At 53.8% G+C, this 141,003-nt stretch overlaps 3 protein-coding genes across 5 annotated transcripts in view; 2 read left to right on the top strand and 1 right to left on the bottom strand.

The window, feature by feature from the left end:
* The first annotated feature begins 60,517 nt into the window (after window positions 1–60,517).
* FAM131C (family with sequence similarity 131 member C) lies at window positions 60,518–86,365 on the top strand. Its single transcript, XM_075906343.1, is given in 10 exon segments — window positions 60,518–61,114; window positions 77,468–77,595; window positions 78,850–78,885; window positions 79,755–79,848; window positions 82,107–82,143; window positions 82,145–82,275; window positions 82,758–82,868; window positions 83,350–83,539; window positions 83,541–83,629; window positions 83,632–86,365. Coding segments are annotated over 10 exon segments (888 nt in total). The 5' UTR covers window positions 60,518–61,092; the 3' UTR covers window positions 83,682–86,365.
* On the bottom strand, window positions 86,362–118,735 carry CLCNKA (chloride voltage-gated channel Ka). 2 transcript variants are annotated; one of them, XM_075906340.1, is made up of 20 exons: window positions 118,628–118,735; window positions 114,237–114,388; window positions 113,225–113,353; window positions 110,271–110,399; window positions 108,623–108,762; window positions 107,327–107,404; window positions 107,115–107,193; window positions 102,765–102,890; window positions 97,967–98,051; window positions 97,484–97,585; window positions 96,143–96,227; window positions 94,784–94,957; window positions 94,003–94,072; window positions 93,535–93,645; window positions 93,135–93,348; window positions 92,679–92,812; window positions 92,174–92,274; window positions 91,492–91,575; window positions 89,771–89,857; window positions 86,362–87,168 (listed from the first exon to the last, which is right to left on the bottom strand). In XM_075906340.1, exons 2-20 carry the CDS (start codon window positions 114,361–114,363, stop codon window positions 87,121–87,123), a joined length of 2,103 nt encoding a protein of 700 aa, XP_075762455.1. In that variant the 5' UTR covers window positions 114,364–114,388; window positions 118,628–118,735; the 3' UTR covers window positions 86,362–87,120. The 2 variants fall into 2 exon arrangements, with proteins under 2 accessions (XP_075762455.1, XP_075762457.1); XM_075906342.1 differs by lacking the exons at window positions 113,225–113,353; window positions 114,237–114,388; window positions 118,628–118,735 and adding an exon at window positions 112,161–112,297.
* Window positions 118,736–140,761: 22,026 nt separating this feature from the next.
* Window positions 140,762–141,003, top strand: part of HSPB7 (heat shock protein family B (small) member 7) — a 10,899-nt gene continuing 10,657 nt past the window's right edge. The window contains exon 1 of one of the 2 annotated variants that reach the window (XM_006110466.4): window positions 140,762–141,003. This exon is cut by the window's right edge and continues 50 nt beyond it. In XM_006110466.4, coding sequence (XP_006110528.1) covers window positions 140,939–141,003 — 65 coding nt within the window. In that variant the 5' untranslated portion in view covers window positions 140,762–140,938. The other variant, XM_006110465.4, reaches the window with a different exon arrangement.

Here is a 141,003-nt window from a genome sequence, read left to right as displayed (position 1 = left end):
CTGGGTCAGAGGAACTCAGGCTCCGCATCCCCATCTTGCTGCGTGCTGAGGCAAGTGGCATTAGCTGCCCTGCTGATTTTATGCTGGGAGGGGCTGGTCTCACCCGCTTGCTTCACACTGGGGAGGTCTGACGCCAGAGATGCTCAGGCACCTTGCTGGCCTGGTCTGCCACTGACCCAGGGCCAAAAGCCCCGTGTCGCCCGCTGCACATTCCTGGCATTACTCAGACTCTAGGGCTACGTCTACACTGGCATGATCTTGTGCGAAAACTCTTCCAGAAGAGAGCGTCTACACTGGCATGTGCCTTTGCGCAGGAGCATCCGTGCCAGTGTAGATGCTCTCTTGTGCAAGAAAGCTCCGATGGCCATTTTAACCATAGGGCTTTCTTGCGCAAGAAATTCATGTTGCCTGTCTACACTGGCCTCTTGCGCAAGAACAGTTGTGCAAAAGGGCTTATTCCTGAGCGAGAGCATCAGAGTTCTTGCGCAAGATCATGCCAGTGTAGACGCTCTCTTCTGGAAGAGTTTTTGCACTGATTTCACACATTAGAATGTCAGTGTTCTTACGCAAGAACTCGCAGCCAGTGTAGACAGGCAGCAAGTTTTGGTGCAAAAGCGGCTGCTTTTGCGCAATTTCGCACCGATGTAGACACAGCCTAGGAGCTGCTCCGTGGCAGTGGGAAGCAAGCACTGGGCCAAATCCCTCCCTGGTGCCAATGGATTTTCCCCTGGAAGAAATTGGCCCAGTTGCTTTCATTATCAAGGGCCGCTGTTGAGAGCAGCCCCGACCTTGCTCCTCTGGAGGCCGGGGACTGAAACAACCTCAGGCCCGGAGGGAATGAAGCTGGGTGGTCTGTAGTGTGTCAGAATTGGGATGTGTCCCTTTAAATACTTGGGAGCCCTGGAGGAAGCTGCTCTCTGTTCCACTGCAGACCACCAGCCAGACCCTGGGCAGCCTATACAGGTCTCAAGCCGATTGTAGCCAGTCCGTTACCATGGGGATGCGGAGCCCGGCTAATTTGCTGCACAGCCTGCCCCCTCCCCCGCCCCAGAACTTAGCCCAGCGCCCCCCCCCCCCTCACAGGCCGGTGGGCTGCTGGCTCAGAGCAAGGGGCACTGGGTGGAACATCCTGCCTACTCGGGGCACTGGAAAGGGACTGGCCCTGCCAGGAGGTGGCCTGGTTCCAGGGTGTCAGGATGAGTGATGGGTTCAGCCACAGGTCGGGGAGGTCTGCAAGGTTGGGGGCAAGTCTTCCTTCCATGGGACACAGGTGCAAGCAGCTCTAACAAGCTCCCTGATGCGAGGCAGGTTGTTTGCCTGGGCTGGAGTGCAGCTGCCCCAGAGCATCCCTCCTCTGGGGCTAGAAAGAGCCTCCTAATCCCTGCCTACATGTATTCCTGCCCGTCTTAGCCCAGTGGCCTTTGCTTCAAAGCGCTTCTTGTGCTCTGGGATGGGGTGAAGCCATTGTGCTTGGGCTACGGGAGGGAAATGAACTAGCCAGGTGTTTCGCAGCTGGTGGGTCACACCCCCAAGGCACGTTTCAGGCTGTGACTGGGGCTTCTGTGCCCAGCAATGGTCACAATAAATACCCATGAATAAATAAATAACAATCTGAGGGTAACTTGGGAGCATCCTGAGCCAAGGCCAAAGCTCAGGTGCAAGGAGGTGGCTCAGCATTTCTGCCCCTGTGTAAGAGACGTAGGGTGACCCAGGGGTGCCATAAGAGCATAAGAACGGCCAGGCTGGGTCAAACCAAAGGTCCATCTAGCCCAGTGTCCTGTCTGCCGACAGCAGCCAAAGCCAGGTGCCCCCAAAGGAAGTGAACAGAACAGGGAATGATCATGTGATCCCTCTCCTGTCATCCATTTCCAGCCTCTGACACAGGCTCTGTCCACACTACAAAGTTAATTCGAACTAACGGACGTTAGTTGGAATTAACTTTGCTAGGCGCTACACACGCGATCGCTAGTTCAAACTTAATTGGAACTAGCAGAGCGCTTAATTCGAACTAGGGAAACCTCATTCTACGAGGACTAACGCCTAGTTCGAATTAAGTAGTTCGAATTAAGGGCTGTGTAGCCACTTAATTGGAACTAGTGGGAGGCTAGCCCTCCCCAGCTTTCCCTGGTGGCCACTCTGGGCACCACCAGGAAAACTCCTCTCCTCTCCCCCAGCCCCAGGCCCTTAAAGGGGTAGACTGTGGCCAGACAGCACTTGACACAGCCAGCCCTGCCAGCAGTCTGTGCCCGAACCAGTGGCCCCAGGATGAGCCAGGGAGCCAGTGCCAGCGAGCCGTCCCCCGCCCAGCCCCCAGTACCTAGGGGTCATCCAGGGGCCCTAGACGGTGCGCGCCCTCCTGGACTAGTGCGGAGGTCATGGACCTCATTGAGGTTTGGGGACAGGCCCCCAGCGTCCATGATCTCTGTACTAGGAGGAGGAACGTGGCCGTCTACAGGCGCATAGCGGCCGCCATGGCCCGAAAGGGACACAGGGGCACCCAGGAGCAGGTGCGCCTGAAAGTAAAGCAGCTGCGGCAGGCGTACGCCAGGGCCACCAGGGGCGGCGCCGCAGCAGGGGCTGCCACCTGCCCCTACTTCCCCGCCCTCGACTGACTCTTGGGGGGCAGGGCGGTCCGTGCCAGCCCAGGGGACAGCGAGCCGGGACCAGAGGGCCCTGACCCGGGCACACCGGAGGGGCCACCGCCAGCAGTTCCAGCACCAGAGTCGGCAGGGTCGTCCAGGGAGACCGTACCGGGGAAGTAGTTCGAATTAAGTAGTTCGGGGGGGGGGGAGGCGGGAGGGAGACCAGAGACCGCGCGCGTGGGCCATGCCTCCCACGGATCACACAGACACCTGTGCACGTGCCATGCCACCCTTGGGCAGGTGGCTCCAGCTGCGTGACACCCAGGGGCCATGGCCCAATAGCACATGAATGTGTGAAGAGACCTGACATGCTCCCGACCCCGGGGCGGGACCCAGCAGGATGCTTTCCCTTCACATGTCCCCTGTACACGGAGGCAGGGGACATCTCCCCCTCCCCCCGCCACCCCGGCCACACTATACATGGCACAGGGACATGGGTGCGGTCTTGGGGCAGCTCCCTGTCCCGGGGAGAGCCAGACATCCTGACCATGGCCTCTGTACAAGCACAGCGGCTCTGACGGTGCAGGGCACGGTTGCCCTCACGTTGCGGGGGGGGAGGAAGGGGGTTGGGCATCATCCGCTGCGTCCCCAGGGAGAACGGACCACTTCTCTTCTTTCTCTACAGCTGCACCAGCTGCTCGTGCAGGGCGCACCACCCCGGCCGGGACATGCTCCCGCACCCGCGGCCTGCTCCGGACCGCCAGCACGGAGCAGGAGTGCTGGGACCAGCACCTGGGGTCCTTGCGAGCCCTGCACCGCACACTGGAGGCCTGGATGCGGGCAGACCTGCAGCTCCGCCAGGAGCAGCTGGCTGAGGTCCGAGGGCTGAACTCAAACCTGCAGGCCCTGCTGCAGAGCATGGTGCCCCGTGCTGGTCCTGCGCCTGCTGCCCCCCCAACTGCTGTCCCTCCTCCCACTCCTGCCCCCCTCCCACCTCTTCCTCCTCAACCCCCACACCCTCTTCCTCAATGTCCACACCCCCCACTTCAACCTCCGCACCCTCCACCCCATCCCCCCAGGGACACCGAGGCCCCCTCCCTCACTGTGCTGGGAGGCGGTTGGCCCGGAAAGACCCCCACCCCAATCCCTGGGTTTCCCCTCCCCCTCCTTTTCCTTGCCTCCCCCTTCCAGCTCCCTCCTCCCAGTTTTCCCCCTCCCCTCTCCCACACTCTCTCCTGCCCTTTCCCGCCTCCTCTCCCCCGTCTTCCCACAGTTTTATTCAATAAAGAGAGTTTCTATTTTTGAACACACGTGTCCTTTATTTTGTACATCAGGAAGGGGGGCTAGGGAGGGGTAAGTGGAAGGAGGTGAGGCAGGAATGGGGCACGAGCCCCCGATGGGGAGGACTGGGGTGGCTCTGCAGGCTCCTCGGGGTAGAAGCTCTCCTGAAGCCCCTCAACTGACCTCCCCTCTGGATGGCAGCCTGCGGCAAGTGCAGCCGGGCTGATGGCCGAGTGCTGTGATGTGCCGAGTGTGGGCTCTCAGGGCACTCTAAGCCAGCCCTGCTTTGCAGGCGGGGAACCCCTGAGAACTGTCTGTCCGGGGTGGGAGTCGGGTCCCTTTGAGCACAGCCCTCAGCTAGCCTGAGACAGCAGCTTCACGCTCTAAGTCCGAACCTGATGCCCTGCCGGCACTGCTTCCGGCCAGCCTTAACCTCGGTTCAGGGTCCACTCAGTGTGGACTTGCTAGTTCGAATCAGCAAAACACTAATTTGAACTAGTTTTTAAGTCTAGATGCACTAGTTCAAATTAGCTTAGTTCGAATTAACTAATTCGAATTAAGTTAGTTCGAATTAGTGCTGTAGTGTAGACAGACCCAGAGGCCAGGCACAACATTTCTACCCATCATTGATGGACCTAACCTCCATGATCCTATCTAGCTCTTTTTTGAATCCTGTCAAAGTCCTGGTCTTCACAACATCCTCTGGCAAGGAGTTCCACAGGTTGACTATGCACTGCATGAAGAAAAAGTTCCTTTTGTTTTATTTGTTTTAAACCTGCTGCTTATTAATTTCATTTGGTGACCCCTGGTTTTTATATTATTCATTTTCTCCACAACTGTCGTGATTTTATAAACCTCTAGCCTATCCCCACTTAGTCTCCTCTTTTCTAAGCTGAAAAGTCCAAGTCTTTTTCATCTCTCTTCATATGGTACCTGTACCAAACCCCTCATCATTTGTGTTGCCCTTTTCTGAACCTTTTCCAATGCCAATATATGCTCAGAGCAGCTCCCAGTCCAGATGGTCCCACGGTGCAGCCTCTAGATCAGCCACAAAACCAAGCGCTTCCCTCCCCCAGGCACAGCTCTCTCCCTAGCGGCTTAAGCAGGTGTCTGGGCAAGTGCAGCAGGTGCCTTCTCAGCTGCCAGGGAAGCAGGTGACATGGGCTCTGCTAAAGCCACCAGGGGCTTGTTTGGCTCGTTGCCCAGTGAAATAAACCAACGTCCAGCTTGGTCCCTGGAGGCACCTGTCTGAGCTGCCAGGAACGGAGCAGCCCACAGCCAAGCCTAGGAAGCAGCAATGTATGGGGGGGGCTGTCAGCCCAACTCCCTTTGCTGCTAGGAGGAGGGGCCCTGCACTAACCACCACTCTGCCAGCTGCAGAGACAATTTCTTTGGGTGGCCTGTGCCCTGTGCCCCTGAATCATCCCCAGGAACCGGGCTCCCTGGCCCGTCCTTTGATACCAGTAAATTTCATTCTGGAGGTGGCTGGGTAGCCCTAGGGACTGGCAGGAGGGTGCAGCATGGGCAGGGGTAGCACTGGCTTGCAGCAAAGGTGGCTTTTCCTAGAGCCTTTTTGTGCAACGGCTCTCCAAAGCATGTCATGTCCCATAAGCCTCCTGGGTCAAATGCAGCCACCTCTGGGGTGGAGAGCAGTGAGTAGCCAGCACACAGCACCCCGCAAAGCATCAACTGGGATTGGCCAGCGCCCTACAACAGAAACCCTCCTTACCCAAGTGCCATGGGGGCCGTAGGGCCATGTCGGCATTTATGGGCTCCAGGCCAGTGCCATAGGCAGTGACACTAGAGGCTGGGGAAAGTGTGGTAGTTGAGCCCATGCAGAGCCATCATGTCCCAGGGGCTCGCCCAGCTTTTCTTCCCATGCACCCCACAACGGGTACTGCAGGGCACTCAGCCGAGTGGGATGAACAGGGCCAATCCCTTCACCCCTGTAGAAAGGCAGAGCCGAGTGGGAGGTGCTCAGTGTCTTGGCTGCAGGGTGGCCAAACTGCCCCCGTGCTGAGCCATGCAGCTTGGACTCCCCCCCGCTGCAGAGCTGGAAGAGAAGAGGACTTGCCGACTGTGGCGCAGAGAGCTGGAGAAACACAAAACCTCTTGCTCCGCCGCTCCGCAGCCTCCCAGTGCCCTTGGCCTGGCAGGGCCGCCCGCAGGAATGTGCCTGGCACAATGTCAGTTCTGGGCAGAGATTTAGGAGGGCCACAGACTGTGGAGGTGGGAGCTGCACAGAGGGCGGGGGGAATACTGCCAGCCAGCCCACCTGGTGGCAGGTTCTCCGTGTTCCTCTGCCGGTAGCGTGCACTGCAGCAGCAGGACATCCCCTGGGTCACGCAAGGACATTCCCAGTGTGACACGGAGCCGATGCTCTGCCCTTCCCCCTTCCTGCAGGGGCCTCTCAATCTCCTGCAGCCCAGCCCTAAGGATTCATCCAGCGGGCACCACGGGCAGTGCCAGTGCCTGCTTCCATCTGTGCTAGAGCCCAGACCTGCATGCCGCTGCACCAGGACCAGCCCTGTGGCTCAGTGCAGCCACCCGACTTGCGTCCAACTCTGCACTTGTGCTGCCCGGAGCCATTCTGGGTGCGATGCCTACTGGGCGGCTATTGCTCACGGCCTCCCAAAGCAGCGCCCGGTGACATTTCAGAAGTCACTGGTACCTGGGGGGATGAGAGAAGCCAACCCAGCCAGTCTGCAGCCAAGCGGGCAGAGTCCATTGGGACACAACGAGCACCCGAGACTAACCAGTACATCTGCTCAGTCTGCTAGTCCCTAAGGTGCCCCAGGATGGCTCCTTGTTTTTAAAGTTCCAGCCTAACCCGGCTCGCTCCTGAGACATTCTCACTCGAAGCCTGTTTGGCTTCCTGACTGCTGCATGCCCTGGGCTTGGCCGACCCCTGGGCTAGGAGGGCCGGCTGGAAACAGGAGGATGGATTGTCTCTAGGGCAGATGATGCTGTAGTTGCCATGGAGGGCAGAGAGGGGCAGGAGCAGGGCTGGGGCTGGCTGAGAGAGGGAAGCCAGGCTGTGGTCTCCCCAGGCTGGAGGGTATTTTGTGGGCTCGGTGATTAGGAGTCTCCTTTGAGAGTGGAGGCAGCCCTGCCTCCCAGACCCCTGCGCCCTTTTGTTAATTACAGCGGCACGCTTCCTGCCTTTGGAGCTAGGCATCTAAATTAGAAGGCAGGCAAATGGGTGGCCTCCTGTGGCTCTTGGGCATGTGGCCCAGTCGCGGCCCAGCTCCACGTCACAGATGGCTCCTCATTTTCCAGGCTGGATTACAGGGTTGGGTGCCAGGCTTACAGGCGGGCGGAGCAACTGCCTGACTCTCCTGCAAGGCCTGGCCTGAGCAAAGCAACCCAGAGCCCAGAGAAGGAAGCAGCCACTTATCCCAAAGACTGTCACCGCGGGGGTGGGGGCCTGCACATTCTCTGGAGTGTGTCCCCAGTGTCCTGCCCAGGCACAGAGCGGCCCAGAAGTGTAACTCCCTGGGCTTGCACAGGGTCACAGCCAGAAGGGATGCCCGGTCTTCATGCTTCCCCCAGTTAACATGCTGGGAGTCATCCCAGAGCAGGGCCCTGCCAGCTGCTCTGTCCCCACTGGGGACCTTCTGCAAGGACAGGCTAGGCACCATGCCCCTCACTGGCACTGCTCTTGGGCACCGGGCAAATAGCTGCTGGGCTCTGAGTATTTCACAGCAGCCTCAGCCAGTGCTCTCTGCTCCCCTGCTGACCTGCCAGGGCCCACAGTCCACCAGCTCAGAGGAACCACACTCCAGCCTTGCGCCCAGCCAGTCCCACAACCTGTGCAGTGCATTCTGGAGCTTGGGCCAGACACCTGCCGTGACACCAGGCTGTGGGCAGAGGTCAGAGCAGGAACACCAGTTGCCCTGGGGTTCAAATATCTGCAGCCACTTGTTCTGGGGATAGGCAGGGGGACAGACAGATAGAGAGAGTATATGGGGATGGATAAATATATAGAAGAGGTGTATGGGGATAGAGAGAGAGAGATAGAGAGAGTATATGGAGGTAGACAGATAGACGGACAGATAGAGGCTACGTCTATATTCCCCAGAGCCAGTCACTCCCCTCTCTAACCCAATCCCTGACCCATCCCCTTCCCCAGAGCCAGGCACCCCCCATTCTAACCCAATCCCCCTACTCTTCCCTCCCCCAGAGCCAGGCACCCCCCACTCCGCTCTAACCCAATTCCCCTCCCCCCCAACCTTATGCCCGGGTCCTGGAGCCAGAGCCGCTGCTACCACTGTTGCTACTGCCACGTGCATCCTTCTACAGGCACTGGGCACGTGAGGTGAGTGGCCGGCTTTAAGCATGTGCTGGCCGGGACACTGAGACACCATGCACACTCCCTCCCCCTCCCCAACCCCTTCTCCAGAGCCAGGCATCTCCCTCCCCCTCTAACCTTCAACACACATATGGCTCACAGTGATTTGGCCATAAGAGTGGCTGACCTGAGCAGTTCCAGGATAGACAGACAGACAGGCTATGTCTAGACTGCAAGCCTCTTTCTAAAGAGCCTCTTTCGAAAGAGAGCGTCTAGACTGCACGGAGAAATTTCGAAAAAGCGGCTTGCTTTTTCGAAAGAAAGCATCCAGTGAGTCTGGATGCTCTCTTTCGAAGAAGCCCTATTTAGTTCGAAAGAGGAACTTTCGAAAGAAGGCGTTCTTCCTTGTAAATTGAGGTTTACCGCCATCGAAAGAAAAGCCGCGTTCTTTCAAATTAATTTCAAAAGAACGCGGCTTGAGTCTGGACGCAGGGGAAGTTTTTTCGGGAAAAGGCTACTTTTCCCGAAAAAACCCCTGAGTCTGGACACAGCCACAGAGTGTATGGTGATAGAGAGATAGAGTTAGATAGAAGGAGGGAGTGTGCAGAGATGGATAAATAGACAGAGAGTGAGTATATGGGAATGGATAAATATATAGAAGGGGTTTATGGGGATGGATAGATGGATAGTGTGGCAGCCTGAGAGCAGGGGGCTGCAGAAGCCTACTGGAAGGCAGATACACAGGGGCTGTGTCTACACTGGCTGCGAGTTCTTGCGCAAGAACATTGGTGTTCTAATGTAACAAATCAGGGCTTCTTGCACAAGAAGTATGATGCTGCCACTGAGGAATAGGCCCTCTTGTGCAACTGTTCTTGTGCAAGAGGCCAGTGTAGACAGGTAACATCAATTTCTTGTGCAAGAAAGCCCGGTGGCTAAAATGGCCATAGGAGCTTTCTTGCGCAAGAGAGCGTCTACACTGGCATGGATGCTTTTGCGCAAAAGCATCTCTTGCTTGTGCACATGCCAGTGTAGACGCTCTCTTGTGCAAATATTTTAACGCAAAAACTCTTGCGTTAAAAGTATTTGCCCAAAATCTTGCCAATGTAGACGTAGCCAGGGATCTGGGTATGTGGCTTTATGTTCCCGGTATAGGCTGCCAGTTCAACACCTGAAGCCCATCTGTCATCAGCCTGAAGGGAAGGCTAATCAGAACACCTGCGGCCAGTTAAGGCTGATGGGAGCACCATAAATAACCCTCCCTCAGGCAAGGCAGGAGGAAGGAGTGGAGGGGTAGACCAGAGCCCCGCCCTGCCCCACCCAAAGCATTGGGAGGAGGTTCTCAGGAAGGGTTGGGGAAGTGGCTCAGGGAGGGGCTGCTGTTCAGTGGGGCAAGGGCCAACCCTTGTGACCTAAATGGGCTACCTTTCCCCCTCCCCCCAGCCAAAACCTGGAGCATGTGGGTGGGATGGGGTTCCCCCCAATCCTCCTCCTGACTGGCGGGCTGCCAGCAAGAAACAGGGGAGGCCCTGTGGACTAATGGAGCGACTGACCTCCCATGCCTTGGACTTGCCTGTGATGAAAAGTGCTCTGATAGCGGGGTACCCTGCCTCACAACCATGAGCCTCTGAGGCACACGAAGAAAACCCTGCCAGGAAGTGTAGGACCCAGGGGCTTAGCCCCAACCGGCCACAAGTGGGATCCTTTATCATAGTGTGGTGGGGTTTTTCTTTTCCGGGAGGGGGGGAGAAGAGAGCCCCACCAATCAGTGTGGATGCGCTATTTCTAATTAGCAAAACACTCATTCGAATTCGGTTTTGGGTCTAGATGCGTTATTTTGAATTAGTTTATTTTGAATTAACTAATTTGAAATAAGTTAGTTCAAATTAGCACTTAGCGTAGACATACCCCTCAATATCCTGAGGCTGTTCCGCTACGAAACATGGCCTCCTGGACCATCGCAAAAGAGCTGGTGGCGATTTTTACCAGGGTGAGGCTCCCAAAGGAGGTCCTTACTGACCAAGGGACTCCTTTCATGTCCAAACTAATGAAGGACTTGTGCATGTCCAAGTCTTGTGCACCTCACTTTACCACCCCCAGACCGATGGGCTGGTGGAAAGAGTTCACTGGACCTGGAAAGCCGTGATCAGGAAGGTGGTGAGCGTGGATGGGAAAGACAGGGCAGCAGCAGGTCCCAGCCTCATGTTTGCAATTCAAGAGGTACCCCAGGCATCTACTGGATTCTCCCCATTTGAATTACTGTACGGGCAGAATCTCTGTGGCATCTTGGATATTGACAAAGAGGAGTAGGAAGAAGAGGGGAAGAACATAGTGTTCTATGTGCTGCAATGAGGGAACGCATGTCTGGAGTCACCCCAGTTGTGAGGGAGCACATGGAGAAGGCACAAGAAGCCCAACGCACATGCTATAATCACCAGGCCAAAGTTTGGCAATTCCAGCCAGGGGACTCGGTCATGGTGCGAGTGCCCACGACTGAAAGTAAATTATTAGCCCAGTGGCAAGGTCCTTATGAGGTGATCCAAGTGGTAGGAGAAGTAAATTATGAAGTCCGACAACCAGGGCACTGGAAACAAGAACAAATTTATCACATAAGCCTGCTGAAGCCCTGGCAAGAGTGCAAGGCTTGTGCGGTTGCCCAGAGGGACCCAGTCCTTCCGACAGAACCCCTGGGACCAGTGAAGATCGGCCCTGAGTTGTCATCCAAGCAAAAGAAGGAAGTTCTGGAAATATTCTCAGAAACAAAGATGTGTTTTCTGCAAAACCAGGCCTAACATCAGAAGCCGTCCACCATATCACCACTAGCCCAGGAACCGAGTGATGCTGAGACCTGATCGGGTCCTTGCTGCAAAAACAGAAGAGATCAGAGCAGAAGTGGAAAAGATGCTGGCGATGGGGGATATAGAGGAATCCCACAGCCAGTGGTCCAGCCCAATAGTTCTAGTTCCAAAATCTGATGGCACCACCCATTTCTGCAACGACTTCAGAGAACTGAATGAGATCTCCCACTTCGATGCCTATCCTATTCCCTGCATCGATGAATTAGTGGAGCGGCTAGGCGATGCCCGATACCTGACTACATTAGACCTGACTAGGGGATACTGACAAATTCCCCTTGTGGAAGACACTACATTAAAAACAGCATTCTCCACCCTGGGAGGTTTGTTCCAGTACACAGTACTCCTGTTTGGACTCCACAAGGCCCCAGCAACATTCCTGGATGAGCTGCTGCAGCCCCATGCCAGATACAGAGCTGCCTATATATATGACGTGGTCATCCATACCCAGACTGGGAGACATACCTACAGAAGGTAGAGGCAGTGCTGGAGGCCTTCAGGCATGCAGGCCTCATGGCAAATCCAGCAAAGTGTGCTGTGGGATTTACCAAAGCCAGGTACCTCGGGTACATGGTGGGAAAAGATCTGGTGAAGCCCCAGTTGAATAAGCTAGAAGCCATCAAACAGTGGCCCTGGCCAAAATGCAAAAAGCAGGTACGGGCGTTCCTAGGGGCTGTGGGGCATTACTGCATTTTGCTACTTGAGCCAGCCTAGTAAAAGCTCAAAGCCCTGATGGAATCAGTTGGTCTGATGCAGCGGAAAAGGCGTTCACCGACCTGCAGTCGGCCCTCTGCAACAACCCAGTACTGATGGCCCCAGACTTTACAAAAGAGTTCATCCTGCAAACGGATGCGTCCAGGTTGGGGCTGGGGGCTGTCTTCTCCCAGATGGTAGGGGAAGAAGAACACTCAATACTGTACCTCAGCAGAAAATTGCTACCTAGAGAACAGAAGTACGCTGTGGGAATGCCTCGCCGCGAAACGGGCCATGGGGGCGCTACGATATTACCTACTAGGACACAAGTTTGTCTTAGTAACGGACTATGCCCAGCTCCAGTGGATGCACTGGAATAAGGAAAAGAAAGCCAGGGAGACTCGCTGGTTTATATCCCTCCAGCCAGCTCCGAGTGCAACACAGGGCAGGAAGCTGGCACAGAAATGCTGATGGTCTATCCCACATGCACTGCCCAGCCCCCAGGTGTTGAGCAGGGGGGCAGGATGTGTGGCAGCCTTAGAGCAGGGAGCTGCAGAAGGGTAATGAAAGGCAGATAAGTGGGGAGCTGTGTGGGGCTAGATAGAGAGAGAGAGCGTATGGGGGTAGATAGAGAGACTGTATGGGGATGGATAAATATATAGAGGCGGTATATGGGGATAGAGAGAGAGAGAGAGAAAGTGTGTATGTGGGTGGCTAGATAGATGGAGGGGGTTTATAGCTAGATAAGGTGCATGCGGATGATAGGTAGAGGGGGGTGTTTGGATAGACAGAGGGAATGTACAAGGATGGATGGGGGATGGATGGCTAGATAGACAGGAGTGTATGGGGATGAATAGCTAGATAAAGGGAATGGATGGGGATAGAAAGGAGTGCATGGGGGACAAAGCTCTGTAAGATGGTGGGGTGCAACATGGGACATTTAAAGATTGTGATCTATAGATATTCAGGGTTGGCCTCCTCCATTTTTCCTAGAAGTCTGTGGTGAACCAGCTGGATTCTCACCCAGGAAATGTGCTGCAGGTAACTGGTCTCTACACATGGGAGTGATCTTTGGTCCGAAGCCTCGGCTGGTATAATCGACTCTCGCTGCCTGTCAGCCCCGGTTCCATGCAGCTTACACCAGCACCCAGCTGGGCCTTTGCCTTTCACCTGCTTTTGTTAACCCCTGCATGGCTGGAACATCTTGGGATTCAGAGAGACAAGGCGGGAGCAAGGAGCTTGTCTTGGCAGTGAGAGCGGCGCTTTGGATGCAGGCAGAGCTGGGCAGTCACACAACTCTGCCAGGCTCAGCCCTGCTCTGCTGCCAACGACCCTGCTGGTGACCCCCAGCCCACGGGCCCTGCCCCTTCCAGTCTCAGGCTGCTGGACACAGCTCAGTTTGTTCTGTCCCTTGTCTGTGTAGAGCGCAGCCCCCAGGAGGCAGGGCTGGCTCGCACCCCGTGTGCGACACCCAGCTCCCTGGGGCCCAGTTCTGGGCTGGCGCCTAAGTCCTGCCCTGCAGGGAGCCCTGCCTGGGCACAGCCTCTACTCCAGCTCTGTGCTCCTCTCCCCGCCCCCTCCCTTTGCCTCACAGGTCTGGCTCCCCCACTGAGGGAGGGAAGGTTTCAGTGGCTCATTGAGGGGGGGGCTCTGCTCTGCATTGACAGCACGGCTGGGGGGGCTATGTCCACTGGGGCGGGGCTCCGAGAGGCAGCCTGGCCCTGCCCTGGCCGGCTGCTGGCAAGGAGCCCAGCTGGGGAAGTGCCTGACGAACCCCAGCAGAAGCCAGATGAAGAAAAGTAAAGGAATGTGGGGGGAGCTGTGCAAACCCCCAGGCAGGTGGTTAACCCTTCGAGCGCTGGCCTCTGTGTTGGGCAGGGACCTCAGCCTGCAGGGGCTCAGCCCGGGAGCCCCCCGGGATTCCCCAGCCAGGGCTCAGAGGCCAGGCAAGTGGTGCTCTCAGCTATCTCTGGGCAGGCCCTGCGACCTGTTGCTGAGGGGCTAAGGAAGGCTGCTGCTGGGGGACCTCAGAGGAGCTGAGGCTGTTCTGTGCCCAGCCCAGGCCAAGGGAAGGGCCAGGCCCTGCAGCAATTTCCAATCCAGGCCAGTGGCCACCGGGAGCTCATGGTGCCGCCGTTTCCCGTAGGTGCCAGAGACAAAAGCAGGGCTGGAGGGGCGGATGAGACGGTGCACGGAGCACATGGCAATGAGCAATCGCTTTCCTCGGGCTGCGGGGCACCCTCCTGCCGGGCTGCTCCCTGTGACCGGTGGCAAAGGCTGGGGATCTCCCCACTGAGGTGCCATTGAGCATCAGCCCTCTGGACATGCACCTGACTGACAAGCTCAGGAGCAGCCTTGCAGCCACAGACAGAGGCCTGTCCAGCAGGCTGCCGAAGAGCCGCGCAGAGGAGACTCGCCCGGCATGGCCGTGCTGCCTAATGAGCTCAGGAAGGCCAGCTCTGCCTCACGCTCTTGTCTCTTGCATGGAAGCTTGTGAGGGGCGGTGACAGTAGCACAGATGTATCAGCAGTCGAGAGGCAGCACTGAGAGCAGAGCCCCACCGTGCCACCGCCTGCACTCCCACGGCAGCTCTGGCCCCGGGCCGCTCGCCGTCTGCATTACTAGGGCAGAGACAGCCTCAGTTAGACACCAGCCACTCCAGCGTGGAGCTGCACTTGCAGCTGTCCTGAGCCCAGAGCAGAGGGGTGAGCCACGGTGAGCAGCTTGTGCCAATAGAGAAGAGCATCCTGGGCCGGCCTCTGCTCCGAGATGCTGTCGCAGCTGGAGGAGCATGAACATTATCTGAAGGGGCCAAAGTGACCCAGAGCCTGCCTGGCCCCTGCGGGGGTTAGCAGAACGGCTGGGAAAGCAGCTGTCGGAGGCCTGGGGCAAGCCGTGCACTCTGTAAACGCCTGGCAGGGAAGAGGCTCCCGGGCAGAGCGGGACCATTGCACGCCCAGGGGGCGGGCAGGCAGCCATCTCCCTGGGTCATGGCTCCAGCAGGAGCAGCACAGAGACAGGAACACTCCTGCCACAAACACCTTCTCCTGGAAGCAGGAGGCCTGGGCTCCCACACCCTCCAGAGACAAACTAGTTCCCCTCCCTCCCCTCCTTCCACCATGTGGTCACCAGGATGGCTCAGCCCAAGACTGAGGGCAGTGTGGTGTAGTAGTGAGTGCACTGCACTGGGAATCAGGCTTCTAGTTCCACCTCTGCATCACCTTTCTGTGCCTCAGTTTCCCCAGCTGTCAAATGGGGATAATGCTCCTGCCCTCCTGGGTATAGTGCTTTGAGACCATCTGAGGAGGATGGTTCCTGTTTGTGGTGACGTCTGGCAGCCCAGGCTGGGTGCACTGCTCCAGCAGCTGCAGAACCAAAGCTTCCCACCTGTCCATACCTCCTATCTGCTCACGGCAGCCAAGCCCTGGACACAACAGCAGTGGCCACATTATTTCAATCCAGGGCTCCCAAAGCACAAGCCATAACCCTGATGGTACAGATGGGGAAGTTGAGGCACAGAGGGGGCCACGCCTTGCCTGAGGTTGCATGGCAAGTCAGCCAAGTCTGGGCTCTCCCCAGTGTCCTATCAATGAGCCCGCACAGCCTGGGGAAAGGCCTGACCAAGGTCCAAGGAGGAGGTCCCAGTCCAGGCCTGGCAGCAGAGCTGAGTCAGATCCTGTGGCTTATCTGGCCTGTGTTTGCAGAGCGGGGCGGTGGGGCCTGAGCGCGCTCAGCCTTCCGTTCCTGGGCTCTCTGGTAGCAAAGGGCAGGGGTGGGAACTCCAGGAAGTGCCTCCGGTCCCAGGGAGCCCCAGCCATGATAAGGAACAGGAAGGAAACTCCTGAGATTAGTCCAGGGCAGGGACCAGTGGTGCCCAGGGGGAGCTCAAGGGGCCGCCAGGCAGCTGTGACAGAAGGGGCCAATGGTTAAAGCACCTTGCCTCAGGCTGGGCCAGTCCCCACACCTGGCCCGTCCCTCAATAATTCGTCAGTGAGAAAATCCCTGCCAGGCGCCTGCCCTCTGGTGCAGCTGCAGTGGAGGGGGAAGTGCAGGGAGCAGGCCAGGCCCCAGGCTGCCCAGAGAACCTGAGAAGGAGACAAAAGAGCATTCAGCATGGTTGCAAGACCCTCCTGCCAGGGAGCACTGGCCGCAGCCTGGCTCCTTTGCCTCCCAGCTCCCCTCCCCTGTGGTCACTGTCACAATCCCCACTGCAATGATGGGGAAATCGAGCACAGACTTGCCCCCGGGGAGCTGCTGGCGCAGCACCCTCCTCCCCACAGCCTCTGGGTGCCTCTTGCTAGAGAAAGTCTTTCTCCTCCTGCCCCCAAGAGGCAGGGCAGGGTGCTCAGGCAGAAAGAGGCAAAGACCCAAAGGGATTCAGGTACCTAGCTCATTGCAGGATCCCTTTGAACAGCTGGGCCAAAGTGACTAGCCCAGTGTCATGGTGGAGCCAAGATTAGAACTCAGATCTTCTAGGCTGGTCCTCTACCTACTGGTGTTGCCTCCCTCCATTGGCGGCCCCTTGGGCCAGCCTGCCCCATGCCACCAGCAGGCCTTACAGGTCACCATGCATTTCTGGTGCTGCAAGCGCCGAGAGGTCTGTGGTCTCCACCCAGTCCTCATGGGGACATACGGAGAGATGCTGGTCCTCCCTCCAGCCGGGAGAGGGCTCCATGTTCTCACCTGGCCCTGTGGCCGTGGCTGTGGGATGACAAGATGAAAGGGGATGAGTCAGCACCTGGTCTGCAAGCCTGTAATTGATATTTGGAGCCTTAAACAAGCCCCTGCGAAGAGGACTTGCCAGAACAAGTGGCGCCTCCCCCCTGCACTTCTCCTGGTTGCATGCGTGTGTAGTACTCTGTGTGTGTGCGCATGCACATGTGTGTGTAGTACTCTGTGTGTGTGCGCATGCACATGCGTGTGTAGTACTTTGTGTGTGTGCGCATGCACATGTGTGTGTAGTACTCAGTGTGTGTGCGCATGCACATGTGTGTGTAGTACTTTGTGTGTGTGCGCATGCACATGTGTGTGTAGTACTTTGTGTGTGTGCGCATGCACATGTGTGTGTAGTACTCGGTGTGTGTGCGCATGCACATGTGTGTGTAGTACTCTGTGTGTGTGCGCATGCACATGTGTGTGTAGTACTCTGTGTGTGCGCGCATGCACGTGTGTGTAGTACTCGGTGTGTGTGCGCATGCACATGTGTGTGTAGTACTCTGTGTGTGCACGCATGCACATGTGTGTGTAGTACTCTGTGTGTGCGCGCATGCACATGTGTGTGTAGTACTCTGTGTGTGCGCGCATGCACATGTGTGTGTAGTACTCTCTGTGTGTGCGCATGCACATGTGTGTGTAGTACTCTGTGTGTGTGCGCATGCACATGTGTGTGTAGTACTCTGTGTGTGCGCATGCACATGTGTGTGTAGTACTCTGTGTGTGTGCGCATGCACATGTGTGTGTGTGTACGTGCTTGTGTAATACATGGTCTCCTTGCCTGTGTATTCTTAATCCCGTCATACTCCTGTGTGTGTCTGCCAGGATACACAGGGCAGGCTGCACCGGGAACATACAGAGGGGTAGGGATGGGGGCACGTCACTCTCCTCTGATGATCTGGTGCTGACGTGGGCAGCTGGTATGTTTGGCAGTGGGAAAGTTTTGCCTTCCCAAACCACCAGGCATGGCCCGCCCACCCTCCGCCTGCTGTAGACGTACTGAGGCTGGAGCGTTGCTGCCCCCGAGCAGCCGCCCCTCATGTGCTCTGGAGGGGGGGGCTCATGTGCTTGCCTCCTCCTCGCCCTGTGGGGAGAGGAATGCACATGCTCGGCATGCTGCCCTGCCTACCCCTCTCCGCCTTGTGGGAGGTGAGGCCTCAGCAGACAGGGCGGAGCAGTACATGGGGCTGGGGCCTGCCTTTACCGATCACCCCTGCTGACCACTCCTGGAGACTGGATCCTGGCTCTGATCCATCCTGGAGATGTTCATGGTAGGGGCCCGGCTGTCTTACAAGGCAATAGCAGGCAGCAAATACCAGCTACTGAAGGGCTATTGCCCCTGTGCAGAAAGGCAGAACCAGATCCCTGGCGGGAAACTAAATCCAGACACATTCACATGTGGGGGGGCGGTTTAGCCACCCAGGGGAGCAGGGTTGCCAGGTGTCCGGTATTCACCTGGACACTTTGGTATTTTCACCTCCTGTCAGGTAAAAAAATTCAGAGAATACCAGACACCTAAAATGTCCTAAAATGTCGGTAATTTTCAGATTTTTTCTCCAGCCAGGAGGCAAAAATGCCAGGCACCTGGCACCCCTACAAACACCCAGTGCCCAGCCTCTCTCCCCTCCCCCCATGCCTCCCAACACCCCCAGCCCCCGACCCCAGCCCCCAGGCTTACCTGGTTTTGTAAGCCTCCCGGCACAAAATGGCTGCTGGCGAAGGGGAAGCAATGGTCTCAGTGCTCAGCCGCTCCCCTGCTCCTATCCCTGCACTCTTGGAGTCCGGGTTTTTTTTTTTTTTTTTGTTCAACAACTTTGGTCTCCCCCCCCCCCCAACCCCCCTTCCTTTTTTTTTCCTTCAACAGAATTTTTTCTGGGTTTTTTGGGGGGAGTGTTCAGTATTTTTGTTTCAACCATCCGGCAACCCTGCAGGGGAGTGGGGTAGTCTTCTCAGGGCCAGCCTGACCATACAGGTGAGCAAGCCCTAGGGGACCTAGAGCACCAGCCTTTAAGGGGTGACAAATTAGATGAAATTGAATTGTTTTCTCTCTTAAAAAAAATCCAAATCTGTTCTCCCGTGTAAAGGAAAGTATCGAACGCCACACTTGTCAAGCAGCGTGGCACGGCCAGGTCAGAAGCTGTGTTCTATTGTGTAGTTCACATTGCGGGGCACAGAAATGCAGTGATGATACTGCGGCACAGCAGAGCTTCAAGAGAACAGCGCCTTGGTTTGCTGCCTGGTAAGGTGTCTGGCAGTGCAGTGTTTTGGCCAGTCTGGCAGTATCCCAGTTTTGGCCAGTCACACAGCTGAGTCAGGATTGCTCGTCACTTAGTGAAGGCGGGTCAGCAACCCGTAACAGCTGTTCTGCCATGTGACGAGCCATGATCGCTGTGCCCATGAAGAATGTACAGTGTATTGCACTTGAAAAATTTGGTAAGAGGCTTTGGCAAGATTGTAAAAAGAAAATCCCAGGTACTTGTATTGTGTGTTTATTATAGACTGTTACTGTAATAGTAAACCTCAGATTTTCAAACATCTAAATGTTTACACAAATGAATGGGCCAGTGCAAAAGGGTTACATCTCAAAACCAGCCTTTTTTCATTCATAGTTGCCCCAAAATCAGCTCCTTTGGAAAGGTGACAGTTGCAACTTGAAATGCAGCTGTTTAGAGTGCCAGCTAGAAACACTGTGTACAACTCAATGCAGTTACATCTTTAGTGTCAGCTCCTGGGCAGTGTACCCTGTACAGTGTAATTGTGTTAGCGTTAATGAAAAGTAGAAAAGAATCAAATGTTTCTTTTTATTTTAACAGAGTTCATTTCCAATACCAAGTATATTCAGAATAGTGCTAGAGATGTAGCCGTGTTAGTCTGGTGTAGCTGAAACAAAATACAGGACTATGTAGCACTTTAAAGACTAACAAGATGGTTTATTAGATGATGAGCTTTTCTTCCATTATTTGATCTGAGGAAGTGGGTCTGGCCCACGAAAGCTCATCATCTAATAAACCATCTTGTTAGTCTTTAAAGTGCTACATAGTCCTGTATTTTGTTTCAAGTATATTCAGTAACATTTCATTCTAGACGTCCCATTTTTCTCTATATTGGGGGGCAAAGTTGTAGTTCACCTGGTGCACCAAAAACCCATGGGCCAGCCCTGGTTCTTCATGTCTTCAGCCTAGACCAGATAACCAAGTAGCCAAACACAAGGGCTTGGTCTCAGCGCAGGTATGTAAGGCTGTATCTACACTAGGAAGCTTTGGAGACAAAAGTGAAAACCGGTCAAGCTGGTTTTTCTGTTTCCCCTTGTGGACATTTCATGGCCACATTGCTTGCTCCCTTGTCGACAGAGAGAGCAAAGCATTGTGGGTAAGCATCCCACCATGCAGTGTGGTGGGAAGGCAGAGCTGATCTCTGCGCTTCTTGGGTTCTCCCCCAGCATTCTCACAGCTGGGAGCATCATCATGAGTAGCTCTGTGAGCTCTTTGTGCTGAGGAATATCAAAGCAGAGCAGCCAACCCTCCCCCTGCAGCATTTTAGTCTGCCTGCCACTGTGTTCCTAGCAGAGCAAATGGGAGCACTCCAATGATTTGCTCTTTTAGTTTGTTCCCCAAACAGAACAGCTCACTCAGCTGTCAGACACTTCCCAGAGCTTTGAAAGGGAGGGGGGGAAGGGTGTGCCTGCAGGGCAGCAGAGATCACAAAACACAGAGCACAGTCATCAGAATAGGCATTGTGGGATACTGGTGGAAGCCAGTTCTCTTGACAAAACAGAGTCCACACTGTCTCTTTGTAGACAAAAAAGGGAGGGGGGAAGACAAAAGCCTCTCCCCGGTGTGGAAGTTTTTTGTTGCCAAAACTGGGTGTTGCATTGCAGTGTATACGCTCTCACTGTTTTAGCAACAAAAGGCAGTTTTTGACGACAAAGTGTGCCAGGGTAGACAAGGCTTTGTGGAACTCTCTGGCTCATGCAATACTGGAAGTGAGACTGGTTCTGTTTAGCCCTAACCTCTATGAATCTATGGACCATGGGATGGAATAACACACTGTAAAAATTCCTTTGGAAACAATGCAAGTGAGGCCTTTCACAAGGCAACATCAGAGAACAGAGAAGCCCCTGCAATCTGCACAGCAAGGCATTTAAAAACAGCCACATTGGGGGTTGGGTTTTTGGTTGTTTTTTTCGGGCTAATGTCTTAATTCTTAATTTCTTAATTGTTTTTCCTGGCAGCTCCTCCGATCCAGAGATGAAATCTCCTGGGGGGAGGGGAGGCACATTTTATCAGCAAGCTCAAGGCGAAACAGTTTCTGAAAGCCCTGGAACAGGAAGCATGGGATAGTGGTTAAAGCAAGGGCTTAGTGTTAGGGTTCCTGGGTTCTACGGGCTTGTCTACATGGAGAGCTGTGCTGGTTTAAGGGGGGGAGTTAAACTGACTTGTTAAACCAGCGTAAAACCTGTTGTTTGCACTAAGAGAGGCCCACTTCAGTTCAGATTAAGTTGACCTGGAAAAGATATAAAATAAAGCAATAGAAGAATAATCCCTTGTGGAAGAAAACAAGCCTTCACTCTGCGTTGTGTTTAAGCAACAAGTAGCCAGAGGCAGTTTTATTACAAGCTGCAGCAAGGGAAAAACTGGTTCGGACGGGGGGGAGAGCCCCCCCTGAGGCAAATCTTCAAATACAAGCAATTATGAAGCAGTTTCTATACTGTCCATGAGATATAATAACAATAACAATTCGTCTCCTTCCCATTACAAACACCAATGGCTAACAGTTATTTAGTTCCACCCAGATGCTCCTTATCTCAAGGTCTCTGCGAGAGTCAGCGTTCTATCCTTATCTCCATATGGCTGCGAGAGGCAAAGGCAGCGTCTAATTACAGATCTCCTGTTGTCAGGCCACAGACTTAGCCTGACTCTTGCTCTCTTGCTAACAAGACCAAGATGGCTGCTCACAAATTCCCTTATTCCCTTTTCCTGCCTCCACACCCTAGAGCACCAAGTAATTCAAGTCCATTTTATAGATGAGGAAACTGAGGCCCAGAGAGGCAGTCATCCACAGCAAAGCAGGGCTTCTGGATTTCTATGCTGTATTTTGCTGAACCTCACTGCCTCTCCACTTAAACTAAACCAATAGCAGCCACACATGCACAGGGGTTTGCACCAGTGTAACCGCACTCCTCCTGCACACATAGCAGATGCCTGGATTCAGTCTTCCCACACTGGCCAGACCTTGCTGTGCTGCAGAGTCAGTGGGTGACTAAGGATGGGCTGCTAAGGTGAGCAGGTTCAAAAGTGGCTCCTGATGCTGGGGACCTGATCTGAGACACATGGCCAGTGCCCAGCAGCTTGCCCATGAGACATTGACAGCCAGGTTTGGAAAGAGCTCAGCCCCGGCAATGCACCCGCTGCCTCGCTGCGCTTCTGACCAGCTACCCCAGGGGTGGGCAAAAGGGCCTCCGCAGGCTGGATCCAGCCTGGCAAGTGGGTTGATCTGGCCCACGGGGGCCCTGCTGCTCCCTTGCCCCCAAGCCAATGAGGGTCTGGGGGTGGGGGAAGTGCACAAAGTTTCCTCTGCCCAGCCACACTTGGAAGTGCCACACTCGCCCAGCAGGGTGGGAAGAGGCTTTGCACATTCCCCACCCTGAAGCCCCGATTGGCCTGGGGGCGGGAGGAGCGCACGACGTTTCCTCTGCCCTACCCCCACCCTGCAAGGAGCTGCGCGCTCTTTTTGCAGGGCAGAAGGAGGTTTCGCACGCGACATCACACCCAGGCCAATCGGGGCCTGGGGCAGGGGGAGTGCATGAAGTTGTGTCCACCCTGCCCCTGCCCTGCGAGAAGCGTGCAGCACTTTTAAGTGCCATGCACTCCTGGCAGGGCGGGAGGAGGCTTCTCATGCTCCCCCGCCCCCAGGCCCATACAGCCGCTTGCGCCGCTTGCTCTCTCGCGGCGGCCTGGCTGAGCGACACAGAACTCAGCTGAGTGCCACGGCAGGAGGCGAAGGGTGTGACAAAGGCTCCAGGTCCCACCCCCTGGCCGTGTACGTCACTGCCCCACCCCCCTTCGCCTCCCGCCATGGCGCTCAACTGAGTTCTGCGCTGCTCAGCTGGGCCACCAGGCAGGAGCAAGCGGTGCAAACAGTTGTTTGGGCTCCGCGAGTGAGAGGCAGGATGGGGAGGAGAAGAGAAAGAGAGAGTGAGAGGCTGGAGGGGGAGAAGAGAAAGAGAGCGTGAGAGGCAGGAGGCGGAGGAGAGCTGAGAGAGAGAGGGGGGAGACAGTAGGAGGAGGAGAAGGAGAGAGAAAGAGAGAGATGTGGAGGAGAGACCCCAAAATCCCATCTTACGATGGGCTATTGGCTAGTTTTTTTAATAAGGAACATTTAATATTGATATGTGAAACGTGTAATGAAGTAATGTAAATACGCACCGGTCAACGGATTGAAACTGATTTGCGCATGCGCTACTACCTGTCGGCTGTGGCCGTGGAGCATGTGCCATGTCACTCACTCTGGTTTTTTATAGAAAAATAACAATTTTATAAGTGTAGATTCACTGAAAACCCCAAATTATAAAATGACTAGCAGAGCGAGAGACGCAGGTATAAAATATTTGTTGGGAAGCCAGAAATTAAAGAAAAAAAGAAAACTTGAAGAATGTAATCTCAGTCTAAAAGGTACTATGGAAAAATTGAAACTAATAAAGAATTACTTAAGATCTACTATAAGCCAGGAGCGTTTTGTAGGTCTTTCGATTATATCGATTGAAAACGACCCGTGTAAAGAAATGGACTTTAATGACATAATTGAAGAATGTGCTGCCAAAAGAGCTAGACAGCTAGAATAGACTTAAATACAAACAAAACATGTTAATTATGAATGCAGAATTTTGTTTAAGAATGACTTACAATAGAATTAAAATAAAAATTATCCAACTAAATTAAGTTTCTATCAAATTTACCCAATTCACATTTAACATGAAAATAGCCTTTTATTTGCGCATTTGGCACCTTTTTTCTATTTTTTCTTCAAAGGGGAGCCCCGTGAAATTGTGCTGCCCTGGGCCCTGCAAAACTCTCATCCGCCCCGACGGGAAGTCTCCTCCCACTGCCAGAGGCATGGATGCTTAGTGGGAAGGGGGGGGGCAAAGGGAATCCCCCATCCCCAGACCAATCATGGACTGTGGATGAGGAAGCCCAGAAGCATCCTGGCCCCACCCTTTCCATTTGAGGCCCTGCCCCTTCCGGTGCGGCCTGGGACCACTTTTTGAAGTAGCCCCCAGCAAAAAATTATTGCCCACCCCTGAGCTAGCCTGATTCAGAGTACTGAGCCCCTGGAGCTGTCAGCCATTTCAGGAGGGAGCAGGTCAGGAAATCAGCTCCCAGATGCAAGGGCACCCAGAATTAGTGGCCACTTTGGCAACCATTGGCTTGACTGCTCTGTGCCTCAGTTTCCTCATCTGAAAAGTGGAGACCATGATACTGCTCTAGCTGCTGGGGGTGGAGAGGGGGGAGAAGACCTCCAGGTGCTGGGAGAAGGTGGAGAATCTTTGAGGTTGAGGGGGTGTATATTTTCATTAAAACTCTCCCCCACTTCTCCCCCAACCTTTGTACCTTTCTCATTGTTCTGCTCTTCTCCTTGCTTTGCACTGGATTGCCACAGCCACCCCCTCTGCTCCCTGTTCCTTTCCTAAATGCTGCATAAATCCCCCACTCCCACTCCAAGCCGGGGTCAGGGCTCTATCTCGGTAGCTGTTTCCATGGCTCTCGTCAATGCTGAGTCGATGAAACTTCCCTCTCAAGGTAACAGACGATCCTAATCCATGTCAGGAACCTTCCCTCACCCAGCACAGCAACGAGTACTAAGCACCCGCCATAAATCTGCCTCAATCAGACTGTGCTATCTACAGTTTGTTTAGGAGCTTTGGAAATAATCCCCTGAAGATTATCAGGTTTCATTAGATGCTGACACAGGGTTTATACAACTGGGTTTCAGACTGGCCCATAATCAACTGTAAAAATGTTACTCCCGACTCTGTTTGTTTTTCTGTTTTCTGTCTCTTTCTCTCTGCCTGTAATTTCCAACCCTTCCGATTTATTTCTCTCTCTTAATGGTTCTTTGTCTTTCCCTCCTTTTACCCTGGCTCTTAGATCTAGTTTTAATTAGAACCAGGAGGTAGCAGCTCTGGACTGAAGGGAGCCGTTTGCTTTTCATGATCAGTCTGTGGCCTTTCCCCAGTCTCTCGCATAGCAGGCTCTCAACACACCTTAATTCATGAATGAAAACCATGCAAAAGGTTAGGGATACATGAAAACCATTTCACTCTTTCACTGTGGTGCAGCCTCCTCTCAGGCGGAACACAGCAGCTGTTTGAACAGCTACCCATCAGTGTAGAGGAGGAAGTGGAAAAGAATGGGATGTCCAACAGGCACTGCAGGAGGGAATAATTAGCCAGCTCAGGGCCAATGGGTTGCTCCCTGGGTCTTATGAAAAGCTCAAGGGGATGAGCACAAACTTGGCTTTGTATGATGTCTGAAAAAGATGGCTCATGTCTCTGCTAAGGTGATGAAAGAGGAGCAACTCCCTTTCTGGCATCACTTGGGTGTTCCCTGGAGCTCTCCCATGGGAAGGTTAATCTGGCTTCACCCTGTATAGCAGGGGTGTACTGGGGCAAGTGGTCCAGCACAAGGCAGTGGGGGCTGGAGACGCTCCCTGGCTTTCAGTTGCTCATTAGTGGTTTGCTCCCTGGAACTGGGAACCACAGGCAGGTTGAGAACAAAAGGAAAACATTTGCCTGAAGCCTGCCTGGGAAGGTTTTACTAGTTACGCGGGCGTTGCTCCCACCACCAGCCTCACGCATGGGCGGCGAGTTCTATGGGCTCGTGGTGCCCAGGCTCCAGCAATATTCAGAGCCGGGGGCCCTGCTCCACCAATATTTGGAGCTGGGTCTCTCCCCCAGCTCTGCCTGGAGCGGGCCCCAGCCCCGGACTCCACCTGCCGGTCCCCCCCCGTGCGTCCTCCCACCCCGGCCCCAGAGTGTCCCCCCCCCCCCCGATCCCAGCGCTGTCCCCGTCCCATCCGTGCCATGAGCAGCTTTCAGTCCGGCTCCCCCTTGCTGGCGCGTGCTGCCGGCTGCTGCTGCCATGCGTGGTGTTTACAGGTGAGCAGGGAGACGCCTGGGCGTGACGTCATGGCCCGGGACTTTAAAACAGCTCAGCATGGCGTTGCACCGCGCGGCCTAGCTCTGGGTACGGAGTCTGGGGACAAAGTGGAAGGCAGAAGGTAAGGTGGGGAGGGGAGGGGAAAACTAGGGGGAAGGGGTGGGAGAGGAAGGGGTTTGTGTGGAGGGGGAGGGGGAAGAAAGGGAAAGGCACCAAGGGACAGCTTGGAGGAGAGATAAATGCCAGGGGGGCAAGTGCAGACAATGAGGAAAAGGGCAGGAGGGGAGGTGTCAGTGGGGGGAGGGACAGGATGATGCTGGGAGAGGAGAGGATAAGGGCATTTGGAGCTAGAGGGGGAAGCGGGAGGTGCTGGGAGAAGGCTTGAAAGAAGGGGTGGGCATGAGAAAGGTAGGGATAGAGCAAGTCGTGTGTGAGGGCACAGAGGGGCATGAGGGGAATGGGGCAGACGGTGGTGAGGGGGTGGGCATCAGGGAAAAAGAGGGCAAAAGGGGCGGCACCAGGAGGGTGCAGGGGTAAGGGAAGGTGCAGGTGCCAGGGGATTCTGGGGGTGAAGCAGAAGGGCAGACACCTGCAGGGGAGGGACCAGCACCAGAGGAGAGAGGCAGGGCAGGTGTGTAGAGGGAGGTGTTGGAAGAGGGGATGAGGAGGGGTAGCTCACATGATCAGAGTGGGGCTACTGGAGGAGTGGGCACAGGGGGGAGAGAAGGGCTGGCGGAGGGGGGCAGGTCTCAGGAAGGCTGAGGGCAGCGAGTCAGGACAGCAGAGGGTGAGGGGTTGGGGGGCAGCAGGCACCAGGGGAGCTGATGGAGCAAGGGGAGGAGACATGGCAGCAGAGAGAAAAGGTAAAGGTTTACCCCCATTCCCCTCCTGCGCCTCTGTGGCCTCACACGTCTTGCTCCATCCCCACCTTTCTCATGCCCACCCCTTCTTTCAAGCCAGCACCTTCCCCTCTAGCCCCCAATGCCTTTCCCCTCTCCTGTCCCCACATCACCCTGTCCCCCTCCCACTTACACCTCCCCTCCTGCCCTTTTCCTCATTGTGTATACTTGGCCCTCTGGCATGTGTCTCACCTCCACCCTGCCTCTTGGTGCCTTCCCCTTTCTTCTCCCTCCCACTCCGCACAAGCCCCTTCCTCTCCCACCCCATCCAAGCCCCCGCCACCGCTTCCGCTCCCCTACCTTCTGCCTTCTGTGGGGCCAGTCTGCAAACCGCGTGTGCCGCGGTGTCGACATGGCACTTTTCAGTTTTAAAATCCCGGGCATGAAGTCACGTCACGCCCGGGCATCTCCCCGCCCACCTGCGAACAGCACACATGCAGGAGCAGCCGGCAGTGTGTGCAGGTACGGGCAGTGGGGAGCCGAGCAAAGCCGAGGGAGCCAACTTCCAGGTGCAGGGGCGTGGGGCCCCCTTATGCGCGGGGCCCAATTCGGCTGAGGAGAGAGGTTGGCAGGCAGGAGCACAAGCCATGTTTCACTGGGGATGTGCAAATGGAAGTTTGCTGAAGAGGCAGCACTTAATAGCTTCCCCTGCTTCATTTAGGTTGCCATGGAAGACACCTGTCTTCTCCAAATCACACAGGGACCGTGAGCGGATGCTGACTGCATTAGGGATGTGAATGGTTAACTGGATAATTGGTAGGCATGACGCTTACTGGGTAATGCTCACTGGTTACAGTTAACTGGAAGCCTGGCTGGGCTGAAGTGGCCCCCCCATCCACCACTGTTTAAGTGGTTATCCAGTTAACATACCGTTTAACCAGTTAACTGATTAAATGGGATTTTACACCCCTAGACTGACTGTGGCCAGAGACCTGGGCCTTGTGCTGCAGTGACCCCCGGCTGGCGTGGGAAGGTGTCGGACCGAGGAGCGTGGAACAAGGCAGCCTCCCCAGAAACCATGTGAGAAGGATCAAAGTGTTCCTCTGTGAGGGTCTGTCTACACTACAAAGTTAATTCGAACTAACAGCTGTTAGTTCAAATTAACTTTAATAGCGGCTGCACATGCAAACCGCTAGTTCGAATTTAATTCGAAATAGCGGAGCACTTAATTCGAACTAGGTAAACCTCATTCTACGAGGACTAACGCTAGTTCGAATTAAGCAGTTCGAATTAAGGGCTGTGTAGCCACTTAATTCTTACTAGTGGGAGGCTAGCCCTCCCCAGCTTGCCCTGGTGGCCACTCTGGGCCAAACCAGGGAAACTTTTCTGCCCCCCTCCCGGCCCCGGAGCCCTTAAAGGGGCACAATCTGGCTACAGTGCCCGTGTCAGTTGCAAGCCTGCCAGCACCCAGCCAGCAGACCCTGCACCTGGCACGGCATGAGCCAGCCACCCGCTACCACCCAGCGCTCCGCCTCTTCCCGGGACCAGGCTGGCGGCTCCCAGGAGCCTGCCCGGGTCCGCAAGAGGCGGGCGCCCGTCTGGTCTAGTGCGGAGATCGTGGACCTCATCGAGGTTTGGGGGGGAGGCCTCCAACGTCCACGATCTCCGCACTAGCCACAGGAACGCAGCCATCTAGGGCAGCCTGGCCACCAAAGGCCACATACGAACCCAGGAGCAGGTTTGCATGAAAATCAAGTTGGTCCAGTGACACCCCCGACCCTGAGCCCTGAGCTTAGAACATAAGAACATGAGAATGGCTGTACTGGGTCAGACCAAAGGTCCATCTAGCCCAGTAGCCTGTCTGCCAACAGCGGCCAACACCAGCTACCCCGGAAGGGATGGACCGAAGACAATGACCAAGCGATTTGTCTCGTGCCATCCAGCTCCAGCCTTCCACAAACAGAGGCCAGGGACACCGTTCCTACCCCCTGGCCAATGGCACTCCATGGACCCAACCTCCATGAATTTCTCTAACTTCTCTTTAAACTCTGTTATAGTTCTAGCCTTCATTGCCTCCTGTGGCAAGGAGTTCCACAGGTTGACTATGTGCTGTGTGAAGAAGAACTTTCACTTATTAGTTTTAAACCTGCTGTCCATTCATTTCATTTTATGGCCTCTAGTCCTTCTATTATGGGAACTAATGAAGAACTTTTATTTATTCACCCTCTCCACACCACTCATGATTTTATAGACCTCTATCATATCCCCCCTCTATCATATCATATCTTTAGCCTCTCTTCATATGGGACCTGTTCCAAACCCCTAATCATTTTAGTTGCCCTTTTCTGAACCTTTTCAAGGCCAAAATATCTTTTTTGAAGTGAGGAGACCACATCTCTACACAGTACTGCAGATATGGCATACCATAGTTTTATACTTCCCCTCCTCCTTCTACCCCTGGCTTCCCCCTTCCAGCTCCCTCCTCCCAGGTTTCCCCCTCCCCTCTTCCAGCCTCTCTCTTCCCCTCTCCCACCTCCTTTTCCCAGTCTCCCCAGAGGTTAATTCCCCCCCCCCCCCCGTTGTTAAATAAAGAGAGTTTCTATTTTTTAACATACGTGTCCTTTATTTTTTACATCAGGAAGGGGGGCTAGGGAGGGGTAAGTGGAAGGAGGTGAAGGAGGAATGGGGCACGAGCCCTCGATGGGGAGGACTGAGGTGGCTCTGCGGGCTCCTCGGGGTGGAAACTCTCCTGCAGGGCCTCCTGGATACTGACAGCCCCTCGATTGACCCCCCGGGATGGCAGCCTGCAGCAAGTGCAGCCGGGCTGATGGCCAAGTGCTGTGATGTGCCGAGTGTGGGCACTCAGGGCACTCCAAGCCAGGACTGCTTTGCTGTCCCTCATCGAGTTAGACAAGCAAGCGGGGAACCCTGAGAACTGTCTGTCCGGAGTGGGGGTCAGGTCCCTTTAAGCACATCCCTCAGTTATCCTGAGGCAGCAGCTCCACGCTCTAAGTCCTAACCTGATGCCCTGCCGGCACTGGTTCCGGCCAGCCTTAACTTCGGTTCAGGGTCCACTCAATGTGGACATGCTAGTTTGAATTAGCAAAATGCTAATTTGAATTAGTTTTTAGGTTTAGATGCACTAATTTGAATTAGCTTAGTTCGAATTAACTAATTCGAATTAAGTTAGTTCGAATTAGTGCTGTAGTGTAGACATACCCTAAGGTTGTGTGTAGACTGGCAAGTTTTTCCGCAAAATCAGATGATTTTGCGGAAAAACATGCCAGCTGTCTACACTGGCCGCTTGAATTTCCGGAAAAGCACTGACGAGCTCATGTAAGATCATCAGTGATTTTCCGGAAATACTATGCTGCTCCCGTTTGGGCAAAAGTCTTTTTCCGAAAGACTTTTGCCCAAAAGGGCCAGTGTAAACAGCACAGTAGCGTTTTCCACAAAAAAAGCCCCAATCGTGAAAATGGCGATTGGGGCTTTTTTGCGGAAAACCGCGTCTAGATTGGCCACGGACGCTTTTCCACAAAAAGTGCTTTTGCGGAAAAGCATCCTGCCAATTTAGACACGCTTTTCCGAAAATACTTTTAATGGAAAAATTTTCCGTTAAAAGCATTTTCGGAAATTCATGCCAGTGTAGACGTAGCCTAAGAGCTTAATGGCAATGGGCAGGGAGGATTCCCACTCTGTCTCCTCTGTCTCCACGTTAATAAGCTGTTCCAGAGACACTCCCTCTTCCCCCCCGTGTATGCAGAGTGGCTACCACAGATCACACCCCTTTGCCTTAACCCACTTGTAGCAAGATAAAACAAGTCAACTGTCACAGTACTGAATTGGAGGGAAGCAGCCAGATCGCTGCTGCACCCCTAGGTGGGGGTGTTGGCCCCAGAAATTGGTATAAAAGGGAGCCATGTGGGGTATTGAATGGGAGCTTATCGTTTGTTAATCTTATGTACGCTATTTATGTGAGTGTATAATGTCTATGTGTGTGTAGGTAGGAACCTGTAATCTGTGTGGAAGCTGAATATTTCTCTGAATGTGGTTAAGCATTGCTATGGACAGGCTGAATAGCGGAGCCCTGTGGGACAATGGCTCTCAATGGGCTATGGACACACCAAAGAATGGGGTTTGTCACCTGAGGGCAGCCAGCAGGGAACATAGAGATTGGCCTCTGACCAGGTGACTTGCTGCATACAAGAAGAGGCCAGGGAGGAGGTATAAAGAGGCCATGCGGTCGATGCCGTTTTGTTCTCAGCTCAGCACTTCATCCCAGAGGCAGCATTGCAGGGATCGAAGAGCCCGGAAGACCTGTGAACCCATCCTGATGCTAGGATGTGCAACAAGAACTTTTAAACCAGCAGCTGTAACATCTCTGCTAGAGCCTGCATCGAGAACTGGGAGATTTGGTGCATGTAACGTACTGTACTTTAATAACCTTACTCTCAGGCTTTTCTTTCTTGTAATAATAAACCTTTAGATATAGATTCTAAAGGATTGGCTCAGCGTGATTTGTGGGTAAGGTCCACAAATTGTGGGTAAATTGACCAGGGATCTGTGGCTGGTTTCTTGGAACCGGACAGAACTTGTTCGGGGTAGGTGGGATTGGGTGCTAGGACCCCCCACCTGTGTATGAGGCCTGGGGCCATCTGGGGCACAGATATTGCTGGGGTGTCAGAGGGGTTTTGCTCGTGAGGCTTCAGGCAGGCAGCTGAAGCGCTCGGTGGGACTAGTTTGTGGCCTATTTGGAGAGGTCACCAGTCTGGGGGCTGTAAGAAGCCCCAGATTTGAGCAATTCGCCCTGAGCGGACGCCCTCAGCTGTGCCCAGACACGGCCCGGTCCGTCACATCAACTCCCCAGCAGTGCCCGCCCCGGGATCACTGCTTGACCGCGAGACGTCCTGGGAGAAGGGGATTGTCTCCAAGGTTATAAGAGATCCTGGCTCGCGATGCCCTTGGTTGCCCCACTCCGCTGCTGACCAGTCTCCTCCTCCTCTGCACCACTCCCCGAGGCTGCCCGAGTGCCTGGGGCGGAAGCCATGGGCTGACTAGGGAAGCTGGTCGGGTCCCCCCGCAAGGATCACAGGCAGCTGCTCATAGAAGCAGCATGTTTGCAGCGATGCTCCAGACCTTTGCCTTTTGATACGACTGCCTCAGCTCCTTCATTTTCACACGGCACTGCTGGGCGTCCCTAGCGGATCCTTTCTCCTCCATGCCCCTTGCGATCGTGGCATAGAAACCAGCGTTTCCTTTGCTGGTTCATAGTTCTGCGAGAACAGATTCCTCTCCCCACACACCAGTGAAATCCGGGATCTCCTGCACACTCCATGCTGGCCTCGCCTGCGACCCTGGGCGCACTCCATCAAGCGTGCTCCTTAGCACAGCTGCCTGCTCTGAGATCTGCTCAAGAGACTGGCCCCACAGAAAATGAAAATCAAATTTGCCTGGGATTTTTCCTGTTTACATGGAAAGCAGTAGAGTTGAAAGTCCTAGCCAGACTCAGGGCACCGCCCAGAGGCCCAGAACATCGACTTTCACTGCACTGCGTCCGTACTACTGGAAAGTCAACCATGCAAAGTCGAATTTAGCGTTACTCCTCGTGAAAGCAGGAGTACTAAAATCGACTTTAATTATCCTTCTAGTCAACAGAATGGGCTTGGTGGTGTGGAATCATTGTTTAGAAAATTGACCTAATGCTGCTATGTTTGACCTACCGTATTTTCCAGCGTATAGGGCGACTGGGCATATAAGACGACCCCCTAATTTTTTAATTAAAAGATAGGGTTTCATCTTATACCCCAGCGCCCCTTCGCCTCCTTTGCTCCCGGTGTCCCTGGTCTGCTGGAGACGGTCCCCAGCAGACCAGAGGCACCGGGAGCAAAGCCGCAGCAGCTTTGCAAAGCCTCGGGGGAAGCCGGCGGCGGGGCATCCCAGGCGCGCCTGGGATGTATACCCGGCGTACAAGACGACCCCCAATTTTTGGGGGATGTTTTTTAACATCAAAAGTCGTCTTGTACGCCAGAATATACGGTATGTGTAGACCAGGCCTGAGCAGGGAAGAGGGGAAGGTGGAAGAAGTAGAGATAACCCCAAGCTGAAATCCTGGCTTTGTTGTTGTTTGTATTGCAGTAGCCAGCACATAGGAGCTCTAGTTATGGCCCACACCCCGTTGCACCAGGCACTGTGCAAACCCAGCTTCTCCTCTCTGGTTGGAATTGATGCTCACTCATGATCAGGATGGTCTCCCAATAGCAGGCTGTGTTTGGCTGGTTCTCCTGAAAGAAATGAGCTGCCAACCATAAATCGGGGGGTGCAGAAGCTGGATGGGGAGCTGACACATCAGGACATGAGGCAAGAATGGTCTGAGGAGTGAGATGTGTCCAGTGCTGAGCCAAGTTACCAACCGGCTGCAGCTCCCACCCAGAGGCTGAATTCTGCCAGGAGAGTTGCATGGAACGTCTGTGAGAGCACGACCTGCTCCTGGGATGCCAGCCGGATCACATCAGCGCCAGTCCTTATTCACCCAGTGCAGGCACATGTGAGTGGCCGGAGCTTCCTTACTGGGGATGCTAGATAATGCTTATTTTAGTAATCAGGTAGCCACAAAACATTTGATCAGTTACACAATTACAGCTGCCACACCGCACTGCTGCCATCCCACCCTACTGCCACCGTGTGCTGCTGCCACCCTGTTCTGCTGCCACCCCACCCTGCTGCCACCCCACGCTGCTGCCACCCCACCCTACTGCCACCGCACGCTGCTGCCATCCCACCCTACTGCCACCCCACCCTACTGCCACCCCACGCTGCTGCCACCCCACGCTCCTGCCATCCCACCCTACTGCCACCCCGTGCTGCTGCCACCCCACGCTGCTGCCACCCCACGCTGCTGCCAACCTGCCAGCCTGTGCTGTATCAGCAGCAGCAGTGCAGGGTGGTAGCAGCTTCTGTGTGAGGGAGGCCTGAGCTTTCTGTGGACAGAGGCTGCTTTGGCATCCCGTGGAGCAGCCTCTGTCAGCAATGAGCTCAGGCCCTCCTGCCAGCCTGCCCCCCACGCTGCTGCATCTGATACAGTTCTGCGGGAACAGGCATGCGTGAAGAGCTGACTTGAAAGCTGGTTCCGCATGGGCACTAGCTCCTGCCCCCTCTCGTAGAGAGGCAGCAGGGTGGGTGGAGTGCCTGCTGCCATTTGGATTAACTGCTAAGCTCAGTGACTTAAGTGACTGCACTCTAACATTGCTAGCTGGCAGCACAAATGGGCATGGGGGTCAAGTTACAGTGGGGGAGGTCTAGGTTGGATATTAGGAAAAACTATTCACTAGGAGGGAAAGGAGTCTAAGAAACCTTATTAAAGGCACAGGGAGAAACCATCCTGGGCTATGTCTAGACTGCAAGCCTCTTTCGAAAGAGAGCGTCTAGACTGCATGCGGAATTTCGAAAAAGCAAGCCGCTTTTTCGAAAGAAAGCACCCAGTGAGTCTGGATGCTCTCTTTCTAAAAAGCCTGTTTGCTTTCAAGAACGCCTTCTTTCGAAAGAGCACTTTCGAAAGAAGGTGTTCTTCCTCGTGGAATTAGGTTTACCACCGTCAAAAGAAAAGCCGCATTCTTTCGATTTAATTTCGAAAGAACGCGGCTGCAGTCTAGACGCAGGTGAAGTTTTTTCGAAAAAAGGCTACTTTTTTCGAAAAAAACCCTGAGTCTGGACACAGCCCTGATGTGCAGCAAGAAAAGCAAGTATGGAAGGCGACCAGATTGGCTTACCGGGGACATCCTTGGTGAGCTTAAACACAAAAAGGAAGCTCACAAGAAGTGGAAACTTGGACAGATGACTACGGAGGAGTGTAAATACATTGCTTGCGAATGCAGGGGAATTATCAGAAAGGTGAAAGCGCAATTGGAATTGCAGCTAGCAAAGGTTGTGAAGGGTAACAAGAAAGGTTTCTACAGGCATGTTAGCAATAAGAGGGTGATCAGAGAGGGTTTGAGGCCCTTACTGGATGAGGGAGGTAACCTAGTGACAGATGATGTGGGAAAGAGCTGTGGTACTCAATGCTTTCTTTCCCTTTGTCTTCATGGACAAGGTCAGCTCCCAGATAAATGCACTAGGCAACACAGTATGGAAAGGAGGTGGACAGCCTTTGGTGGGGAAAGAACAAGTAAGTAACTCTTTAGAAAAGCTAAACATACACAAATCCATGGGTCCGGATTTAATGCATCCGAGGGTCCTGAGAGAGTTGGCAAATGTCATTGTGGAACTTTTGGCCATTATCTTTGAAAACTCGTGGAGATCGGGAGAGATCCCGGATGACAGGAAAAAGGCAAATGTAGTGCCCATCTTTAAAAAAAGGGACTTAGGAGAATCCAGGGAACTACAGACTGGTCAGTCTTACCTCAGTCCCCGGAAGTATCATGGAGGGAATCCTCAAGGCATCCATTTTGAAGCATTTGGAAGAGGGGAAAGTGATCAGGAATAATCAACATGGATTCACCAAGGACAAGTCGTGCCTGACCAATCTGATTAGCTTCTTTGACGAGGTAACTGGCTCTGTGGACATGGGAAAGTCAGTGGATGTGATATACCTTGACTTTAGCAAGGCTTTTGATATGGCCTCCCACAATATTCTTGGCAGTAAGACAAGGGTATATGGATTGGATAAATGGACGGTAAGATGGATAGAAAGCTGGCTAGAAGGCCGGGCCCAGCGGGTAGTGATCAATGGCTCGATGTCAGGTTGGTGGTCAGTTTCTAGTGGAGTACCCCAAGGATCTGTTCTAGGACCGGTTTTGTTCAATATCTTTATTAATGACCAGTATGAGGGGATGGATTGCACCCTCAGCAAGTTTGCAGTTGACACTAAGCTAGGCGGAGAGATAGATACTCTAGAGGATAGGGATAGGCAGGGCCGGCCTGAGCCCTTTTGGCACCCTGGGCCCGGGCACACGGCGCTGCCCCTGGGCACACGGCGCATGCGCGGCCCCACCAGGGTGCGTGGGCCAACCCCCAAGGTGCACGGCACATGCACGGGCCGGCCACGGCTGCTGGCGCGCAGCCCGGGGTCTGCCCCGGTGATGCACGGTGCATGCCCTGCCCAGCCCGGCCGGCGCCGCGGGGCCAGCACTGCAGGAGCCAGGTGCGCAGCGCCTGATGGCAGCTGTAAAGGATGCCGCACACCCCTTACAGCTGCCATCAGGTGCCCCCCTCGGTTGGCGCCCCTGGCAGATGCCCAGCTCACCCATGCCTCAGTTCGGCCCTGGGGATAGGGTGCAGGGTGACCTGGGCAGACTAGAGGATTGAGCCACAAGAAAACTGACAAGGTTCAACAACGACAAGTATAGAATCCTGCACTTGGGACAGAAGAATCCCAAGCACTGTTATAGGCTGGGGACTGACTGGCTAAGTAGCAGTTCTGCAGAAAAGGACCTGGGGATACAGTGGATGAGAAGCTGGAGATGAGTCAACAGGGAGCCCTTGTAGCCAGAAGGCTAATGGCATATTAGGGTGTATTAGGAGGAGCATTGCCAGCAGATCCAGAGAAGTGATTATTCCCCTTTATTTGGCTCTGGTGAGGCCACATCTGGAGTATTGTGTCCAGTTCTGGGCTCCCTACTATAGATAGATGTGGACGCATTGGAGAGGGTCCAGCGAATGGTGACCAAAATGTTAAGGGGGCTGGAGCACATGACCTATGAGGAGAGGCTGAGGGATCTGGGTTTGTTTAGTCTGCAGAAGCGAAGAGTGAGGGGGGATTTGAGAGCAGCCTTCAACTTCCTGAAGGGAGGTTCCAAAGAGGCTGGAGAGAGGCTGTTCTCAGTAGTGACAGATGCAGAACAAGGAGCAATGGGCTCAAGTTACAGTGGGGGAGGTCTAGGTTGGATATTAGGAAAAACTATTTCACTAGGAGGGTGGTGAAGCACTGGAATGGGTTCCCTAGGGAAGTAGTGGAGTCTCCATCCCTAGAGGTGTTTAAGTCTCGGCTTGACAAAGCCCTGGCCCGGTTGATTTAGTTGGGATTGGTCCTGCCTTGGGAAGGGGGCTGGACTTGATGACCTCCTGAGGTGTCTTCCAGCTCTATGATCTTATGATTAGGTTGGGGGTGCCTGAAGGGTGCCTGGCTCTGGGGGAGGGGAATGGCATTAGGTTGAGGGCTGGGAGTACCTGGCTCTGGGGAAGGGGGGAGGCATTAGGGTGGAGGGGGCTGGGAGTCCCTGGTTCTGGGGGAAGGGGAGGCATTAAGTTGGGGGGGCTGGGAGTGCCTGGCTCTGGGTGTGGGGGAGGCATTAGGTTGTGGAGCGCTGGGAGAGCCTGGCTCTGGGGGAGGGGGCAGGCATTGGACCACAGCCCTTTAGCTCTTCCCCTTGTACAAGCATACAATTCAATGTTAATTGCATGGTGTCATATACTGTTTCTCAAATAATATAACAGCATACAGTTTTTTTCCACTGAATGGAATGGAATCAAGAGGACTGTAATATACACACACAAGGGGCTGATTTGTGGTTCCCAGTTTAATTTTCATATGTCCTGAGTTTTAAGTACCTAACTGAACCGTGTTAATATTTGTCATATGATTCCCTTGGAACGTAAGCATTGCCAAATCAACCAATGGGACCCTCTAGTCTAGCCCAGTATTGTAGCTACAAAAGTGGCCAATACACGATGTGTCATAGGATGGGGTGTGAGTGTGCTCACACTTGTCCACAAGAAACTATAGTGGACAGTTATCTCCGGATAGGGAATGTTTCTTCTTCACTTCCATCAGTTTGTGGCTGGTTTATGACCTGAAACATGAGTGGGTTTTAATCTGTTTTTTTAGCCTACCTATGGTATTTTAGATGTTTTTATTATCAATAAGCCTTCATCCTTTTAAAAATCTTACAAACTTTTGACTTCACTGCTATTTAATGGCAGTGAGTTCCATAGATTAATTGGGTAAAAAAAAGTTTCCTTTTGTCAATTTTTTTGTCATGTTTTGGCTGTTTGCTCATCGATTCCCACTTTGCACACCTGATATCTATTTTGCATTTTACCTATCCTTATTTCATTTTCTGCTCTATAGACTTAACTTGGGATGGGGTTTCCAATTTCTGAAGGATACCTATTTGGCTCAAATAATATCTGCTTTAAAGATAAAAAAGGAAATTATCCAGTTTTATATCTAAGAAGTACCAGCCAGTCAAGAGTAACCGGGGCATACCAATATTGCTAATAAATATGCACTCGTACATCAGTCAGCCAAAGGGCAATTAACTTGTTAGTCTTGCATGGATCATCTGTGAGAAAATTTTACATGTACCTATGAAAATGCAAAGTTTAAGAAATCCTAAGGACAGCATAAAGGCCAGCTTTGCAAGCCACTCAATTCGTTTTGGTAATCCTTCTGGGGACAAATAGACACTTAGAGCAGGCGGGGAGGAGGGTATGGATGCAAAATAACGCAGCCAACACAAATGTCATATTTAAATTCCAGGGCAAAAAGAGAATCAGTGTGTACCTGGTTTACATTGTGTTTCTTTAAAGAAAATTCAAAGGCTATTGTTTGCCAGGCTGAAGCAATTATTCTGAAATATGAGTCTCTCTCTTAGGCTGTGTCTACATCGGTGCAATCTTGCACAAAAGCGACCACTTTTCTGCCAAAACTTGCTGCCTGTCTACACTGGCTGTGAGTTCTTGCGCAAGTACTCTGACGTTCTAATGTATGAAATCAGTGCTTCTTGCGCAAGAACTATGATGCTCCCACTCAGGAATAAGCCCTCTTGCACAACTGTTCTTGTGCAAGAGGCCAGTGTAGACAAGCAACATGAATTTCTTGCGCAAGAAAGCCCTATAGTTTAAATGGCCATCGGAGCTTTCTTGCACAAGAGAGCACCTACACTGGAAAGGATGCTCTTGCGCAAAAGCACATGCCAGTGTAGACGCTCTCTTCTGGAAGAGTTTTTTCACAAGAACTCTTCCACAAAAGAGTTCTTGCGCAAGATCATGCCAGTGTAGACGTAGCCTTATTGTTTTGGTCTATACTTGTTTTTATTTCAACAAAACCAGTTGTGTCTCATTGTGACAGGGCGCCTACCCTGCACTGGCCCTTTAAGACCAGGACTCAGGCCCTGAGCCGGGGCTAGAAACAAAGAGGCCAGCTAGAGCTGTTTGGGCTAGGGAGAGCCCAGCTGGCAACTATCTAGGGCAGCACAATTGGCTTGTAGAAGCCAGCTGAAACCATTAGGGCGAGTGAGAGCCCAGCTGACAGCTATAAATGGAGAAGCACAGTTTGCTCGGGGAGAGCCAGTGGAGGGCTGACTGCAGAGGAAGCAGGAGCTCCTTGGAGGGAGACAAGCTGGGGAGAGCCAGCAAAGGCTGGAAGTAGGCCAGCCAAGACTCCCCTTGACTAGGGGCTGGAGACAAAGACTCTGGATTGCGGGCCGATCAGGAGGCCGACTAGGTAAGCAGAGCCATTGCAACAAATGCCAATGATGAGCAACCCATACAGACTGTAACTTGCCCTGAGAGGGGCTATATGAGGACAGGCAGGGGGCACTGAGGCACGGTGGGGGGCTTGCACCCCTGACACTCATATACAAATAATTAAAAAGTACCTTACATTTATATTTAAAAATTATTATATCTGAGCAAATTACAACAATTTTACACATCATAGGACTGGAAGGGACCTCGAGAGGTCATCGAGTCCAGCCCCCTGCCCTCAAGGCAGGATCAAGCTCTGTCTACACCATCCCTGACAGATGTCTATCTAACCTGTTCTTAAATATCTCCAGAGAGGGAGATTCCACCACCTCCCTTGGCAATTTATTCCAATATTTGACCACCATGACAGTTAGGAATTTTTTCCTAATGTCCAATCTAAACCTCCCCTGCTGCACTTTAAGCCCATTACTCCTTGTCCTGTCCTCAGAAACCAAGAGGAACAAATTTTCTCCTTCCTCCTTGTGACACCCTTTCAGATATTTGAAAACCGCTATCATGTCCCCCCTTAATCTTCTTTTTTCCAAACTAAACAAGCCCAGTTCATGAAGCCTGGCTTCATAGGTCATGTTCTCTAGACCTTTAATCATTCTTCAAAAGCGACGAGGAGTCCTGTGGCACCTTATAGACTAACTGAAGTGTAGGAGCATAAGCTTTCGTGGGCAAAGACCCACTTCGTCAGATGCATGTAGTGGAAATTTCCAGAGGCAGGAATAAATATGCAGGCCAGGATTAGGCTGGGGATGACGAGGTGGATCCAATCAAGGAGGATGAGGCCCACTTGTAGCAGCTGATCTGGAGGTGTGAATTCCAAGAGAGCAGAAGCTGCTTTTGTAGTTAGCAAGCCATTCACAGTCTTTGTTTAATCCAGAGTTGATTGTGTCAAACTTAAAGATCAACTGTAGCTCAGCAGTTTCTCTTTGAAATCTGGTCCTGAAGTTTTTTTGCTGCAGGATGGCTACTTTTAGATCTGCAATTGTGTGTCCAGGAAGATTGTCAAGAGAAATGCAAAGTGCTCCACTTAGGAAGGAACAATCAGTTCCATACATACAAGATGGGAAGCGACTGTCTAGGAAAGAGCATGGCAGAAAGGGATCCCACTAAGGAATACACTAAGGCTACGTCTACACTGGCCCCTTTTCCGGAAGGGGCATGTAAATTTCACCAGTCGTCGTAGGGATATCCGCGGGGGATTTAAATATCCCCCGCGGCATTTAAATAAAAATGTCCGCCGCTTTTTTCTGGCTTTTAAAAAAGCCGGAAAAGAGCGTCTAGACTGGCCCCTATCCTCCGGAAAAAGTGCCCTTTTCCGGAGGGTCTTATTCCTACTTTGAATACCACACGATCCTACTTTGAAGTAGGAATAAGACCCTCCGGAAAAGGGCACTTTTTCTGGAGGATCGGGGCCAGTCTAGACGCTCTTTTCCGGCTTTTTTAAAAGCCGGAAAAAAGCGGCGGACATTTTTATTTAAATGCCGCGGGGGATATTTAAATCCCCCGCGGATTTCCCTACGACGACTGGTGAAATTTACATGCCCCTTCCGGAAAAGGGGCCAGTGTAGACGTAGCCTAAGAAACTGCACCATCTGCTCAGGACACTCCCTAAACAAACACAGGAACAAATCGACACACCCTTAGAGCCCCGACCAGGGTTGTTCTATCTATTACCCAAGATCCACAAACCTGGAAATCCCGGACGCCCCATCATCTCGGGCATTGGCACTCTTACTGAAGGACTGTCTGGCTATGTGGACTCTCTGCTCAGACCCTACGCCACCAGCACTCCCAGTTACCTTCGTGACACTACGGATTTCTTGAGAAAACTACAATGCATAGGTGAAGCAAAATGCAGGACAATGTAGCACTTTAAAGACTAACAAGATGGTTTATTAGATGATGAGCTTTCGTGGGCCAGACCCACTTCCTCAGATCAAATAGTGGAAGAAAGTAGTCCCAACCATATATACCAAAGGATACAATTTAAAAAAATGAACAAATATGAAAAGGACAAATCACATTGCATAGGTGATCTTCCAGAAAACACCATCCTAGCCACCATGGATGTAGAGGCTCTCTACACAAACATCCCACATGCAGATGGAGTACAAGCTGTCAGGAACAGTATTCCTGATGGTGCTGTGGCATCATCAGGAACTGGTGGCTGAACTCTGTGAATTTATCCTCACACACAACTATTTCAGATTTGGTGGCAATATATACCTCCAGACCAGTGGCACTGCTATGGGCACCCGCATGGCCCCACAATACGCCAACATTTTTATGGCTGACCTGGAACAACGCTTCCTCAGCTCTCGTCCGCTTACACTCCTTCTCTACCTACGCTACATCGATGACATCTTCATCATCTGGACCCATGGGAAGGAGACTCTGGAAGAATTTCACCATGATTTCAACAGCTTCCACCCCACCATCAACCTCAGCATGGACCAATCTACACGGGAGGTCCATTTCCTGGACACCACGATACAAATAAGTGACGGTCATATCAATACCACCCTATACCGAAAACCTACCGACCGCTATACTTACCTGCATGCCTCCAGTTTCCATCCCGGACACACCACACGATCCATTGTTTACAGCCAAGCACTGAGGTACAACCGCATATGCTCCAACCCCTCAGACAGAGACCTACACCTACAAGATCTTCAACAAGCATTCTGTAAACTGCGATACCCACACGAGGAAGTGAGGAGACAGATTGACAGAGCCAGACGTGTACCCAGAAGCCTCCTGCTATGGGACAAGCCCAAGAAAGAAACCAACAGAACACCACTGGCCATCACCTACAGTCCCCAGCTAAAACCTCTCCAACGCATCATTAGTGATTTTCAACCCATCCTGGACAATGATCCCTCGCTTTCACAGGCCTTGGGAGGTAGGCCGGTCCTTGCCCACAGACAACCCGCCAACCTGAAGCATATTCTCACCAGCAACTACACACCGCACCATAATAACTCGAACTCAGGAACCAATCCTTGCAACAAACCTCGGTGCCAACTCTGCCCACATATATACACCAGCAACACCATCACAGGACCTAACCAGATCAGCCATACTGTCACTGGTACATTCTCCTGCACATCCACCAACGTAATATATGCCATCATGTGCCAACAATGCCCCACTGCTATATACATCGGCCAAACAGGACAGTCCCTACGTAAAAGAATCAATGGACACAAGTCTGATATTAGGAATGGCAACATACAAAAACCTGTAGGGGAACACTTCAATCTTCCTGGACACACAATTGCAGATCTAAAAGTAGCCATCCTGCAGCAAAAAAACGTCAGGACCAGACTTCAAAGAGAAACTGCTGAGCTACAGTTGATCTTTAAGTTTGACACAATCAACTCTGGATTAAACAAAGACTGTGAATGGCTTGCTAACTACAAAAGCAGCTTCTGCTCTCTTGGAATTCACACCTCCAGATCAGCTGCTAGAAGTGGGCCTCATCCTCCTTGATTGGATCCACCTCGTCATCCCCAGCCTGATCCTGGTCTGCATATTTATTCCTGCCTCTGGAAATTTCCACTACATGCATCTGACGAAGTGGGTCTTTGCCCACGAAAGCTTATGCTCCTACACTTCAGTTAGTCTATAAGGTGCCACAGGACTCCTTGTCGCTTTTGCAGATTCAGACTAACACGGCTACCCCTCTGATACTTAATCATTCTTGTCGCTCTTCTCTGTAGCCTTTCCAATTTCTCCACATCTTTCTTGAAATGTGGCGCCCAGAACTGGACACAGTACTCCAGCTGAGGCCTAACTAGTGCAGAGTAGAGCGGCAGAATGACTTCACGAGTTTTGCTTTCAACACACCTGTTGATACAACCTAGAATCATATTTGCTTTTTTTGCAACAGCATCACACTGTTGACTCATATTCAACTTGTGGTCCACTATGACCCCTAGATCCCTTTCTGCCATGCTCTTTCCTAGACAGTCGCTTCCCATCTTGTATGTATGGAACTGATTGTTCCTTCCTAAGTGGAGCACTTTGCATTTCTCTTTATTAAACCTCATCCTGTTTACCTCTGACCATTTCTCTAACTTGCTAAGGTCATTTTGAATTATGTCCCTATCCTCCAAAGAAGTTGCAACCCCACCCAGTTTGGTATCATCTGCAAACTTAATAAGCGTACTCTCTATGGGTATGTCTACACTACCCCGCTAATTCGAACTACCTAGTTCGTGCCCCGTGTAGCCGCGCTGCACGGGGTTCAAACCAGCGGGGTTTTGAAAATAGCGGCTCCCCGCTTAGGCAAATGAAGCCCGGGAAATTCAAATCCCAGGCTTCATTTGCAAGTGCGGTATGCCTACATTACCCTCCTAGTTTGAACTAGGAGGGTAGTGTAGACATACCCTATCCCAATATCTACATCATTGATGAAGATATTGAACAGTACGGGTCCCAAAACAGACCCTTGCGGAACTCCACTTGTTATCCCTTTCCAGCAGGATTTAGCACCATTAACAACAACTCTCTGACTACGGTTATCCAGCCAATTATGCACCCACCTTATTGTGGCCCTATCTAAGTTATATTTGCCTAGTTTATCAATAAGAATATCATGCGAGACCGTATCAAATGCCTTACTAAAGTCTAAGTATATGACATCCACCGCTTCTCCCTTATCCACAAGGCTCGTTATCCTATCAAAGAAAGCTATCAGATTAGTTTGGCATGACTTGTTCTTCACAAACCCATGTTGGCTATTCCCTATCACTTTATTACCTTCCAAGTGTTTGCATATGATTTCCTTAATTACCTGCTCCATTATCTTCCCTGGGACAGATGTTAAACTGACTGGTCTGTAGTTTCCTGGGTTGTTCTTATTCCCCTTTTTATAGATGGGCACAATACTTGCCCTTTTCCAGTCTTCTGGAATCTCCCCTGTCTGCCATGATTTTTCAAAAATCATAGCTAAAGGCTCAGATACCTCCCCTATCAGCTCCTTGAGTATCCTGGGATGCATTTCATCAGGACCTAGTGACTTGCTGGCATCTAACTTTCCTAAGTGATTTTTAACTTGTTCTTTGTGTATCCTATCTTCTAAACTTACCCTCTCTCTGCTTGTATTCACTACGTTAGGCACACCTCCAGACTTCTCGGTGAAGACCGAAACAAAGAAGTCATTGAGCATGTCCGCCATTTCCAAATTTCCAAGTTTCCTGTTACTGCTTCTCCCTCCTCACTGACCAGTGGGCCTACCCTGTCCTTGGTCTTCCTCTTGCTTCTAATGTATTTATAAAAGGTCTTCTTGTTTCCCTTTATGCCTGTAGCTAGTTTGATCTCATTTTGTGCCTTTGCCTTTCTAATCTTGCCCCTGCATTCCCGTGTTGCTTGCCTATATTCATCCTTTGTTAGTTGTCCTAGTTTCCATTTTTTATAGGACTCCTTTTTTATTTTGAGATCATGCAAGATCTCCTTGTTAAGCCAAGCTGGTCTTTTGCCGTATTTTCTATCTTTCCCACACAGCGGAATTGTTTGCTTTGGGGCCCTTAACAACGTCCCTTTGAAATACTTCCAACTCTCCTCAGTTGTTTTTCCCTTCAGTCTTGTTTCCCATGGGACCTTACCTACAAGTTCTCTGAGCTTATCAAAATCTGCCTTCCTGAAATCCATTAGCTCAATTGTGCTAGTCTCCCTTCTACCTTTCCTTAAGATCATGAACTCTATTATTTCGTGATCACTGTCCCCTATACTGTCTTCCACTTTCAAGTTCTCAACTAGTTCCTCCCTATTTGTTAAAATCAAATCCAGAACAGCTTCTCCTCTGGTAGCTTTTTCAACCTTCTGAAACAGAAAGTTGTCTCCAATGCAGTCCAGAAACTTATTGGGGAGCCTGTGCCCCGCTGTGTTAGTTTCCCAACATATGTCTGGATAGTTGAAGTCCCCCATCACCACCAAATCTTGGGCTTTGGATAGTTTTGTTAATTGTTTAAAAAAGGCCTCATCCACCTCTTCCACCTGGCTAGGTGGCCTGTAGTAGACTCCTAGCATGATATCACCCTCGTTTTTTACCCCTTTTAGCTTAACCCAGAGACTCTCTACACAGCTATCTCCTACGTTCATCTCCACTTCAGTCCAAGTGTGTACATTTTTAATATACAAGGCAACCCCTCCTCCCTTTTTTCCCTGTCTGTCCTTCCTGAGCAAGCCGTACCCTTCCATACCAACATTCCAACCGTGCGTCCCATCCCACCAGGTTTCTGTAATACCAATGATATCATAGTTGTATTTATTTGTTAGGAATTCCAGTTCTTCCTGCTTATTACCCATACTTCTCGCATTTGTATATAGGCATCTAAGATACAACTGATTTGATTATATTCACACATGACCTGAAAAATATTATAGAATATACCTAAAACATAATGTATAACAATAAATAATTATGACTTTCCGATAGAAGTACATTGATGGTCCTGAAAGCTATCATTTTTCGTTTGTGTAACCCTCAGTAGGCTTCGAGTTTGACATGCCTAATCTAGACTATACCTGACGGGTTTGTCAAACCTGTTCGTAGAAATCTCCAGTGATGGAGATGCCACAATCTCTAGAGACAATTTCTTCCAGTGCTTTACCACCCTGACAGGAAGTTTGTCCTAATGGCAAACCTAAACCTCTCTTGCTGCAGTTTAAGCCCATTGCTTCTTGTCCCACCCTCTGAGGGTAACAAGAATTATTTTTCTTCCTCCTCCTAGTAACAACCTTTTATGTACTTGAAAACTGCTATCTCCTCTCCCAGTTTTATCTTTTTCAAACTAAACAAACCCAATTCTTTCAGTCTTCCCTCAGATAGGTCATGTTTCTAGACCTTTAGTCATTTTTGTTGTTCTCCTGTGGACTTTTTCCAATTTGTCCCCAACTTTTCTGATATGTGGTACCCAGCACTGGACACAGCACTCCAGCTGAGGCCTAATCAGCATGGAATATAGCAGAAGAATTACGTCTTGTCCTTTACTTTCAACACTCCTGCTAATACAATAATCTATAATGTGTACGGTGTTTGTGACACTGTCAGGCTGGTGAATCTTATTTAGCATGTGGTCCCCAAACTGGAGGAGTAGGGAGCAATGGGTTGGCAATGAGGGAGCATCGGCAGCTCTGGTAAGTAAGGCCCATGATGGCTAGGATGATCAGAGATCAAGCATGAAAAATCAGGGTCGGGGAGGGATAATAGGAACCTATAAAAGATAAAGCCCCAAATATTGGGACTGTCCTTATAAACTAGGGACAGCTGGTCACACTAATGACTGGAATACCGGGCCAGGGCCAGGAGAAGGTTGGAGCAGCGAGGGCAGGGCCTAGCCATTTCTTACCCAGAGAAGCACTTGGCACCAGTGACTGAACTAGAACTTCCCAGCTCCATTCACTCACAGCTCTCCAAGGCTTGAGGGCTTGTTGAGGGCTCAGGCAAACTAAAGCATGAAGCTTATGCCACTAAGCCACCTGCCTTGCCCACAGACCAGCCGTGGGATCGCAGGGCAGGGTTTCATGTTTGCTGTGGATCACTGCTGCTCTGAAGTTGCAGGCTGCTCTCAAATCCCCCCTCACTCTTCGCTTCTGCAGACTAAACAGACCCAACTCCCTCAGCCTCTCCTCATAAGTCATGTGCTCCAGTCCCCTAATCATTTTGGTTGCCCTCTGCTGGACCCTCTCCAATGCATCCACATCCTTTTTGTAGTGGGGGGCCCAAAACTGGACACAGTACTCCAGGGCTATGTCTAGACTGGCCAATTTTTCCGGAAAATCAGCCGCTTTTCTGGAAAAACTTGCCAGCTGTCTACACTGGCCGTTTGAATTTCTGCAAAAGTACTGACTTCCTACTGTAAGAAATCAGTGCTTCTTGCGGAAATACTATGCTGCTCCCGTTCGGGCAAAAGTCCCTTTTGCGGAAAAGCGTCCGTGCCAATCGAGACGTTATTTTCCACAAATGCTTTTAACTGAAAACTTTTCCATTAAAAGCATTTGCAGAAAATCATACCAGTCTAGATGTAGCCTAGGAGGGTAGTGAAGCACTGGAATGGGTTACCTAGAGAAGTAGTGGAGTCTCCATCCCTCCATCCCTGCTTCTGCACAAAAACATGCTGCCTGTCTACACTGGCGGGGAGTTCTTGCTTAAGAACACTGACGTTCTAATGTGTGAAATCAGTGCTTCTTGCGCAAATACTCTGATGCTCCTGCTCAGGAAAAAGCCCTCTTGTGTAACTGTTCTTGCGCAAGAGACCAGTGTAGACAGGCAACAGGAATTACTTGCACAAGAAAGCCCTATGCTTAAAATGGCCATCGGCGCTTTCTTGCGCAAGAGAGCGTCTACACTGGCACAGATGCTTTTGCTCAAAAGCACATGCCCGTGTAGACGCTCTCTTGCGCAAATACTTTAACGCAAAAATTCTTGCGTTAAAGAGTATTTGCATACGATCATGTTAATTTAGACGTAGCCCTAGGCTATGTCTACACTGCATGATTTTCCGCAAATGCTTTTAACGGAAAAGTTTTTCCATTAAAAGCATTTGCAGAAAAGAGCGTCTAGATTGGCACGGATGCTTTTCCGCAAAAGCACTTTTTGCAGAAAAGCATCCATGCCAATCTAGACGTGGTTTTGCACAAGAAAGCCCCGATTGCGAAAATGGCGATCGGGGCTTTTTTGCGCAAAACGGTTATCAGTTGTCTACACTGGTCCTCTTGCACAAAAGGATTTGCGCAAGAGGGCTTTTGCCTGAACGGGAGCAGCATAGCATTTCCTCAAGAACACTGACAATCTTACATGAGATCGTCAGTGTTCTTGTGGAAATTCAAGCGGCCAGTGTAGACAGCTGGCAAGTTTTTCCGGAAAAAACAGCTACTTTTGTGGAAAAACTTGCCAGTCTAGACACAGCCCTAGTGATTTCAACTCTTTAACCACTACCTAGGCTGGCCAAAGATTCCAGCTTCTAGTGGACTAGCAAAAAGACTCCTCATGAAGTCTGCTTTAGGTCTGTCCTTAAAACCAGGGGGAAAGTGGCAGGTTGAACCAGTCTTACAGCTCTCACCTGGCAGGCATGAAGCAGGCTGCCTCAAGCCCTTTCCTCCCAACTCAGTTCACTCAACTCTGGCAGGGGGGAGGCTTTTTCCTCTGAGACCTCTTACAATGATGGTGTCTCTCCTGCAAGCACTGGTGTCATATTTTACAGGTCCCACATTTAGGGGTAGCATGATTTGTGACCCCCTCAATAACCCCAAATTAGTTACAATACACCACGTTCCATTCCAACACTGATCCTCCATCAGCCCTGGCTGAATTGGATTTACATAGCCACAACTTGGATTTCTTCCCCCTCCTGGCATGAGCTGTATTTACATATCAACAGTTCACAGTTAATTATCTTGCACAGCTAAACAATTGGGCTGTGTCTACCTTGGCAAGATTTTGCACAAAAGCAGGTGCTTTTGCACAACAATTTTCCACCTGTCTACACTGGCCACGAGTATTTGCACAAGAACACTGATGTTCTACTGTATGAAACCAGTGCTTCTTGCACAAGAACTCTGACGCTCCCGCTCAGGAAAAAGCCCTCTCGCGCAACTGTTCTTGCGCAAGAGGCCAGTGTAGACAGACAATATGAATTTCTTGCGCAAGAAAGCCCGATGACTAAAATGGCCATCGGAGCTTTCTTGCGCAAGAGAGCGTCTACACTGGCCATGGATGCTTTTGCGCAAAAGCACATGCCAGTGTAGACGCACTCTTGCGCAAATACGTTTAACGCAAAAACTCTTGCATTAAAAGTATTTGCGCTAAATCATGCCAGTGTAGATGTAGCCTTGGAGTGAGCACACCCACCCCCAGGGCAGCTCTCTCCTTTTAGCTGGCTGATAGTCAATGTAAGCAAGGGCTGAATGACTGCTTGCTATGTCGGGTAAACTAGTTTACATGGCTCTGTCAACGGAGCCATGTAGTCTAGACATACCCTATCACTGCCAGCAGCACACAGACCCCCTCTACGTACACTGCAGGCACTTCTGCAATGGATTCACTAGCCTCTATCTGGTCTGCCCCAGGGCCTTCCCCTGTAGTTTTTCCCACATTGGTGTGATCCCCAGGAAGGAGAGGATGCCCTCAAAATACCAAATTCCTGATCCCTCCTTTAAACCAGTTATCTCGGTGAATCTCCCAGTGAAAGCTAACACGATAAGAGAATCCACCTCCAAAGCTGCACCAATTTTAAAAAAAATCTTTCAGCATGGCTGTATAATATTGGCAACATGTGCATTGGATACTGGAAGATAATGGCCTACTGTTGCAGCTCATTAATGGAGATTCTTTAGCTCAAACAGTAGAGGCCTGTAGTGATGATCCTAGGTTGAGGCCCGGCTGCTGAGCCTGATGGTGGCTGGCCACACACATACACCATGGATTATGGCTAGAACACGCTAACCACAAACAGGCACCCAATAGCTGTTCTGGAGGGCAGCAGCATGAAGCCGCTGCCCTGGTTACTAAGAGGATGAGGGTCTTGCTGCACAGGTAGCCCTATGGCATCAGTGGAGTAAGGCTAGGGAGGAAGTGGATCATAAACAATGTTTCATCTAAGCTGTGTGGCAGCTTCACAGGTGATTAATCAGCCCTGCCCAGTCAGAGGCTCAGGGCTCAGTGCATGGAGCTCACTCAGTGGGTGGGGCTGATTAATCACCTGGCAGCTTACAGGGAACTCTGGTCACAAGCCAGTCCTAGGAGGAGGGTTTCAAAAGCACCTCAAGGATGCAGATGCCCAGCTCCCTCTGGCATTCAATGGGATAAGGGTTCCCAACTCCGTTAGGCACTGTTGAAAATGCCACCTAAAGGTTCCTGGTGCTAGGACCATGCTTGGACTTTGGAGACTGTTCGGGTTGGAGATGTTGGCTCTGACCCATCATTGATTTTAGGGCTGATATGAGCAGGGCAGAAGCAGAGTCCCTTGAGTCAAAACAGGGTAAAGCTCTGGGTAATGAGGAAAGACAGTGCATGGGGGAACTCCCACCCACCAGGTAAAGAAAAAGCAGTTGAATCATCCAGATTGGGAACTACCCCCAGCAAGCCCAGCCTCCCAGCTAAGCAGCCAATGTTAGGCCATACCAGTTAAAATCATACCTGAAATGGCTTAAAATGAAACCAAAGCCCATTGGGAATCAAACAGTAGGCCAGAAATGGAGTGTGGTGCTCCTTCACATTTGCTCTTCTGCTGCTAATATGAATCTGGCACCTCTCCTGGTCAAAGAAGGGGAGTGGAGAATTTTGCACATCTGTAAATCTGGCACATCCGTAAATCTGGCTAAGCTCCCACCCACCCACCACACTCACCAAGGGCTTCCACATGGCCCAGGAGGGTTGCTGTTCTCTGCATTGCATTCCCGCCTCACCTTCTAGCCATGGCTCATTAGCCCTTCAACGTGCTGGCAATAGGCACTCTCCAAATGCCAGCTGGGACCAGCAGCATAGCTGTGGTGCTGGCTTGAGCTAAATCGATGTAGTTTATCCAGTGCAGAGTTTGTATGAAAGCCCTCTGCAGCCAGTCATACAAGAATCCACCTGCAAAGCTGCCCCAATTTTAAAAATCACATCTTTAGGTCAGCTGGTGCAACTTTGCGTTTGGAGAAGTCTACAGTGGAACTGCAGAAGACTATGCAACCCAGACTGTTAAATGGTATCACCCTGGACAGGTAGGCTACGTCTAGACTGGCATGATTTTCCGCAAATGTTTTTAACGGAAAAGTTTTTCCGTTAAAAGCATTTGCGGAAAAGAGCCATTTTTGCAATCGGGGCTTTTTTGCGCAAAACAATACCGCGTTGTCTACACTGGCCCTCTTGCGCAAAAGCATTTGTGCAAGAGGGCTTTTGCCTGAACGGGAGCAGCATAGCATTTCCTCAAGAACACTGACAATCTTACATGAGATCGTCAGTGTTCTTGTGGAAATTCAAGCAGCCAGTGTAGACAGCTGGCATTTCCGCAAAAGCAGCTGCTTTTGAGGAAAAACTTGCCCGTCTAGATGCAGCCGTAGGGTGCATCTACACAACACTATAACTCAGAATAAGAACTGCGTATCTTATGTCGATGCTATGTCAGAATAGCTTATTTCATCATTTAGCGCTGTCTACATAGCACCAAATTTCAAAATAAAGTGCTATTCTGAAATATCCCTTACTCCTCATAGAATGAGGTTTACAGGGACGTTGGAATAGTGAGCCTGAAATAATGGGCTTGCTGTGAAGAGGCAGGATAGCTATTTTGGGATACTCTGGTATCTCGAAATAACGTTGCAGTGTAGACATACCCTAAAGACTTTCTGATAAGCCAACAAATGCCATGTGGGGGCCATGTAAAATTATTCTCCCACCCCCAATGCTGTATAATTGCCAGCAAACCAAAACTCAGCTATTTGCACAGCTGTGCCACAGAACAGAAACAGTTCATGCCTCAGTTTCTCTGTCCTGGAAAACTGAGAGACTCTACCCCAAGGCCCTCGTCTCACTTTCCTTTCTCCTGTAGCTCTGTTAAGCCTTCTGAAGGACAAACCCGCCAGTGGCACAATGCCGGGCGGAGGGGCACAGAAGGCATTAGAGAGAGCAGTGAGGCTCTGCTCAGGCTAAGGCAGAGACAGGGATGTCCTGGGGGCCAGAATCCCAGTGCCCTGGTGGCTGATCATTCCCAACACTAATCCCACGTGTCTGGCCTGGCCTTTGCCCTGGGCGGGCAGCCTGTGGCAGCAGTGGGACTGAGGAACCAAGGCAGCAAATGCAGGGTCATTTTTCACAAGGGTCTTTTAGTTAGTGCAACAGTGCCCCCTGCTGGCGAAACCCAGGGACTGGCTGGCTCAGAGGTCTGAAAAGAGGCCCAGTTTTTCAGCTGCGGCACAGAGGGGCAGTGTTACCTAACAGTTAGACCAGGACACCTGGGTTCTATCTTCTCTTCCTGGCTCAGACAGTGAGACAGGGCCAGAGGAAGCCACTTGCTGGTGGCACTGGTTTCCCCATCCATGTAACAGGAATCCTGCCAGCGTGGGCTGAGTGTTAAACCATTAATGTCTGTCAAGAGAAAGATGCTTGGGGAGCATGCCCAGCAGCTATTTCCTGGGCAGTGCAGGCCTGTTTCCTACAGTGGGTGGCCCAGTAGTCAGGGCCTGGGCACCATCACCCAGTCCTGCACATCTAGGGTAGGCTTGGCCACCTGGCTGGAAGGTTCCTGTCTCAGAGGAGGGTGGGGTTCAGTGGAAACATAGGGGCAGGGTTTTTTTAAATCATATTCGGAGATCTCAGAAAGGGCAAGCCTGGTTTGCTGACAAATCAATTCAGCCCTGGCCCCCCCGGAGCCTTGAAAACATACAGCACCCAACATTCCTTAGAAAGAGATACTCAGCTGGATGCAAAGGCTAGCGTGGGAAGGTACCAACTTTTGCAAGAGCATGTCCCTCAGGCAAATGCTACAGGGAGATTCTCAGGGCCGTCAAGATGGAATCAGTGAAGCACACTGGTTACAGCCCCTGGATTCTACGCCTCAGCTCAGAGAAGGTCAAAGCTGCCAGGGTGCCCTGTTTTAAATAGGGATGTAATAGTGTAGTCAATTAACCGCTTAACCGGTAAGCAAAAGCTTATAGGTCACTGCTATAGACGACACTCATTTCCCTCCTCTCATTTCCCCCCACACCCCACCAGGGGCGGATGATAATTTTGCAGGGCCCAGGGCAGCGCCGCAGGGCCCAGGGAGGCACAATTTCGTGCATGTGCCTCGGCAGCAGCAGACCAGAAGTAGCGTGCATGGGGTGCATGCACAGGGCCTATTGAAGCGCAGGGCCCAGGGCAGCCGCCTCGTTTGCCCTGCCCTATATCTGCCACTGGGCTCATCCCTGGCTTGCGATAGGTCCGGGATCTCCCCCTGCTGCAGCTCTGCATTTAAAGTGTGTTAGGAGCTAGGCAGGCAGGCAGCCTGGCTCAGTCATGGCTCGCGCTGGGTCTGGTACCTACCCCTCACTGCGGCTCTGCATTTAAAGTGTATTGGGAGCCAGGCAGGCAGGCAGCTCAGTTCAGTTCCAGCTCGCACCAAGTCTGGGAACTCAGATCCTTCCCTAGACGGTGGCTGCTGCCACTCCGCAGGGCAACAGGCAGCCGGTCCACAAGGGAAGCTGGCTTTTAAACTGGTTCCCCTCACAGACCAGCTCCTGCCTGGCACCCTGCGCTGCTGCCTCTGATACAGAGGCAGCAGTGCAGAGTGGCAGGGGGCTTCTTGGGAGTGAGACCAGAGTGCAATATCTGCTGGCCTCACCCCCCTGGAGATTACAGAATAGTCGACTAACCAATAGGAATTCATGGGGTTAATCGACTATTCAATTAACCGATATTTAACATCCCAAAGCTTGTAGCTGGTTATGGTCCCTGTGTGACTATTTGCCAGCTAAGCATTGCCAGAGCATGCTGCGCTCCAACCATGCCCCTCTCCACCCTGGCATGCCCCCTGCAGCAGCAAGGGGGTTCCACTTTCTTGGCACCATTCTGCACCAGTGTCGTCACCATAGGTGTGTGCACGGGGTGTGCCGGGTGTGCACAGGCACACCCCAATGTTTCAAAGGGCCGCCCGCTTCAGCACTCTGACGGGTTTGCCGTGCATGCGCGGCTGCGCAGTCAAAACCGGCGTTTCTTAGGAGCCCGAGGAAAGAGGCGGCAGGGACGCAGCAACATCCCCCTGCCGCCCAGTCAAGTGCGGTGAGTTTAAACCCCGGGCGCAGGGGTAGGAGAGGTGGGGGTGCCCCGGGCAGGGGATCGGGTGCAGTGTGGCTGGCCCGGGGAGGAGGGGGTCGGGCCCTGAGGGGCCGCGTGCGCGGGCTTCCCTGCTCGGCAAGAGGGGGAGGGAGTGTGCAACGAGGCTTCTTTCCTGCGCGGGGTGAAGGGGGGTCAGCCCCGGAGGCAGCGCGCGGCGGACTCTTCCCTCCCAGGCTGGTGTAGGGGACTCCCTGCCCCAGAACCTTGTCCCCCACCTTCCTGCCCCCATTCCCTCTCCCCTGCTCCCAGCCCCAGAACTGCCCCCCTGCTACAGAAACCTGCCCCCCTGGCATCCTGCCTCCCACTGCAGAAACTTGTCCCCTGCTGGCACCCTACCCCCTGCTGCAGAAACCTGTCCCCTGCCCCACCCCCGGCACCCTGTTCCCTCTCCCCTGTGCCCAGCCACTGGCACCCTTCCCCACTGCCATGTCCCCTGCTCCCAACTGACTTTTCTGTGGGTCAGTGACCCCTGACTCAAGGCAGGTTCCCTGCCCTTCTTGTAAATAAAGACAATGCAGAAACTTTGTGTTTGACATATTTTATTTAAAAATGAAGCCTGCCCAACAAATCCCCAATTGGGGCCAAGCCCCCATCTGGCCACAGCCACTTCTGCACCCCCCCTTGCCCCACACCCTATATCTGTACACTGGAAGCCCCTGCCCTGAGCCCCTCACATACCCCAACCCAGATTCCTGCACCCTCACATCCACAAACCAGTGGCTTGCTTAGTACCCCAACACTGCCCGGCCTGGAACCCCCTCCCTGAGCCAGCATCCCCCTCTCCACCTCCTCCTGCATCCAGATTTCCTCCTCAAGTTTGCACCTCTCACCCCTTCCCACACCCAAATCCCTCGTTCCCATCCCAGAGCCTACATATCCTGTCCTCAACCCAGCAAGGGTATGGCTAGACTGCCAGGAGTTTTTCAGGATTCTGGAGATATCCCAGAAAAACTCTTCTGCATCCAGGGATGCGTTTGTCCTTCCGCCCCTTTTTTTAGCGGAAAAGCAAACATGATCTTTCGAAACATGATCTTTCGGTCACCCCTATATTCCTCTTTCCACGAGGAATAAGGGGGCTTCCAAAAGAAGGGGGTTTTCTGACATTTGGTCCAGTCTAGACAGGCCAAATTTGGGAAAACCTCTTCCTACAGAAGAATTGGCCGGGGCGGGAGAGGGAGAAGGGAAAGCAGCAGTATAAGGGTTGGGGATAGCAAGTGATGGACAGGAGGAGAATAGAGAGGGCGGGGCTTCGAGGAAGGGGTGGGGTGGTAGGTCTTGGCTTGGTCTGTCATTTAAAAAGTGATCTTGTGTGTAGAAAGGTTGGAGACCACTGAAGTAGGGGGAGCACCAGAAGGGTGAAAATCAGGGCGACCCTAGACCTCTGTCAGGGTATGTCTACACTAGCTTGTTAGTTCGAGCTAGGTAAGCAAATGAAGGCAACCGGAGTTGCAAATGAAGCCCAGGATTTAAATGTCCCGGGCTTCATTTGCATCTTCCCGGGCACCGCCATTTTTAAATCCCCCTTAGTCCGAACTCCGTGCCCACGGCTACACGCAGCACGGAGTAGGTAGTTCGAATTAGGTGCCAGGAGAAGGCTAGAAGGATCTCTAAAAACTTCTTTGGGTGCACACCCTAATGAAATGTGCTGCGCACACATATGGTCGTCACCTGTTGGGTGAACCTGGTGCTTTCCAGATACGTGAAAGGACGGTAGATTGTCCCCAGGCACTAATCACATAAAACCCCAATGATGCCCCCAGACCTGATCATTAGACCCCGGCAACCTTCAATTGCCAGAGCAGGGCCTCACCCTGATGTGACCCAAAGAGATGAGGCAGGCAGAGAGCTGAACAGCAAGGGTAGTGTAGCTGCCAGTCACACAACTGGCTTTTCTTTCGGCCTGGTTATTTTGTATTTCTCAGGTTGGGGGTTCATGCTTGACGGCTTGGGCTGTTTGGTTTGGACACCCGAGAGGTGTTGCTCTTAGGAATGTGCTATCGGTAGCACTTTGTTATTGGTACGATCGTAAGGAAGTGCTGCTGTAGGAAACAGATGCTCGTGGCAGCACAATCCTACCTACAGCAGATCCCAACATTTCTGTGTTGAAAACAGCTCCCTGTAGGATCGTGCTCCTGGGGGCAGTTTCTGATTTCCAGAAATAAAAAATTGCTACTGCAAGAAACTCCTCCTGGAAGTCAGGGCTGGCCCGAGCCCTTTTGGCACCCCACCCCCGCGCATGGCGACCGCTGGCACGCAGCCCGGGGCCCACCCCCGGGGCACACAGCGCATGCGCTGCCCAGGCCGGCCCGGCCACCACTGCTGGTGCGCGCGCTGGGCCATGCAGGGCCCCGTGGCCGTGGGGGGAAGGGCACTGCTGGGCCGGTGCCGCGGGTCCAGTGCTCCGGGAGCCGGGTGCGCAGCCCCCTTACAGCTGCCATCAGGCACCCCCCATTCGTTGGCGCCCCTGGCAGCTGCCCGGCTCACCCATGCCTCAGTCCGGCCCTGCTGGAAGTATCACTTTCATTTTTGCTGAAACCCGGCCTTCCAGGGAACACCATTTTGGAAATACTGATTTAAAAACAATGTAGGAGTCCACCAACAGTTGTTTACAAAGGATTACTCTAAACCAGTGTTTCTCAACCTTTTTTATAACGTACCCCTTTTCCAAAAAAAAGTACCCCCTTTTAAAAAAAATTAGAAGTACCCCCAGTGCCTACAATTTTCAGACACACAATTTTTTTCTACCATTGCAACACATTTGTTAAACAACTTGATCATAGCAGGGCAGGAGATGACATTTTTTTCGTATTAAAAAGTACAAAAATAATAAAACGCTGTAAAATGTAAAACATAAATTCAGTTTTCTCCAAATTTCAGTTGTGCTCAAGTACCCCAAAGAGTACTCATACCACTGGTTGAGAAACACAGCTCTAAACAAATAACATAAGTGCACTAATAAATGCTTTTAATGAAAGTGTAAAAGGCTCTGTAAAAGTCCTCCAAAAAAGCAAATGTCATTGTTGGTCTGAACTCCAGGAATTTGCTAGACCTGAATCAGCCGTAAGCTACATCTTCACTGCACATTGTTGCGCAATAAGATATGCAAATGAGGCACGGCAATGAATATTGCCATAGCTCATTTGCATACCTCGTGAGCCGCCATTTTGTGGAAGGGGGTTTTGCACAAGAAGGAGCTGTCTACATTACTGGACAAATTGGAGATTTGGGCCAAAAGAATTCTGATGAGGTTCAACAAGGACAAGTGCAGAGTCCTGCACTCAGGACGGAAGAATCCCAAGCATAGTTACAAGCTGGGGACCAACCAGTTAAGTAGCAGTTCTGCAGGGAATGAGCCATCTACATTAGGCCCCAGCTGGAGTATCATGTCCAGTTCTGGGTGCCCCATTTCAGGAAACATGGAGAAACTGGAAAAAGTCCAGAGAAGATCAACACAAATGTTGAAAGGTCTAAAGAACATGAGATATGAGGCAAGGCTGAAGGAATTGGCCTTGTTTACCTGGGAAAAAAGAAGACCGAAAAGGGACATGAGAGCAGCTTTCAAGTATATATGGGTATGTCTACACTAGCCCCCTAGTTCGAACTAGGGAGGTTCATGTAGGCATTCGAAGTTGCAAATGAAGCCCGGGATTTAAATATCCTGGGCTTCATTTGCATCTTCCTGGGTGCCGCCATTTTTAAATGTCCCTTAGTCCGAACTCCGAGCCCACGGCTACACGCAGCACGGAGTAGGTAGTTTGAATTAGGATCTCTAATTTGAACTACTGTTACTCCTCGTGGAATGAGGTGTACCGTTAGTTCGAATTAGAGATTCTAATTCGAACTACCTAGTCCTTGCCGCGTGTAGCCACGGGCTCGGAGTTCGGACTAAGAGACATTTAAAAGTGGTGGCGCCCGGGAAGATGCCAATGAAGTCCGGGATATTTAAATCCCGGGCTTCATTTGCAAACTTTGAATGCCTACATGAACCTCCCTAGTTCGAACTAGGGGACTAGTGTACACATATCCTTAAAGAGTATCATAAGGAGGAGGAAGAAAAGTTGTTCTCCTTGGCCTCTGAGGTTAGGATGAGAAGCAATGGGCTTAATTGCAGCAAGGGAGGTTTAGGTTGGACATTAGGAAAAACTTCCTGCCTGTCAGGGTGGTTAAACACTGGAATAAATTACCCAGGGAGATTGTGGAATCTCCATTACTGGAGATATTTAAAACCACGTTAGACAGACACCTGTCAGGGATGAGCTAGGGCAACTCAACTTTGGAAGCCGCAGAGGCCACACTGATATTTACAGAACATGCTGACAGCTTCAACACAAGTGTGGCTGAATATGCAAGCAAATATATACAAATAGCTTCTCTCACATGGACAGGCATGAATGCAAAGATTAAGTCAAGACTACACAACATACAGGCTCCATTTAAGACAGTTCTACTAATATTAATAACATGTAATATTTACCTAATTTCTACCCATGTGACAGCACTTTTCATGAGCAGTGACAGTCCAAGAATTTAACTACTAAAATGCATCTCAAGAGAAGATCATTACACTGACAACTTTTTTGTTTTGGCTCCCACTCGCTGGCCACGTGTTGATCCCCACAGAAACCCAAACTGCACCACAGGGCGCAAACAAACTGTCCGTGGACAGAATGCAGCCCACGGGCCATGTGTTGAGTGGCCCTGGGTGCTTGGTACAGCCGTGAGGGCAGAGGACTGGACTCAATGACCTCTCGAGGTTGCTTCCAACTCTAATGTTCTTTGATTCTATACTGCCCGCATGGGGTTAGATGGGGGCTGATGCCCCCTAGAAGGGACGGATCCCCAGAGCCCATCCATTCCTCCGTGAGCCAGCCTCTGCCCCCTGCCCTGGGACTGAACTGGAACCAGTGCCTCCTAGAGAGGCCCAGTGAGATTTTGGTGCTAGGGCCCTCAAGTGGATCCCTTGCACTTGGGGTCAGGTCAGGCCCTGTTTTCTCCCACACTGTGGGGATCCAGGGGCCAGGCCCTGTGGTGCCTCTAGGCTGGTGTTGCAGTGTGAGGGGAGTGAGTTGGCTAGTTCTGAAGCATTCCCCCCATAGGCCTCAGCAAGCCTGGGGGCAGGGCTGAGCAGATAGGAGAAGCGGGGGCAGGAGGTGGCTGCCGGATATCCATCTCTGCCCTTCTCTGTCTCCTTTGAGCAGGGGTGGCTTGATCGAAGCACAAGCTAGACAGGGCGTGATTGCTGAAGCCCCCCCACTCTGCAGTTGTTCCCCACATGAATCAGATTGCAGTGAGCCAGGTTATACTGGTCTGTGCTGCACTCACCTCTTTGCGACCCATGTAGACAGCCCCTGAACCACTGGAAACTGAGCTTCTAGTCCAGCCTGGTGTGTGACCTCAGGCATGCCTCGTGGGATGAGGTTTACCGGGGAGGTCGACAAAGGGCTTTCATGTCGGCAGGGGAGCATCTAGACTGCCCCGATCTGCCGACAAACAGCTGATCGTCAGCTGGTTGGCAGAGCACGGTAGCCATTTAAATTTAAATGAAGCTGAGATTATTTAAATTATTCATTTCCCTCTGCCGATCAGCCTCATCTACATGGCTCCATCCTGAGTGTTATCAGTGGGCAGAGCAAGGGCTGGCCAGGACAAGTCTTGCCTTGGTCACGCAGGCTTGGTACCATTCCAGTGGGCGGATGGTGCCATCAGTTGCTTGATAGCATTTTGTGTCTGGATGCAATCAGGTGAGGCAGTCCAGTGACAGGTGGGTGAGTGGCTGGAAGTCAGTGGGCAGGAAACTGGGTGCCAGGCGGCAGGTCACTGGCAAATTCAGCGTACGGGGACGGGGCTCCCCACGCCTCCACTCCCAGCACTTGCGGGCAGAGTTCACAAATGACAAAGCTCTTCTCGCTTCCCCACCAGCCAAGCCATCACTTTACTCTGGGTCTTTACCATGTGCTGTCCCTTGCCTTGGCTGGGCACTGCTGCACAAAATGTGGGGTTGGGGGGCACAAGCACCCAGACCCATGATCCCCCACCCTGCTGTTCTTGCCCCAAGGCCCCCCACACACTGCCCACCCACTAACAATGCTCCTGAGCTACCTCTTCCTCTCAAGATCCACCCCCCACTTGTACAATTATCACACTTGCATACATTCAGTGTCTCAGCATTGCCGTCTAGGAATTGGGAGGCCTGTGCCTTTAAGAACTCAAGCCCAGGAGCCCGCCCCGTGCTCCGGGGCTGAAGAAACCCTTTGCAGGCCGGTATTTACAAGGACCGCGGGTGGCTCGTACTGCGGGGTAACTGCCCCCCCCTTTCCCCCTTTCGGAACGGGGGTTTGTCTACAAAAAGGGGCTGGTAGTGTCAGCCCCCCCCCCCCCCGCTACCACCCCCCCCCCCCCGATTTCTCCCCTTTAGCCCCTCTTCTGACGCTACAGACAGTAGCTTGATCCCTCCGGCCGGTAAATTCTGCCCCCTGCTCAGACCATGTCAGCCCCGCTATTTGCCCCCCCCCCCCCCATCATTTTAAACCCCTCGGAAGAGGAGGAAGCAAATCCTAAGAGGCGCTGAGGGGGCAGCGGCTACAGCGAAGGCTGCTGAGTTTGCTCAGTTCGGTGCCCATGCTCAGGGCACCCAAAGTCGCAAATCTGGAGAAGTTAAAGCAAAACGCAGGACAATGCAGCACTTTACAGACTCACACGACGGTTTAGTAGGGGAGGAGCTTTTCTTCCACTGTTTGATCTGAGGACGTGGGTCTGGCCCACGAAAGCTCCTCACCTAATAAACCATCGTGTGAGTCTCTAAAGTGCTGCATCGTCCTGCGTTTTGCTTCAGCTGCCCCAGACTAACCCGGCTGCATCTCTAGCACTGGAGAAGTTGGTGTTTCTGTCGCTGCAGCCAACAGGGATTCCCCGGCCGGGAGCTGAGCTTTGCGGCTCTGCGGCTCCAGCCGGCGCGGTCCCCAAACCCGAGACTGGCTTAACGCTCGTGGCTTTGCTGTGGGGACTGTCCTAGGACCCCGTCCCGCAAGGCTGGCGGCTCCTCCCGCCTCTCGGGCCGGGCGAACGCGGGCGGGGCTGGTTCCATCGCCAGGCGTCTCGGAGTCCCCGGGGAGCGCGGCCTCCGGCCAGGCGGAGCCTCCGCGACTCCGGCGGCCGAGGCAGCGGGAGGAGAACCAGCCCCGGGCCGCAGCACGTGGGCTCCGCTCCGCAAGCGGGGAAGGACCAGCCCTCCCCCCCCCGTCCGACAAGTGCGGGGGGAGGCGGCTAACGCCCGGCTAATCCCCCGGGAGCCCGCCCCGCCCTCGGGGTGTCCGTCTGTCCCGCCGCGCGGAGACCTGAGCGCGGGGGCGGAACAATAAAACGGGGCTGCCCCGCGCTGCCCGAGCGGGAGGAGAGACGCCCCGGTGATGGGCTCCTGCGTGTCCCGAGGTGAGTTGGAGGGAGACTCGCGCCTGCCAGCCCAGGGATTGTCTGCTTCCCATCCCCCACCCGACGAGCCCGCTCCGGGGGTGGGGGCGGGGGCCTTCGGACGAGGAGTCGGGAAGTGGCTTTGTTCCCTGCTAGCCCCGTGTGTAGGCTGGGCTGGGGGCGCCCCTGGCCTGGGGCATTTCGCTTTGGCTCCCTGGGACACTAGCTGGAGCTTTCCACATGTGCTGGGTAAAACCCCCATGCTTGGGGCATAAACAGAGGGGGCTGGGCCGGTCATCCCGTCTGCGCCCACAAGGGGGTTCTGGCACCTCTGGCTGAAATAGCTTTTTCCGCTCGCTAGCAGAGATGGAATATGGGCTGGATGGAGGCATAATCCCCCCAATCTCCCTCCCAGCACAGCCTCCTGGCATCCATTCACTTCCTGCCAGCCCTGGTCCTAGAGTCTTATCAGCCATGCACAGCCAGGGCGAGACAAGGACTCTGCCAAGGCAGCTCCTGGCATGCTGCATGCAGATGGCCGGGCACCATCTTCCAGCCCTGGGCCAGAGACAGCTCACCACAGCTCTAGGACAGGTACTCCTGGAGGAGCAGGCAAGAAAGGGAGGCATTTGGTGCTAGGTGGGAAGCCTGGGAGAAGTGAAGGTCATCAAGCTAAAGGCCCCTATTGTTTGCATCATTGAGATTGGTGGGATTACTCCTGATTTACGCCAGCATACAGGAGATCAGAATGGGGCCGAGAATCTCTCTCACACTGTGCCCCAGGGTGATTTCAGATGGGGCAACAATCCTGCAGCAACCTGGCTCTGGAGGTTACAAAAGTGGAGGCAGCATTCTGGGTTGTAGTCCCACAAACTTGGCCAGTCCTCAGCTTTCACATGCAACTTGTGTTGAATGTAACCCAGAGTCATGTTTCCTACGGAAATATTTGCCTGTAACAGAGGCTTTCATCCAAAACAATGCTTTTCAAAGCAATTTGTAATGATTGTTTTATCCCATGCTGAAATGCAGCCACTTTTGGGGTGCGGTGTTCCCAGGGGCCAATAGGGCACATCACTATGGACATGGGGACTATATGCAACTGTACACTGGGACTAGTCTTCCTGTGCCAATGAGACCTTCAGTCTCTGGGATTCCCACAATGCACAAGGAAAGCTGGTGTTTGCATGCTTTCCCTCTGTATTACTGGGCTGCTTTGAATAGTGAAAGGTTGGAACCTATTTGGTGATGGGGACAGGTGGGCAGAGCCCATCAAAGCAGTGGAAGAACCTCAGGTGACGGAGGGGCCACAGGGTCCAAAAATCAACTGAATACTGCAGACAACAAATGAACGAACAGGGACAGGGGAGCAGGTCATGGGGGCAAAGCAAGGGATTTACAAGGGGACGTGGACTCCAGCATCCCCCGTGCTGAGGAGGCCACAGAGACAGTGGATGCTGCCTGAATAGACAAGGGTTGGGAAAAAGGCTCCCACTGGCAGACACCGCACTCCCTGTCCAGCTCCAGCCATAGGGAAGTTGATGAGGAGGTCTTAGGCCCTCATGACACTGGGATGGGAAGGGCTTAGAGGGGAGGTGTGGAGAGAAAAGCAGCCAGGACATGTGTCAGGCTTAAAGCAATAGGGAATTCTAGGTAATCATAGCACCTGCGCAGCAACATCTTTCACACTCCTCTGCCAACGTTCCCTCACCAATCCGAGGCAGCCCTCTGTGTGGGCAGGGCCCTCAGGGACTTGGCTTCTTTCCTGAAACCTGCCACTTGTGCAGATAATATCTGGGATGTGGAACTCAGCCCCATAGGAAAATTCATGCCACATCAGCCCTGAGACAGCACCAGGGTTTGTCAGGATTGAGTTGACCTGAATTCAGTCTGGGCCCCTGGCAGTCCTTTACAAATCCCAGGAGACACTGAAGGGCCCGATTCTCCAGACAGCTCCTCTCCAAGCAGGCCTGTTGTAAAACGGCCTAGACAGGCCCTTGTAGCTACATGTCTTTATGTCAGTAGCAGAGGGACAGCAGAAGCCAGCTGGGCCTCACTTAGGTCACATGTTTGATAAACCACTCAGGTACAGGTAGATTAGGGACTTGTAGGGCCCTTGGGCCAGCACAAGTGGGGGCCTCTCCCTACCTCTTCCATCTCATTTCGCCCCGCTCGCCTTCTGGAGAAATGGCAGCAGGATTCAGCTGTAAAATGGGTCAGGCATAGGCTTGCCAGGTGTCTGGTATTCACCCGGACAGTTTGGTATTTTCGGCTCCTGTCCGGTAAAAACATTCAGAGAATACCGGACACCTAAAATGTTCCTTGTTCTCCATCCATCACTACTGAGAACAGCCTCTCTCCATCCTCTTTGGAACCCCCTTCAAGTAGTTAAAGGCCTGTATTAGATCCCCACTTACTCTTCTCTTCTGCAGACTAAACAATCCCAAATCCCGCAGCCTCTCCTCATAAGTTATAAGAAGGGGACATTTATTCTCCAAGGGCCATTAGCATCAGCTTGTGGCATCCTTCCTTGGATGTGGCATTGTGAAGCTGGGCAAGTGGCCCCATTGTACTGGTGTGTGTGACTCGCCATACAGAACCATTGGTTACCCTTAATAATGTTACTGTCTGCAGAGCCTGTTAGGCGGAGGATGCTGACTAATGCCAGGCAGCAAGGTCTCTGCCTGCTGGGAGCCTGGGGGAGAGTTGTTGCTGAGGAGAAGGATATGGAAACAAAAGCTCTAGCCAGCTCATTATCACTTGCTGCAAGGTGCTGCTTGCAAAGGAGTGATGAACAGGGAACAGTAAAACACACTGGCATATGCCCCCGCAGGAAGGGGGGGGGCGAAGCTGGAAAAGGGACATGGCATAAAATGTAAAGAAGATTCGTAACTCCTACTTCTTTCTGGCACTTTTCAGCAATGGATCTCCAGGCAGTGTACACAAGCAGGCAGTCTCATTAATCTCATTTTACAGATAGGGGAACTGAGGCATGAAAGCCAGGATGGGACTTGCCCAAGGTCACCCAGCAGCAGAACTGGGACTAAAACCCAAGTCTCCAAAAGCCCAGGCCTGTGTTCATGCTTCTAAGCCTCCTACATTGAGAAAGTCTCCCCTTCATCGCTGACATCTTTTCCAGAGTGAGTAACTATCCTGGGACACCCTGCGCACAGCCCACCTCTGCTAGGGAGATTTTCTGGGTTTGCAGGGAGCCTGGCACGACGGGGTCATGGTCCGTAGTTGGGGCTTTCATAATAAAAACTCCTAAAAAATCTAATTCAGCTAAGCTGCTTAGAGAGCCATCGTGTAGACCCTATCTGAGATGGTTCAAGGAGTCCTCATCTGTTTGGTCTTCACCAGTTTCCAGAAGGTTGACCTGCTTTCAGGTCCAATATGGCCATCTTACTATCCACATCCTGCAGTCACTTACAACAGCTTTGCACCAAATATTCCTCCAGAACATGGGAGTTCTGCAGTAGAGGATGGGAGCTAAAGCCCCTCTCAGGACTCAGAAAACCCTTTATTTCAAGGCACTTTTCTGAGCAAAGTCAGACTTGAAAGTGACTGTCCTGCCTGCAAGCGATTCCTCCCCGCCACCAGAAAGCCAGGTGCATCAGACTCAAAGCTGTGGAAGGAACACAAGGGCTTCTGGCTGAGGAAGCTTCCAGAGTTTGCAGCAGGGCACAAGAGGGCACTGAGCTGAACACACATCCCAAGGGTGCACTGGATGTGAGAGTTTGGTTTGTAGGCAGAAGTGCCAATGGCTGCTCAGGAACTGGGGATAAAAGAATTAAAATCTGCTGAGAAGACAATGTAGCCGCACCCTGGATTTGCAAAGGGGATGCGAATGTTAAAGGGACATTGAAATCAGATGGAAAGCACCAAGGGATGCAGGGCAGAGCTTACTTTGAAGAGCATCCTGGCAACTCTCTCAAGAAGTAAGATAGGCACTCGACATGGCTTTACTGTCTCTGTAGCCAGGACTCCCATGGCCTGGCCAAACCTCAGCATGAAGGGTTGTTCTGAGCCTGCCTATATTCCCTGTGTGAAGGGACATCTAGGTTCATATACAGACTGAGGCTCTGTTTAGACTAGAATCAGGAAGGTGTAAGCCAATGTATAGAGAAGACCAGGTGCCTTCAACATGTGTTAAACTGGCTGAGCTAACACCTTCCAAAGCCAAGTCTAGACAAGGCCTTTGTTATCGCACCCATCAGCTCCTGGCCCTACCGTGCAGCATGTCACACTGCGGTCAGAGGTGCAACTGCAGCTCACATACACATACATGCACTAGCTTTGATCTACCTAGCATGGCTCAAAATAGCCATGAAGATACCGTGGCAAGGGCTTTAGTGCAAGCTGTACCAGGCCCCTGGATATGTACTTGCATTTCTAGCCCATGCCGGATCACAAAACTAGGGCAGGTACTCCCTTGCCTGTAGCAGTGCCCACCCCTGCTAGGTTAAAAAATCATGAGCCAGGCTCACCAGAAATCATGAGATGGGCTTTAAAACCCAGGGACTACCTAAAATAATAGCGGTGGGGCTCTTTTTATTTGCCTTCTGCCTTTTGAGCCTGTAGAGTGCATGTTTTGAAGCTTTCTCTGCAGCTAGGAGGACTAGACATGTACTTTTGCTTTAAGAACAAAGGCTGAAATCATCACGGATTGCACACGACACATCCAGAGCCCCAGCTCCTGGCTCTGTGGAAAATGATCATTGCTATGAGATTCATGACAAAATCATGAGAACTGGCAATGCTGCACCTGCCTGCCCTGTTCCGCGAAGGTGCGGGAACTTGCTGCCACCATCAAGTGCATAAAGCTGTGAGGGTATGTCTACACTACCCCGCTAGTTCGAACTAGGAGGGTAATGTAGGCATACCGCACTTGCAAATGAAGCCCGGGATTTGAATTTCCCGGGCTTCATTTGCATAAGCGGGGAGCCGCCATTTTTAAAACCCCGCTCATTCGAACCCCGTGCAGCGCGGCTACACAGGGCACGACTAGGTAGTTCGAGCCCCATGTAGCCGCGCTGCACGGGGTTCGAACCAGCGGGGTTTTAAAAATGGCGGCTCCCCGCTTATGCAAATGAAGCCCGGGAAATTCAAATCCCGGGCTTCATTTGCAAGTGCGGTATGCCTACATTACCCTCCTAGTTTGAACTAGCGGGGTAGTGTAGACATACCCTGAGTCAGCGACCAGGGAGCTTGTGAACAGGAGCAGCAAACAGGGAGTTTAGAGGGGGAGGTTAGAGGATGCTAGTTTCTTCTGACCTTCTTTAAGCAGAACTTTTATAATAATCTATTTTCCAGACATTTAAAAAGAAGCCCAGTTTATAATTAAACTTTTTCATAAGAAAAATGGTGACAGAAGCCCAGCAGCAGAGTGGGGGCTATCCTGTTTATTGCATCGAGTGTAACATGTATGATTACCTGCCGGTGGGCGGGTGGCGTATGTGTGCACCCGTTGCAAGGAGCTCCTGGCCCTCAGAGACCGAGTTCGGGCTTTGGAGGCCAGGGTGGCTGAACAAGTGGAGCTAAGGGAGGCAGAGAGCTATGTTGATGAGACTTTCCGGGACACTGTCCCACCTCCAGTCTGAGAGCCCCAGTGCTCTTAAGGAGGATGAAAGTCTCAAGGGAACAGAGCATTCAATGGGAGCAGAGGGAAACCATCCCGTAGTTGGGACCCCCCTCCCAGAGGATGTTGCGGTATCCTCTCGCACTGAGGATACATCTGAGGGGGAGGGAATGCCAGTTAGGAAGAGGCAGGTGTTAGTAATGGGTGATTCGATTGTTAGAAACATAGATAGTTGGGTTTGTGATGACCGGGAGAACCGTATGGTCACTTGCCTGCCTGGTGCGAAGGTTGCGGATCTCTCGAGGCATCTAGACAGACTTCTGTGTAGTGTTGGGGAGGAGCCGGTGGTCGTGGTACATGTAGGTACCAATGACGTAGGGAAGGGTAGGAGAGACGTCCTGGAGGCCAAATTTAGGTTGCTGGGAAAGAGACTGAAATCCAGGATCTCTATGGTGGCATTCTCAGAAATGCTTGCAGTTCCGTGCGCAGGGTCAGGTAGGCAGGCAGAGCTTCAGAGTCTCAATGCGTGGATGAGACGATGGTGTAGGGAAGAAGGGTTTAGATTTATTAGGAACTGGGGACACTTTTGGGAGAGGGGGAGCCTATACGGGAAGGATGGGCTCCACCTAAACCAGGGTGGAATCAGACTGCTGGCACTGAACATTAAAAAGGCCGTAGAGCACTTTTTAAACTAAGAGATGGGGGAAAGCCGATTGGTGCAGAGATGCATGTAAATCGGACGGAGACTTCTCTTAGAGGAGAATCCATTGATAGAGATTCTCTAGGCTGTAGTCAGAAAGAGAGGAGGGGAGAGGACAAACAAGGGGCCAGAGCAGACAAACAACCACATACAAAGGAATCTAATACACCAGGAAAGGCCAGACAAATAAACAATGGCTAATTTGTAAAGTGCTTCTACACAAATGCTAGGAGTCTGACTAATAAGATGAGTGAACTAGAGTACCTCGTATTAAATGAGGAGATTGACATAATAGGCATCACTGAAACCTGGTCGAACGAGGAAAATCTGTGGGACACAATCATACCGGGATATAAAATATATCGGAAGGATAGAGCAAGCCAGGTGGGTGGCGGAGTGACACTGTATGTGAAAGATAATGTAGAATCAAATGAAATAAAAATCTTAAATGAATCAATATGCTCAATAGAATCGCTATGGATAGTAATCCCATGCTCCAATAATAAGAATATAGCAGTAGGGATATATTATCGACCACCTGACCAGGACAGCGATACTGACACTGAAATGCTGAGGGAGATTAGAGAGGCTACCAAAATAAAAAACTCTATAATAATGGGGGATTTCAATTATCCCCATATTGACTGGGTACATGTCACCTCAGGAAGAGATGCAGAAATAAAATTTCTCAATAGCTTAAATGACTGCTTCTTTGAGCAGCTGATACAGGAACCCATAAGGGGAGAGGCAATTCTCGATTTAGTCCTGAGTGGAGTGCAGGATCAGATCCAGGAGATAACTATTACAGGACCGCTTGGGAATAGTGATTACAATATAATAACATTTAACATTCCTGTGGTGGGAAGAACACCACAGCATTCCAGCACTCTGGCATTTAATTTCAAAAAGGGAAATTACACAAAAAGGAGGAGGTTAGTTAAACAGAAATTAAAAGGCACAGTGACAAGAGCCAAATCCCTGCAAGCTGAATGGAAACGTTTTAAAGACACCATAACAGAAGCCCAACTTAAATGTATATCCCAAATTTTAAAAAAACATAGTAAGAGACCTAAAAAAGAGTCACTATGGCTTAACCACCATGTAAAAATATAATCCCGAATGATTGGAAAAAGGGAAATGTAGTGCCCATCTTCAAAAAAGGGAAGAAGGACGATCCAGGGAACTATAGGCCAGTCAGTCTCACCTCGGTTCCTGGAAAAATCATGGAAGGGATCCTTAAGGAATCCATTCTGAGGCACTTGGAAGAGAGGAAAGTGATTAGGAATAGTCAGCATGGATTCACCAAGGGAAAGTCGTGCCTGACCAATGGCTAAGTAGCATTTCAGCAGCAAAGGAACTGGGGATGACAGTAGATGAGAAGCTGGATATGAGTCAACAGTGCGCCCTTGTAGCCAAGAAGGCTAATGGCATATTAGGTTGCATTAAGAGGAGCATTGCCAGCAGATCCAGAGATGTCATCATTCCCCTTTATTCGGTTCTGGTGAGGCCATATTTGGAGTATTATGTCCAGTTTTGGGCCCCCCACTACAAAAAGGATGTGGACGCATTGGAGAGGGTCCAGCAGAGGGCAACCAAAATGATTAGGGGGCTGGAGCATATGACTTATGAGAAGAGGCTGAGGGAGTTGGGGGGATTTGATAGCAGCCTTCAACTTCCTGAAGGGAGGTTCCAAAGAGGATGGAGAGAGGCTGTTCTCAGGAGTGACAGATGGCAGAACAAGGAGCAATGGTCTCAAGTTGAGGTGGGAGAGGTCCAGGTTGGATATTAGGAAAAACTATTTCACTAGGAGGGTGGGAAAGCACTGGGATGGGTTCCCTAGGGAGGTGGTGGAGTCTCCATCCCTAGAGGTGTTTAAGTCTCCGCTTGACAAAGCCTTAGCTGGGTTGATTTAGTTGGGATTGGTCCTGCCTAGCACAGGGGGCTGGACTTGACCTTCTGAGGTCTCTTCCAGCTCTATGGTTCTATGATTCTGTAATTCTATGATAAAAGAAGCAGTGAGGGACAAAAAAGGCATTTTTCAAGAAGTGGAAGTCCAATCCCAGTGGGATAAATAGAAAGGAACATAAACACCGTCAAATTAAGTGTAAAACTGTAATAAGAAAAGCAAAAAAAGATTTTGAGGAACAGCTAGCCAAAAACTGAAAAAACAATAGCAAAATGTTTTTTAAGTACATTAGAAGCAGGAAGCCTGCTAAAAAAACCGTGGGTCCCCTAGACAATCGGGATACAAAAGGAGCAATCAAGGATGATAAAGCCATTGCGGAGAAGCTAAATGATTTCTTTGCATCAGTCTTCATGGCTGAGGATGTTGGGGAGATTCCCAAACCTGCACCGTCCTTTGTGGGAGATGAATCTGAGGTACTGTCCTGGATTGAAGTGTCATTGGTGGAGGTTTTGGAACAAATAGAAAAACTTAACGTGAACAAATCACCGGGACTGTATGGCATTCACCCAAGGGTTCTAAAAGAACTCCAATGGGAAAGTGCAGAACTGTTACCTGTAGTTTGTAATCTATCCTTTAAATCGGCTTCCGTACCTACTGAATGGAAGAAAGCTAACGTGACACCAATATTTAAAAAGAGCTCTAGAGGTGATCCCAGCAATTACAGACCAGTAAGTCTAAGGTCCTTTTGTGCAAAACTTTTGCGCAAAAGGGCCAGTGTAGACAGCTGAGATTTGTTTTCTGCAAAAAAGCCCCAATCGCGAAAATGGCGATCAGGGCTTTTTTGCGGAAAAGCACGTCTAGATTGGCACGGAGGCTTTTCCACAAAAAGTGCTTTTGCGGAAAAGCGTCTGTGCCAATCTAGATGCTCTGTTCCGAAAATGCTTTTAACGGAAAACTTTTCCGTTAAAAGCATTTGCGGAAAATCATGCCAGTCTAGATGTAGCCAAGCAGACTGTGAAGAACTTCAAAAAGATCTCACAAAACTGAGTGATTGGGCAACAAAATGGCAAATGAAGTTTAATGTGGATAAGTGTAAAGTAATGCGTGTTGGAAAAAATAACCTCAACTATACATATAGTATGATGGGGGATAATTTGGCTACGACAAATCAGGAAAGAGATCTTGGAGTTATCATGGATAGTTCTCTGAAAACTTCCACACAGTGTGCTGCGGCGGTCAAAAAAAGCAAAGAGAATGTTAGGAATTATTAAGAAAGGGATAGAAAATAAGACGCAGAATATCTTACTGCCCCTGTATAAAACTATGGTACGCCCACATCTTGAGTACTGTGTACAGATGTGGTCTCCTTGCTTCAAAAAAGATATTTTGGCCTTGGAAAGGGTTCAGAAAAGGGCAACTAAAATGATCAGGTGTTTGGAACAGGTCCCATATGAGGAGAGACTCAAGTGACTGGGACTTTTCAGTTTGGAAAAGAGGAGACTGAGGGGGGATTTGATAGAGGTATATAAAATCAGGAGTGGTGTGGAGAGGGTGAATAAAGAAAAGTTCTTCATTAGTTCCCATAATATAAGGACTAGAGGACACCAAATGAAATTAAAGGGTAGCAGGTTTAAAACTAATAAGCGAAAGTTCTTCTTCACATAGCGCATAGTCAACCTGTGGAACTCCTTGCCAGAGGAGGCGGTGAAGGCTAGGACTATAAGAGAGTTTAAAGAGAATCTAGATAAATTCCTGGAGGTTAGGTCCATAAAAGGCTATTAGCCAGGGAGTAGGAATGGTGTCCCTGGACTCTGTCTGTCAGAGGCTGGAGATGGATGACACGAGACAAATCACTTGATCGTTGTCTTCGGTCCACCTTCTCCGGGGCACCTGGTGCTGGCCACTGTTGGCAGACAGGATACTGGGCTAGATGGACCTTTGGTCTGACCCAGTACGGCCGTTCTTATGTTCTTATCCCAAAAGTAAGAAACCAAACAAACGGGAGGACACTTGAAACCAACCCCTGGGGCACTGCAAGCTCTTTTTCCCAAAAAACCTTGAAAAAGAGAAGAGAAAAACAAGCTGCAGTCTCTGGCAGTTGACCCCTCAGTCAGAAGCCTGCAGATACACACAGACAGATTTTCTACAAAACAAGTGTCTTGTACCTCGGTATCTTCGGTGGTCTGAACTGTCAGTGTCAGCCTCGTCTGGTCAGGGTTGTCCTGGCGCGCTCCTGACAGGACCTCTACTCCGTCGGTGATGATAAACTTTTGGCTGTGTGCATAACAATCGGTACTCCCTTTATCTAGAGTGTTAGACCCCGTGCACTTGGGTCAACACAGTAGATCTCTGAGAGGCCCCGGAAATGATAGATGCAGGCAAGGTTTGAAATCAATCGAGCAAGTTTATTGTCAAATGCGAAGCTCTACCAATTGGTAACAGAAATCAGTACAATGTTACACCACTGGGCAGTATGGCCCACGTTGACAAGGTACCAACACTGGGCAGGCCTATTGCCGTATATCAGATATTAACAGCAGTTAGTCTAAGTTAAGCTACTGAGCATTCTGTAAGTTTAGACAACGACACCTGCCGTTCAGGCACCTAGTGCACCCCGCCCCCCAAGGTCGGCCGGAGAGCATCCTCTGCGGTGTCCTTTTATAGACAGGTATAAACAACTTACATCATTTCTTTACGTACCAGGTTACAACCCTCTGTTGCCTAGTTACCACCCCTCACCTTACGGAAGGAGGGCTTACTTACTAGCCTTCATGCTGTCAATCTCGACCCAGTCCTGAACCTAGGTCGGTCTGTGCATTAGTTTTTGGGGAGTCTTTGTACCAAGACATTTCTTATTAAGATGTTCCGCTACTCCCCTTCAGCCTGTTGCTGTTTTCATGTTACAGGCCTCTATTTAGGCTTGCTGACTCCATGTTACTGACTCTCAACTTACTACAAGAAGAATCAATCAATACCAGTTAATTAGAATTAAAAAAAAACTTTTATTATCAAAACAAAACTACAGTTGCAAGCATAGTAAATTGGCTAGATGGAAAGAGCCACAATTTGATATATATACTCAGGGAAGGTCCCTGGGCTGTAATACTTAGTTACAAAAAAGAAAAATAATTAGCCAGCTTAGACATGATTTCCAAACCCCCAAACAAGAAAAACAATAAACCTTGACATATTATCTAAACCTTGGTGTTCCTCATAAAAATTATTGTTTGGTGTTCCTCAGTCTTAAAAAGTTTAAGAAACACTGATGTAACCTTTTCCCTACTTACACATTTCAAGAAGTCCATTCTTGGAGAGAGAAGCATCTCCCATCTCCCTCAATATCTGGGAGAAAGTGCTCTGATCTCAAACAAAGAAGAGAGAGGAAAACCCTCTTTTCCAGTTTGAAATTTCTACCTGCATGGTTATTGGCCCAAACTCCCCTCCCCCTCCGGTAACACCTTTGCTAGGTACCTGAGTTAACCCCTTAGGGTATGTCTACACTACCACCCTAGTTCGACTAGGGTGGTTAATGTAGTCAATCGAAGTTGCAAATGAAGCCCGGGATGTAAATATCCCGGGCTTCATTTGCATCTTGCTGGGCGCCGCCATTTTTAAATCCCCGGTAGTTCGGACTCTGTGCCCGCGGCTACACGTGGCACGGAGTAGGTAGTTTGAAATAGGCTTTCTAATTCGAACTACCGTTACTCCTCGTGGAACGGTAGTTCGAATTAGAAAGTCTAATTCGAACTACCTACTCCGTGCCGCATGTAGCCTCGGGCACAGAGTCCGAACTACCGGGGATTTAAAAATGGCGGCGCCCGGCAAGATGCAAATGAAGCCCGGGATATTTACATCCTGGGCTTCATTTGCAACTTCGATTGCCTACATTAACCACCCTAGTCGAACTCGGGTGGTAGTGAAGACAGACCCTTAGTTACCAGGGCTGTGTCTAGACTACATGGCTCTGGTGACGGAGCCATGTAGATTAGGCAGAATGGCAAAGGGAAATGAAGCTGCAATTTAAATAATCGCCACTTCATTTAAATCCAAATGGCGGCCGTGCTGTGCCGATCAGCTGATTGTCGGCACAGCGCGGCAGTCCAGACAGGGATCTGCCGGCCCCAGAACCCTTCTTCGGCAGATTGGTTGGCAGATCCCCGTCTAGACTGCCGCGCTGTGCCGACAATCAGCTGATTGGCACAGCGCGGTGGCCATTTTGATTTAAATGAAGTGGCGATTATTTAAATCGCGGCCTCATTTCCCTTTTTCATGTAAACTAATCTACATGGCTCCGTCGACGTAGACGAACCCCAGGTGCGGGTCAGCATTCCTCATCATGACAGATGGGGAGGCAGGGATCAGCCCGGAGTAGCTCTGTCAGTTTCCCCTGCTGGATGGCACTGCCCCACAACGCACTCTAGGCTAGGAGCCCAGGAATGTAGCTGAACCTCTGCCTAGCAAATCCCTGGGAGGGGACAGCCAGGGGGTGGGGGGGGACTGAGGCAGAACTGGTTATGCACTTGAGTGTCGAGCATTGCCTGGGAAAGACATGGCAGCACAAGTCCCTGCTTCACACTGCTCCGGGGGGGCTTGTGGAGGTGTCTTGTTGCTTCTTGTGAGTAGAGAAAGGAGGCTGTAAAAGGCTCGTTTCCTAATGCTGTCCCTGAGAATTGTCTACTTGTCTCTGCTTTTGCTAGCAGGCCCTTTGGAGACCCTAGAGATGGAGGCTGTCCACTCTCTTTGGTCCTCAGTTGCAGCCCAGAAGGTGTAAGGGCTTTAGCAAAGACACGCTGGTTCCCCAATAGTTTGCCACGGGTTGGAGTCAAAGGCATGTTTAACAGAAGCAAACCTCACAGAGTCTCCTCCCCATCTCAATCAGCTTGAGTATCACAGTATGACCAGGTCTCCAGCAAAACCTAATGTCACCAAGGAAGCCCAGTGTAGACAAGCCCTGAACTTTGAGGCTGTGTCTACACTGGCACCCTTTTCTGGAAAAGGGATGCTAATGAGACAAGTCGGAATTGCAAATGCCGCGGGGGATTTAAATATCCCCTGCGGCATTTGCATGAACACGGCTGCCGCTTTTTTCCGGCTCGGTGCTTTGCCGGAGAAAAGAGCCAGTCTAGATAAAATCAGGAATAAGGGATCTTCCGGAAAAGGCTTTATTTTCTGAAAGATCCTGTCTAGACTGGCGCTTTTCTCCAGCAAAGCCCCGAGCTGGAAAAAAGCGGCAGCCATGTTCATGCAAATGCCGCGAGGGATATTTAAATCCCCTGTGGCATTTGCAATTCCGACTTGTCTCATTAGCATCCCTTTTCCGGAAAAGGGTGCCAATGTAGACATAGCGGGCTCGTCTACACTGGCCCCTTTTCCGAAAGGGGCATGCTAATTTCACAGGTCGTAATAGGGAAATCCGCGGGGGATTTAAATATCCCCCGCGGCATTTAAATAAAAATGTCCGCCGCTTTTTTCCGGCTTTTAGAAAAGCCGGAAAAGAGCGTCTACACTGGCCCCGATCCTCCGGAAAAAAGCCCTTTTCCAGAGGATCTCTTATTCCTACTTCAAAGGGCTTTTTTCCAGAGGATCGGGGCCAGTGTAGATGCTCTTTTCCGGCTTTTCTAAAAGCCGGAAAAAAGCGGCGGACATTTTTATTTAAATGCCGCGGGGGATATTTAAATCCCCCGCGGATTTCCCTATTACGACCTGTGAAATTAGCATGCCCCTTTCGGAAAAGGGGCCAGTGTAGACGTAGCCAGCCTGAATGTAAAAAAGCACCAAATAGAAAAACTCCAAGGCTGCCTTCCAGGCTTTGTGTGTCCGTCCCGGCATCAAAGGGCCCAAGGCCCAGTTATCTTTCCATATGCAGGTCACCTTGAGGAACCAGACCCAGCACAGGGGCTCTTGCATCAGCTTTAGCCTTTGTCCCCCTTCTCTGTTGCATTTCACCTCCCAGCCTGTCTTCCTGATCTGTTCCTACTTCTTGCCTGGATGTGCAATGTATGTTGTGAACAATAAATGCTGTGGCCTAGCATTTTCTATGAAGAGCCCTCGGTTTTAAAATTTGTTCCCCTCTTGGTCCAAATTACTCCAAAGGTGTTGATCTACCAGGAATACTATTGGGTGCATGGTCCTTATGGATGGACTTAGTGATGGCTGGGGATGTCTGTGATGGCTCAGGTATTTCTCCTCTATTTGACTGACCTGGCTTGTGGCTACAGGCTCAGAGTTGTTGCTGAGTTTGCTGTCTGATATATTGATTGTATGGACCAGGTATGTCAGTTGCCACTCAGAGCCTAAAGGGCAGGTGTTTTCTCATCATCATCACCATCATCATCATCATCATCAAGCTGCCCACACCAGTAGGGGCATAGGGCAAGCAGTCCAGTTTCACCCATCCTGCATGCATTTCCCCCCAGTTTGTACATTCAGATGCAATCACATTGCTTCAGCTACTTTTGGGCTGCACAGCTGCCCCAGGTTGGCCTCTGACCCTCCTGCCCTGGAACTGCCAAAGAAACATTAAGGGGGCCTATTATCAGGCATTCATTAAAATGTTCCAGATATGTCCATCCTTTCTTCTGTAGCACTAGTGTTATAGGCAGTTTTGCCTGGCCTGGGATCTCTTCATTGCTGATTCTGTCAGTCTGTTTCATGTTGAATATTCTGCAGGCACCTGCACTGAAAGCTGTTTGATTTGCACTGGGGGGACTTATTATTTTTCCAGGACTTAAGATTTTGGGTTTAAAGTTCTTGTGTTTGGTGTTCTTGCTGCTTGCATTGGGCTTCCATCCCACACTGAGTTTGTGACATCCGGCATTGCCATATCTATTTGGCACTTCCTATCAAACATGCAGTCAGCAGTATGAGGAACTATGCTGCACAGCTAAATAAATATAACATAAAATAACCCCATAAATTATCAGCATTTATTATCTGCACTGAGGCAGGGCCTAGAGGGTCCAGCCCCTTGTGCTAGGTGTTCCTCAGTCTTAAAAAGTTTAAGAAACACTGTTTTAGTCCATAGATCCTGTTCTGTCTCAGGGCACTGTATGATTATGAGTCATCAGTTAACGGCAGATGTGACTGACCTTTTCTGGATAGGGCTTTTGTTTCACTCTTTCTTGGGTGAGTTCTTTTGCAGGGCTCACTCATAATTGTTCTTCTGCTATCAAGGTGGTGTTGTCAGCTGGTCACTGAGGGTGAATCTACACAGCAGAGGTATTTTGGAATAACTGACTTTATTTTGAAATAACATTGTCCGTGTCTACACTACAAGCAGTTATTTCGACATAATGTCAAAATAGTGTCAAGCTGGAGAACTTCTTACTCTGTCTCCTGTAACCCTCATTTCACGAGGAGTAAGGGAAGTCGGAGGAAGAGGGCTCTTTCTTGGACTTCCTGCTGTGTAGACAGTGCCAAAAGCCGAAATAAGCTATTTCTACTTGAGCTACACAATTGCCATAGCTCAAGTTGCATAGCTAATTTTGGCTTTAATCCTGCCGTATAGATGTGCCCTGAGACAGACTGGCATCCCGGACTGATCCCACTGACATTCACACTTTTAAATGAGATTACAGACATATACCTAGCTTTAGAGTTAAGGGAGTACAAAGTTTAAAATGAGGTTTCAGTTGCAATATGGAGGCACTTTAGTTACAATGTACTGACAATTTAAAATGAGGTTTTAGTTACAATGTGTATTTAAAAAGTTACAATAACAGATTCTTCAAAGGCAATTCTTAACAAATTCATCCAAAAGTGATTAACTTTTATAATTCTAAAATTCTATTAAGAAAAAATTGGTCCATAGTTCATAAGGTTACATAACGTTATATGGTAGCTATAATTCATTAAAAGGGCAATTCCATACATCGTGGACTCCTATGATGCACTGTGGTGGCATAGCAGGTGAAACCATGGTGCCTCATGAGAGATGTAGTCTGGTTGAAGAGACTGTCATATAGAGGAGAATGGGGACATGAAGCAGCTGTACTACTACGAGGTACCAAAGCAACAGTTCAGAACTGAAAGTTTTGAGTTTCAATTCTGGACCTAAATTCTGAAATTCTCCATCTCCCCTGACTCCAATATTCCAGCATCTTTTCTATAACTGCTCTGTAAACAGGCAACCAAGCAGGGTCACCAAGCCCAGTCCAGCCCTCTCTCACCCATCTCTTTTCTCCTTTGTTGCAGAATTCTTCACAAGTGCCCAGAAGGAATATTCCATCTCCAGACACAGCAGGCAACCAGCGTGTTCTCCTTCTGCCCCCCATGAGAGCCAGGAAGTACCTGCATCCACCCTGGGGAAGGACAACTGCAAGGTAACCAAAGAGCCAGGGTCCAAGGCAGTCATTGCAAAATGCTACAGGAGCATGCAAAGGGTGTGTTGTGGCCTCTTCCAATGGTTTGGCCTCTGTGAGAACTGGGTATTGCTACTAGCTATTAGCCTTGCCTGCCTTACTCCAGAAGAACCTGGGTTCAAACCCAGCTGATGACCTGCGAGGGTGGCTGCTATAGATGAACTCTAGTTGCTGTTCAGCAAACAAACCATGAGGTGTTTGGTGGTGACTCGGTGCCCTGATTTTATAGGGACAGTACCAATATTTGGGACTTTTCTTATGTAGGCATCTATTCTCCCTCCTGCACTCCTGGATTTTCACACTTGCTATCTGGTCACCCTACATAGTTGGTGGTGGGGAGTTGAACATTTCCCTGCACCCTGAAAGGTCCCTGTGCAAGTTCCCTTGGCATGGAGGGTGGATGACTCAGGCAGGGGAGCCAGGCGCCCTTTCATGAGATAATGAAAAGGCTGTTCAGCAGTTTGGTGCCTCAGGAAAGACCAAGTGGCCAAGGATCCCTATTGCTTGTGCTTGGCAGCCTCCTAATGGGCCAAGTTATTGTAACATCTAGGATCCCAGCCATGGCTCAGGACCCCATTGGGCGAGGCACTGTACAAATCTTGAACATAATGACAGGTGCTGTTCCAAAAAGCTGACAAGCTAAAGCCATGGGGCCCTTCCCCACATGTCAGCACTGGCAGCAGTACGTTACCGGGGCACGCCAGGGAAGCTGCTGCTACCTGACCAGCCCAGCTCTGGGTTCCAGGCCTGTCTATCCAGCACCATTCCTATAAAAACAGTGACATGGAATGAGTTTAGTGGATAGGGCCCCTGCCTGGAAATCAGGATACTTGGGTTCCATTTCTAGCTTCACCACTAACCTGCTGTGTGGCCATAGGCAGCTCACTTCCCTGCTGTGTGCCTCAGTTTCCCCATCTGTTCACCTGCATTAGAGGTGAAAAGTGCAATATCAGAGCCTGCAGTTGTTGCTACCACTCAGTACAGTGACTCTATCCCAGGAAGATCCAAATTAAACAGCATGGAAAGAACATGGGGGTTGAAGTGGTATAAAGTTTTCATTGGCTGACATTGAGGGCATTGTGTGGGTCATTCCAAACTGCTTCCAGTCTGTCCTCCATACCACATCAGGCAACTGCCTCTTCTGTTTCTATGTTTTAGGAATTTTAAAACCCCCAACCTATTGGTGCCTCAGTTTCCCATCAGTAAAACAGATAGGAAAACCAGATGGATTTCTGCTGGGACCCTCTGCAGGTCAGTGTGGGCTGGTTGCCCTGAGGGTGCTGAGCTCCTGGGAGAATGGAGGGCAGGTGTGGATGGAGTGTACCCTAGTGGATGCGTGTGATGGTCCCTATGCAAGAGGCTGCCATGGCGGGAGGGGTCCAGGCTGGAAGTCCCTGGAGAAATGTGGCAAGTGGAGGGGGTTGGTTCAGGGTGATCAGCATCATCCGGCCTTTGTCCAGTTCCATGTACATAGGGAGGCTGTGGGGAGCTGCAAAGCTGGCACAGGGTCCCTTCACTGAGTGGGATCAGTGTGCGTTCATGGGAGAGCAAGGTCCTGCAGGCCCTTGTCATCACAGGGATCCATACCAGGTGAGAGCCAACCCCGCAGACTGGGTGTAGTTGGGAAGCGCTTGGCAGACACTGAGCCTGCCCCCTCCCCCTTGTGCATCTCTGAGTTTTGTAGCAACAAAGCTAAGTCTCCTCACCAGCCTGCAGGCTGGGAACTTGCAGCTTTATTTAAGTGCATCACACCAGAGCATCTGTGCTGAGGATTGGGACTAAACCAGAGTCCGCAGGGAGCATGGCTCCATCCCATAACAGTCTGTGTAACCCGGATAACCCCTTGATGCCTACAGTCATCTCTGGAGTCACCAGCACAGACTTGGCACCACTAGACATGGTCTCCCTCATGAGTCACAGTAGGTGCTGCCGATCCATCTTCGTATCATAAGTCCTGAGTGTCCAGGGGCTGCTGGGCCATCTGGGGGACCGCACCCTGGCAATCTCCCCTCTGTTTTCCTGGGTCCCCTCCCCCAGCGTGGGGCTGGCTGAGGGTGCTCAGCTCTGTCTCCCTGCGCCAGCCCATCTTGCCCACCTTTGCTTCTCTTCTCCCTCTGCAGAAATGTTTCAAAACATCCAATGGGACGCTCTCTGATGCCAAGTCTGGCTCGAGTGGTTACAACGTGATGACCCTGGCAACCTCCTCTCTGGTGGGTAAGTAAGGGTCAGTGTTTCTTCCCACGGCTCCCCTTGGCTGCAACGGAGCCAATAGGAGCCACAAGGCTGCATGGCTGCGGCTCCGGGAAGTAAACAAACTGGCGCGGCCAGTTAACTGGTTTCTCAAAGTGGCCTCGCTGGTAAAGACCATCCATCCCTCCTGCCTGGCTCCATCATCCTGTAGGGCGGCCAACTTTCTACTCCCATAAAGCCAAGCACCCCGGCCTCGCCCCTTCTCCGTGGCCCCGCCCCCTCTCACGTCATCCCCTTCATTCTGTCTGTGGCTCTTCTCCTGCTCACTCACTCACTTATTTTCATAGAATCATAGGACTGGAAGGGACCTCGAGAGGTCATCGAGTCCAGCCCCCTGCCCTCAAGGCAGGACCAAGCTCCGTCTACACCATCCCTGACAGATGTCTATCCAACCTGTTCTTAAATATCTCCAGAGAGGGAGATTCCACCACCTCCCTTGGCAATTTATTCCAATATTTGACCACCCTGACAGTTAGGAATTTTTTCCTAATGTCCAATCTAAACCTCCCCTGCTGCACTTTAAGTCCATTACTCCTTGTCCTATCCTCAGAAACCAAGAGGAACACATTTTCTCCTTCCTCCTTGTGACACCCTTTCAGATATTTGAAAACCGCTATCATGTCCCCCCTTAATCTTCTTTTTTCCAAACTAAGAAGATGGGCTGCCTCAGGGGTTTGAGATGAGGGAGCAGGTAAGGGCCCTGGATGGGGCTGCGAGCTCCAGGGTCAGGCTGGGGAGGAGAGGTTTGGGGTGTAGGAGGGGCTCTGGGCTGGGATCCAGGGGCTCAGAGGGGGATCAGGGCTGGGGTAGGGGGTGGAATGAGGACTCTGGATCAGGGTGCAGGCTTTGAGGTGAGGCCGGGAATGCAGGGTTTGGGGTGCAGGAGGGGGCTGGTGCCAAGAGTTTCAGAGAGTGGGATGGGGATCAGGTTTGCAGGCTCCAGGCAGCTTCCACAAGCAGTGGCCTGTCCCCTTTCCCACATGGAGGCAAGGTCAGGCCCCCTCTGCAGGTGCTGCCCCCACCGTGCCCATTGGTTGTGGTTCCTGGCCCATGGGAGCTGCAGAGCTGGCTCTTGGGTGGGGGCAGCATGTGGACTGAGCCCCTTGGCTGTGCCTATTCATAAGAGCAGAGAGGGGACATGCCACTGCTTATGGTAGCCACACAGAGCCAGGGCTGGCAGGGAGCCTGCTTTCGCCCTACACGTCGCTGACCTGACTTCTAGTGGCCCAGTCGGTGGTGCTGACTGAAGACCCCAAGGTCCCTTTTCAACCAGGCTTCCGGTCAAACAACAGACACCTGGCAACCCTCTCACTGGGCTGACAATTGCCTAGCACAGACTCCCAGAGGAGGCCAGAGATCCAGCCACAATCCCAGGCAGCAGGCGGCAGCTTCCCCTGAGGGCTTGTGGCATTCCTCAACCAAATGGAGCTGGCATGAGCTGGAGCTAGGGCCAGATCCCAGGAGGGGCTTGATCCCATCCCCTCTGAGGGCAGGTCCAGAGGTCCCTTTGAGTAGACAAGAGCCCTGGGAACAGAAAATGGATCCACACAGACCCTGCGATCCTCTCTGATTCCCAGACTGGCTGACACAGCCTTCCCTTGGGTCACCGCATGGGAAGTTCCTAAGTACGGCCTAGGGGAGGGTCATGCAAACCCTTCGACAACGCCATCAGGCCTTTCAGATCTGCCCCTCCCTCCACAGCTCAGCTGGCACTTGTGCCAGGCCTGGAAGAGGCTAGCGCAGCCCATAACCACAAGCAGACCCCTGCCCCCCCCCCCCCCCAGCATGCTACAGGCCAGGCCAAGGGGATCTAATTGTCCCCACATGGGAGATGAAAGGGGAGGGAACGGGGTGTATCAGCTTCCAGCAGTCACCAGCGTAATTCATTGTGGGTATGTCTACACTACCCCGCTAGTTCGAACTAGCGGGGTAATGTATGCATACCAAACTTGCTAATGAAGCCCGGGATTTGAATTTCCCGGGCTTCATTAGCATAAAGCCGGCGCCGCCATTTTTAAAAGCCAGCTAGTGCGAACCCCGTGCCGCATGGCTACACGCGGCACGGGCTAGATAGTTCGAACTACGTAGCCATTCCAAACTATCTGTAACTACGTAGCCATTCCGAACTATCTGTACTCCTCGTGCACCATGTCTTGATGCATTGATCGAACTGGTCTGAATCCCACCCACTTCAGCCCAGCTCCTCCTTCTCTCTGCTTTAGGATTAGTCCAGACCATAAAGGACGACATCACCAAGCCCCCGCATGGTTCACGGCCGGGTGGCCCATCTCATCGAGTGGAAAGGCTGGAATGCCCCCCCGGCAGGCTGGGAGCCGTGGCTGACAGAGGAAGAGCACTATTCCTACCTCACAGATGAGCCGAGGTGTGTGTGTGAGAGAGAGGTACCCCTAAAGGGAGGGGACAGAGCACTGCAGTTGCTGGGCACTGGGGCATCCATTGGTGAGCAGTGCCCATGCATTTGGCACATCCCTTAGCTGTCTGCTGAATAGCAACCAATGCAGAGAACTCCTAGTCCTGCTCCAGATAGAAATCACTCAGAGCTCCGCTGCCACCCTAGGGCTTTCCACTCCGCGATCCTTGTATCACAACTAGCTGCCATCACAGAGCTGTTGGTACCTTCCTCTCGAGCAGGGAGCTGGTCACGGCTGGAGACAGGGCTCTGAGCGGAGTGTGGCTGGATAGAATTCTTCTGGTTTGCCAGGGGACACGCAGTTCCTGAGAACACTGGTGTTAATCCAGATCACTCTGGTTTAGAGGTGTCACTCCAGATTTCCCCGGGTAGCCAGGGTCAGTACATGGCCCAATAACAATCTCCTTGTAACTTGTGTTTGGTTTCCCATGGTCCGACCCAGGGGTCGCTGAGCAATTTGCCATCACTGTGGCCACCCTGAGTGCCTGGTCCTCATTGGAGGAAGAGGAAATGAATTACGGGAGCAGCTCCCAGGAGATCATACAGCTTCAAGGTACCTCTCCCTTCCTGTCTGCCATGAGCAGCCTTTCAGGGCTCCTGCTGCTCCCCAGCCCTCCCTACATGTAGTGATTCGGGGCCACCCTTCCTGGTCTCCTGTCTCCGTCAGATGCAGATCCCTGGGCTTTCAGGTGTAGATCTGTCATCTCTTTCCAAAGGGGATGTTTGGACAGCTGGGGACCATGGAGCACAGCTGCATTCTGACCACACCCCTGCCAATGCTGGGTCCGTGGGGTCCCCTTCCACTAGCCCATGGGGGCACCCAGAGCTGAGGGCAGGATTGGGACCCTGGATGGACTCAGCAACCCCAGCTGGATTCAGTAGAAGCCACCGACCATCAGGGTCTCTGGGAATCAGGTGTCTGAAGCAGGGCTCCCTGGATCTGTGGCCACTCCTCATTGTGATGGCCATGCCCCTTCTCAGGGCCCTGCTGAATCCCTAACACACAATTCTCCCCTCCCTGGCTTTGCTTTCAGACCTGGAGAGCATCTACCTGCAGGAGAAGCTGCTGCCAAGTCCCCAGGTAATAAATAGCCGCAACGTGGAAGACAGCCTGCCTGCCTCCTCGTCCTCCACACACACCTCCCCGACAGCCCGGGGGCACCCTGGAGCAGAGAAATGGAATTCTAGACACATCTTCCCCGGGGATCTCCCCCATGGCCCCCCAGGCAGACAGCTCGGAGAAGGAGCTGGCCTGCACAGGGCCAGAGCGGGAGAGCACGACCAGCATCTGCCAGAAGCGGCTCAGCAACTCCCTGCCTATGCGGACAGCAGCTCCCTCTCTGAGGACGAAGTGTTTTATAACTAGATCCCAGGCAGAAAGAGGGAGGGGTGTTGCCCTGAGGGGTCCTGCCCCAGGGGATGGCACGTTCCAGCTCCCTGGATGTTGCTGGGAGAAATGATGAAAAGTTGCCTATTAGTTTGACATGGCAAGTGGGTGCCCATACAATCCCTCCTACTAATGCCTGCGGGGGCTCCTCGAGAGCCGGGTGCCTTTGTTGGACTGTTGCCATTTGCCCGGTGGGGGCTTTGATTTATTTTCCTTTGGCCGAGGCTGCTGATTGCGTTAGGGAGACTCTCTGCAAGACCAAGACATGTTCTGTCTCCCAGCGGTTCCCTGAGGGCTGGACAGCCAGGGAGCATGGGAAGGCATCTGCGTCCAAGCGTATTGAATGTGCGTTTCAGGCTTCCATCCTCGGTGCCCCAGCTAGCCCTGTGAGCGGGTGGTCTGCACACAAGCCAGCACTCGATGCTTTGGCTTCTTGTCCCCACCTCGTTTGGATGAGACCTCGGCAGGTTTACCAGGGGCATGGCTGTGCTCCCCCATGCAATTCCAGCCGCTATGGAGAGGCACTGGGCTCTCAAGCCACTTGGGGCTGGGAGCTTTGGCATTTGGCTAGCAAGCAGCTGGCTTGTACGAAGGCCACCCTGCTCTCTGAGACTGGATGTTTCAGTTGCCTAAGGAGGTTAGGTGCCAAATCCCATCAATGGAGGGTGAATGGAGTGTCTAATTCCCATAAGGTCTTTGCACATCCTAGCCTAAAGGCTGAAATGCTACAACCCCAGTCAGTTTGGTCCTTTCTCTTTACAGGACCAGAGTTAAACTCCAGGGCCCAGCTGCCCCCCCCCCCCCCACACACACACCCCACCCAGCCCCGCTGGCCATGCCTCGCACTGTGCTCCAGCCTTGGACTTAGTTACAACTTGGTCAGGTTCATTCAGCTGAGACGACAAACCTCATCATATGTAACCCCCCCCCACCCCACCCCCATGGCTGCAGGGCACTGCTGGCTTTGACGCTCTGACCTCAAAGGTTTGAATAGTTCTGTGAGCAGGGCTCTCCCTTGGCACATACCATCATTCACATGTGCTGGGAGTGGGGGGGAGATACCAACATGAAATCTCAGCCCACGGGGGGATGGGGAGCAGCTGAATGTATTCACTTGAGAAGACTTTGTCTGCCATGACCACTGTGCCTCTGGCAGAGGCTGCATCCGCGGGGTTTTCTCTAGGGATGCAAGTGACTAGTCGAGTATGCAATAAGCAAAAGCTTATTGGACAGTCGACACACTAGTCAACTCGTCGCCCTCCCCCTTGCCCCCGTTACTGCCTCTATCACAAAAGGGAGGAGGAGATGGTGGGGGAGCTGGCTTAAAAGTCAGTTCCCTCCAGCCCCATGAGACGGGGCAGGGGCCCAGCAGAGTCCCTGCTGGGGCTCTTGTGCATTTCAGAGGGGAAGTACCGTATGGAGCCTGGGGTCAGCGGGGGCTCCATGCAGGTGCCAGCTTTGAAATGTATAGGAGTCCTCAGCAAAGGCTCTTGTGCATTTCAAAGCGGAAGTGCCTGCTGGCCCCGGGCTCCATGCCACATTCCAACTTTGAAATGCACAGGCAAAGGCAGAACCCGGAAGTTCTTAGGGTCTGTCCTCACTAGCCCCCCAGTTCGAACTAGGGTGGCTAATGGAGGCATTCAAACTTGCAAATGAAGCTCAGGATTTAAATATCCCGGGCTTCATTTGCATGTTCCCGGGTGGGCGCCATTTTTAAATGCTCATAATTCGAACTCCCTGCCCACAGCTACACGTGGCATGGACTAGGTAGTTCGAATTAAAGCTCCTAATTCGAACTACTGTTACTCCTCCTGCAAGGTGTAGACATACCCCGCGTCTACACTGGCATGATTTTGCACAAATACTTTTAACGGAAAAGTTTTTCCATTAAAAGTATTTGCGCAAGAGAGCATCTATACTGGCATATGCCTTTGCACAAAAGATTTGCTTTTGCGCAAAAGCATCCATGCTAGTGTAGATGCTCTCTTGTGCAAGAAAGCGCCGATGGCCATTTTAGCCACCGGGCTTTCTTGCACAAGAAATTGATGTTACCTGTCTACACTGGCCTCTTGCGCGAGAACACTTGCACAAGAGGACTTATCCCTGAGTAGGAATGTCAAAGTATTTGCACAAGAACCACTGATTTCATACAGTAAAACATCAGTGTTCTTGCGCAAATACTCGCGGCCAGTGTAGACAGTTGGCCGCTTTTGCGCAAAATCTTGCCACTGTAGACACAGCTTTACAGTGCAGACATACCCTTACAGACTAATCGAATAGTCGATGGAAATCCCATCGGCTATTTGATTAGTTAATTCACCGCAATTTAACATCCCTTGTTTCCTCCCAGTCAGGGCGGGTCTGTAAGGACAGAGGCTGACATGTGCAATGAGTCACTGTGCACCTCAGTCTGCTTCCTCCTAGGCTGGTCCTCCTTTACCAGGCATTGGCCAGGCCAGGCGGGCGGATGTCATGCCTGGCGTGTGAACTTAGTCACCTACATGGTTACTACGGTTGCTGGAGACGTGCGCCTTGGCTACGCTCCCTGCGTCAGATGGGGCAGAAGGAGCAGGTCCCAGGGCAGGGGGTGGGGGAAGCAGCAGTGACACCTTTTCCCCCCCACGTTCCCTGCTGCAGAGAAATACAAAGGGTCAATAGCTCCACACAGGCTGGCTCTGTCTGATTTACTTGGCCATGAGGGGGAACAATGGATTTCAGAGGAGCCACTCACAGGCAGGCTAAGGCCCAGCTACCCTGGAGATGGTGTCTGGGGACAGGCAGGGGGTGCTTTGGCTGCACAGGACTCCTACAAGCCTGGTTCTGGCTTAAACGGGCATGGTGCCATTAGGAGCGACTGGAGGGTAAGGGAGAATTCCACGCAGGTTGGTCTGTGATGGGCTCAGATGGGTGCAGTGAGAACTGAGGCCTTTCACTGGCAGAAGCACAAGCCCCCAGCCCTTAGGCTACCAGCGCGTCTCTTCTAGGGCTTCAGGAGCAGTATGCTCTGGCCCCACTGGGCCCAGCCCCCAAGGGGCACCAGGAACTCAGTTCAGGATGTTCCGGGCACATTTCACGTGGCAACAGCCACTGCAGCCGTGGTCTGTCCTCTGCGCTGAGTCCATGGGCCAAGTTGTTTGTCCCAGCGTATATGTGCTGGGATCTCGCTCCACGGTGGCTGAGGGCTCCAGCAACTGCCAGGCTTCCTGGGGCAGAGAGCTCCAGGGGTCATGTCTGCCCTGGCTCCCTGCTGTGGGAGCAGCAAGGGGTGGAGCTTTTCAATCCACTTCAGTTTACAAAAAAAGATTTGAGGCAATGGCAGCAAGAGGCAGGGGTTCCTGCGGGCACCGCCCCTGCCTTCTGCTGTGATCTGAGCCCCAGCCAGAGCCTGTCCCCATGGCTCCGCAAGGCTGAGAATCACTCATGTCAGTGTCTTCGGATTTGCCAGGTCTTCAATCGCCGCCTTCAGCTGGAAGAGAAGCGGCGGTTGGGCGAGACTGTGCCCCCGCCGGGCAGGGCAAGCTCCTTGCTCCTCCTGCCCGGGGCACTCAAGAGACATTAGGTCACCTCCTCAATGCCCATGCCTTTCCCATCCCAGATGGGTCCTTGGGTCCCTGGCCATCCCCCCCAGGTAGCTCTCTAGTGTGCCACAGACCCCAGCTCCTGCTGGTCCCAGCCCTTTCGCCCTACCCCGCTCCTGCTGGTCCCAGTCCCCCTTCCCTGCCCCTGCCGGCCCAGCCCTTTCGCCCTACCCCGCTCCTGCTGGTCCCAGTCCCCCTCCCCTGCCCCTGCCGGCCCAGCCCTTTCGCCCTACCCCGCTCCTGCTGGTCCCAGTCCCCCTCCCCTGCCCCTGCTGGCCCCAGCACTTTCGCCCTACCCCGCTCCTGCTGGTCTCAGTCCCCCTCCCCTGCCGGCCCCAGCCCTTTCGCCCTACCCCGCTCCTGCTGGTCTCAGTCCCCCTCCCCTGCCGGCCCCAGCCCTTTCGCCCTACCCCGCTCCTGCTGGTCCCAGTCCCCCTCCCCTGCCCCTGCCGGCCCCAGCCCTTTCGCCCTACCCCGCTCCTGCTGGTCTCAGTCCCCCTCCCCTGCCGGCCCCAGCCCTTTCGCCCTACCCCGCTCCTGCTGGTCTCAGTCCCCCTCCCCTGCCGGCCCCAGCCCTTTCGCCCTACCCCGCTCCTGCTGGTCCCAGTCCCCCTCCCCTGCTCCTGCCGGCCCAGCCCTTTCGCCCTACCCCGCTCCTGCTGGTCCCAGTCCCCCTCCCCTGCCCCTGCTGGCCCAGCCCTTTCGCCCTACCCCGCTCCTGCTGGTCCCAGTCCCCTTCCCCTGCTCCTGCCGGCCCAGCCCTTTCGCCCTACCCCGCTCCTGCTGGTCCCAGTCCCCTTCCCCTGCCCCTGCCGGCCCAGCCCTTTCGCCCTACCCCGCTCCTGCTGGTCCCAGTCCCCTTCCCCTGCTCCTGCCGGCCCAGCCCTTTCGCCCTACCCCGCTCCTGCTGGTCCCAGTCCCCCTCCCCTGCTCCTGCCGGCCCAGCCCTTTCGCCCTACCCCGCTCCTGCTGGTCCCAGTCCCCCTCCCCTGCCCCTGCCGGCCCAGCCCTTTCGCCCTACCCCGCTCCTGCTGGTCCCAGTCCCCCTCCCCTGCCCCTGCCGGCCCAGCCCTTTCGCCCTACCCCGCTCCTGCTGGTCCCAGTCCCCCTTCCCTGCCCCTGCTGGCCCAGCCCTTTCGCCCTACCCCACTCCTGCTGGTCCCAGTCCCCCTCCCCTGCCCCTGCCGGCCCAGCCCTTTCGCCCTACCCCGCTCCTGCTGGTCCCAGTCCCCCTCCCCTGCCCCTGCCGGCCCAGCCCTTTCGCCCTACCCCGCTCCTGCTGGTCCCAGTCCCCCTCCCCTGCCCCTGCCGGCCCAGCCCTTTCGCCCTACCCCGCTCCTGCTGGTCCCAGTCCCCCTTCCCTGCCCCTGCCGGCCCAGCCCTTTCGCCCTACCCCGCTCCTGCTGGTCCCAGTCCCCCTCCCCTGCCCCTGCCGGCCCAGCCCTTTCGCCCTACCCCGCTCCTGCTGGTCCCAGTCCCCCTCCCCTGCCCCTGCCGGCCCAGCCCTTTCGCCCTACCCCGCTCCTGCTGGTCCCAGTCCCCTTCCCCTGCTCCTGCCGGCCCAGCCCTTTCGCCCTACCCCGCTCCTGCTGGTCCCAGTCCCCCTCCCCTGCCCCTGCCGGCCCAGCCCTTTCGCCCTACCCCGCTCCTGCTGGTCCCAGTCCCCTTCCCCTGCCCCTGCCGGCCCAGCCCTTTCGCCCTACCCCGCTCCTGCTGGTCCCAGTCCCCTTCCCCTGCCCCTGCCGGCCCAGCCCTTTCGCCCTACCCCGCTCCTGCTGGTCCCAGTCCCCCTTCCCTGCCCCTGCCGGCCCAGCCCTTTCGCCCTACCCCGCTCCTGCTGGTCCCAGTCCCCTTCCCCTGCCCCTGCCGGCCCAGCCCTTTCGCCCTACCCCGCTCCTGCTGGTCCCAGTCCCCCTTCCCTGCCCCTGCCGGCCCAGCCCTTTCGCCCTACCCCGCTCCTGCTGGTCCCAGTCCCCTTCCCCTGCCCCTGCCGGCCCAGCCCTTTTGCCCTACCCCGCTCCTGCTGGTCCCAGCCCTTTCGCCCTACCCCGCTCCTGCTGGTCCCAGCCCTTTCGCCCTACCCCGCTCCTGCTGGTCCCAGTCCCCCTCCCCTGCCCCTGCTGGCCCCAGCACTTTCGCCCTACCCCGCTCCTGCTGGTCTCAGTCCCCCTCCCCTGCCGGCCCCAGCCCTTTCGCCCTACCCCGCTCCTGCTGGTCTCAGTCCCCCTCCCCTGCCGGCCCCAGCCCTTTCGCCCTACCCCGCTCCTGCTGGTCTCAGTCCCCCTCCCCTGCCGGCCCCAGCCCTTTCGCCCTACCCCGCTCCTGCTGGTCCCAGTCCCCCTCCCCTGCTCCTGCTGGCCCAGCACTTTCGCCCTACCCCGCTCCTGCTGGTCTCAGTCCCCCTCCCCTGCCGGCCCCAGCCCTTTCGCCCTACCCCGCTCCTGCTGGTCCCAGTCCCCCCCACCCCACTTCTGCCGGCCCCAGGCCCACCTCGCTCCGAGAAACGGTCCCAACGATCTGCCCCAAGGAGGTGACGAAGACACGCTGCAGGTTTAGCAGCTCAAATAGGTTATGAGCCTGGAAGAGGAGAGGAAGCCAGTGGGGCCAGGGTGATGTGGCATCAGCAGAGCCCTCCCTGTGCCCAGCGGTGCCCTCAGTGTGGGGACAGCAGGGCCCACTCAAGCCTGGAACTGCTGGGGGGAGCTGGGCCCAAGGCTTCTCCATTGCACCCGCCCTGCACCCTCCCAGGTAAGTTCAGGGCCTGCAGCCTCCCCTGCTGAGAGATGGGTTCAGGGAGCCCCATGCCCTGCACTGCAGTGACCACCAGATGCTCGTGCTCCGCAGGGGAAACCCATCCCAAAGCAGCTGGAGTTCCTTACAGGGACTGTCCTATCACAACCCTCCCGGGGGCCCAGAGCAGGAGGTGGGGGGTGGAGTGGGGGCGCTCAAGGCAGCACATTGGAGACTGTTGAAGTGTGAGGGAGTGCAGGAGGGGGATGGGGATGTGGGGGGGCAGGGAGTTGGTGAGATGGGGGTCACAGTGCAGGAGTTGGGTTGTGGGGGGCTCAGGGCAGGGGGTGTAGGGAGGCAGGGGGCTGAAGCTTTTCCCCTGAGATTTGTATCAGGGCTGCTTGCTGTTCCCTTCCTGTCCCGGTCAGGGAGCGGGAGCAAAGTGACAGGCTTTGTCTGCCCCTTGTCCTCCCCAGCCACAGGGAGAAGAAAGCAGCAAACTGGGACTTTCCCCTCGCTCCCTGACAGTGAAGAAGGGGAACAGCCAGCAACATCCTTCTGGTACAAATCTTGGGGAGGAGGCTCCAGCACATGCCAGGGGGGCTCGGAGCTGGAGCAGCCCTGGATAGGGAGCGTGCCCCCAGACTGGCCCTTTCACCTGCCTGCTGCTTAGCCAGCAGCCTGCAGGAGAGCCCTGGGAGTCGGTGGGAGCGCGCTGCCCTCCTCCAGCAGCTGTCTGGCCCCTGTTACCGGCTCATTTCCACCTCTGCATGGAACCAAACAAATGCATCTGGAGCCAGAACTTTGTGAGGCTGGGGGAGCAGGTGAAGCCTGCCCAGACCTCTCTGCCTCCGACCATGTAGCTGGGTCTTTACATCCCACTCATGGCCGTGGGGACTAAAGGTCACGTCGCGTGTGACCTGCATACGAAACCGACAACCCTTCAGTTCACGGGGCCAGGGCTCTACGCAAGCAGCCTCGCTCTTGGTTTGACTGCAGGGCCAGGGCTGTATTTCGATAGCCAGGACACCTGCCTGGCCTTCCCGCAGCCACCCCAGCTCTGCCAGGCAGGTTTCTCACTGCAGCTGGCTCGGGTTCTGCTGGCCCCATTTAGGTGGGGAGCTGTGTGCATCCCTCTTAGGGCTGTGCATAGCGAGAGACTGTGTCTCACTGTGCCCAGGCTGCACTGCAGGGACTTTTCACAGGCTCCGCACAGGAGCTTTGACTTGCTCCATTTCTGACCTGGGCCGGTTCACCCCCCCTTAGGTAACCTGGGGACTCCCAGCTTCCCAGGGATTCCCCCTCTTGATGCCGAACTTAGTGCGGACACCTGATTGGCACAGCCCCCTGCAGCCCAGAGCTCCTAAGTGCAAGTGACCCGCCAGCCTTAGCCTCCCACGCAGCTGGAATAACAGGCGTGTGCCACCGCGACTGGCTTCTTGTGAGCTCAGTCTCCCCCACAGCCCTTCCCACACCCTTACCTGGTGCAGAGACGTCCACGGAGACAGCTGGAGGGTTATTGGCTCGATGGTGCAGTCGTCCCCCAGCGTCCCGTTGGAGTGAGACTGTTGGGGAACAGGGGCCGTGGGCACGGCAGGTCTGCAGAGGCTGTTGTAGCGGTGCCGCTTTCAAAGGGCACTCCCAGGGGGACAGCCCAGGGCTGGGACTCAGCAAAGTGCTGCCCCCTTCATAGGGCGGAGCCTCCACAGTGGGAGTGGTCCCTGCAGATATTAGGGGCAGGGAGAAGTGCCCTCCACAGCCCCTGCCTGGGCTGGTGTCTCTGGGCATGCTGCTGCCTGTAGCGCTGAGCCCTCCCCCACTGAAGGAGGGCCAGGCTGTGACACAGCCACTCGTGGTTCTGGGGAGGAAAGGGGCTGCCCCGTGGCTCCCTGGCTGCCCTGGAGGAAGCGCTGGAATGTACAATACTGCTTAGCCGTGTGGCTGCAGAGCCTCCCCCCTCGCCCTGGGCTGAAGCGGTGAGAAGGGAAGGTGCTCTGAGGTGGCTGACTGGAGGGAGGGGCAGCCGCCAGCCCAGGGATCCCACCAGCCCCTCCCAGGTCTGGCTGGACGCTGGTTTCTCGACTTCGCTCTGTGCTAAGGGCTGCTGGCTGGAGGGGCTCCCCCAGGGCAGTGTGGGCAGCAGGGGGAGTGCTCTGAGCCTACCTTCTCCTCTGGCTCCTTCTCCCCTGGCGTGGCCTCATCATGGGTCTGGAGGTATCTCACCAGTGTGGCTCTTTGCACCATGCCCACCAGAATCAGAGACTCTGGAGGAAAGGAGACAGGACATGGGAGGAGGGCAGGACAGGTGGCTCATCCCTGACACCAACTGACCATTTCACAGTCCTAGGCCGAGGCTGATGGGCACCGCAAGGGCTGTGGCCAGGGAGACTGCTCCATGCCAAGGGCTCTGTTAAGCCATGGATGCTCTTCCACCAAGATAAGGCTGCTCGTGCCCCTGGCCCAGGGCCCCCAGTAATAAGGAGATAGGCCAGCGATGCCCGTCAAAGGGAACTGCTCCAGGAGCTCTGTCCCTGCCAGACTAGCAGGGCCCAGTTCCAGGGCAAAGCGGGGGATGGAAAGAAAAAGGGTGGGGGAGGAAAGGAGATGCAGATGGACAGCGGAGACTGGGAAGGGCCAGTGGGGTCTGAGTGCGGTGTGGGCATGCTACCTGCGCTCTCCACAATGGGGTACTCCAAGTCGTCAGTAGAGGTCACAACTCTGAGGATCTCCTCAAAGCCGGCGCCCTTGGCCAGAACTGCAAAGTGGGGGTTCATGAACTGGCGAGTGGTCACACTGTAGGAGCTGGGGATGGAAGGGCCACAGGTGAGCCAGGGCAAAGGGGTGAGTGCTCCCCTCTGACCTGCACCGAGACCTCTGGACAGCCACCATCCCCAAACCAGGCACCTCACACCGAGAGCAGGGTGGCCATGGGAGTTGGGGACCCTGCGGTTCATCTGGGGTTAACCCCGGTGCACCAGGGCCCCTCTCCTGCCTCAGCTCTGCCCTTTGTGCCAGGCATGCCTTCGCCACCCAGCCGTGGTGCCAGCCTCCAGCGCCTCCAGCTCCAGCTGGCTGCCTACCTGGCCCTGTGGAAGCCCTGCACCAGCCTCTCCCCGGGGCTCACCCGATGTGCCGGCTCCTGATGCGGGGCAGGTAGGGCAGCTTCTTCACGATGATGGTGCCGTCGTAGAACGAGGGCTGGAACTTCTGGGCAATGGCATTGGCCACCAGCACAGCCAGGGTGACAGGCAGGATGTGGGCAATCTGCCCGGTCATTTCAAAGGCCAGCAGGGCAGTGGAGAGCGTGTGCGTGACCGAGCCCGAGAAAGCAGCTGCCCCTGTCGGGACAATGTCAAGAGCAGTAACCTCCTGGTGCAGCCTCGTGCCCAGGGAGTGGCTCTGCCAGGGGCTTGTGCCCAGCTACCGTGCAAGCCATGGAGCCACTGTGCGACAACCCCTCCCCCGCTGCCATTGGGGAGGGGAAGGAGAGGGGAAGACATGCCTGAGACATGCTAGCGACTCACCAGCCAGCGCGTACCCGCCTGGAGTGATGGTGTTAACTGAGCCATCCGACTGGATCCCATGGGGGAAGAGCAAGGCGACCCCTTCTCCCACCAAACGCCCGATCGCAGCCCCTGGCAACACAGTCACAGCTGGATTCACCCACACCGATCTGCAGGTCACATGAGTCCCCACTTCCCAGGTCCCCAGTGGGCTCCTCCGGGACAGGACTTGAGTGTGTGTCCCACCGGAGCAGGAGCCAAAGTTCCCAAGAGCCGGGGTGGATCTTGCAAGCACTTGCTGCTTTTCCCTCCCAGAATTTTCTGCTCTGGGTGTGGAGGGATCCCAGCAGCCGCCACTTAGCGCTGAGTGATAAAGGGCTGGCCCAATTGTCAGCCCCTATGCGCTGGGCTGGTAGTAAGGGCAGACACATGGGCCATCCAGGCTTGTGTGCCGAAAGGGGTACAAAGGGCAGGCTGAAATGGTCTCACCGTACACAAAGATCGGCATGAAGTACCCAGCAGGCATCGGCATGGTGGTGGCCAAGATCAGCATCCAGAACTTTAACAAATGAGGAAGCAGGAGCGAGTAAGGCACCCACACACATGCACCTGCCGCGCCCTTCCCTCGCCCACAGTGGTCCCAGCCACCAAACCAATCTGCAAAGCTCTCCACCCAGCAGCAAGCCCTGCTCTCCTCATACACCTGCCCCTTAGCAAGTCAGGGTTCCTAGCCAGACCCACCTCACCCGGAGGCGACAGTTCTGCCAGGGGACCCGAAAGGGTTCGGAGATGTGCTGAGCTGCTCTCAGCTGACTGCCAAGCATGACATGGGGGATCTGGTTTTTAGCCCTCAGGTCCCTGCCAGGAGACACAGCGAGGCACCCCAGGAGCTGCTGGCTACGCCTCCCCGCACACGTGAAACGAGGCTTACGGGCTCTGACGACAAAGGGTTCTGCGGCCGGCTGATCCCCGTCTAGACTACCGCACTGAGCCGACAATCAGCTGATCGGCACAGCGCGGCCGCCATTTTGATGTAAATGAAGCAGCGATTATTGAAATTGCTGTTTCATTTTGCTATGTCTGGTCAACTCATCTCCATGGCTCTGCCGATGGAGCCGTGTAGTCCAGACACACCCCTAGGGAGCAGGCTCTTGGTTCACCCTGAAGGACCCAAGAGACTGGGAGCTCCTGACGCCCACAGAGCACTGAGCTGCCTGTAGACTCAGACGCATGGCAGCTAATTTCATGGAGACCTCCACAGGCCCGATACCTTCATCACCAGGAAGAGCGCCAGGCTGCCATAGATGGTAATGCGGGGCTCCCACCACTCAAGCCACAGGTTTTTAGGGTCAACTTGAAGAGGCCTGGCCAGCGATGCATTCTGGGACAGAATGCCCCACGTCTGGTTGTCAAAGAGGGAGGTGAGATGCTCCTTCATGCTGAGCTGGGAAAGGAGGAGACGGCGCTGAGCCCTGCCAGCCAGGAGGAGGCGATGCTGAAAATGGCTCGCATGCTCAGACAGAGTCCGTTTCTCCTGGCTCCTGGCTCCACAGAGGTCAGTAACGTGATGGTGCACAACTGGTCCGGCCTGCTACCCCTACCTGCTCCAGTAAGCCTGGAATACCAGAGTGGGGGGATATGGGCTTCAGAGGGCTGCTGCCCTGCCAGGGGGATCTTGGGTGGGAGGCAGAGAGGACCTAGTGTGTGGGCTAAGGAGATAGGGAACCCAGAGGTGCAGCCAACCCTGGGAGATGGTTGGAGCTGGACTTCAGTATGAAGAGGGCAATGTCCTTTGCTTGTAAAGCCAGACCCCAGGGCGGGTGCTATTCATCTCTCTGAGAGTAGAAAAGGCCCCTGAGCGAAACATAAGGGGAGTGTCCTGGAGTCAATGATTGTCCATGTATATTCCAATTTAGAACTCCAGCCCTGGAGACACTGGTGAGCAGGTTGGACAGGCACCTGTCAGGGATGATCTAGACGGTGCTTGGTGCTGCCAGTCCCATATGAGGAGAGGCTAAAGCGACTGGGACTTTTCAGTTTAGAAAAGAGGAGACTGAGGGGGGATATGATAGAGGTCTATATAATCAGGAGTGGTGTGGAGAGGGCGGATCAAGAAAAGTTATTTATTAGTTCCCATAATAGAAGAACTAGAGGACACCAAATGAAATTAATGGGTAGCAGGTTTAAAACTAATAAAAGGAAGTTCTTCTTCACACAGCGTGTAGTCAACCTGTGGAACTCCTTGCCAGAGGAGGCTGTGAAGGCTAGGACTATAATAGAGTTTAAAGAGAAGCTAGATAATTTCATGGAGGTTAGGTCCATAAAAGGCTATTAGCCAGGGGATAAAATGGTGTCCTTGGCCTCTGTTTGTCAGAGGCTGGAGAGGGATGGCAGAAGACAAATGGCTTGTTCATTGTCTTCAGTCCACCCCCTCTGGAGCACCTGGTGCTGGCCACTGTCGGCAGACAGGATACTGGGCAAGATGGACCTTTGGTCTGACCCAGTACGGCCGTTCTTATGTTCTTATGACTCCACGACCTCTTGAGGACCCTGCCAGGTGTCGTGTTCTATGACTCTGTGGTTAGATCCCCATTGGTCACAGGATCCCAAGGCCTAGGCCAGTACTTACCCTGGATGCCATGAAGTGCCCCAGGCTGGGCGGGAACGTGATGGAGGCGAGCAGGAGGGCCACCAGAGAGGAATAAATGGGCTTGCTGGAAAAGGCAGATCAGTTCAGAGGGGAAACTGAGCTAATGCGCCCTGGTGCGGGGCTCCAATAACTGGCTGGCTGGGGGCAGGGCGCTGGATGTTGCCAGCCACCAGCATGGGTAAAGTTTCCATGCCAGTTCTGGGCATGGGCAGCCCACCCCTCCCGTTCTGACCCCCATCCTTCACAGTCAGAGCCCAAACCACTCCCCGCCTCCATTGCCCACCCCCCCAGCACTGGATAGACCATAGTCCCTGGGTGGCCAGAGCATATGCAGGCTCCAGCCCTGAATCTCAAGCAACACAGTTACTGCCCCAGCCAGCCACGGGGATCTGGCAGCCGGCCAGCCTGATGGCCATGCTCCCACCCTGAGACCCGCCACACACCTTGCCCTGAGCTTCTGCCCTGAGACGCCATACACCCAGCTTCCTGCCCCTCCCACATTTCTGTCCTGAGACCTGGGCCCCACGCCCCCCTGTCCTGACTCCTGCACCCCTGTCCTGAGCCCCCCAACTTCCCAAAACCCCTGACCTGAGAGGGATGCACCCCCCCACACCCCAACCCCCTGCTGTGAGTCCCCCCAGCCCTCAATCCCCTGCCCTGAACTCCCCCACAGTCACACACCTGCCCTGCGCCCCCAGCACTCCAATCACACTTACATGTCTTATGAGTACTGTTGTATTACAACACCCCAACCCTCGGCCCAAAGGGGGGGCGCAATACAACCGTACCTGCAGGAAATGTCAGTTTCTTTTACCCCTGGCTCTGTCACACTCTGGCCCTGTGCTCTGACTACAGGGAAGGGGAGGGCCAGGGAGACTGCAGGTTGGGAAGACACAACTCCTATGAATTCTCCCATAGGGTGCAAATCCAGCACAGGTTCAGGAGCAGGAAGGAGGTTTCCTCTCCCTCCTGCAGCAGAGAAGGTGACCGAGCATCTCTGCGTATTCTGGGGCCCTAGGATGTGTGCACAGCAGTTGAGGAGCCAAGAACTATCCAGCATGAAGGCCTTGCAGGAAAGGGGCCTTGCTTGCTGACCATGGAAAAGGGAATGGACGGGCCGGGGGGGAATGAACAGCCCCTGGGGACTGAGCCCAGGAAGGGCGTGGTGGGTGATGGAGGGTACAGCAGAGAGACAGGGCCAGGGCAGAGACAGTCTTTGGCCACAGGCCTGCTGAGGGAAGTGGCTTGCACAGCTCCCATCCTGCTGCACTTTAGGGCCAGCCCCCACCCCGAGAATGCCCCTCCCCCCAGAACACCTACTCTGCAGCCAGCAGCTTGGCGGTGAGCGAGTTCCTCCGGACGTAGCCCAGGAGCCAGCGCTGACAGAAGAGGTATGCACAGCCTGCGACCCCACAGATCCCCCTGGCAAGAGGCAAGACTGAGCAGCAGGAATTACCCCTCACCCCACCCTCCATGACAAGCGGAGCGCTACCCGCACACGGGTCCAGGGTAATTTCATGACCAGGCATGCCGACACCGGAGCACGGAGCCCACGGGCAGTGCTGTGCCCGGGCTCTGTGGCGCATGCCTGGTCTTGCAGCCCCGCCCTGCTCCTTATGGCTTGTCACCGCACACGCCTGGCAAGCAAGGCACTGCCAGGGCAGCGCTAGAGGGAGGCAGAATGTTGCCTCTGTAAGTGGCCCACAGCAGCCGTAGGACTTGATACAGTTTTGCCAGGCCCCGGGTAGCAAGCTCCCCATGGGCACCGCTCCTCAGCACAGCACAAAGTAACCCTGCTCCTACCCCAGTGCCATGAAGAAGAACGTCTCTGGGAGATCAAAGGGGAAATCGATCTTGAAACTGGTCTTGAAGAGAGCAGTGATGGTTTCTGAGAGAAGGAGTCGACAGTCAGCACCACACTGGCAGCTCACAACACGCGCTCCACGGCCACTCGCCCAACGGTGTCGGGGGCAGAGGGACACAGACATCTGAAGACTGTCCCCACCCCTGCCTGGCCCCTTCCCCCCAAGCGCCCACCCCTGCCTGGCCCCTTCCCCCCAAGCGCCCACCCCTGCCTGGCCCCTCCACCCCAAAGCGCCCACCCCTGCCTGGCCCCTCCATCCCAAAGCGCCCACCCCTGCCTGGCCCCTCCATCCCAAAGCACCCACCCCTGCCTGGCCCCTTCCCCCCAAGCGCCCACCCCTGCCTGGCCCCTTCCCCCCAAGCGCCCACCCCTGCCTGGCCCCTTCCCCCCAAGCGCCCACCCCTGCCTGGCCCCTCCACCCCAAAGCGCCCACCCCTGCCTGGCCCCTCCATCCCAAAGCGCCCACCCCTGCCTGGCCCCTCCATCCCAAAGCACCCACCCCTGCCTGGCCCCTCCACCCCAAAGCACCCACCCCTGCCTGGCCCCTCCACCCCAAAGCACCCACCCCTGCCTGGCCCCTTCCCCCCAAGCACCCACCCCTGCCTGGCCCCTCCACCCCAAAGCGCCCACCCCTACCTGGCCCCTCCACCCCAAAGCGCCCACCCCTACCTGGCCCCTCCACCCCAAAGTGCCCACCCCTGCCTGGCCCCTCCATCCCAAAGCGCCCACCCCTGCCTGGCCCCTCCATCCCAAAGCACCCACCCCTGCCTGGCCCCTTCCCCCCAAGCACCCACCCCTGCCTGGCCCCTCCACCCCAAAGCGCCCACCCCTGCCTGGCCCCTCCATCCCAAAGCGCCCACCCCTGCCTGGCCCCTCCACCCCAAAGCACCCACCCCTGCCTGGCCCCTTCCCCCCAAGCGCCCACCCCTGCCTGGCCCCTCCACCCCAAAGCGCCCACCCCTGCCTGGCCCCTCCACCCCAAAGCACCCACCCCTGCCTGGCCCCTTCCCCCCAAGCGCCCACCCCTGCCTGGCCCCTTCCCCCCAAGCGCCCACCCCTGCCTGGCCCCTCCACCCCAAAGCGCCCACCCCTGCCTGGCCCCTCCACCCCAAAGCACCCACCCCTGCCTGGCCCCTTCCCCCCAAGCGCCCACCCCTGCCTGGCCCCTCCACCCCAAAGCGCCCACCCCTGCCTGGCCCCTCCACCCCAAAGCGCCCACCCCTGCCTGGCCCCTCCACCCCAAAGCACCCACCCCTGCCTGGCCCCTTCCCCCCAAGCGCCCACCCCTGCCTGGCCCCTTCCCCCCAAGCGACCACCTCTGCCTGGCCCCTTCCCCCCAAGCACCCACCCCTGCCTGGCCCCTTCCTCCCAAGCACCCACCCCTGCCTGGCCCCTTCCCCCCAAGCGACCACCTCTGCCTGGCCCCTTCCCCCCAAGCACCCACCCCTGCCTGGCCCCTTCCCCCCAAGCGACCACCTCTGCCTGGCCCCTTCCCCCCAAGCACCCACCCCTGCCTGGCCCCTTCCTCCCAAGCGCCCACCCCTGCCTGGCCCCTTCCCCCCAAGCGCCCACCCCTGCCTGGCCCCTTCCCCCCAAGCACCCACCCCTGCCTGGCCCCTTCCCCCCAAGCGCCCACCCCTGCCTGGCCCCTCCACCCCAAGCACCCACCCCTGCCTGGCCCCTTCCCCCCAAGCACCCACCCCTGCCTGGCCCCTCCACCCCCAAGCACCCACCCCTGCCTGGCCCCTCCACCCCAAAGCGCCCACCCCTGCCTGGCCCCTCCACCCCAAAGCACCCACCCCTGCCTGGCCCCTTCCCCCCAAGCGCCCACCCCTGCCTGGCCCCTTCCCCCCAAGCACCCACCCCTGCCTGGCCCCTCCACCCCAAAGCGCCCACCCCTGCCTGGCCCCTCCACCCCAAAGCGCCCACCCCTGCCTGGCCCCTCCACCCCAAAGCACTCACCCCTGCCTAGCCCCTTCCCCCCAAGCGCCCACCCCTGCCTGGCCCCTCCACCCCAAAGCGCCCACCCCTGCCTGGCCCCTCCACCCCAAAGCACCCACCCCTGCCTGGCCCCTTCCCCCCAAGCACCCACCCCTGCCTGGCCCCTTCCCCCCAAGCGCCCACCCCTGCCCAGCCTCTTCTCCCCAAGCGCCCACCCCTGCCTGGCCCCTCCACCCCAAAGCGCCCACCCCTGCCTGGCCCCTTCCCCCCAAGCGCCCACCCCTGCCTGGCCCCTCCACCCCAAAGCGCCCACCCCTGCCTGGCCCCTCCACCCCAAGCACCCACCCCTGCCTGGCCCCTTCCCCCCAAGCACCCACCCCTGCCTGGCCCCTCCACCCCCAAGCACCCACCCCTGCCTGGCCCCTCCACCCCAAAGCGCCCACCCCTGCCTGGCCCCTCCACCCCAAAGCACCCACCCCTGCCTGGCCCCTTCCCCCCAAGCGCCCACCCCTGCCTGGCCCCTTCCCCCCAAGCGACCACCTCTGCCTGGCCCCTTCCCCCCAAGCACCCACCCCTGCCTGGCCCCTTCCTCCCAAGCACCCACCCCTGCCTGGCCCCTTCCCCCCAAGCGACCACCTCTGCCTGGCCCCTTCCCCCCAAGCACCCACCCCTGCCTGGCCCCTTCCCCCCAAGCGACCACCTCTGCCTGGCCCCTTCCCCCCAAGCACCCACCCCTGCCTGGCCCCTTCCTCCCAAGCGCCCACCCCTGCCTGGCCCCTTCCCCCCAAGCGCCCACCCCTGCCTGGCCCCTTCCCCCCAAGCACCCACCCCTGCCTGGCCCCTTCCCCCCAAGCGCCCACCCCTGCCTGGCCCCTCCACCCCAAGCACCCACCCCTGCCTGGCCCCTTCCCCCCAAGCACCCACCCCTGCCTGGCCCCTCCACCCCCAAGCACCCACCCCTGCCTGGCCCCTCCACCCCAAAGCGCCCACCCCTGCCTGGCCCCTCCACCCCAAAGCACCCACCCCTGCCTGGCCCCTTCCCCCCAAGCGCCCACCCCTGCCTGGCCCCTTCCCCCCAAGCACCCACCCCTGCCTGGCCCCTCCACCCCAAAGCGCCCACCCCTGCCTGGCCCCTCCACCCCAAAGCGCCCACCCCTGCCTGGCCCTTCCACCCCAAAGCACTCACCCCTGCCTAGCCCCTTCCCCCCAAGCGCCCACCCCTGCCTGGCCCCTCCACCCCAAAGCGCCCACCCCTGCCTGGCCCCTCCACCCCAAAGCACCCACCCCTGCCTGGCCCCTTCCCCCCAAGCACCCACCCCTGCCTGGCCCCTTCCCCCCAAGCGCCCACCCCTGCCCAGCCTCTTCTCCCCAAGCGCCCACCCCTGCCTGGCCCCTCCACCCCAAAGCGCCCACCCCTGCCTGGCCCCTCCATCCCAAAGCACCCACCCCTGCCTGGCCCCTTCCCCCCAAGCACCCACCCCTGCCTGGCCCCTCCACCCCAAAGCGCCCACCCCTGCCTGGCCCCTCCACCCCAAAGCGCCCACCCCTGCCTGGCCCCTCCACCCCAAAGCGCCCACCCCTGCCTGGCCCCTCCACCCCAAAGCACCCACCCCTGCCTGGCCCCTCCACTCCAAAGCACCCACCCCTGCCTGGCCCCTCCACCCCAAGCGCCCACCCCTGCCCAGCCTCTTCTCCCCAAGAGCCCACCCCTGCCTGGCCCCTTCCCCCCAAGCGCCCACCCCTGCCTGGCCCCTTCCCCCCAAGCGCCCACCCCTGCCCAGCCTCTTCTCCCCAAGCGCCCACCCCTGCCTGGCCCCTCCACCCCAAAGCCTGGTCTGGCCATTTCTCCCCAAGGGCCAGGGTAGGGGGTGGGGCTCAGCAAGGAGTGTGGGTGGGGTGCAGGGACAGAGCGTGGCAGGAGGACCCGGGGGTGGGGGGCTCAAATGGGGGTGGTCCAGATGTTATGCTTATAGGAAGTACACAGAATCCTTGTCAGGGGAAAAAGCAACACACCTAGACGTAGCCACCGCGGTTATTGAAAATACAACATGAAAAACAGCATATGCATTCACACACACACACACACACACTATCACATTCATACAAACACTCGCACACACACTCACACATACACTCACGTGCACACACACTCACACACACACTCACACACACTCGCACACACACTCACACATACACTCACACACACTCGCACACACACTCACACACACTCGCACACACTATCACACTCATACAAACACACTCTCGAGCACACACACACACACAGGCGCGTTTCTTATAAGAAAAACACACATGCTTGATGAGCGGGGTTCATGGAGTGGGGAGCCGGGGGGGGTAACTCATCCGGATGGTCACTGAGCAGGGGCTGGGGGGGCTCAGTGGAAGGGTCTGGGTACGATGGGTCTGGATGCAGAGAGGTTGGGATCCCTCCCCATTGGAATCCCTCGCGCTGGGTTGAGGAGCGACCAGTATGGGGGGGGGAGGAGTTTGCAGAGCTTCCTGCAATTGGGGGCGGGCTGCCCTGGCCTAGAGGCTCCTAGCCTCTAAGCAACTGTAGCCCCTGACAACCTCCCAGCCCAGGTCTCCCGGCCAAGCTCTGGCCTAGCCTGACTTTGCTCATCTGGGGAGCTCTAGGAGCTGCCAGCACAAGGCGGTAGGGCCAGTCACCAGGGCAACGCCGTGATGAGGCCGCCCAGCTGTGTGCACAGATGCCCATGGGGGGTGTGACCTTCTCCTGGTGGGCCATCCCGCCACTCCTCCACCAGCCCCGCTCTCTACCTTGTTCGCTGCTGAAGACGGAGAGCAGGCGGAACATGAAGGCTCCGCAGGTGGCAGAGAAGAAGCCCCTCCAATAGTCCCTGACAGCAAAGTGGGATGACATCACCTCAATGCTGAACAGGACCCCTGGGAAGGAGAGGGCTCAGGTTACAAGGGTGGCAAATCCGTCAGGCGTTTGAGCAGGCCCAGAGCGAGCTGGCTGCCTATAGAGGTTGGAGCAGACACAGTCTGAACCAGGGGCTGGTGCCATATTTTCTGTCAAAGTCAAGTGCTTGTTAAACGCTGGGGAAAACACAGAGCAGCAAGGACCAGATCCTTACACCAGGATACGTCTACATTGCAGGCTTCTTGCTCAAGAAGCCTTTTGCACAAGAGTTTTTGCACAAAAACATCTTGCTCAAGAGCGCATCCACACCTCAAAGCACATCACAAAAGCCATATGCGGCCACTGCATGGACGCTCTTGCGCAAGAAAGCTCTGATGGCCATGTACAAAATGGCCATCAGAGCATCTGTGCTTTTTCCCTCTGAAGCGGCCACACTTGCCTTCTTGCACAATAGCTATAGCACTAAAAGCAGTTGTGCCTCAGAAAAGGACGTTTACCTACAGTGGAAAAAGCTCTCTGTTCTGCCATTTAACTGCCCATTTAATTGTGCAAGAGCTCATGTGAGGTGTGGACACTCCGCAGGTTTTTGCGCAAAAACCTTGTAGTATAGACGCAGCCCAGGAGTCTGGGCCAGCCACAAAGAGGCCACTTAGGCTAGGTCTACAGTACAGAGTTTTTGCGCAAAAGGTGCGTGTGGAAGGGCAAGAGGGGTTTTTTGCGCAAAAAGAGGCAATCGAACAAAGCACAGGTGCTCTGGTGGCCATTCTGTCTATAGCAATCAGAGTGTCCTTTCAGTCTGCACACTCTCTTGTGCAAAAGCTTTTGTAGTGTGGATGTGCTCTTGCGCAAGAAGCCTGTAGTGTAGATATAGCCTCAGATTCATCCACCTCCAGCCCCACCGACTATGATGTTATGTTACTGCGAGAAGCTGCTGATCTCCCGTCCGTGCACTTTGAAGTGCAGAGGAGTCACCCAACCTGCCGCTGTAAGGCCATTGCCAATTTCATGTCTCAATGCCGATGTAGCATGTTACAGAGCAAGGCACTGTGCACGCTCACCCTTCGAGACTTTATATTTGTTCTTTTTTGGTCAATTACTGTCTTTTATCTGAAATAACTGTCTCTTAGGCTGAGAAACACAGAGCTGCTGTCTGCATAGGGGAAAACACAGCACTGGAGACATAGCAATGCAAGAAGGGCTTCATTTGACAGCTCCATGAAGAATTGCTCCATTGACAGCCAAGACCTTTGGAGCAGCATCTGGGACAGCTCCGAGTCTACCCTGCATCAAGTGACAGAAATTCCAGCAGGGACATTGATTCCACCTGATGCAGTTGGAGATTTCACTACTCAGGACTTCTCCGTAAAGAACCTACAATAGGATTTGTATTGCTGAGTTTCCAAAGGGGTTTTACAGACGCTAATTCACGTAGAAACAGGTCCCTGTTTCTCCAGGTAGGGTCATCATGGTTTTGCCACCTGATTTTCCATCTGAGGGAACATTTTACCTTCCTGGAGCTATCTTCCAGGGGTTCCTATTTAGCTCAGGTCTCCCCACCCAACGCCTACGTATGCGCTCAGCTTCCCACCACGTCATTAGAGACGAGGGCCAAGGCCAGGTGCCTTTCAGCTCTGAGTTACTGCCTCTCCCCAGTGATGGGAAAGGGTGGGAAGACAGCAGGAGACAACGTCCCACCTCCCTGCTGGCTCCAAAAGCACCAGTCTTACAGGAAGGGGACAAGGGGTAACTGGGTAGGATGCTAGGAGCACCCATGGGAACAGAACGAGGCAGAGCCAAGACGGTTGGGGTGAAAGCTGCTGTAGGTTTTGACAGCAGGATTTGTAGCCAAGATTTTCTTCACCAAAAAACAGACCTTCAACATGTGAGAGACTCTATGCACGAGCAGCAATTGAAGGCTGTTATCCTCTCTGCCAGGGGTTCATAAACTGTGCTGGTAGTGAGACAACCGGGTGGGGAGAGTTGGAGAAATTGTGTAATGGTGTCTTTTTGTTGTTGATATTTTATGTATTGCATTTTCATACTAGAGGTTGAAAACTCTGTGGGAACTTGTTATATAAAAGACGTCTGTTCATTTCCTTCAGGCTGTGCCAATGAGAACAGAGAGACTCGTGTGCAGGGCCCTCCTCTCCACTTGTCAGACAATGTGGGTTCAGTTGCCCAGCAACTGTCCAGCCTGGCTGTCCAGACCGGGGTGGGGGGGGGAGTCGACTGTATACATCACACTATCACTGTATATGGACAAAACAGAGACACATGGACAGATGGCTACAGACAGGCGGAGGTAAGAGCTCACAAAGCACAGCTCTGGCGGAGGGGTATACAGGCAGGTAGTGGATGCTCTGGCTGCTCTTGAAGGGAACATGTGGCAAATGGTGATTGCTTTGGCAGGGGCTAAGGGGGCAGCCTGTGGTCACTCCAGCAGGGGGTACAGGGCAGCCAGTGGTCACTCCGGCAGGGGGTACAGGGCAGCCAGTGGTCACTCCGGCAGGGGGTACAGGGCAGCCAGTGGTCACTCCGGCAGGGGGTACAGGGCAGCCAGTGATCACTCCGGCAGGGGGTACAGGGCAGCCAGTGGTCACTCTGGCAGGGGGTACAGGGCAGCCTGTGTTCACTCCAGCAGGGGGTACAGGGCAGCCAGTGATCACTCCAGCAGGGTGTCACGTTGCTGAATTGGAGGGAAGCAGCCAGATCGCTGCTGCACCCCTAGGTGGGGGTGTTGGCCCCAGAAATCTGTATGAAAGGGAGCCATGTGGGGTATTGAATGGGAGCTTGTTGTTTTCTGATCCTGTGTACACTGTTTATGTGAGTATATAATGTCTGTGTGTGTAGATCTGTAATCGGTGTGGAAACTGAAGATTTCCCTGCATGTGGTTAAGCATTGGGCAGGGCCGAGCCTGTGGAGCCTGTGGACATGCTAATTACCTGTGGAACAATGGTTCTCAATGGGCCAAAGACACACCCAAAGAATGGGGGCTGTCCTGAGAGCAGCCAGCAGGGAACACAGAGAGGCTGAGGACCAGGTGACCTGCTACATACTAGAAGAGGCCAGGAAGGGTATAAAGAGGCCATGTGGTCGATGCCATTTTGTTCTCAGCTCAGCACTTCATCCCAGAGGCAGCACTGCAGGGATTGAAGAGCCTGGAAGACCTGTGAACCCATCCTGATCGTAGGATGTGCAATAAGGACTTTTAAACCAGCAGCTGCAACATCTCTGCTAGAGCCTGCATCGAGAACTGGGAGATTCGGTGCATGTAACGTACTGTACTTTAATAACCTTACTCTCATGCTTTTCTTTCCTGTAATAATAAACCTTTAGATATAGATTCTAAAGGATTGGCCCAGCGTGATTTGTGGGTAAGGTCCAGAGGGTAAATTGATCTGTGGCTGGTTTCTTGGAACCGGACAGGACTTGTTCGGGGTAGGTGGGATTGGGTGCTAGGACCCTCCACCTGTGTATAGGCCTGGGGCCATCTGGGGCACGGATATTGCTGGGGTGTCGGAGGGGTTTTGCTCGGGAGGCTTCAGGCAGGCTGCTGAAGCGCTCTGTGGGACTGGTTTGTGGCCTGTTTGGAGAGGTCGCCAGTCAGGGGGACTGTAAAGAGCCCCGGATTTGAGCAATTCGCCCTGAGCGGACGCCCTAAGCTGTGCCCAGACACAGCCCGGTCTGTCACACAGGGGGTACAGGGCAGCCAGTGGTCACTCCAGCAGGGGGTACAGGGCAGCCAGTGATCACTCCGGCAGGGGGTACAGGGCAGCCAGTGATCACTCCAGCAGGGGGTACAGGGCAGCCAGTGGTCACTCCAGCAGCGGGTACAGGGCAGCCAGTGATCACTCTGGCAGGGGGTACAGGGCAGCCAGTGGTCACTCTGGCAGGGGGTACAGGGCAGCCAGTGATCACTCCAGCAGGGGGTACAGGGCAGCCTGTGTTCACTCCAGCAGGGGGTACAGGGCAGCCTGTGTTCACTCCAGCAGGGGGTACAGGGCAGCCAGTGATCACTCCAGCAGGGGGTACAGGGCAGCCAGTGGTCACTCTGGCAGGGAGTACAGGGCAGCCAGTGATCACTCCAGCAGGGGGTACAGGGCAGCCAGTGATCACTCTGGCAGGGGGTACAGGGCAGCCTGTGTTCACTCCAGCAGGGGGTATAGGGCAGTTGGAAGTAGCTACAGCACATACACCATCCTGACCCCTGCCAGCTCCCAGGTCATGCCAAATGCTCTCTTACCACTAATGGGGGCCCCGAAGACGGTCGCGACTCCAACAGCAGCAGCTGCCACTAGCATCTCGTTCTGCTTTGTTTTGTTCTGTAACGGAGGAACAGGCAGAGCAGGGCAGTTTGTGGGGCCAGCAGGGACCAGTCAATACATGCACCCCTGGGGAGAAGGGATCAGGGCATATGACCCTCTTTCACCAGCCAGCTGCTGCCCCATGCCTTACCTCGTACTCCCCACTGACAGATGTTCGGATCTTTCCTAAATATGCTGCAATCATGCTGGAGAGGTGCACAAAGGGACCCTGAGGAGAGGAGGCGATGGACACTCAGTTCACAAGAAGAGCAGAGACTGTCTCTTCACTCAAGAAATACCCAACCCTGCCACAGCCAAACAGACCCAGCTGTAACCTGCAGGCTTGAGTGTGAGACCGGGAGGTGGCACCAGCTGGTCACTTGACTGGCTTTGGATGAGACTGTGGGCTGGAAAGCCCCTGAGATCAGCCTCAGTCAGGAGACGGCCAGCACAGTCCACCCACAGCTGCACAGCTCTGCATTCAATTCACCAGCCCCATGTACCTCTCCTGAGGAGCCAGGTCTAGAACCCTGGTCCTTCCAGTCCAAAAGGCTCAGAGCCCTGTCCAGAAGCACTGTGCTTGCTGCATTCCACCCACTAGGCAGCACCATTGCTTGCAATGTGTGACAGGAGAACCTGGGCTGCTGCAATGGATTTTGGTTTAGGAGCCATGACGGGCCCCTGCAGCCAGAGGGAAAACATCATTCGAGTTTCTACGACTAGGAGAGACTCATTTTATTTCATTTTCATTTTCCAGGGGAGGCTGGGAGGCTGCAGGTCAGCTGGCCTCACATCTGAGCCACTCACCAAACCCCCAGGCCCAGCCATTTTCAAGTTATCCACGTGCTTACTCGGAGTTTCAGATCCCTTGGAAAAACCAGCTGTCAGACAGCAAGCCAGTCCCCTCTTAAGTGCTCCTGCCCTCTCTGCTGCGGGCTGAGTCCTGCCCGCTCGCTGCTACGGCTGATTTGGCTGATTTGCTCTCCATGGCATGCTGCTCGGAGTGGAGGGGCTCTGTGTGCTACAAACACCCATTCTCTGAGCCAGCACGGCCCTGGGGCTCGTCGCACGTGTGGCAGGAGAGTCCTGTCTCTCACTGGACTGGGAATCCGGTGAGGTGCCCTGACTTAGCCACGCCCTCCGATACCAGGCAGCAAAACATCAGCTCCAGTGCCTCCAGCTGGGGCGCAAGAGCATCGCCCACTGACATCATGGACTCGCACCAGCGCTGGATCTGGCCTCCTGCTTGGGACACTCAGCACCTTTGGACTCATCTCCCACCCCAGCTTTGGAGGAGCCCGGAGCAGGGGGCTCTCCCTCAGTCTCCTCCCCGAAGGCCTCCACCTGGTCCCTCAGGAGGAATGATCCATGAGAGCAGGGCCAAGACACTAGCACTGAAACGCAGCCTCGAACTCATCCTGCCCTGAGGCCGAGCGGGGGCACTTACGACTTTGCCGAGGAACACGGTGCTCCCGCACGCCAGAGTGCACGTCAGACCCACCACCTTGGCTCCAAAGTTTTTGATGGCCAGGTACTCCTCCAGCATGACTCCAGTAAGAATGGTCTTGAGCTCTGGGATGCCGGAGCCTGGAGAAACACCAACAAGCACGTGCAATTCGGAGAGCAGCGTCCGGCTCCAGGTCTGGGGTGCGCAGGTATCTCCACCCAGGAACGCAGCAGGGACCAGGGCAGGGAGAGTTGCAATTCACACCAGATGCCACTAGATCCGAGGTCACCAGCCAGTAGGTCAGGATTTACTGGGAGTTTGGCCAAGGAGCTGTCAAACGCAGCACTTCAGCTGCCCCACCCCCACGGCTGCGCATATCCTGCCCTTTGCCTTGAAGCTGCCCCCACCCCCGAAGCCTCCTCTTGTGGTAGAGAGCAGGGAAGGGAGAGGAGGGCCCTGGGGTCAGGGTGCCCCCCCTCCCATCCTGTATCCTATCTCCACAGAAGGGGGGGGGAGGTACAACAGGGCTTGGGATGGAGGGAGTTTGCTGGCTGCTTTTGGGAGTGGTGCAGGGCCAGGGCAGGGGGAGCCTGCCTTAGCCTGTCCCACCATCCAGGAGCTGCCTGAGGTAAGCAGTGCCCAGCTGGAGCCAGCTCTGAACCCCTGCCCCATTCATGAACCCTCTCCTGTGCCCCAAGCTCCTGCCCTAGCCCTGAGCCCCCTGGACCCAAACTCCCTTACGGGGCCTGAACCCCTCCTGCACCCCAACTGCCTCCCCCAAGCTCAGCTCAGAGCCCCTCTCACACTCCAAAGACTAGAGCCTGCACCCCCACCCTCTGCCCCTGCCCGGTGAAAGGGAGGGGGGACGGAGTGAGCAGGGGCGGGGCCTCGGAGAAGGGGCAGGAAGGAGGCGGGGCCAGGGTGTTTGGGTCTGAGGTAGATCCTGGATTGCACTTGAATTCAAAGTGATCTTGTGCTTAATAAGGCTGAACACCCCTGCACTAGATCATCCAAAGCAGAGCGGCGCTGCCAGAGTCTTCCACATTCACTGGGTGCCAGAGCTGACAGGCCTTTGTGCACACCAGACATTTAGCCCCAGTGAAAGGCTCCCACTGGTCAGCCCTGGAGACCGGAGTCCTCTGTGCAGCCCCCACGCCAATAGAACCTGGGCAGCAGCAGCACCACAAACTTTCCATTTGCAGCCCAGCCAAGGCATTTCAGTGCATCTGAGAGGAGGAGGAGGCCCTTCCGGTCTTGACCCATCTGCAGGGATGGCCACTTAGTGCTGCCCATGGTGCGATTTGTGCAATGTGCAGAAGGTCTCCAGCTCTCTCCACCTAACAGGCCACTTCGGAGACAGACCTTTAGTCAGCCCCCCAGCCCTACTGCTCAGTTCTCACAGGGTGCATTCTGCCGATCCCCCCCAAAGTGGCGAAGCTGGGTGCACTGTCCCATCGGGAGGTTGGTCAGCATGAGCCCATGGCGCAAGAGAAGGGTCACCCCTCAAGCACTCGATATCAGGTGAAGGGGCAATAGCCTGGGACCTGACTCCGGAAGAGGCACCGAGCTTGCAAGAAGGGGCAAAGGGACAGTGCTTATCAATGAGATGGCTCGTCTGTGACTGTCTCAGAGAGTGTATCAGACTCACCTCCGGAGTGTGGAGTGATGCTCTGAGAGAAGCCAGTGGAGAAGGCTGACAGGGCAATTGGGTACATTGTCCAGGACAAGTACTTCAGCAGTAAGTGATCCCCAAGCTCTCGGTAAAGCCACTTGTGTGCTAGAAAATGAGTCCAGCAGAGGTGCTGTAAGGCATCAAAAGGCAGCAGTGGTCTAGCAAAGGCAATATCCTGCCTCCCTCCACAACACAGCAGATCAGGTGGGCGTCTTCTCTGTCGCCCACACACAACACACCGGAACAGCACAACAGTCCAGTTGGTCCAGTGGTCCACCATTCCAGACCAGACCAATGGACTACCTATTCTGGAATCCAGCCTCCTGCTGCACCATAACAGACCATTGGGCCAGCTAGTGCCGGTCACGCTTTCCAGCAGCGACTGACAGAAGATCTTACACTCACCCATATGTCTAATCATATCTATAGTAGCCCAGTGTCTGTGACTCTGTAACGCTGAAATGCCGGCTGTTCCTCTGGGCGGCGCTGTTGCCTCCCGCCATGACGCTCGGCTGACTTCTGCGCCACTCAGCCAGGAGCAAGTGGCCGTTTGGGCTCCCCTGGCTGAGCAGCGCAGAAGTCAGCCGAGCGCCACGGCAGGAGGCGAAGGGCGGGCGGGGCGGTGACATGCAGCGTGACAGCGACTCCAGACCCCGCCCCCTGGCTGTGAATGTCACCACCCCACCCTTCTTCTCCCGCCGTGGCGCTCAGCTGACTTCTGCGCCGCTCAGCTGGGCTGCCGCATGGGAGCAAGTGGCGCAAGTGACCGTTTGGGCTCCGCACGCTCCATGCAGCTCGGGGAGCGCAGAGCCCAAACGGCCATTTGGGTTCCGCAGTCCCCCGAGTGAGAGGGGGAGGAGAAGAGAAAGAAAGAGACAGAGAGAGAGGCAGGAGGAGGAGGAGAGCTGAGAGGGTGGGGAGGCAGTAGGATTTAGAGAGAGAGAGAGAGACGGAGCGAGAGACCAGAGGCTCAGGAGAGAAGACCAACATGGAGGAGAGACTTGAAAATCCCATCTTATGACGGGCTAATTGGCTAGTTGTACAAAAGAAAAGGAGATTCTTCCTGACCCCCATCGCACAATCTTCTTATGCCCTGAAGCATGAGGATTGATTTTTATCCCAGCTAGTGTAAAGTTCACATTCCATTCTAACTTATATGTAGCCACTCCAGTAGTGAATTGTACTAAGTTGTTTGGTCCACCAACATGGCAATGAGTTCCACAGGTTTATTATTCAGCACCTAACCCTTTCATTCTGTGACAGCCCTTCCTGCCTCCAACTCTGTGTTCACTGGACACTGCCCTACATAAAAAATGACACCAGAACAAAGTGGGGAGCTTGGAATATGACATTCAGGGGAAAGGAAGAAGGACCAACAAAGAGTGTGCTAGAAACAGGTCTCTAGGATGAGTGGGAATGCAGCCACCGTGCTCTACGGTTTTTGTGTTAAATCAATGTCAGTGGCCCCAGAAAGTCTCTAGAAATACATTGTCTATGGGAGGGGGGCATCCTTCATGGGAACCTTCCTAGTGCCCTTTCTTGGGACAACGTTCCACTCTCCTCTCTGAAACCCAAATCCCGCTTCCGCAGCTCTGGGTAGGGACCCACTCTCCCCAGCTGCTGCCTTTCAGAAACCAGATTGGTGTCTACATTACGGGGGTTTCCGGGATACCGGATACCCAAATTATACCAGAAAAACTCTGCTGTGTCCAGGAAACACATCTGCTCTTCTGCTTTTTTCCACGAGGAAGAAGGGCTCTTCCGAAAAAGGGGGCTTTTCCAATATTTGCCCCAGTGTAGGCAGGTCAAATTTCAGAAAAGCCTCTTCCGAAAAAACTATCGGGAAAAGATATGCAAATTGCATACCTTCTTCCGATAGATCCCTGTAGTGTAGACACAGCCAGAAAGCTTCACAGCCCCTGCAGCTGAAGTGAACAAGTCACCATCTTGAGTCCCTTGCACGCAAGAGTTGCTGGAATCCAGGCCAGAGAGGCTCCGAAATTCAGCCTGGGATCTCGCTCCCACTCCTTGTCAGCTCCTTCCCATGGAAGAAAGAGAACAGCCTGGATTTCTATCTCCACCTGGAGCAGCTTCCTTGGGGAGGCTAAAAGCCTAGTTTAAATTGCTGTGCCCCCATGGGTGGATCCCAGGACACAAAGGAGCTGCTAGGACGCTGTCGGCTACATTGTGAACTCCACTAGGTGTCAATATAGCCTAAGTTTTTCCCTGGCCAGGGACTCCGGCTGTGGGTGTGTTACCTGCCAGTGGCTGGCTCTGCTGCACATCTCTCAATGGAGCATGAGCTGGAACAGGGCCATTCAACACTGCGTCCCATCCAGACTGCAGCACAGAACAGAGGGGCTGCTGGTCCCATCCTTGGGGGAGGGGGGGAGGGTAGCTTGCTCCGGGCCCTGCAGTGAGTCAGTGGCAGGAACAGAATCTGGTGCTTTTGATTCTTAGCTCAGGGCCCTCCCGTCCCCACTCAAACCCTTTCCCCAAGCTTACGCTGTTGGTTCAGACACTGAGACTGCTCTGAATTCTGCTTCCAATGCAACTGCCTGCATCCAGGCCAGGAGCGTCTCCTCCCGTGATGTTGCAGAGTCCCGCAGAACGGCCCACCCGCTCCTAGGACAGGCCATTGCCTGGGGCCTCCTGCATGCAGGGACTAGGAGGAGAGCCAAGGGAATTCACTCAGCGTTCAGGTGCCCCCAGCTGCAGGACAGGCACCCCATGGTGCAATACGAGTCCTGGGAGCCAGGAGCTCCTGAGTGCTAATCCCATCTCGGATACTGCCTCCTCCAAGGGCACTGGGCAAGTCCCTACTCCCTGCCTCAGTTTCCCCAGGTGGATAATCATTCTGGCTACTCACTGCAGTGACCAAGGTGCTTAGTAGCACTCAGCTGAGGGGAAGCGAACTGGCCAATAGTTACCATTCAATAGCCTGGAGACGGTGAAATCCATAGCGAAACTGATCAGCGCCATAATCACCCCAAGGAAAAAGAGGAAGTACCAGTCATCGCCGACACGGAACAGCAGGCGCTTCACGCACTCCAGGCAGCCTGCAGGAGGCACCGGGGGAGTCAGACACACGCTGCTGAGGCCACGTTACAACAGCTAAATCCCATTGGGCAGGCGTGCGATTGTTACACGGTAACGCGGTCCTTTCCCCGAAGGACGTGTGGCTAACCCAGACACAGGACTGGCCCCAGATTTCCTCCTGCCTGGGCTCTTGGGGAAGATCTGGGGGGAGCTCTTTCTCAGGCCCCTTGCCAAGCGAGTGGAGCAGGATCTGGCACGGGACCAGAACCGGGGGCTAGTTCTGCGCTCCACAGAGGAGCAGGTTCCCAGCTTTGGGGGAAGCACAAGGACACTTTTCAACCAGCTTGGTCATTAAACCGTCCCCTGAGGGGCCGCTTCGTTAAGGCTGGAATATTCCACCCCTTTGTGCCAAGAGTCATTATTAGACCAGCGAATACCAGTGAGACCCACCCCACAGATGGTTTTCTTCTTTCCCAGCTCCCTACGGAGGCAAATGTCCAGGGGAAGGTGGGAACACGACACAGATGGATGTTATGAAATATAGGTGAGCTACAGCCAGGTCAAAGCCAGGGCAGAGCTTTGGGGCAGCCCTTTGAACCTGAGCCCAATGGCTTTGCCAGAGGCACAGCAGAACTGCAGACAGCCGAGCAGGGCTACATGTGGGGAACGTGGCGCAGGGATCAGCAGAGGAAGGGCCATTAGCCTGCTGGGGCCTAGCTTTTGTAGCAATGATCCAGCTTGGAGATGCCTGTGGTGCCACCCCTGAAGGGTCTAGGTAACATCCCGGCGGGCCTGCTGGCAGAGGGGATGCTGCTCATGCACTGCCAGCTGGACGAGGTGACCCAGGAGAGGCTGTCGACAGCTCTGCCAGCCGCACTGGAGTCTGAGCATCTCGGCTCTCACCTCGGACTGTCCGGCGTGTTCGGGGCCAGGGCTTCCAGCTTTCTCCTAGTACCAGAATCCGCTCTGCCTCCTCCTCAGCAGCCGCTCGAGGCACCCTCCGCCCCCTGCGGGACCCTTCAGCTGCCATGGCCAGCGATGCTTCTGGCCGGCCCCTGTGCAAATGGACACAGCTGACTGGTAAGAGGAGCCAGGCTCCACTGCATCCCTGTGCAGGGATCTGTGCTGAAGAGGGGCCCATGGTACAAAGGGCAGAGCTGACAGCCCTTCCAGGGCCCATTTCACTAACAGCAGCCACACCACTTTGGCCAGGGCTGTCCTGGTCTGCACATGTGGCACGGCTGAGAATCCAGTTGCTTCAACTAACTCACTCCACGGGGGACACCAGCTCTGCTCACGCCCCTCCCTGTTCTCCAAGCGTGTCTGCTCTCCCCACCCAGCCTTGCCTCTGGTGTGGCAAAAGCCTTCTCTGGCCCTCCACATGGCTGCCAACTCACTGACTCTCCCTCTCAGGTTACATCACACGGGAGACACCTGTGGCCCTGCCATGATCTCTTGAGTCTCTGGGGCTTGCGGCTGCTCAGGCAAGTTTTGAATTCAGACTATTGCGGGAGAGGGAAGGGAGCTGGCCCTGTCGGGTGGGCTATTTAGCTCTGCTGCATGCTGGGAAGCAGTTGATAGGAAAGGTCCTGTGCCAGGTAAATCCGCCTGGCGCTAATGACAGCTGTTTGCATCCAGCTGGCGATCCCGGTGGTGACTGAGTGGACGACCTTGAGTTGCTACTGGAGCGAGACCCAATAACCGTGCAAACTCAACTGGAATAAATGCTCCCCCCCCTTATGCAGCAGCCCATGAGATCACAGGGCAGCCATGTGTTGTTCCCAGGAAGCCTAAAAGGTCGAGTGTAGGGCAGGAGATTGTGAGAAAAGCCTGGCTCAGATCAGAGCTGGGTTTTGTCACCTGGACACGGCGGCAGCAGGAGCCCAAGGGAGGTCCCATGGCAAAGGGACACACTTCCCTCGAAGCGCCTGCCCCTGGCTACCAGGGGATGGGGCTTGGAGCCAAAGTTCCACTCATTTCCGGGGACATGACAATAAAACCAGCCTTGCTGATGTGTCCAGAGGGGCTCGCCCCTCAGGCCCCAGCCATGCTACTGGAGGAAATCATCACCCCCTCTCGCTTCCCCCCACCCACGCAGAGCCCTCTTGAAATTAACGCAGCGTCAGGCAACACTAAACGTGAGCTGGGGCCACAAAATCTGTCCCCTCAGCGAACCTTTCTGACTAAAGCGACGAGGAGTCCTTGGAGCAAAACCATCCTGCTTCAGGCTGCGTTCGGGGAGGACCTAGGCCTTGTATCTGCCAAACTGGGGTCACCTATTTCAGATCCCTAAAGCTTCAGCCACTGTATTTCACAGCCCAGAAGCAGCCCCTGGGAGGACTTGCCCCAGCAACAGGGCAGTAGCAGAGAAGCCTCAGCATGTGGGATGTACAACATGCGCCATAGACAGGCCTTCCCCACTGCCGGGCCACCTGCCAGCCAGGCACACAGCTGCCGGAGCGGGGGGGCGGCAGTCTCGAGGATGAATATGGGGTTCTTGGCCAGTGGGATGGTGGCTGGTGCGGGGCTTCGCCAGGCTTGGTGAGGGAGCAGAGAGGGTTAAAGTGAGAGCTGACTGACGCTGTCCATTGAAATGGGTTTTTCTGACTGTTACTAAATGGGAATTTACAAACGAAAGCTTCTGTGCTCATCAAAAACATTTGCCAAAACCCTGAAATCTGATTTTTGTTGTTTGTTTCCTACAACCACAAAACTAAAATTTTGGCTTTTGGGGCTGCTGAAAGCTGAGGATTTGTTTCCCATTTTAGGCCCTATAAGGAATGTTTTAAAACAAAATAGGAAACATTTTGCAGTTTTGACAAAATTCTTCACAAAGAAGATGCTATTTCCCAACCAGCTGTAGCAACAGGCGGTTGGGGAGGGGGGTGTCTCATCGGGTCTGGCTGCACAGAGAGTCTACAGGCACGTCTATACTATGCAGAAGATTGCTACTGCCACCGTCCATCTTCCTGCTACATCGAACTCAGAGGCTGCCCCCGTTGGTGCCAGTCCTCCTGCTCCTCATGAGGAGTAAGGGAAACCAATGAGAGCAGTTGCTCCCATCAGCCTCCTGCTGTGGACAGGCCGGACACCTGAAGTAAGATACATTGACTCCAGCTATGCAATTTATGTAGCTGGAGTTGCGTATTTTACTTCGACTTTCCACTGCAGTGTAAGGCCAGAGGGAGTCCCATATGGAAGTTACAGTGTCTCCCAGCCAATTCGCCATGTCCGTGACTCCTGTCACGCACCGACTCCTCTCTGAACCTGGCCCTCTCTCTTCAAGCTTTTCCTCGCTGGTCTGGACCACTGCATTTTTCATGGTTCATCCATGGCTCGTTCACACCCTAAGGAGAAGTGGCTGTTGGGTGGGCAGGGACAAGGAACCGGCGCACGTCACCCCAGGCAGACCATACTGTACCCAGGGCACTGGAGCAGTGTGCACAGTGGGGATGCTGAGAGCCATTGGACCAAACTGTAAACCCATCTCAACCCAGGAGGTACGCTAACCTCCTCCCCAGTTCCAGCACTTCTACCTCAACAGCGAGGAGAACAGTGTCCTGCGGAGCTAGGAGCCAGCTTTCAGCACTGCTGTGTCCTCCAAGTCAGTCCTGCAGGGGAGTTAGGGGCGCACCAGCAGGGTGGCCGAGGAAATGCAGGATTCTGTTGCAGGAACTCAGAATAGATCCCCTGCATTCTGCCTGGTGCATCTCAGTGCACTTCCATGTGGTAGCACTTTCTGATTCAGCAGATTCAGTGCTGGCATGTGCTGTGCTCCTTTTTGGGCAAGATAGGGGCAAAGGAGGCTGTCTGGCAGCTTTGTTGGCCAGATTCTGGCTCAGCCTTGTTGTAAGTTTGCACTTTATAGACTAACAAAACATCTCTAAACATTGTCTATAAACATCTCTAACAAAACATTGTCTATAAACATTGTCAGTCTACAAAGTGCTACCAGACCATTTGTTGGGGTTTTTGTACAGCCTAACTCGACTACCCCTGAAGCTGTTGTAGGTGTGTGCTCCTTGAGCGCTTATGTTAAAACCTCCTGATATGCCTGGGCATTTTGCCCCTTTGAGAGCTCCTGCACCAGGCTCTTGGCAAATTCAGACATTGCAGCATTGATAAAACTCACTTCGCCTGTCAAGGTTTTCTTCACAACCAGGACAGCAAGAGACTTACTGGTTTTTGTTGGTTGTAATGAAAGCTGAGATGCTTGTATAGAAGACAGCACCTTGCTAACCAGAGCTGGGTTAGTTACGAGGCACAATCTGACCCTGTTCAAGCTGGCAGGGGGGTAATTCCCAGGTCGCTAGTTATGCCATTTTTCCTGCAGTTTTGTTCCACCCACTGGAGTGGAATCCCCAGGCCTGTGCCAGAATCTAGCTCAGAGCCTCTTTGACTTGTGTCAATCACTCACATGCAGAGGAACCTCAGTGTTGCTCTCCCAAGAGGAAGGGAATCAGCAGAGAACAAACCATGGAAAACCTAAGAGTCTGACTTTTCGTGCCTACTTCCTGGAATGGAGGCCAGGTCTACACTTACCCCGAGATCATGCTCTGGAGATCAAGCTTCTGGGGTTTGATTTAGCAGGTATAGTAAGGACCCACTAAAGGGACTACGGATGGTGCCCTCATTGACCCCCGTACTCCATGGAGTCATGAGGAATAAGGGGAGTCGACAGGAGAGTTTCTCCCATCAACCTCCCGCAGTGGGGACGCCGCAGAAATGCGATTTCATTCTGGTAGCTGGAGTCGTGTATCTTAGGTCGACTTTCTCTAGTAGCGTAGACTTGGCCTAACAAGAAACCCGCAGTCTGGTAACAGGGCCACCGGGGGCTCATTGTGGGCATGGCTGTGGCTCCAGCCGCAAAGGCGCCCCCAGCTGATTGCATGGCCAGCATGCCGGGCTCAGAGACTGAGGTGCAGAGAAAAGAGCCTGAGATTCTAAGGGGCAGACATTGTTAACATTCCATTAAGTCACTGGGGTGACCTCAGTTTGCCCCGGCTGCAGCGCTGGCCCCAGGCCAGCATCCGACTCATGGGCTTGAAACCACAGACTCGGAGCATGTCTGCACCGGAGCTGGCAGGAAGCGTCCCAGATTGAGGTGTCTGGCTAAAAGCCGAGGGTAGGTGCGGCAGTCAGGGCTAGCCCCCCTGAACACAGGCCTGGGAGTTCAGAGGGGCTCATACAGCCCTGAGCCTGTCCTAGCCCATCCCATCCCTGGTCACCCTGAGCAGTAGTGCCAGGGGTGAGAGTGCTCAGAGGAGCCCTGCTCCGCGCACTATAGGACTCACCTGCCTGCTTGATCTCAGGACAGCTGCTGCCTTAGGAGTTGTGCAGGAAACTGCCTTCCAGCCTCTGTGCTTGCACTGGCCAGGTATCACTGCACCAATCCCTGTCCCTCCTCCCCGCCCCACCCAGGCACCTGTCTCTCACAGCACAGGGAGGGTTTACACTGCCTATTCAGAACGTCCTTGACAAGCCAGCCGGAACCTGGGGCCGGAGTCACAGGAGGGGCAAGGGAGCTCAGGAATTTAGCTACGGCCTGGTTTTCCATCTCTGAGCACCGCTTCATTGGAACCAAACTGTAGATGAGGAAAGGACGAGTGTGATGAATTTCCCATTTCAAACATTTTGGGGCAGGTGGGAGTAGGAGGGAAAGTTTTGAAATTTTCCAAATGAAAAGTTTTTCGGGTGAAACTGACTTTTCATTTCAAAAAGTTATTTTCTAATTTAAAACATGAAGAAGAAAAAAAGTTTAAAAAAGACCCAAGTCAAAACAAAATAATTGAAATCCATTTTTTTCCACTAGACCCGCTAATTCGAACCCCGGAAGATCGACTGCAGCAGCTTTGATCTTCTCTGTAATGTAGATAAGCCCTTGGTAATGTGGACCATGGCCTCCCCCCTCACCTGACTCCAGCCCCAGTTGGGTATTTTGCAGCGTAACTCAGATAGCAATGTATTCAGCAGCCCTGCTGTGACAGGTGCTCATGCAATAGCAGTTCTGCCACAGAGACACAGCTCCACTCCCCTAGCTCAGGCTCCATTCTCAGGGAGATTTTTGCTGAATTCAAGATTTATTAAAGAACTGATCTGGAGCAATGAGAAAGCAGAGGAGCCATGGGGCTCAGCACCTGTGAAAGTCAGGCCTTCAGGGTTTCACATCAGGCTTCCAAAAACTGAGCCAGAAATAAGTGACTCTTTTTGAACATATTGGCCCTTAAGCCCCCTGTGCCTCAGTTTCCCCACAATGCTAACCTGCCCCGTGAGTTGCAAGGCTTCACTCAGGCATTGCCAGATGCTTTGGGCTTGCTCTAGAGTGCAAGTTATAACATATTACACCTGAACCTGCCTCTTCCCCAGTGCTGTTAGCCTAAAACACGCCAAGAATCTAGCCCTGTCCTTGTCCACTCAGCATGTCTTTCCTCAGCTAGTGCTTAACGCATGGGTTCATGGCCCCTTCCCACTCCTTCATTCGGGCTCGATGGGAGGGGGGTTCCTCAGGGGCCTTGGCATCCTGGGGTCATGTGCAGAAGGGTCACGAGTCACTCCTGGCTTCTCCCCACTTCCTCCCAGCATTCTGGGCTCATTAAGCTCAGTGTGGCAGTTTGGGTGGCAAGGCAGGCTGGACAGGGCAGGTTTCCCATGGAGCAGGGGGAGGACCCACAGCACTGCACCCTAATAAGAGGGTGCTGATTGACTGGGGGGTGCCACCCTGCACAAACAGAGGCCTGCCGCTCAGCCCTTCGCAACTGCTAGCAGCTTTCTCCACAGCCAGGTGGCACCCCAGGGAGGGCTGTGAGATCCGGACACCCGGCAAGCCCCGAAGGGGGCCCAAGATTAACTCCGACATGGTGACAGCGCTGGGCCCCGCCAGGGCCTGCAGTGCAGTGAGGCTCTAGGCACCATACAGCTAAGGCTGGCTCTGGGCCCAGCAGTTTGTGTCCAGAGCCTAAGGTGATGGAAGTTCCCCTTAGGCCACCCAGACCCTTTAAACTGCAGCCTGAGCTCCGCATGGCTGAGGGCTGGAAGGGCCCAGCACCATAGTCCAGGTAGCACTTCAGCTGGTTGCCCACAGCCCCCATTTCTTCTAGGGAGCAACCCCTCTGCACCCCATGGGGCCCCACAAACATGTTTGGCCACTGGGCCCACTAAAGGCAAATCCCAGCGAAGGGCTAGGCCTGTGCACAGATGTGGCTCCTCACCTCAAACAAGATATTTTGGCCTTGGAAAGGGTTCAGAAAAGGGAAACTAAAATGATCAGGGGTTTGGAACGGGTCCCATATGAGGAGAGGCTAAAGCGACTGGGACTTTTCAGTTTAGAGAAGGAGACTGAGGGGGGATATGATAGAGGTCTATACAATTGTGGGAGAAAAATCAAATAACTCCAATTGTGTCTAAAGGGGGGAACTGTGCAGAAATCATAACTTTCTAAAAGAAAACTGCTGTAAGGGTTAAAAGTTTTCCAGACCTCTCTCCCTGTAACAGAGAGAAATCAAATTAGCTCTAATCAAGACCCTTACAATGCCTCCCATCTCAAGTTCATGGAGACTCCTAGTCTGTCACAATTTGTCATGTAAACCCTTATCTTTGTCACAGTTTGCCTTGTAGACTCCTCCACTCAAGTTCTCATGTGGCTTTGTGTACTGTAAAAACTTACTTCTAGCACTCCTGGGGTGAACAGAAGTCTCAAAGTACTTCTGCTGAGACTTTGATATGTTAAAGAAGAACAATCCACAACTGAGCTGTCTAAGCATTCTGTATAAAGGATACCTGAATCTGTCTGTCAGGGCTGCTGCTTCACTCTTGGAAGTGACAGCCTGCATGCATGCATCATAAAGTTTTCTCTTTTAGGTTTCTTTCCTGCCTCACTGATTTGACCTCCGGCCTCGAACCCTTCTGGGGGCTCTGTACCCCAGGGGAGCGAGATTTCCCCCTCAATTTGGTGTCAGGAGTGGGATGGCTTGGAACTCCAGTTGGAAAGGCTGATGACGGGGAATGGGAACGGACTACAGCGCGCATCTGGAGGGTAAGGGATCCATTTAAAATCCCCCGGTCCGCCTCCCTGTTCTCGTCACCAGCTGGACCGGCTGGCGGTAAGAGTCATTTTTTACTTAAAATTTTTTTGTTAAGAGGCTTGAGGGAAACTTAAAACGAAAACACTGGGTATAGCCAAATAGGGGTTGAATTTTGTTGTTGTTGTTGCTGACTGATTGGTGGCGAGTCCAAGCACATGGTTTTGAGTGAGTGAAGTCCGGAGTGGGACCGCAGCCGCACCAGCGCTGTCAGTGTCACTGCACAGCTGCTGAAAGCAAGGGCGGTTTCCCCCGGCACATGAGTATGAGTGAAGCTGACAGTTTGTGTGGACTCCCACACTATCCTTGGAGAGGGTAGTGCTGCTGGACGCCTGTACTATCCTTGGGGAGGGTAGTACTGTTGGGCTCCTGCGCTGTCCTTGGACAAGACAGTGCTAACATGGATAAGATTGCTCCCTCAAGTCTGTCTCCTACTGAGGGGAAAGGTTTCTCACAGCCTGGGACTCCCTTGTCTCAGATGATCAGTCAGCTAGGTATTGCCTGCAGGTTTGAAACTAAGGAGACTTAAGGAATTATTGAGCATTTGGAATGGCTATACTCAGGGGAATTCCCAGAATAAATGGCTACTAGAGCTTTGACTTACAAAAGCTTGCTTATCTTAGAGTTTTCCTCGAGGAAAAACATCCTAACCAGATGGAATATTGGTGCCTCTGGAAGGATGTGGCAGTAAAAAAAAAGAATCAGAGCATTATGGCTAGCAAAAAAGATTCTATTGAAAAGCTGCAGCAAGAATTGGCTACTCTAAAGAAACAGCTTGATTCCCCAGATGTGCCATCTGCACCCCCACCCCGCTTTGGACCCTTGTCAGCTGAACATTCTTTCCTGTTATCTCCCTGTTCTCCTGTAAACCTTATGGGACGTGACTTGTTGTGTAAATTGGGTGCAAACCTTCTCTGTAGAGAGGAAGGGATACTTGTTGACCTTTCCCCCTATCAGGCTCCAAATTTGATGGCATTACTACTCTCAGAGGAATCTGATGAGACCTCAGGACATACACCCCTCCTGGACCTCTCAGATGTCCCAGAGACATTGTGGGCAGCCCATTGTGAATGAAGTGGGGTTGCTAGCCTCTGCAACACCAGTGCAAATAACATACAGACACAACAACCCTTTCCCAAGGGTAGCCCTGTATCTATTGGCTAGGGAGGCACAAGAGGGCATTAAGCCTGTAATCTCTTCCCTCCTTAAACAAGGGATACTTGTTTATACAACTTCACCATGTGATACACCTATACTACCTGTGAAAAAGCAAATCTATAGATTTGTAGAAGACCTAAGAGCCATTAATAAGTTTGTAATCCCTAGATTTCCAGTAGTACCTAACCTGGTTTTCTGTAATAGATTTATGTTCTGCCTTCTTTTCTATTCCAGTGCATAAGAATTCCCAATTTCTCTTTGCCTTTTCCTTTCAGGGTCATCAATTAACCTGGACATGTTTTTGTAAAGTTATTGTAAAAGCCCTACTCTGTTTTCTCAGTTTTTAAAAAGCTGACCTTAACTCTCTCTCTCTTCCCTGCAGTTCAGTATGTTGATGATGTGTTAATTGCTAGTGAAACTGAGGAAAGATGTAAAACTGATACCTCCTATGTGTTAAAGTGTCTTGCTAATAAGGGTCACAAGGCTTCCAAAGCCAAATTGCAATTTGTAAAACAAAGAGTTCAGTACTTGGAACATTTACTTTTAGGAGATGGCCGCCAGTTAACACCTGAGCGAATCTCAAGTTTTTTTCATTCCTCACCCTTTCACCAAAGTCAGGTATACAAATTTCTGGGTACTGCAGGATATTGCAGACAATGGATTCCTAACTTTTCTGGACTCACCAGGCCCCTTACTATTCTACTCTTAATCTTAGCTCCTGACCCAGTGACCTGGTCCCCAGAATGTGAATCTGCTTTCCTTTCCCTTAAAACTCTTCTGCACAGTGGGCTTACCTAAATATAGCAAGCCTTTTACTCTGTTTTGTCATGAACAGGATGGAATTGCAGCTGGAGCTCTCTGTCAACCCCTTGGACACACACCTCGTCCAGTAGCTTATTTTTCTGCAACACTGGACTCAGTAGCCCGTGGGTTCCCACTTTGTCTGAAGGCTGTTGCAGCTACTGCTGAATTACTTTAAAAAGGCCCAACCTGTCACATTAGGCCACAGCATTATCTTACAGGTCCCTCATGCTGTCTCTGCTCTCTTACAGTGATACCGTACCCAGCACCTATCTGTTCAGAGACAAACCCTGTATGAGAATGTTATCCTCTCTTCCCCAAATGTGGTAATTCAAAGATGTAATGTACTTAACCCAGCTACTTTTTCTCCTTTACCCTCTAATGGTAAAGCACATACCCATAACTGTGAAGAATTGCTTGAACACTGTGTAAAACCTCCCCAAAGATTTGTCTGATCAACAGCTGGAAAATGCAAATCTTGTATTGTATACTGATGGCTCATATAAAAGAAATTCAGTTGGTAAACTAAAGGCTGGATATGCAGTGGTCTCAGATAATAATGTTTTAGAGGCCTTGTCTCTTCCAGGAACCAAAATCAGCTCAGGCTGCTGAGCTCATCGCTTTAATTCGTGCTTGCCTTTTAGCGTCCGGACAGTCTGCTGCCATTTATACTGATTCAAAGTATGCTTTCTCTGTCTGTCATGCCACAGGACAAATTTGGAAACAACGAGGTTTCCTTACCTCTTCTGGCTCTGCTATCTCTCATGGTCCCCTTATCTCCCAACTCCTTGATGCTATTCAGCTACCTACATCCCTTTCTATTACCCATTGCCCGGCCCACACAGGTGCCACTGATCCTGTTTCTCTGGGTAATGGGAATGCTGATGCAGCGGCCAGACGTGCAGCAGCACATGGACCTCTGGCTCCCTTTCAGATTCTGGTCTCTCTTTCCCTCCCTGTTTCTTTGCAGGACCTGATAGAACTACAGCAAGCTGCTCAACCTGCAGAGAAAAACCTTTGGGAGAAAGCAGGCTGCTCCTTATCCCCAGCTGGGATAATGGGTGCACCTGATGGCTGCCCAGTCGCCCCAAAAATCTCTCACACGGCAGCTTGCTCAGGTGTCTCATCAAATGACACACATGAGCAAAAGGGGGGTGGCCTCACAAATCCCAAAACAATGGTACGCCCCAGGCATGCACCTAGAAGCTGTCTCAAGAATATCTAATTCATGTGTGATTTGTAAGCAGTTTAATGTTGCAGGAGGCCCACAGGCTAGCAGCCACACAGAAAGAAGAAATCTAGACATAAAATGACGGTTAGGAGAGCTTGCACCTGCAGGTAAAGGAAGCCCTCCCAGCACCTACTGATGTGCCGTGCCACAACATCCAACCAGGCGACTACGTGTTCGTGAAGGAACATAGCAGAAAGAATTCCCTGACAGCCCGGTGGGAAGGACCGTTCCAATTGCTGCTCATCACCCACATAGCAGTAAAGGTGAAGGAGCGCCCCTCGTGGATCCACGCAAGTCATGTACGCCGAACTGCAGATCCAACAGAGCTGATTGACCCCGTCACCCAGGACCCCTCCCTGGAGGAATCACCTGAGGACGAGGTTCAGCGGACCGAGGCGGCAAACTTTCAAACCAGACTGTTACCAAACCGGCCTCCACCAGGAGCTTCGAGGTACAACCTGAGAGGTAGGACTGTACCAGCAAAGACCTACAGGTGAGCCTGGAGCCCTGTAGCTCTCACAAAGGGGAATCCATTCCAGTACTGAGTGAACTAAAAGACTACGAAATCTCGAAGAGTGCCTGCAGAGGCAAGCCAAACAATACTAACTGATTAAGTTTAGTTAAAAGACTGCTTTGCTAGTTGCTAGATAATTACTATATTATTATTATCCTTTCTACTTTAGAGACTTAAGATACTATAATAAGATGGGGATTGTTTTCCTTCTTTTAGTAGTCAGAATAGCCTTAGTATATAACTTTCCCCACCCTTATTGGGAAGCCCTGCAAAAGGTTGTGTCCCTCACCAATACAAGTGATACAAGTGACTGTTGGATATGTGAACAGCTTATAGAAGGCTCTGAAGGCCTTTTACCATTACAGTTTATCCCAACTCCTGCCTCCCTGTGGACCAGACCCCTAAAATTCAGATCTACTGGTAGTCAGTACTCTACAGGAGAGCGGGAGTGGGTAGATGCCCAGAATGATAACACTGTGCCAGAAGTACATAGTCATGGGGGGGAACAGGCAGATTTGGCATAAAAATCTGATTGCCTCAGGGATTCCCCTTACTCAAGCATTACATCCATCAGGGAATGCTTCCCTTATGTTTCCCTTATGTTTTAAAAGCAATATTGGCACTGGTAAAGATCTGGGGGTGAATGGTCAGTGGATCATTTACCCAACTGATAAAGAAAACCTCCCTCTAAGATAAGAATTCATCCCAGCAAAAGAAGAATACTTAAGAATGTCTAGAATAACTTTGAGTAATACTCCAATAGGAGTATTAAAGGGGGGAATTGTGGGAGAAAAATCAAATAACTCCAATTGTGTCTAAAGGGGGGAACTGTGCAGAAATCATAACTTTCTAAAAGAAAACTGCTGTAAGGGTTAAAAGTTTTCCAGACCTCTCTCCCTGTAACAGAGAGAAATCAAATTAGCTCTAATCAAGACCCTTACAATGCCTCCCATCTCAAGTTCATGGAGACTCCTAGTCTGTCACAATTTGTCATGTAAACCCTTATCTTTGTCACAGTTTGCCTTGTAGACTCCTCCACTCAAGTTCTCATGTGGCTTTGTGTACTGTAAAAACTTACTTCTAGCACTCCTGGGGTGAACAGAAGTCTCAAAGTACTTCTGCTGAGACTTTGATATGTTAAAGAAGAACAATCCACAACTGAGCTGTCTAAGCATTCTGTATAAAGGATACCTGAATCTGTCTGTCAGGGCTGCTGCTTCACTCTTGGAAGTGACAGCCTGCATGCATGCATCATAAAGTTTTCTCTTTTAGGTTTCTTTCCTGCCTCACTGATTTGACCTCCGGCCTCGAACCCTTCTGGGGGCTCTGTACCCCAGGGGAGCGAGATTTCCCCCTCACAATCAGGAGTGGGGTGGAGAGGGCGGATAAAGAAAAGTTATTTATTAGTTCCCTAAATAGAAGAACTAGAGGACACCAAATGAAATTAATGGGCAGCAGGTTTAAAACTAATAAAAGGAAGTTCTTCTTCACACAGCGTGTTGTCAACCTGTGGAACTCCTTGCCAGAGGAGGCTGTGAAGGCTAGGACTATAATAGAGTTTAAAGAGAAGCTAGATAATTTCATGGAGGTTAGGTCTATAAAAGGCTATTAGCCAGGGGATAGAAATGGTGTCCTTGGCCTCTGTTTGTCAGAGGCTGGAGATGGCTGGCAAAAGACAAATCGCTTGATCATTGTCTTCGGTCCACCCTCTCTGGGGCACCTGGCGCTGGCCACTGTCGGCAGACAGGATACTGGGCTAGATGGACCTTTGGTCTGACCCAGTACGGCCATTCTTATGTTCTTATGTACGGAGTTCATGTGGCTTGTTTGGATGGGCCACTGTGGCACCCAAGTTATTAATAAATATCTTATAAACCTCTACCCTTTCCCTCTGCTGCCATGTCTCCTCCCCTTGCTCCATCAGCTCCCCTGGTGCCTGCTGCCCCCCAACCACTCACCCTCCTCTGCTGTCCTGACTCCTGCCCTTCTCACTGCCCTCAACCCTCCTGAGACCTGCCCCCCTACACCAGCCCTTCTCTCCCCCCTGTGCCCACTCCTCCAATAGCCCCACTCTGATCATGTGAGCTACCCCTCCTCATCCCCTCTCTTAAAACCTTAAAACCTTCCTCTCCACACCTGCCCTGCCTCTCTCCTCTGGTGCTGGTCCCTCCCCTGCAGCTGCTGCCCTTCTGCTTCACCCCCCGAATCCCCTGGCACCTGCACCTTCCCTTACCCCTGTTCCCTTCTGGTGCCTCCCCTTCCCTCACTGCTGCTGCCCCCTTTGTCCTCTTTTTCCCTCACAGATGCCTTGCTCCATCCCCACTTTCCTCAGGCCCACCCCTTCTTTCAAGCCTTCTCCCAGCACCTCCTCCATTATCTGTCCTGGCACAGAAGTTAAAATGACTGGTCTGTAGTTTCCTGGGTTGTTCTCATTTCCCTTTTTATAGATGGGCACTAGATTTGCCCTTTTCCAGTCTTTTGGAATCTTTCCCATCTTCCATGATTTGTCGAAGGTGATAGCTAAAGGCTCAGATACCTCCTCTATCAGCTCCTTTAGTATTTTAGGATGTATTTCATCAGTCCCCGGCTACTTGCAGGCATCTAACTTTTCTACGTGATTTTTAACTTGTTTTTTTAAATTTTATCTTCTAAACCTACCCCAGTCCCACTAGCATTCACTATGTTAGGCATTCCTTCAGCATCAGGTTTCTTGGTGAAGATCAAAACAAAGAAGTCATAAAACACCTCTGCCATTTCCAAATTTCCTGTTACTCCTCACTGAGCAGTGGGCCTACCTTGTCCTGGGTCTTCCTCTTGCTTCTAATAGACTTATGGAAAATCTTCTTGTTATCCTTTATGTCTGTAGCTAGTCTGAGCTCATTTTGTGCCTTTGCCTTTCTAATCTTGCCCCTGCATTCCTGTATTGTTTGCTCATATTCATCCTTTGTAATTTGTCCTAATTTCCACTTTTTATATGACTCCTTTTTGATTTTTAGATCATGCAAGATCTCCTGGTTAAGTCAAGGCGGCCTTTTGCCGTACTTGCTATCTTTCTTACACAGCAGAATAGTTTGCTTTTGGGCCCTTAATAATGTCCCTTTGGAAAACTGCCAACTCTCTTCAGTTGTTTTTCCCCTTAGTCTTGCTTCTCTCTGAGCTTACCAAAATCTGCCTTCCTGAAATCCATTGTCTCTGTTTTGCTGTTCTCCCTCCTACCATTCCTTAGAATCATGAACTCTGATTTCATGATCACTTTCACCCAAGCTGCCTTCCACTTCCAAATTCTGAACCAGCTCCTCCCTGTTTGTTAAGATCAAATCTAGAACAACTTCTCCCCGGTAGCTTTTTCAACCTTCTGAAATAAAAAGTTGTCTCCAGTGCAGTCCAAGAACATATTGGATAGTCTGTGCCCCGCTGTGTTAGTTTCCCAACAGATGTCTGGATAGTTGAAGTACCCCATCACCACTAAATCCTGCACTTTGGATGATTTTGTTAGTTGTTTAAAAAAAGCCTGATCCACCTCTTCTACCTGGGTAGGTAGTCTGTAGTAGACCCCTAGTATGACATCACCCTTGTTTTTTACCCCTTTTAACCGAACCCAGAGACTCTCAACACAGCTGGTTCTTACATCCATCTCCACCTCAGTCCAAGTGTGTACATTTTTAATATATAAGGCAATACCTCTTCCCTTTTGTCCCCGCCTATCCTTCCTGAGTAAGCTGTACCTTCTATACCAATATTCCAGTCGTGTGTATTATCCCACCAAGTTTCTGTGATACCAACGATATCATAGTTGTGTTTATTTATTAGCACTTCAAGTTCTTCCTTATTATTACCCATGCTTCTTGCATTTGCAGATAGGCATCTAAGGGTACGTCTAGACTACCGGGTTTTGTCGACAGAAGTTTTGTCGACAGTATCTGTCGACAAAACTTCTGTCGACAAAGAGCGTCCAGACACATTGAGTTCTGTCGACAAAGCAAGCTGCTTTGTCGACAGAACCCTGTAGTCTAGATGCAACCCTACCGGCAATAACACCTTCTGTCGACAGAACTCTGTCGACAGAAGGTGTTATACCTCGTAAAATGAGGTATACCAGCGTCAACAAAACTGCTGAGTTCTGTCGACGTTATGTTGACAGAACTCAGCGGTAGTGTAGGCGCTGGTATAGTTTTGTTGACAAAAGTCCACTTTTGTCGACAAAACTCAGTAGTCTAGACACACCCTAAGATACCAATTTGATCTTGCCTCCCAGTTCTGCCTTGTCCCTCCTTTTTCTCTGCTATTATAGCCCACGCTCTCTCTCATTTCCGACCCATCTCCCAGGTTTCCATGTTCTTTACTTATCTGTGGGCTTTGGTCACCTGCCCCCATTGAACCTAGTTTAAAGCTCTCCTTGCTAGATTAGCCAGTCTGCCTCCAAATACTCAAAAGGTGTACCCCATCCCTGCTTAGCAGTCCTTCCTGGAATAGCATCCCAGGGTCGGGGAAGCCAAAGCCCTCCTGGGGACACCATTTTCACAGCCACCTGTCTCTGCCTGGACCCCTACCTTAGACAGGAAGGACAGAAGAGAATACCACCTGCGCTCCAAACTCCTTCACCCGTACTCCCAGAGCCCTGTAGTCACTCTTGATTTGCTCAGTGTCACACCTTGTAGTATCACTAGTGCCCACATAGATGAGTAGCATGGGGTAGAATCATAGAACACTAAAACTGGAAGGGACCTCGAGAGGTCATTGAGTCCAGTCCCCTGCCCTCATGGCAGGACAAAATACTGTCTAGACCATCCCTGATAGACATTTATCTAACCTGCTCTTAAATATCTCCAGAGATGGGGATTCCACAACCTCCCTGGGCAACTTATTCCAGTGTTTGACCACCCTGACAGGTAGGAACGTTTTCCTAATGTCCAACCTAAACCTCCCTTGCTGCAGTTTAAGCCCATTGCTGCTTGTTCTATCCTCAGAGGTCAAGATGATGTGGAGGCAGGAAAAAGGGAATAAGGGAATTTGTGTGCGGCCATCTTAGTCTTGTTAGCAAGAGAGCAAGGGCTAAGTCTGTGGCCTGACAACGCGAGATCTGTAATAAGATGCTGCCTTCACGTCTCATCTCCATACTTCGGCAGGGACCTTGAGATAAGGAGCATCTGGGTGGAACTAAATAACTGTTAGCCATTGGTGTTTGTAATGGGAAGGAGATTAATTGTTATTATATCTAATGGACAGTATATAAACTGCTTCATAATTACTTGTATTTGAAGCTTTTGGGGGAAGGGATAGCTCAGTGATTTGAGCATTGGCCTGCTAAACCCAGGGTTGTGAGTTCAATCCTTGCAGAGGCTATTTGGGGCAAAAATTCATCAGGGATAGTACTTGGTCCTGCTGTGAAGACAGGGGACTGGACTTGATGACCTTGCAAGGTCCCTTTCAGCTCTAGGAGATTGGCAATCTCCATTAATTTATAAATTTTATTTTTATCTGCCTCAGAGATAAAAGATAAAAGCCCCCCCCCCCTCCCATCCGAACCAGTTTTCCCTTGCTGCAGCTCGTAATAAAACTGCCTCTGGCTATTTGCTGCTTACAAACTCAGAGTGAGGACAATGTTTTCTTCCACAATATAAATAAATTTTATATAAATATAAATTTATTTAAATATAAATATAAATTTATATAAATATAAATTTTACCAGGTATCCCCTATTCAGCATAGACAAATATGGTTGCCCTACCCGAGATACCATAGGCACTTAGTGAGATTTTTAAAAGTTCCTAAATAAAGAAGTGGGCTGTACCCACGAAAGCTCATGACACCATCTCCATGTTTTGTTCATCTTTAACGTGCTGCTAGACTATTGGTTGTTTTTAAGTAATGCAGGTGCCTAACACACACAGGTCCCTGAATACGTTTGCAAACTTGGCATTTGCTGCACAAGTCCCAGGAGATTCAAGCTCCTAATGGGACTTCAGCTCCTAAATTACTTTATCCCCCTGACCTCCATGCTTACCTGGTTCCCTAAGGCTGCTGGCAAAAAATGGCTGCTAGCCAAAAGAACTAGGGGAAGCAATGCTCAACCGCTTCCCTGTTCTTATTCCTGCACTCACTCTTAAAGGGGACATGCTGTTTTAATGCTGTTTTATTTTAAAAATATATATATATTGTTGGCTTAAGTCCTTGGAGTCCTCTTTTTTTTGCTCAACAACTTTGGTCTTCCCCCCTCCTTTCCCCCCCCCTTCAATTTTTCCCTGGTGTTTTTTTTTTGGGGGGGGGGGGTGCTCAGTATTTTTGCTTCAACCATCTGGCAACCCTAGGCGTCTGTCAGTGCTCACCCCCCCGGGAGACACCTCGCTGTTGTGGAGCGTGTTCCCAGTGGCGGCATGTTCAGAGGATCGCACTCGCAGGCCGCGTATTTATCTCTGCGTAAATCCAAACTGTACTGTGGGCCGCAGACAAACGCGCCGCAGGCCGCATGCTGAGTAGCCCTGGTCTATAAGAATCCCACAGACACCATCAGCTCCATGGGCTGTGGGGAACAGACTCAGGCCTGACAACGGGAGCTGGGCTGGGCTGAGCAGTGGGGGCTGTCAGCACTGAGGCCTGGTGAGATGGAGGAGAGGGAGAGTAGAGGGGCTGGGGAAGGGGTGACACTAGCCTCAGATATTTCACTGGGGCACAGAGGGCAGGATGCCTGCGCCAACCTGTGACTCTGGCCCCTGCTGCAATTACTCAGCATCCCCTTCCCCCAGGCACTCGCTGCTATTCAGAGCTCAGCCCTCAGCCACGCTGCTGCCCAGTTCAGGAGCTCTCAGCATTCCCCCAGCTCGGCACTGCCTGGGCTGCCACATGCCTCTGGCCTGGCTCATCGCTCTGGGTAACGCACAGTCCCAGCGCGAAGCAGACGCGCATTCCAGTCGGCTCCCAGGCCTGCGCATTTGAGCAGCACGGACGCCCGCCGCATTCCTGGAGCAGACACACAGCGGGTCATCGAGCCCTTTTATCGGGCTGAGGAATAAAACCTTAAATGGTCGAAGGCTCAGTTAAGTGAAGGGCTGGTCAAACCCAAAAGGAGCCTGGCAGGCAGCAGGGAGGGGGGTGAGGGAGGCTACACCAGCTCCCCTTCCGTACAACCCTCCCAGTGCACCCCAGTCCTGACCTGCCACTCCCCCAACCTGTCGCTGCTCCTCAGGCCTGACCTGCAGCAACTCCTGCTAATGATCCAGCCCTGGGCCCCTACTTGTGACAGCAGCCCCTGGGATCTGTGGACCCCTCCCCCCTCCCGCCCAGGGGTGCTAGCCATGGTCTATTTTGAGCAGAAAGACACTTTGTGAGTAGTTTTTTCCAGTCTTCCCCTGAGTTAAACTGGATCCTGTCAGCATGGGCAGAAAACGCACAGCACCATGTCCTGTAGCAAGCTGCAGGGGCCCCCCAATCCTGTGGGGGCACAGTTATCAACGAGACCAACCGCACCCCACCAAACCAGAAAACCTGGGCCCCCAACTTTGAGACACAAACTCTGGCCGTGCCAAGAGAGGGGGAGTCTCCCAGCCCCGGCCCCACACAGACAACGGGTGACGCCAGCCAGGGACTCGGAGATGGAAAAGGCGTCCCCTCCCATGCCAGAAAGGAGCGCCAGGGCATGTGAGGCGGCAGCTGCTCATTCTGTGAGCAAACGCCTCCGAGAGGCACCACTGACCTTTCTGGGACAGAAACCATCAGCCTGGAAAGCGCGGCAAACCCCATGGGATGGAGCCTCAGAGGGGCAGTGGCCGTGGGCTGCAGAGAGCAGGACACAGGCCCTTTGGGGAGACAGCAGGCTCAGGTCCTAGGCCAGGCTAAATTAACCCTGTCCTGGCAAGGACAGAAAAGTTCCCCCATCACACCAGCCTGCTTGGAAGCATTAGGCCCAAATTCATGTCTGAAGCCACCCTGCCAAGGAGAGGACTGGCCCGAGGAGTGTCCAAGGTCCAGGGGCTGCTGCTGTTGATGAGAGTTTTCGCCCTGACGTCAATGGGGTGACTGGAGCCGCAGGACTGGAAACACTCTGGGAGCCGCACCTAGCAGACGCCATGGGCCAAACACTGTCCGAGGCTGAAGCACCGGAGCGCCCGACTCTGAACGGCACAGGGACAGGCACAATCCCCAGCATGGCTGTGAAGAAGCAGGCCAGAGCATAAGTCAGGGCCAACTCCAGCCTCTTGCCCCTGAGCAGGTTTTGCTCCCACTGAGCCCCACCCCGGTTTCCAGGCCTGAAACCGCAGGTAGGAGCTGGCTCACCCATGGGTCCATCTAGGCCCTTGACTTGTCTCTATCGATAACCAGCAGAAACTGCTGTGGAGGAAGGTTCAAGGAACACTGGCTGAGTATGGCTTAACCTGCCTTTAGAGAAAGGCCTTTCCTAACCCCTGGCCATTAAACTTTGGCGGACTGCCCGAAGAAGGAAGGTTTAGACCCCCTCTTTAAGAAAATCCCTGGCTTTTGTAGCCCATTATCTGTAGAATGTCTGACACCCTCCATCCCTTCCCCCTGCATTAAGCTCTTAACATTGACAAGCTCTTGGGCAGGGGCAGCCCATGAGCCTAGGCAAGCTAGGCAGTTGCCTAGGGCGCCGCTGCCCCGGGCGCCCGGTGATGACGTCACAGCCATTGACGGCTGTTCAGGCAGGGTGGCGATTGCACCACCCCGCCTAGGTTGCCAGCTGCTGCAGCCGGCCTCAGGCCGCTCCTGCTCCTGGAGCAAGGAGTTCCACAGATTAATAATATGTGGTGGGGTTTTACCAGTTTTAAATGCATCACCTTTCAATTTCAGTGAATGTTCCCTCCTTCTTGCCTTATAAGTAAAGGTAAACAGGAGCGGCCACTGTGCAAAACCCTAAAGCAATGACATGCAGTTGTCTGTGGGGTGACCATCAGCTCCCACCAAGGTTTTGCACAAAGAAGGGAGAAGACATTCTGTGCCAAGCAGGAAGGGCAATCCCACCCTGGGAGCTATTAGCAAACAGCACTTGGGTTTCTAAGGTCTAAGAGCCGCAGAATAAAATTGCTTGGAATTTAGCGGAGGACCCTGTGAAGGGTTAAGCTGGCCTTATTGAGACATGTCATAGAGATGTAGCCGTGTTAGTCTAGTCTAGCCAAAACAAAAAAGTGCTGTATAGTCCTGTTTTTTATTGAGGCATGACTCTTCGATTACAAAAACCAAGGGATTTACACCTTAAGACTGTCTGTCATGAGAGCCGTTTTCAGGTATCTAAAAGGGTGTCACAAGGAGGAGGGAGAAAACTTGTTCATCTTGGCCTCTGGGGATAGAACAAGAAGCAATGGGGTTAAACTGCAGCAAGGGAGGTTTAGGTTGGACATCAGGAAAACGTTCCTGCCTGTCAGGGTGATCAGACACTGGAATAAATTGCCCAGGGAGGTTGTGGAATCCCCATCTCCGGAGATATTTAAAAGCAGGTTAGAGAAATGTCTATCGGGGATGGTCTAGACAGAACTGGGTCCGGCCATGGGGACAGGTGACTGGACTCGATGCCTCTCGAAGTCCCTTCCAGCCCTAGTGTTCTCTGAGTCGAGCAGACTATTAGGGCGAGCCAAGGCCGTGAGTTAGCCAGACAGGCCGCTGTCGGGGTGGATTTCCGGCGAGGACGCTGGCCAGGACCATGGAGCGAGGGGGGACTGTGAAGAGCTCTTGACTCTCCTGTGGCCAGGCCTCCAGAGCCTGGTGCTGTCACACAGGGCTGGGATGCGCATTAGAGTACAGGCACAAGCCATGAGGCAGACCCTTTCTCTGCAGTGCCAGGCTCACAATGGGGCCTGGCTGGGCCCATGCTCAGACAGGGCCTGGCCTGCTCTGCTTCCGCTGTGCCCTGAGATTCCTCAGCCTGATCTCCGCCCCCCACTGGCGCCTCCTCTCGGCCTGCCCCCTGGTCCGCCAAGGCCTCCTTGTAAGCCCCTCTATCTGCAGGCCCTCTCTGCTTCCCACCCCTGGGGGCTCTACCTGCCTCCCTGGACCTCAGCACCTTGCATTGGTGCAAGAGCCTGGCCTGTCCCAGCCAGCTGCCGGGGTGGGGAGGCAGCATGGGGGGGTGGCTAGGCCCCTCCAGGCAAGAGGGCCCTGACCAGGCAGAACACATTCCCCAGCCCAGTACCAGCTCTGGCTGCACGTGCCCATTGCCTGGCAGACACCCGTTCCCAGAGCGCCAGAGGGCACAGCTGGGACGCAGGGCTTGAGGGGGAGGGTCTCTCCACGGCCAGGGAGGGTGCTGGGCTGTGAAGGGCAGGGAAGATGTGTGTGTTGGGGCACCGTGTGCGGGATCTCTGTGGGGTGCAGGGCACTGTGGGGGGCCTGTGGACAGCTGGGGTGGGGTGCAGGACGCTGCAGGGGGCCTGTGGACAGGTGGGTGGGGTGCAGGACGCTGCAGGGGGCCTGTGGACAGGTGGGTGGGTGCAGGACGCTGCAGGGGGCCTGTGGACAGGTGGGTGGGTGCAGGGTGCTGCAGGGGGCCTGTGGACAGGTGGGTGGGTGCAGGGTGCTGCAGGGGGGTTCTGTGGACAGGTGGGTGGGGTGCAGGGCGCTGCAGGGGGGTTCTGTGGACAGGTGAGTGGGGTGCAGGGCGCTGCAGGGGGCCTGTGGACAGATGGGTGGGGTGCAGGGCGCTGCAGGGGGTCTGTGGACAGGTGGGTGGGGTGCAGGGCGCTGCAGGGGGGGTCTGTGGACAGGTGGGTGGGGTGCAGGGCGCTGCAGGGGAGTTCTGTGGACAGGTGGGTGGGGTGCAGGGTGCTGCGGGGGGGTCTGTGGACAGGTGGGTGGGGTGCAGGGCGCTGCAGGGGGTCTGTGGACAGGTGGGTGGGGTGCAGGGCGCTGCAGGGGGGGGTCTGTGGACAGGTGGGTGGGGTGCAGGGCACTGCAGGGGGGGTCTGTGGACAGGTGGGTGGGTGCAGGGCGCTGCAGGGGGTCTGTGGACAGGTGGGTGGGGTGCAGGGCGCTGCAGGGGGGGGTCTGTGGACAGGTGGGTGGGTGCAGGGTGCTGCAGGGGGTCTGTGGACAGGTGGGTGGGGTGCAGGGTGCTGCAGGGGGTCTGTGGACAGGTGGGTGGGGTGCAGGGCGCTGCAGGGGGGGTCTGTGGACAGGTGGGTGGGGTGCAGGGCGCTGCAGGGGGCCTGTGGACAGGTGGGTGGGGTGCAGGGCGCTGCAGGGGGTCTGTGGACAGGTGGGTGGGTGCAGGGCGCTGCAGGGGGCCTGTGGACAGGTGGGTGGGGTGCAGGGCGCTGCAGGGGGCCTGCGGACAGGTGGGTGGGGTGCAGGGCGCTGCAGGGGGTCTGTGGACAGGTGGGGTGGGGTGCAGGGCGCTGCAGGGGGTCTGTGGACAGGTGGGTGGGTGCAGGGCGCTGCAGGGGGCCTGTGGACAGATGGGTGGGGTGCAGGGCGCTGCAGGGAGTCTGTGGACAGGTGGGAGGGGTGCAGGGCACTGCGGGGGGCCTGTGGACAGGTGGGTGGGGTGCAGGGCGCTGCAGGGGGGTTCTGTGGACAGGTGGGTGGGGTGCAGGGTGCTGCAGGGGGCCTGTGGACAGGTGGGTGGGGTGCAGGGCGCTGCAGGGGGGCTCTGTGGACAGGTGGGTGGGGTGCAGGGCGCTGCAGGGGGTCTGTGGACAGGTGGGTGGGTGCAGGGCGCTGCAGGGGGTCTGTGGACAGGTGGGTGGGGTGCAGGGTGCTGCGGGGGGTCTGTGGACAGGTGGGTGGGGTGCAGGGCGCTGCAGGGGGTCTGTGGACAGGTGGGTGGGGTGCAGGGTGCTGCGGGGGGTCTGTGGACAGGTGGGTGGGGTGCAGGGTGCTGCGGGGGGTCTGTGGACAGGTGGGTGGGTGCAGGGCGCTGCAGGGGGTCTGTGGACAGGTGGGTGGGGTGCAGGGCGCTGCAGGGGGTCTGTGGACAGGTGGGTGGGTGCAGGGCGCTGCAGGGGGTCTGTGGACAGGTGGGTGGGGTGCAGGGTGCTGCGGGGGGTCTGTGGACAGGTAGGTGGGGTGCAGGGTGCTGCGGGGGGTCTGTGGACAGGTGGGTGGGTGCAGGGCACTGCAGGGGGTCTGTGGACAGGTGGGTGGGGTGCAGGGCGCTGCAGGGGGTCTGTGGACAGGTGGGTGGGGTGCAGGGTGCTGCGGGGGGTCTGTGGACAGGTGGGTGGGTGCAGGGCGCTGCAGGGGGTCTGTGGACAGGTGGCTGGGGTGCAGGGTGCTGCAGGGGGCCTGTGGACAGGTGGGTGGGTGCAGGGCGCTGCAGGGGGTCTGTGGACAGGTAGGTGGGGTGCAGGGTGCTGCAGGGGGCCTGTGGACAGGTGGGTGGGTGCAGGGCGCTGCAGGGGGCCTGTGGACAGGTGGGTGGGTTCAGGGCGCTGCGGGGGGCCTGTGGACAGGTGGGTGGGGTGCAGGGTGCTGCGGGGGGTCTGTGGACAGGTGGGTGGGTGCAGGGCGCTGCAGGGGGTCTGTGGACAGGTAGGTGGGGTGCAGGGTGCTGCAGGGGGCCTGTGGACAGGTGGGTGGGTGCAGGGCGCTGCAGGGGGCCTGTGGACAGGTGGGTGGGTTCAGGGCGCTGCGGGGGGCCTGTGGACAGGTGGGTGGGGTGCAGGGTGCTGCGGGGGGTCTGTGGACAGGTGGGTGGGTGCAGGGTGCTGTGGGGGGCCTGTGGACAGGTGGGTGGGGTGCAGGGTGCTGCAGGGGGCCTGTGGACAGGTGGGTGGGTGCAGGGTGCTGCAGGGGGCCTGTGGACAGGTGGGTGGGTTCAGGGCGCTGCGGGGGGTCTGTGGACAGGTGGCTGGGGTGCAGGGTGCTGCGGGGGGTCTGTGGACAGGTGGGTGGGTGCAGGGCGCTGCAGGGGGTCTGTGGACAGGTAGGTGGGGTGCAGGGTGCTGCAGGGGGCCTGTGGACAGGTGGGTGGGTGCAGGGCGCTGCAGGGGGTCTGTGGACAGGTGGGTGGGTTCAGGGCGCTGCGGGGGGTCTGTGGACAGGTGGGTGGGTTCAGGGCGCTGCGGGGGGTCTGTGGACAGGTGGGTGGGTGCAGGGTGCTGTGGGGGGCCTGTGGACAGGTGGGTGGGGTGCAGAGCACTGTGCATTTGTGACAGTATCTGGGGAGGGTACTGGGAATAGGATTTCCAGGGGGCTCTGGGTATAAGGAATGGGGGGTTCCAGGGTTGAGCGGGGGGATGGGTGGCAAGGCCTGGGTCTACTCCCGCAGTGAAAGGTCATGCTGGCAACACAGGGCCGGGCAGGCCAGTGTGTGTCTGGCAACTGCTGGCTTGTAAATACTGCCCGTGCCCTGGCTGGGCGGAGGAGGGTCCCCCCTGCCGTGCCATGGCGCTGGCTGGCCCCTTGCTCTGGGGATCAAGGCCCTGCCCCGTGCCATGCTCCACTGCCCCAACAGGAGCCCCCAAACATGTTTGACTCTGGGCCCACAAAAGGTTAATGCAGCCCTGCTTCTCCGCGTGTGCCAGGCTGGTGTGTTGCTCAGAGGCTGTGTCTAGACTACATGCCTCTGTCGTCAGAGGCATGTAGATTAGACACACAGGCAAAGGCAAATGAAGCCGCAATTTAAATGATCACGGCTTCATTTACATTTACATGGCTGCCGCGCTGAGCCGACAAACAGCTGATCAGTGCGCTACTCTGGACGCTCCCCTGCCGACATCAAAGCCCTTTGTCGGCAGCCCCGTTATTCCTCGTGGGATGAGGTTTACCGGGGCTGCCGACAAAGGGCGTTGATGTCGGCAGGGGAGCGTCCAGACTAGCGCGCGAGCCGACAAACAGCTGATCAGCTGTTTGTCGGCTCAGCGCGGCAGCCATGTAAATGTAAATGAAGCCGCGATCATTTAAATTGCGGCTTCATTTACCTTTGCCAAAACAACAAATCTACATGGCTCCGTCGATGGAGCCATGTGGTTTAGACGTACCCAGAGAAAGCGCCGGGGGCCTCGGCTCTGGAAGTGTGAACATATCGGGGAGAGCGGGGTGTGCGGGGAAGGATGCACAAACCCACCGTGTAGCTGACATGATTCCCCTGCCCCCTGAATTCGTCAGTGGAAACATTTGGTCACCAGCATCCAGCCAGGACGAAGTCCCTTGAGTGACTGGAGGGCTCGGGTAACAGTCATGTAGAGAAATAGGGTCCTGTCCTTTCAAGTCACTTGTGAGCCTCAGTGGCACTCACTGTGTCCTGTGCTGGAGATACCAGAGCAGCAGGAGGTCTGGAGCTAGGCCTGCCAAGGTGGCATAGAAATTACCTGCACGTGTCCCCTGGCAGCACGTCCCCAGCACCCATGCACCAGGGCTGCCCAACCCAGGCCCTTGCAGGAATTTCCGCGTCACTCCCACCTCATCCTGCTCTCAGCGCAGCCATGCCGGGTGCCTGCGCCTCGAGATTGCCTCAGGGAGCCCCAGCCCTTGTTTCAAGGCCCTAGTGCAAAGGGCCCTCACTCTTCTGCCCTTGGAGCCCCAAACTCTACCTCAATTTCCCCACTCTCATCCCCTTGGCAGACCCAGTCTCACTATCTCAGGCCAGCTTGTGCTCTCTTTAACCAGCACCCCAACCCTAGCCCCTTCCCTACTTTACAGCTCCATCTGCAGAGATCTTCATGCTCCCTCTGTCCTGCTTCCATTTCCAGAGCCCTGCAGATACCTGCAGAAAGGCGCTGCAGCGCTCCGCCCCCACCCCACAGCCGCAGACGTGCAGACATCCGCGGATGGCAGGGTTCTCTCGCTTTCCTCTCCTGGCCACTCCCCTTTCTCTGCCACCCCCCTCCAGACTCACAGCTACCCATGACTAATCAACCCTTTCTTAGCCCTGGCTCATGGCAATTCCTCCCCCCACCCATCCTGGGAGACGGAGCCTCCTCTCATCAGAGGGGCTGAGTCACTCTGGAGCAGTCGCACGGTTAATTTATGCCCTAACAGTGCCTGTTCTTTTTGTTGGCTAAGAAGCAAAGCTCCCAGGAACTCGCTCCTCCTGGTCTCCCAGGGCCTCTGGAAGGACACTGCAGTAACCTCACCTTGAGCCTGACATTGTGACAGTTCCCAGCTGCTTTGAGACTCGCAGTGGCTGGCCAATGGGAAAAGCAGGGACATGAAGGAAAACAGCACTGAAGTATGGCACCTGGCTTTTATCCCTGGCTGTGTCTGCTCACTGGGCGACCTTGGACCAGTCCCTGTGCCTTGTTGTGCCTCAGTTTCCCTAACATGGCTAACACGCACCTCCCTCCCGTGAGAGGCGAGGTGCTTGTAGAGTCAGACTCTTGGATAAGAGAAGGGCATGATTCAGGCAGGCACGTGTCCTAGCGCTCCCCCTCCCCCAGTCATCCCAGCATGGGCACTAATCTGTGACATCAACACCCATCCCCCTTTCCCTTCCGAGCGCTCCCGTATTGCTCCCCACACGCACACATGGGCCATCAGCCCACTGCAGCCTGGCGCAGCCAGGAGCGAGCGAGAGCTGCATTATCCAGGCAGGCTGGAATGCCAGCAATGAGATCAGATTCCTCCCCGCTCTGTTTGCTTGGAGCCCTGGCGAAGGGGCAAGTTTCCACGGCCGCCCAAGTGATGCAGAAGCACCTAAATTTAGACTGATTTCCAGTGGGCTGGAAGGCAGCCTGCAGCGTGCAGGGGCTTTATAAACCCCTCAGCTGCCTCTGGACAGTGCTGGCTCCATCCTCCCAGCCTGCTGCACACGGGGCAGAGGCAGGGCCACCTGGAAAAGCTCCGATTCCCATTTTCCTCCAGGAGTGAAGAGGGGTTTTGTCCACCTTGTGGGTGGCTGTTTTTCCTCCCTCCTCCCTGCAAAGCCCCTGGAGGTGAATGAGCTTGAAATCTTCCTCGGCCTTTCGCTCCGAGCGCACCTTCCAACAGAGCTCTTTGGCCTC

The sequence above is a fragment of the Pelodiscus sinensis genome, chromosome 23 (assembly GCF_049634645.1).
Source record: "Pelodiscus sinensis isolate JC-2024 chromosome 23, ASM4963464v1, whole genome shotgun sequence".
Classification (NCBI taxonomy): domain Eukaryota; kingdom Metazoa; phylum Chordata; order Testudines; family Trionychidae; genus Pelodiscus; species Pelodiscus sinensis.
Note: the sequence above shows the minus strand (reverse complement) of the source record. Positions and strands in the feature narration are given on the sequence as shown.

Bases quoted from the DNA above. Each gene is read 5' to 3' on its own strand.
- CLCNKA (XM_075906340.1), bottom strand. From the start codon at position 114,363: ATGGCAGCTGAAGGGTCCCGCAGGGGGCGGAGGGTGCCTCGAGCGGCT. The intron at 97,586-97,966 runs GTAGGAGCAGGG...GCCTCTTGCCAG, and splicing joins TTCTTCTTCATGGCACTGGG to GGGGATCTGTGGGGTCGCAG. The intron at 93,646-94,002 runs GTGAGACCATTT...CTGTGTTGCCAG, and splicing joins CATGCCGATCTTTGTGTACG to GGGCTGCGATCGGGCGTTTG.